The following is a 136,467-nucleotide window of genomic DNA, read 5'->3' on the forward strand; positions in this document are numbered from 1 at the left end:
CTGTCTCTCTCTCTGTCAAATAAATAAATAAAATCTTAAATAAAATAAAATAAAACTCAGTATGCAGTTAATTGCATGAAATTTAGTATACTATCCAGGTATGTCTTACAACTTTAAGACACTCTCTCTTTTCCACACCAAAACCTAGGTATTTCCATGGCATTCTCCCTGGACTATGCCTTAAGTGTCCAAATCAATCCTAGGATAACTTCAATACAGTGGTTCCAAGTCTCTGAGCCTATCAGATAATCTCTCTTACCTTTCAACAATCTCAGGGCAGTTTTCTTTTCTTTTCTTTCTTTTTTTAAAACTTACCTAATTCTAAAAACCTACCAGGGCAATAGCTAAAATACAGTATTAAGCCTCAGCTCAAATTATATCAAAATCTTTAGAAAAAAATATCTATTGAGTTATGCTGTTAGAATGAGGCCGGAGAAAGCTATAGTAAGCTCCCCAGGAGAGTCTTACGATTAGCAAGTCTGTGAAACCCTTCATTAGGGGTAGGCAGCCTGGTAAGTTTCCAGGACTTCAGAAACTCATCATTAGTTGGTGAGAGTACGTAACCAATAAAATATTTAATGGTCAGAATGTGCTGGCACAAGGATCATCCCCGAGTTAGAGTTTGATTCAGTATGATACTTCGAGGTGCAAGACTTCCCAGCAATCTGGGCTGAATTAACAGAACAAAATAGTTAAACTTCAGCATATATGATAAATTCTAACATCAGGGACACGATTAGCTCACACAGACCTTTGTAAAAATTAAGAAAGATCCCCCTTTCTCCTCTGGGGAAAACAGCTGTGCACTGGGATAAAGAATTTGGCAATTGGGACATGGTATCTTGGTGCGGGACAATCTGAACCATGAATGGTCATTTATTGATACAGACTACCAATACCAAGAGAGATCACACAGGGAAGATTAACTTCTAAGCCAATGACCATTCTAATATTTTAGGGCTATGGAACATTTTTTTTCTACTCAAATAGCATCTTATGATAAACATGAGAATTAAAAGTTATGATAGGGATCAGGACCAGTACCTATTGGTCTTTGTAACCTTTATTGAAGTGTGATGTGGTTTTGCTTGTTTGTTTTTGATTGGGCTATAAAAACAAAACATGCCTTTTATTTCAGAAAAAGAACTAAACCAGCACAGAAAGGTATAAAATCTTATTTTCCCACTCTCTTCTTTGAACGGTTTCTTGCGTAACACTCCAGGCACTGTTGTATGCATACTGTTGTATACATATCATGTTGTATACATATCACGTCGTTCTGCAACTTGCCCTTTTAATTAATATATCTTGGGTATATTTCCAAATGGCACATATAAATCTACCTCATTCTTGGGGCACCTGGGTGGCTTAGTTGGTTAAACATCCAACTCTTGATTTTGGCTTAAGTCATGATCTCAGGGCAGTGAGATGGAGGCCCATGTCAGGCTCTGAGCTCAGTGGGGAATCTGCTTGGGATTTTCTCTCTCTCTCTCTCTTCCTCGGCCCCTACCCCAACTCATGTATGCACTCTCTCTCTCTCTCTCTCTAATAAATAAATAAATCTTTAAAAAATATTTTTAAATCTACCTCATTCTTTTTATTTTTTTTAAGGTTTTAGTTTTTTTTTTTTTTAAAGATTTCATTCATTTATTTGAGAGAGCATGAGAGAGAGAGAGAGCATGAGAGGGGGGAGGGTCAGAGGGAAAAGCAGACTCCCTGCTGAGCAGGGAGCCCGACGTGGGACTCGATCCCGGGACTCCAGGATCATGACCTGAGCCGAAGGCAGTCGCTTAACCAACTGAGCCACCCAAGCGCCCTACCTCATTCTTTTTAAATGGTGCATAGCATTCCGTTCTATAGATGTAATTAATGGGTCACTTCTTGATGCACATTTAGATTTTTCCAATTCTGCTTTGCAGCTAACAAGGCTGTAATGAATATCTTTGTTCTGGTATTTTTGTGAAACCTGTGAGTATTTCTGTTGGATAGATTTCTGAAATTGGGTTTTCTAGGTCAAAGATATTCACATCTTCCATGTTTATATTAGACATTTGGGTTGGGTGTAGGTGCTTCTCCTTGAAGCAGGGGCCATCAAAGGATACTCTTTAATTTTTCATCTCCCAACATCTCTTCCAGGACAAACACTTCTACAACCAAAAGACCTCTAAGGTCAGGAACCACAGTCATCTCACATGGTATAGAATAGTGCCAGCACTGTACTTTTTTAAACATTGTATAAATTAATAACCTACCAACTTGGATGGATATTGCAAACTGAAAACTTTTCTCACAATATCTTGAAATTTAGGATCAAAAACATAAAGCCAATGATACTTTTTTTTTTTTTGCAGTGAACCCAACATAAAGCAGCATGCTTAACAATGCCGTATTTCAGATGATAGGAGCCACATATCAACACAATATTATTCAAAGAAAATGCCTACTTGAGAATGAAAATGGGGAGTTACGGCAAATACTATTAGCCCAGATGATGCTATTCAATTCCTACATAGCCTATGAATGATAAATAAAGAATGTAATTTAAATTATCGATGTACAATTATACTTAAGCTATCTCATTCAGCAATATAGTTTTTCTTCTAAAATATTGAAAAGTATTGCTACATTTATTTCTGAAATAGAAATTATCTCAGTTTTTCATTACAATAGCAAAACATTATTATTGTAACAAAATCAAGCCTATAAATTTACACAGCAGAAGATGAGAAGCCCAAAGACAAATATTGCTAAAACTTGGTTTACATTTTTTCATAACTTATTACTACATGTAACATTAGATCCAAACATTTACTTAACCTTTCAAACTTCCTAAGCTGTTTGTCAATCAGTCTTCCAGAAGACCAGAAATATTGTTCTTCTAATAAAATCTGTAATGCCTTGAACTCATCATTTAACTTTCCTGAACATTGGAATCTCATTTACAAAATGCAGGGTTTGAAAAGACATGAATTTTCAAGGTCCATTCTAGTTTCAAAACATTATTTTTCTGAGAATAAAACTAATTCTGGCAGCATAAAACAATAAACTACCATAATTAACATGGTAAATCAAGTAGAGCTTCCATTAGTTTTCTAGGCTTTTGAGACAATATACAAAGGATTTTTCAGGAGAAGGGATAACTGCTATCTACACATTGATTTTGATATAATAACTGTCTGGAGGAAAAAAAGATACAACATTATGGAAAGGCCACCAGTTATTAGGAATTCATGAAAAATGATTTTCTTTCTGCTTTGGAAGGCTGTATTTCATGAGAGAGCTTATGTCCCAGTCTCCAATACAACTCTAACACAGAACACTCACCCCGATTATGCTGCCAAATCGAGTGTCTTTGACATTGTCTGAATTACTATTTGGAAATAAATTATCATGTTTTAGGGTCTGTAATTTTCAGGTATGCATCTTGAGGCATCTTCTAAATCAATTATTTGGAGATCAAGTTTTGTCTAGACCTAAGCTAATTTAGGCTTCAGAAGCCCTGAAGTTTTTTGTTCTTAAACTTCATTCCATCCACTGCACTATATAGAACTATGAACTTCAACTGTGCTCTTACTAACTATTGAAATACCACACAACATTCCTATGCTAGACTAAGGCCAGTTATTAGTAGAGCATCTAAATTGTTCTCTGTGTCCATTATAATACCCTAATGATGAAACAAGTTTGATCCATAAGTAGTCTTGATGTCATATTTTACAATTTTTACTGGAGAAGTAGGTTTCAAAGCATGGTCCCCAGACCAGCAGCATCAGCATCATGTGAGAATGTGTTAGAAATTCATATTTTTGAGTCCCCCCGCCCCCAAATTGAACTAGAACCTTCATAGGCGGCAACCTAACAATCTGTTTGATCAAGCCCTCCAGGTAATTTTGATGCATGCTCAAGTTTGAGAACCACTGCTTGTCTTATGCATGGGACAACAATGTCCCCCAGTGGCCAAAAACCCATACGCTATGTAAATACATGTATATATTTTAAATAATTACCAAAGAAAATGTTCACTATTTTTAGTGGGCTTGAAATTCAGTCCCAAAATTCACATGTGCTGAAAATTTCTATTTCTTTTTCTTCTTTTAAATCTAATAAAATCCAAAGCTTAGCATTAGTCCATTGGATTGCCAGGAAATGCATTCCACTTGGTATTAACATCCTCCTCGCCCAGGACTCAACCAGAATCCAAGAGGCTCATACGGTGTTCAGAAGATGGGAGAAGTTTCTTGACCCTCTGGTCCAAGACAGCTTCTGATGACATCCTTGTTGTCCCAACTAAAGTGGTCAGTATTATAGTCAGGGCAGTATTGTAGAATCAGCTCTACTGGGTACACCATGCCACCATTTATCTCAAGTTTCATCTCCCTCTGGGTGCACTGCCACAGATCAGTGGGTGGATGCCTAAAATTGCAGGACCCTATTGACTTTTGTATCTGTCTCTGTTTCTGGAAAGTGCTCCTCCTTCTCTTGCCTGAGTGGCACTTCTCTGGCCCCTACTACCCACCAAGAAACCCAGATCCTTTATAAAAAGATTTTTACTTTACAAAAGATCCCAAAGTCTTCTAAAGTGCTGTAAAATCGAATTTCCTGAGATGACAAAATTGTCCTCTCTGTGTGCTGTCCACTACACACGGGGCTCCTGAGTATCTGAAATGTGTCTAGAGCAACTGATGAATTCAATTTTTATTTTAACTATGTAATTTTATTTTTTTAATTTTTTTCTCTGACATTTAAAAACTTGATTTAAATACATTTCAAACATTTAAGATGTGTGTAATGCAGAAATGCAATTGGTCTCTCAATCCCTCTCCCCACCCCCTAAGAAATACCCTGTTAATGGGTTCCACTTTTCTGTATACACTGTTCAAATATGTATTATAATTCACTTACAGATTTTAGCACATCCATTATTTTCTTTTTCTTTATATATACATATACTCATTCATTTTATTTATTTTTATTTTTTAATTATGTTCAGTTAGCCAACATATTGTACATCATTAATTTTTGATGTAGTGTTCAATGTTAACTATGTAAACAGCCTCATGTGGCTAGTGGCTACTTTATTGGGCAACACATTTCTAAAGACTTTTGCTTCCACCCTGCCACAAAATACTAATGACCTAGTTGTCTACATAAATCAAAGAGAATGGAAAATCTGGAAAGCAATACAAAAGAGCATCTCAGAAAAGTTTTCTGGGGATGAGTGTAGGAGTGTTCATTACATTGTTCAACTTTTCACATGTTTGAACATTCTCAAAGTAAAGGTCTGGGGAAAAATATACTGCCACAAATTAAAGCTCAGTTATAAATGGATTTATGAGCAGGGATCCTGCGGTGTGAGCTCCAGCTGTTTTAATTCAGCTAATTCAGATAAGTGGTAGGGGCCGATGAGGAGGGCCCTGTGAAGGAGAAGCCAGGAGTTGGATGCGAAAAGAGAAAACCTGGATGCTTTGAGGTGAGGAAAAAAAAAAATCCTCAGCTGTCAGAGGGAAGCTCTGCTTTCAGGCATCACTCTAAATGGGAAAGGTGCTCTTCCTAATGGAGATGGACTCAGGTGCCTTCACTGCGGAGGAAATGCCGTGTGCCTCTGGGTAAGGTGACACTCTAATGAGCTTCTGGCCTGATTTCTGGTAGATAAAGAAGTCAAAGTTGAAAGAATAAGAGGTATTTAGGACAAGAACATTGGAATGACAAGTTGAGAGAGGCAATTCAGTGGGGAGCAGAGGTATCATACAATGGCTGTTAACACAGACGCTGAAGTGGATGCAGGGAAGAGAGACCGATGGGAAAGGCAGAGAAAGGAAGGTTGCTGAGAAAAATGATATCTGACATATTCAAAGACAATCGCATTCGAGCATAGCACCCTTCACGACCTCAAGTGCACTGCGCATGAAGCCGCTGGCCCCTCACTTATTTTTGCAAACTCAACATTTCACATTAGCATGTATTGCCTCTAAGGAATGCTGGTGACTAGTTGGAAACCCTGCTATAAACAAAGTTATCAAGCGACACCTATAAAGCTAAGGCCTGATTTTTCTCAACCTTCAGATAAAAAGCAGAACAGACCTCTGGTTATCTTACATCCAGAAATAATAGAGTGTCTAGGAAGACGGCAGTGTGAATCTGATGTTGGGTAAGATTTTTCCGATGTGAACTTGAACTTAAGTGAGTAAATTCTAGGCTGAGGGGGGAGTTATCATTATTCTGCGTTCTTATTTTATCAACCAGACAAAGATTCTTGAAAGGAGTAGAAAGAATGACAAATGACATCTTGTGAAGATGTTCTGTATATTGTGGTCGTAAACAATTAAATAATTCATTATTTCTATTTCAAAATACCAGACTCTTCTGAAAAGTATTTTTTCTGTATCTTCTCTCTCCTATTTTTTTTAAAGATTTTATTTATTTATTTGAGAGCGAATGAGAGATAGAGAGCACGAGAAGGAAGAGGGTCAGAGGGTCAGAGGGAGAAGCAGACTCCCCGCTGAGCAGGGAGCCCGATGTGGGACTCGATCCCGGGACTCCAGGATCATGACCTGAGCCGAAGGCAGTCGCTTAACCAACTGAGCCACCCAGGCGCCCCTCTCTCTCCTATTTTCACATAGATGAAATGTCAAGAGATAATCAAGAAACCCAAGAAAAAATAACTTTCCTGGTAAGTCTCCATCATGATATTTGAGTAGATACAGTCACTACATCTGACAGGTGAGCAAGAAGCAAATTTTTCTGTTATCAGGAAATTCTTAGCCAGATGTCTGAGCTGTCTGCGTCATTTTGAAGAAAAACAAAGTATCAGTGGTTGAAGTCAATTGTAGGAATTGACTAGAAGGAGTCTCTGGACTGTAACAAGTGATGTTAATTTCACTTCATTCTTAGTACACTAATCTCTAAAGTTGTGAAGAGACCACTCAATTTAGTCTCTTGTTTAACTGCCTTCGTAAAACAGCTATTAAAACTGTCACTACTTGTAATTTATTCATTTCCTTTTGTGACTATCTATTCAATGTCTGTCTACCTTTACTAGACTTTAAAGTATAAGAGGGTGGGAACAAGAATTTTGTTCTCAGTCATAGGCACTCATTAAATGTTTGGCTGAATGAAATGAATACATGATTAAACAATATATTGTTAGAAGTTAGATCACATCTTCAACTTCCTCCATAGTGTTATTAAGCAAAAGAAATGTGAAAGGCATGTGCCTGACCATTACTGTCTTCTCCCTAACTTAAATGAATAAAATTGTAGAATTTTAAATGGATGAGTTGTTTTTTGAGGAACCTCCACACTGTTTTCCAAAGTGGCTGTACCAACTTGCATTCCCACCAACAGTGTAAGAGGGTTCCCCTTTCTCCAGTGTGGAGGTTCCTCAAAAAATTAAAAATAGAGCTACCGTATGACCCAGCAATTGCACTACTGGGTATTTACCCCAAAGACGCAGATGTAGTGAAAAGAAGGGCCACATGCACCCCAATGTTCATAGCAGCAATGTCCGCAATATCCAAACTGTGGAAAGAGCCGAGATGCCCTTCAACAGACGAATGGATAAAGAAGATGTGGTGCATATATACAATGGAATATGACTCAGCCATCAGAAAGGATGAATACCCAACTTTTACATCAACATGGATGGGACTGGAGGAGATTATGCTAAGTGGAAGAAGTCAAGCAGAGAAAGTCAATTATCATATGGTTTCACTTATTCGTGGAACATAAGGAATAGCAGGGAGGACATTAGAAGAAGGAAGGGAAACATGAAGGGGGGAAATCGGAGGGAGAGACGAACCATGAGAGACTGTGGACTCCGAGAAACAAACTGAGGGTTCTAGAGGGGAGGGGGTGGGGGGATGGGTTAGCCCAGTGATGGGCATTAAGGAGGGACATATTGCATGGAGCACTGGGTGTTATGCACAAACAATGAATCATGGAACACTACATCAAAAACTAATGATGTACTGTATGGTGATTAACATAACATTATTAAAAAATTAAAAAATAAAAATAAATAAATGGATGAGTTATGACAATCATATTTTTTATGTCAGCAGATATCATGCTTCATACATGATTCAAAAATATGGTACTTTTGTACTGTGTTATTTGGAAAAGAAAAGAGCACTAGACAGCATATGAAAGGTTGGATCCTAGACTCAGAGAAGTAAGGTGGCTGCCCCATAGTCAAACAGCTCATGAGTTAAGGAGCTTTCTTACAACTGTGCTATGAAGTTTTCCTGTAAATGTGATATGAACATTTACACAGAGTTTTTCAATGACCTTATTATAATCTCATTTAGTCTATACATTGACAAAGCAAATATTATGATCCTATTTCCAATTACTCCAATTGTAAATGTATAAACTAAAGCAGAGAAAGATTAACCACTTGCCTCGAGTTGCAGAGTTATTAAGGGTCAGAGCCATAACTCAAATTCCTGACTTCATTAATCTCTAACTTTCCCATGATGTCACCTCTGAGACTGAACTGTGTGCTAGTTTATTTGGATTTCATACATTTTTAACCTCTTTATCTCCTGTTTCAACTTTAGAGTAATAGCCTTAAGAAAAAAGAAAGACAAACACTTCATCTTGTCCATTATTCATGACTGCTTTGGTGGCTAGATTGGAAATAGAAAACTGTGAGACCCTGGGTGAGTTATTTTGTATCTTTGGATTTCACTCTACTCCTTTGTAAAATAAAGAGGTTGGACAATCGTTTCTAATGTTCTTACCAGATTCCAAATTCCATATCTCTGTTTTATTTTTTCTTACTTTTACTTTTGTTTTCACCAGAACCACTTCTTTTTCCTAAATGTTTTCCTTTAACTTCTAGAATATATAATGAAATAATATAGATAGTAGCTTAGTTTAAGAATGGGGGAAAAGAAAGCCAAACAGAAACACAATTGAAGGGCCCCAACAGTCCTCATAAGATTTACTAAACGTTTACAGAATCAATACTATATTCTATATTTGGAGAAGTTGGGAGTACAAATAATTATAGGTTAAAGTTATTCAATGCTTACCATGTACCTAATACTGCTGGGTCCATTAAATATTAACTCATTTAACCTTCTTAACAACTTTCTGAGGTATTAGTCTCAGTTTACAGCTGAAACACAGAGAGGTTAAGTAATTTTTCCAAATGAAAAACTAGTGAATAATAGTATTAAGATATGATCCCAGATGATTTATCTCTAGGGACTAAGCTCTTACCCACTACACTACATGCATGGCCTTAAGGTGCTCACCATATAATAAACAAGATTAACAGCACACCAAGACCATAATACAAAGAATATACAAGTGCTGTAGGTCTTGCTGGGCACCGTATGTTTAATGGTAATTACTGGTTGTAGAATGCCTAGTACATGTCAGGAATTTTCCATGTATGTTAAGTGCTTAGTTTCTTTGGTAAATAAGGAAATTAAGGATCAGGAAATTACTTCTTTCTAAGTCACAAAAGTAAACAGACAAGAGCTCTACCTTAGGTCTGGGAGACCATATTCTTGCTACTATCCCATGCAGTCTCTCACATCCATCCAGTTACAGTGATCCTAAAGCCTTCCTACAGAATGAGATTTGAGATGAACTCTGAATCAAGAGTAGATTTTCTCAGATGAAGAAAGAGCTCGGAGTAGCGGAAAGCATTCCCAGAAGAAAGAATGGTTGTTCCGTTTGCCTGGAATAAAGGCTCTAGGAAGGGTGAAGCAGGTTGGAAAAGACAATGAGGTGAAGGGTCTTAGATGCCATACTCAAATGTTGGTAGGCAAAAGTGAGCCAATAAAAATGTTCGAGCTGAGGAATACATTCCGTGGTTTTTCAGGAAAGACAGTTTTTCCTGCCTGAGATCCAAAAGACACTTCTTACCTTATGCAGAGAACATCAAGTTGCCAGGAGTGTCAAAGCAAATTCCCAAAGTAGATTTAATCCAACAACCACTCATGGAGGGCTAGGCATGGTGTTTTGTGTTAAATAATTTAACCTTAGAATAAAATTCAATGAAGGAAATTCTACAAAGGGCTAAATTAATATGGTCCAAGCATGCAGCCTTCTAATGGTCTTACAGTCGAAGTTTAGACTTTAAAGTTCTAGGGCACCTAGGTGGCTCAGTCATTAAGCATCTGCCTTTGGCTCAGGTCATGATCCCAGGGTCCTGGGGTCGAGCCCTGCATCGGGCTCCCTGCTCCGCGGGAGGCTGCTTCTCCCTCTCCCACTCCCCCTGCTTGTGTTCCTGCTCTCACTGTGTCTCTCTCTGTCAAATAAATAAATAAAATCTTAAAAAAAAAAGATTTTAAAATTCTCAGAAAGGTAGCTGACCACCTGTTCCTTTAACCACAGCCTTAGATATTTCCTTTCAGATGAACTTTTCACCTGGAACCAAAACCAAAGAGTTCAAGATTATAAGCTTTGATGAGCACCATGGCTTGTGGTATTTTCTGCTGCATACCAAGAGCAGATTACACCACATGCTTTGAAAATCAGACTGGCACTTACAAGTTGTCCATCACAACTATTTAGCTTGACTATGAATATGGAAAACAAAAAAGACAATCCTCATGAAAACAGTATGTGCTTTTTTGGGTGGAGCAGTCTTTAAAAGGAAACCAATGAAAAATATTACCTAGCCTTGAAGTCTGGGAAGGTAACCACTTTTTCCTTCTAGATTGTCATTACCTAACCTACTAGCATGGAAAAAAGCTAATGTTCATTGTCTCCTCAACAATTTCTTTTTTAAAGATTTATTTATTTGAGAGAGAGCGAGAGCGAGCAGGAGCTAGTACAGAGCTAGGCGCTGGCCTGGATCTCACCACCCTCAGATCATGACCTGAGCCCAAGCCTGGGGTCAGAAGCTCAACCACTGGAGCCACCTAGGTGCCCCTCCTCCTCAACAAATTTTAAAATTTGATTATGGCAACTTCCAATTTTAGTATATGTGCTGCCGAAGCGAGCACTATGGCAACTTCCAAATATATCAACTAAAGTAAGATAATTAACAATGGTATGGAAATTTGGAATCTACAAAGAACACTTAAGCCTCAAATCTTTACCACTATTTTTAAAGTATCTTGAAGCAGAAATAGGAAATCTCTTACTTCATTATAATTCAATTTAATTCTCTGACCTGAAGAAATCTATGAGCAGTTGACAAAGTTGCCTAATGAGTGCAAACATAAAAGTTTGCACAGGAATGAATTTTTTTTTTTAAGTAAGTTCTACACCCAACGTGGGTCTAGAACTCGGGACCGGGAGACCAAGAGTCACATGCTCTACGTCTGAGCCAGCCAGGCGCCCCATGCACAGGAATTAATTTTATTGTCAACTTAAAATCCTGGAAAAAAAATGCTTCTACCATTAGCAGAGAGAAAAAAATGACTAATTTAAAGCGTATTCTAACAAACAAGGGATTGCAGCAATGTCTGTAGAGCTCAAGAAGCTTATCACCTTTCTGTTAAGAGCTGTGATTTTTCTGCGCCACCTTGCGGCGGTAATACAACTACTACACGTGAAAGTTAAAGGTTTTTCTCTGCGCCGGTCAGGCCTCCAAACAGCCGCATTGCGGAAACTGGCCTCTAACACAAACGGGCAGAAAATGGTGTCTTTCTTTGTAGCCAGAGATGGGAAACACTGCTCTTTTTCCTCCCTCCTGCCCTATTTCCTTAGTGCCTTCATTCCAAATCCTCGGGCCCGCCCACCCGCTGTCCTCCTTGGGCCGTTCCGTCGTCTGAAACCCCTTCGCCTTCCGCACCATCAGGTCGCTCCCCCTTTCACACCCGCAGCCCTTCCTCGCGCTCCTCGCTGCACCCCCTCCCCCGCAGCACCTCCTCCTCCGCAGCACCTCCTCTCCCGCAGCACCTCCTCCCCAGCAAATCCTGGCGTTGAGAGCCCGCCCCTTGCCGCCGGCAGCCAATGGCAGCGCGGTCCCGCCCCGCCCCGCCCCTCCCGTCGCGTCCCTGAGCGCGAGCGGGGTTTGGGCCTGGGCTGCGGGCGTCCCTGAGCTCCTGGCTCCTCGGCTAGGCTGTGCCAGGCGCTCGTCCTGGAAGCCTGCGACCCAGCCCCGTGGGAGCCATGGATTCGCAGGGGCTGAAGGTGAGCGGGCCGCGGGCCTGGACGCGAGCTGCCTTTGCCGGTAGCGTGGGGGTCGGGGAGCCTGGGGGGGGGTGCAGAATTAGCGAGGGCGTTGTTACCCTGCTGTGCTTTTGCTGCCCCAGTTCGCCAGGTGCCCCAGCGTGGCGTGTGGGCCTGTAGCTGCATCACTCGGGCCAACTCCGTGGGCCCTGCTTTAAAATCTTGAGGTCCAGGGCTGCCCGCGCGCCAGGCTGCTAAGAAATCGCCGTTAGGGTGCTTGTCCCACCAGGTTTGTGGTGTGTACTTGTACTTTGTATCCCGTCGGCTCAGAAAGCTTGGTCAACGAATAACACCTACCGCGCCTCCCGGTGCGATTTTTAAGGACTTAATTAAGCAAAGTCATGTCAGTAAACCTGTTGGACGGAAAGGAGCACGGAAAGATTACATGAAAACAAAGACAGAGGCTTGAAAGTGGAAGAGTATTTGGGGGTGATGGTCTTCTCTGTCACTGATCATCTATTAAGCAATTATTTTATGACGGACCACTTAAATGATCTAAAAACGGGCATGAGGCTTGAGAATTACAGGTTTTTCTTGTAGGGGGATAGTCTCCATTTGTTCACTGATTAAGTCGTTCAGCACATGTTGATGGAGCGCTCACTCTGTGTCCACTAGAAGCTGGAGACAGTGATGAGCAGAACTGAACAGTCCCTGCCTTCACAGATTTTACAGTCTAATGCTGGACAAAAACCTTAAATTAACCCAATAAATACTTGTTCGTAAATAAATATGTATTGAGAGCACGCTATATTGCGGCACTATTCTAGGCCCTGAAGATAATCAGCCCTGCGATATTAAAACTAAGAAAAATTCTCCCAGTCTTGGAGCTTACTTTTGAGTAGGGGGAGTCAGACAGGAAGTACAATGTTAGATGGTGATAAGTGGATGAAGGACAATTTCGCAGTGGTAGGGAGCGCTGGCAGCTTTTTTTTTTTTTTTTGCCTGAGCTGCTGATTTTCTGAAACCTTTCCTCATCTCCTTAATTTTTTTCATCACTTTATCCTTTCCACTACCACCCAAATGAAATCTTTAATAAAAACACTTTCATGCTAAATACAGTTATGTGATTCCTCATCACTTAGACTAGAGGAGCAAATCCGAGGACTTAATATGAGGCCCTGCTAGACCCTACCTTTCTCTCCAACCTCCTCATCCTATAATCTGTTTTACTTGAGACTCTAAAACAGGGAATGGCAAACTTTTCCTATAAACGGTCAAATAGTACATTATCTTGGGTTTTTCAGGCCAGAGTGTCTCTGTCATCTAATCTGCCATTCTAGCTTGAAAGCAGTCATAGACATACTTAAACAAATGAGCACGGCCCTGTTCCAATAAAACTATTTATGGACACTAAAGTTTGAATTTCTTAAAATTTTCACGAGTATCTTTTTCTTCTTTTGCTTTTTTTTTCTTTTTCCCCCTCAACCATTTGAAAATGTACAAACCATTCTTAGTTTGCTGCCCGTACAAAGAGATGCAGTAGGCCATAGTTTGCCAATCCCTGCTCTACAATATAAAATGGCTTTTCAGTCCTCTCCATCCCCACCCCATCCTTGTGTATCGTTGCTGATTTCTTATGTGTGTTGTTGCGGTTACCGTGCCTGGCTAAGTCTTCTGTCTTCCTCAAGGATCTCGAAAGGGAAATAGGGAGAATGTGTATGTGTGGAGGGAGAATGAGGAGTTCACGAGTCAAGAGTCAGTTCTGAAGTCCTCCCGGAGAATCTTTCCCTTAATTTTATTCTTCCATCCTCCCACACCCCAGCCTCATCCTTCGACATCCCTAAAGCACTTTATAAGCTCTTTTCTTGCTTGCATTTACTGCATTGTATTTGTTAGTCTTTAGATTCTAGTCTCAGTTGGAGAATTTAAGCATTTCTGGGTTAGGAACCATATTTTACTCATCTTCACATTCACAGCATCTAGCCCAGTGCCTGGCACTAGTAGGCAGTAAATGTTGGACTGAACAAACCAAGGAGTGGTAAGGTATGGAGAGTAGGCCGTAGGCTAGAGAAACAGAAGAGTCTTACTGGTTAGAATTGGGGGACTGGGCAAACTGGAAGGGGGGATGCCATGACTTGATTTCGGGCTTGGGTAGCAGGGGCAAATGGAAAGATGAATCTGGAGCTTAGATGAGAGGTCTTGATTGGATACTACGTTTTTTACTTCATCAACGTATGGGGTTCAGAGGAACTTATTTTTTTTAGGAGCTTTACAGTATAATGTTATAATTAATCCTCACAATGATTTGTAAATAATTAACAGCCTTTTCACAAATGAGCAAACTAAGGTGCTGTAAGATGGACCAGAAATTTAAAAACAGGTCTTTTCACCTTTAAATCCATGTCCTTTTTATGATACATTTCAGGAGAGTTGTAGGTACTTAAATGCTGAACAGAAGTCCTCAGTTGTGGCAAACTAAAAGGTCATCTGCGATCTTAGGGAAGCGTACTGGAACAAAACTGCACTTTACTGAAGTGTGCTGTGGGGGGCACAGGAACTAGAGAGCAGTAACCACAAGGAGGGAAGCGGAGTAGAAGTTACAGAGAATGTCTAACTGCTCTAGAGAAGCATGTGGACTGTAGCCCTTCAGAGACAACAGACTGTAAAAAAAAAAAAAAAAAAAAAAGCAGTTTAGACACTCATATTTCAATCCTGTCAGTTGCTGCTTCATCCTTATTTCTCGCCCCTGCTGTACCAGCTGCAAGTCAGTAGGTGAGTATGGGATGGCCCAGATTGGTTAATGGAGGTGAATCAGGTATATCTCAGCGATAGTGAATCTGACTTCCCTCTTTGATTAGGTTAGCAACTAAGCCTTACACATGATCCTGAGAAAAAGGTGTAAAGCATAGACCCAATTAATCAGAACTTAGTATCTCCCGGTATTAGTTTTCTGCCATGTAAATCTAAATAAAACAATTTCAGAAAGGACTTAAAGATAGTAATTTCCATTAAGAAACAGCTCAGATCAATTGTTCTTACTGACAGTTATTTGTTGTAGAACTCAGAGAACAAGACAACATTTGACAATGAATTGCTGAATTCAGTTTATTACTTTGTAATGCTATAACAACAAAACAGAAGCAAGATTTTTTAAAAAAGAATCCTATGGTCTCGCAATGGAAGGCTCTTATTATTCCTGTTTTTTGTCTGTTTTCCCATTTTCTAAAACCTTTAAGAAAATGTGGGCAAAGGAAAGGAAAGAGGTGAAAGTAGCCTAATTTCAGTATTATTAACAAACAATTTAGAAAAAGAAGACTGAAATTATTAGGAAACATTGAGTTTTTTTCAAAAATTTTGTGTTCATTGTGTTTTGCATTCCTTACTGTTAAGTGCTAGTCTTTAACAATATTTTCAGGAACTTGGAAGAAAAAAAAATCACATCTAATTTTAGATTATTCAAGATTTTAGGTAAATATGTTTCTTAACGGTATTTCAGAACAGCGAAATCTCTTTTAACATTTAGTCCTTATTTCCTTTTAGACTTTGATTAATTACTATTGTCAAGAGAAATATTTCCATCATGTGTTACTTACTGCCAGTGAAGGAGTTAAGAGGTATGGCAATGACCCAGTGTTCAGGTTTTATCATGCCTATGGTACATTAATGGAAGGTACGTGCTAATTATTAAACATGTTCCATACGTTTTTAAATTCTTGTTTTGTAGTATGAACAATTTTTCACATTATAATTTTGATTTTCAGGTAAAACTCAAGAAGCTCTTCGTGAATTTGAGGCTATTAAAAATAAACAAGATGTATCACTTTGTTCTCTAATTGCACTGATATATGCCCATAAAATGAGTCCTAATCCAGGTATAGTATTTAAGTATAAGGCTTAAGACAATTTTTTCTACTCAATTTTGATTTTTCTCAATTACCATTGCACTTAGTCTAATAATACTATATTATAATTTTCTGTAAATACTATTTTATCAATTTGTCTTATCTTCCCTGAGAAGGTTACAAATTTGTCAAGCACAAGAAATACGTGTCTTATATCCCTTTCATATTCCTTATATCTTACAACAGAAGTTTCATTTATATATAGGAATCATTGGAATTAATATCAAGTTGAATGTATATTGGCAGTTATTAAGCAAAGGACAGCCCAAAAGAGATATATGCAGAAATTGCTCTGCAGCAGCCAACTTTATAGCTTATTATGTGCAAATCTATAGCTACATGCAATTTATCTCTTCCATTGTATCTTAAGCTTCTTCAAGGCCTGTACATATCCCCACAGGGGGCTTGCTAGCTCTTGGAAGATATTCAGTAAATTTTTATCCAGTAGTAGGTTGGGAAATATAAGTAGATGATAGAACTTTATGCATAAACCAGCAATTAAAATTGTGTGAAATGTCAATATATGGTGGATCTTAATGGTGGAAGCAGAATATCATAATTATAGGTAATAAAGAAGAAATAGTATTGTATTCTTTTATATACATTCACTAACAGCTAATGGCATTGTAAATATAGGTCATGTTTCAAATAATTAGACGATAATCAGATGTCACAGAATTTTTTTTTAATATTAGAAAATTTTTTTCCTGAGCAAAGTATCACATACCTCCTTCACCTCACATACACTTGCACAAATGAACAAAAAGTTATTTAAAACATTAATATGTGTAACAAGTAAACAAATCTGATGACTAGATGCTTACTTTCTGCAAGGGATTATGTCAGATATAGTTAGAGAATACAAAAGAATTGTAAAAAGTGGTCCATGACATCAAGTTTATAGTCTAGTGAAGAAAAGAAAATGTAAAACCCACAGAAGTTAAATGCTAATGTTACTATTAAATAAAATTATGAGAAAACAAGTCCATAATTAACTGAAAATGATATGTACTGTTAATCCGTAGAAGGCTGTGGAGGTTTTGTGGAAGATGGGGCCTTAATCTGGTCTTTGAAGGGCAAGTAGGATTTGAATATAAAGCATATTTGTCAGACAGGCTAAATCGATGGGAAATATGTTGAAGGTTCAGGATTAGGCTCTTGTGTAGGTCTCTGATCCAGCAGGAGTGTATTAGGTGGAGCAGAGAATTTGCAGAGAGAGATATAGCCAGTAAATCTAAAAAGCAAATTAGTACAAAATATTTTCCTCTTAGAATCACGTTTTCATTTCATTGGTTATTCTCAACGGGTGTTGGTTCTGTTGGGAAATGTGATTTCCAGGACAGTAAAAAGATGGAGGCAGAAATACTATTTAGAAACACCTGAGTACTGACTCTACTTTCTACCATAGATGATTCTGAGTGGGCTTAAGCTCAGGAGAGACCCAGATGTCCATCAGTATTGCCTAGGAAGGCCCTAGATTGTTCATGTTCATTCTTTCTAAATGCTGACATAAGCCCTGATTATAAAAGGGCTGTCGTGCTTTAAGAACTTGAGCTGATATCTGGTAAGAGCCAGCTTTGTGCTGATGGTGTCACAGCTAACAGATGCCCCACTTGGGACTTGATGGACATCTGGCAGGAAAGTACAAATCCTGCCCCTGCCCTGATGAGTTCTCTTTCTGTATCATGACTATTTAATGAAAACTTACGAAGGTGTTCAAGTGGGTGTGTTGGAGGGTCTTCTTGCCAGGCAATCTGTAGCCTTCCAAAAACAATTTTGTTTCGTGAACTCATAATGTAAGTTTACATTGGTATCATTAGAGATAAAAGGAAGAGATAATACCGTTTTCTGGTATTTCCAGAAAGGTAGTTGGTTAGAATCACAGCCTTCAACTTTGACATTTCTTAAAACTTATTGCATAGCTGATCCATATTCTGATTCAATTCAGGATTTGGATCCAATTGACATTTGTGTCCTAAGTACGTACCTAATAGATTTAATGGTTAAAGTTATTAGAGGTAGACCATCTTTGTAAGGGAGCTGCCAAGCGGTCGGTATTAAACCATGTAAATCAATAGTAATTATATTACCTTTCACTGGGCTATGACAATAGCCAGGAATGTTTACATATTTTAGAATTGGATTAGGGAATTGGGTAATTTGAGCACTAGTTTTGGATTTGCCCCTAATAATTTTAGAATCATTGCTAATTTTTTCAAGTCTTATTATTAAAAAAAATTGGCATATTTAGCCTTTAGATCTTGAGAATGACATAAACTGTAGAACTATAGTGTACATTACAGTGGTCATTAACCACATGGCTGCTGAGTACTTGAAATGTATCTAGTTCGAGAGACTGAACTTAAAATACACATTTAATTCTAATTAAATGTAAATTTAAAACTGATAACTTGATTCAGTTATTAGAAAAGTTATGTTTGGAATAGTGAATATTTGAATCTGCTATTTTTAGCTATAACTTTTATGGACTCTTAAGTACAAATCAAGTATTTTTTTATTAAACTTTTTATTGAGAGAGAGAGAGAGCATGAGAGGGGGTGGGGCAGAGGGAGAAGCAGACTCCCTGCTGAGCAGGGTGCCTGACACAGGACTCGATCCCAGGATCCTAAGATCATAACCTGAGCTGAAGGCAGATGCTTAACGGACTAAGCCACCCAGGCATCCCAAATCAAGTATTTTTGAAGAAAATTTAGCATCATAATTGAGATATACTTTGTATAAGATACATATGAGATTTTAAAAATTTAATAAAAAAAAATCTCAATTTTCATGTCAATTTTGTGTTGGAATGGTAACTTGGATATATTAGGTTAAATAAAATATATTATTGAAATCAGTTTTGTTTCTTTTTGCTACTTTGATGTGGCTACTAGGAAATTTTAAGTTACAAATGTGGCTTGTATTTTATTTCTGTTAGACAGTGGTGCTATAGAGAGAACTATATTCTGTGCACTGTTAATTGACCCATTATGAACAGTTGATCTAGAATTTAATTTTCATTTAATGCCTCTTTTCCCCTCCTAGATAGAGAAGCTATTCTGGAATCAGATGCCAGAGTAAAGGAGCAACGTAAAGGAGCTGGGCCGAAAGCTTTGTACCATGCAGGCTTATTTCTATGGCACATTGGCCGTCATGACAAGGCGAGAGAGTATATTGACAGAATGATCAAAATGTCAAATGGCAATAAAGAGGTAACTGAGTTTCTTATTTTGAAGTAGATACACTAGTAAAAGAAGCTTATATTTTCAGTAGTATTCCTTGTTATTCTACTCTATTCTCATTTTATAAATAGCTTTATTTTAATATTTTGTAAATATTGTAAATATTACAAAACTATTGTAAAAGATTGTAAAAGCTTTATCTTGTAAAATTGTGGTTGTCTCACATTGTTTGTTTTTATGCTGTTTATTAACTCTTTAAAAGATTCCTCCCTGGTTCCTTTCCTCCCTTCCTTCCTTATCTCTTTTTCCTCTCACTTTCCTTATTGAACTCTAGGTACAAGGCACTGATATTTGCACTGTTAGTGATACAAAGATCAGGAATACATAAACTTTACTTACATGGTTGGATCAGTTTAGTAGTGTCATAGAGCACATACCCAGCTAATTCTATGAGAACATTTATAAGTGGTATGAGAGACATGTGATTAAAATATAAAATAATAATTAACAGTTATTGCTCACTTACTTTGTGCTAGGCATTATTCTAAGAATTTAAGGAGAGATTGCATCTATAAGTGTTAGAATGAGGAAGAATTTCTTGAAGGAAGTAGCATTTGAGCTGAAACCTGAAAGATGGATACAGTTTCCAAATGCAAAGATGATGGAAAAGGGAAGCAGTACTCCCAAGGTGGGAAATAATGGAAATAAGAAAAACAAGGAGATGTGTTGGTTCTGGGTACAGTGAGAAGCTCACATTTGACAGAAACACCGGGTGCATAGATAAAGAGGGTGGAAGAAAAGCTTAGGGAGGTGGGTTGGGACAAAGTGAAGGGCCTTGACAGCTAGCTACACATATTTATATCTAATTTGATAGGCAATGGAGAGGTCATTGAGGTTATTTTTTTTTTTAAGATTTATTTATTTGTCAGAGAGAGAGAGAGTGAGCACATGCAGGGGGAATGGCAGACAGAGGGAGAAGTAGGCTCCTTGCTGAGCAGGGAGCCCAATGCGGGACTCAATCCCAGGACCCTGGGATCATGACCTGAGCTGAAGACAGACGTTTAACCAACTGAGCCACCGAGGCCTCCCCGTTATTGAGGTTTTTAAACATAATTGTGGCAGTGGTATTATTAAGAGTGCAAATTCACAAGACTGATTTAATGATGGTTTATAGGATGAACTGGCCTGGGGAGAAACTAGAGTGCAGCCCCAAAAATGGTAGTACATGCTTTCTGACAGAAGGTTTTGTGAGCCTAAACTAAAATATTGTACCATGGGTATGAGTTTGAAAATTATTAAATACCCGCAAGAGCTGTCAACTGATTATAAGTGGCAGGGGCAAGATTTTGAGGTGTCAGATATCAAGGATCTCTCTCTGAGGTCTTAAGCCTGGACAGTTCAGAGACCGTGGTTCAGGTTAACATGAACAGAGACTATTGGGATAAGAAGGTAATCTTGGAGGGGGTAGTATATTTGGTTCCAGACATGCTGTGTTTCCATCTCTGGTAGAACAGTGTGATGGAGATAGTAGATGAGCTTTTGGAAAAAGAAAAGTTTAGACGAGGTATTGGAATAGAAAAAAGGCTGGGCATCATCCACACAGAGACAATAGTTGAAATGATTCAAATACAGAACATTGATCTAGTGAGTAGAAATAGCATTATTTTAGAGGCGCCTGGGTGGCTCAGTGGGTTAAATCTCTGCCTTCGGCTCAGTTTATGATCCTGGGGTCCTGGGATCCAGCCCTGCATCCAGCTCCCCGCTCAGTGAGGGGCCTGCTGTCCCTCTCCCTCTCTTTTTGCCTCCACCCCTGCTCCTACCACATGTGCATGCTTGCCGTCTCAAGTCAATAAAATCTTTAAAAAAGAGAGAAATAGCATTGTTTTAGTATTCATATCTTTCTTTTCAAGTGAAATGCAGGGAGGTAAATATAATCTTAAAGATTGATAAGTTTATGAGTTAACCTAGAATTTTTTGATAGAAGAACAGATTGCACAATTTTTTTGGACACTGAAAAGTACAGTAACATGTATCCATCTTCTTTCTAAATCCTAAAAACCTTATAACCTGCTGACTCACTAGCATTTCTGAACGTAAACACCCATGACTTCTTCAGTCTTTGGTTTTTGAGGTCATTTGTCCTTTCATTTGAAACTCACTGGACTAGTCACAAGGATTAAGATAGTTGCCAGATTATCTTAACTTTTAATATGTATCAAGCAAGACACTTCTGTTTTTCCATCTTAGTTCACTTGGTCTGTTTGCCCAAAAAAGAGGTAATGGATTCTTGTTTGTGTTTTGAATTACATGTTTAACAATTATTTTTTTTTTAAAGATTTTTTTTTTTATTTATTTATTGAGAGAGAGAGAGAATGGTAGAGAGAGCATGAGAGGGAAGAAGGTCAGAGGGAGAAGCAGACTCCCCGCCAAGCAGGGAGCCTGATGCGGGACTCGATCCCGGGACTCCAGGATCATGACCTGAGCCGAAGGCAGTTGCTTAACCAACTGAGCCACCCAGGCACCCCATGTTTAACAATTATTATTAATAATTTACTAGTGCTCGCTTCAGCGGCACAAATACTAAAATAATTTACTAGCAAAGTCCCAGGTAAGAATATTGGTTATTTAGGAATAATGGAATGTTTGACAAGTTTCTTAATATTAATATTGAATACGTGGTAACCTTAAGGGCTGAAATACATAACCGTTCCTAAGACTTAGGCTGGAAAGGTTTGAAAACAATTTTACTGAACACTTTTATTATTCATAACATTTTTGACAGAGTGATTTTTTGTTACTCATCACAAAAAAGGATGTTAGGTTTACCTCTTTCATCAACATTTATTTCTTTCATTTCCAATAAAATGAAAGTATGATTAGAATTTTTCATTCTACAGGGACAGGTTTTGAGAGCATGGCTTGATATCACAAGAGGAAAAGAACCTTATACTAAAAAAGCACTGAGATATTTTGAAGAGGGATTACAAGATGGAAATGATATTTTTGCTCTGCTGGGTAAGGTGAGTTGGAGTGAGGGTAAATAAATCATGTTTTAAAGTTTATTCATAATATATTTGAAACCCAACAAAATGAGTAGCTCAAAAAAGATAATAATTGTCATGTTACTTCTTTCAGCTCTCAATTATGGGAGGGACTGGATTTTATTTGTATAGGACAGTGAACAACAAGCTAGAGAGATGTATTCCTTACCAAATTCCTAAATCTTGATTGGTTTTAATTGTTGTTGGTGGTGGTTCCTATATTATTTACTCACTAAACATTTATAGTCTAATATGTGCAAGGCATCACTCTAGATAGTAGGGATACCCTGAAGCAAAATAAAACTTCTTCCTTTTTGGAGCTTATACTCTATTGTTGAAGACAGACAATAAAATAAATAAGTAAACCTCAAAAACTAATGATGTAATGTATGGTGATTAACATAACATAATAAAAAATAAATGAATAAGTTATGTAGTATATTAGAAGGTGATAAGTGCAATGGAAAAATAAATCAGGTAAAGGGGAGATGTAAAGCTGGGTTATGAATTTGTAGGTTCAAATGATGTGGTCAGGAAAAGTGACATTTGAGCAAAGACATATATAGGAGGTGAGAGTTGAAGCTCTGGGCTCCTGCAGGAAAGCATTACAAATAGAGGGGATAACAAGTTGAAATACCTTAAGGCATGTTCAGGGTATTGCTGGGAGACCAGGAGATGAAAGTGGAATGAGCAAAGCGGAGGTTAGAAGAGGCTGGAGGAAAAGCAGGTGGGCGTGGGGGCAGGTGGGCATGGGGGGATGAGCGGCCGGGCTGGTTGTATAAAGCCTTTGGCTTTTAATTTGAACCAGATAGGCAGCCGGTGAAAAGAGAAACAGTATGACCTGACTTATATTGTGAGGGATGAGCAATTAATTGGCGGAGTCATTAGAAATCATTGGTAGGTAGAAATGTATAATTCGGGCCTTTCTTCAGTTCCATTGATGCCTTTAGAACGCCTTAAAACTTCAAATTTTTGATTTGGCAAGAAGAAATTAAATGTATATGTTAGGAAAACACCTTGTTAGATAAGCAGTAATTGGGAGGATAAAAAGGAAGAAGAGAGATTACTGTCTTGGCTGTTGTTAATATCCCCTCATCACTCTTGTCAATGTCTGTGGCTGGTGAGCGTGTTCAGATACGCGCCGGGCGTACAGCTAGCATTCCAGCTGATTGGAGTCAAGTTTTACCTAAAGGCACTGCTAGAGGAATTGTGTGTTTATCAAGTTTTTAAAAAGTTTTTTTTTGATTATTTCTCCTCCTCCCTATTTCTTAAAGAAAAGCTAGTTGATAACCTCCTAAGGTGGGGCTGTTTCAGGTGTTAATATATTTTAGGAGGGACTTACCTTTTTCCTCCAATACTTAAGATTGGTTTAAATTCTTTTTCTGCTACAACCCATCCCAATTATGTATTTATTTTTCAATTAATTCAATAGAGGATGTTTGCATTAGCCTAATGCCAACTTGGAATGATGTGAACCAAATACACAGCAAATTTAGTTTCATTTAATATGTATGTGGCATCATATGGGAGATGATAGTCTAAGGAAGTAATAGATGTGGTCTTTTAACATGATTTTCTTTTTTTACATTACCCGCTATTTAGGCAGATTCTAAAGATACATGTAATTTGAAAAAATGCTCTGCATTAATCTTTCTCAGCTATTCAGAAATTTTAATAGTAATTTATTTTGACATAATGGCATCTTTGGATGGTTCTCAGACTTTATATGGGAATATAATTATATGGGAATATACATGAAAATATAATCTCAAACCAATTTTAGGATTATATTACATTTTTTGAGACTGGATGCTCATTTTGAACTGAGATATTCCAGGACTAAATTTATTCCTAAAGGAGATCTCGAAGCAAATTTTTAAAAATCTGATATGTGATAAATATGCCTCATATCTTTTCTTATCTATAGCAGTAACTCTATAGCTTTATTTTTTCTGACTATGAAAGTAATACATAGACATTGTAAAAAATATTCACAATTCAGTAATATCTGAATTAAGAATAAATATCACCATTAAAGATAACTAATTAAACTATTGCATTATAGATGACATCTCTTCATGTCAGTAAATACAGATCTACAAATCCACATAACCACCTAAAATTTGATTAAATAGATAGGCTATAATTTAATCCTGTATGGACATTTTGGATTATTTTTATTTTTTCCATTATATCTATTAGAAATCTGCCATAACTATAATCTATATTTTGTGTGGTCTTATTCAATTATTTCCTTAAAATACTTTCTAGAATTGAAAATGTTGAGCTAGAAGGAGTTGCTTGAACTTTATTTTGCTTATTTTTTAAAGTCTTATCTTCTTTAGCCTGAAAGTAATTTTTTGAAAAAAACATACAAAATCTCTTCATTTTAGATTCCATTTGCAAATAGCCTAGAAATATTTTATTCTAAGAGATAATTTTTCTGTTCTAGTTATTTAAATTAGGGTTTTATAACAAAGTCAATTACATAAAATATTTTTATTGTTTTGTAATGTTTGAAAATTTTTGTTTTGTTAAAAACTTGTTTTGTATTTCTCATTATAAAAATAACTGTTCCCTACAGAAAAGTCAGAAAACAAGAATATAGAAAGAATATGTTAAACACTAGTATTGTATGTCTTCCAGGATAACTGTTATGAGAACCTTGGTATGTATGATCACAGTTTTGATACCACGTTTTTTCTCCCATTAGGCACAATGCCTTGAGATGAGCCAGAATTATTCTGGTGCTCTGGAGACTGTGAACCAGATAATAGTGAACTTTCCAAGTTTCCTTCCTGCTTTTGTAAAGAAAATGAAACTACAACTTGCCTTACAGGATTGGGACCAGACTGTTGAAACAGCACACAGGTTAAGTAAAAAAAGATAATACAAGTACCTTTGGATCTGGTTATAATTTCCAGGAAAAAAAAAAACAACCATATATTTTTATCATATTTTAAGTTTGATTTTTTCAAACAATATAGAATTGAAGAACTTAACATTGCATTATTTTTAAAAACTCAATTTATTGATTTATATAAATATCTCAATAGCTGTTCTAAGACACTCTTTTATGGAAAATGTCCCTGCCCTTGTGAAGCTTATATTCAAATGAGAGGAACCATATAAAAAGCAGAACAAATAAGAGGTTATGTAGTATGTTAGAGAGTTATAAGTGCTATGGAGAAAAGATAAAACTGGAAAGTGAAATCGGGAGTCGGGGGAAGGGTTCCATTTGATGGGATGGCCAGGGAAGGCCTCAGTGAGCAGATGGTGTTTGAACTAAAGGAGCAAGCCATGCAGCTATCTGGAAGAAGACTTTAGAGAAAGAAGGAAAAACAAGTGTGAAAACCTTGAGGCAAAAGTTTGTGTCATGTTTTTAAGGAGTGGGAGGAGATAAAATGACTGGACAGTGAAGTCAGAGCAGAAGGGTGGAGCAGGGGAGCCAGGATGTGGAAGGTCTTAGGGAGCCAGCATTTGAAAGGTCTCGGTCATCTTGAGGGTTTGGAGTTTTCTTCTGGAGTGTGAAGTCATTGGAGGATTCCTTCTCTCCCTCCGCCCCTCCTCATTTTCCTTCTCTCTCCCTCCATCTGCCTCCCTCTTCTCCCACCTCTTTTTTTTTTTTTTTTTTTGTGATGTGTAAGTTAAAGAAACCAGTCTTTTATCCTGTAGGTTTTCCATACAAATTTTATTGACTACATGCCATATACCGTATAACTTGTTGCTATCCTATGAATTTCCTATAAATTGGTACTGGATATAGAGGCTTGGTTAGATTCATGTTCAATTTTTTTTTGCAATTATTTAGTAAGTGGTGATGTGTTCTTTCATCAAAGGGACATAATCTTTGCTTGTCTTTTTGTGCTATTAGCAGAATTTTCTCTTTTTAAGAGAGGTAGTGGGGGGAGGGCCAGATGGAGAGAGAGAATCCTAAGCGGCCTCCAACACCCAGTGCGGGGCTCGATCTCCCAGCCCCAAGAACGTGACCTGAGCCAAAATCAAGAGTTGGACACTTAACCGACTGAGCCACCCAGGTGGCTCAGAAATTTGTGCTCAGTATGTGGGTGCTCTAGGATTAATATGGTTATATCATTCTTTCTTCATTTCTTAGCTGGAATACTATTAAAAAAAAACCTTCTAATCTACTGGTGGTTATCTGGTGTTATAGTTCATATAAGAAAAATTGGATAAGTCCTTGAGTCTTTTATTTCTGGGTTTCAAAAAACCAAAAAAAATTTAAAAATTCCCTGGCATCCTGCAGTAGTGACTGATTAGTAGTTTGGATTTGTTTATATGACATGGATTAAACTTAAATGTTTCTAACCATTTTGGTTATTAAAATTGCTTAAATTATCTCATCTTTGGCTCTTGGTAGCCTCCTCAAGTTAGTTCTTAAGTCCTTTCCATATGATCCTCGTAGTCCTTGATAGTTTCCTTGCTATTTGGTAGAGAGCAAGATATACCGGGGTACTTCTGTATATTTGCTGCCCCAAACAGGTATTAGGCATTGTGGAACGCAGTCTAATCCCTTTTAGTGGGAAATGATATTTGGAGGCCACAATTTGGACATTAGTAACTGATATTTATATTTTTCTAGATTTGTAGGCACTGTGTGTGAGGGGGTGAGGGGAGTATCAATACATAAAAAATATATTTTGGGGGAATGTGTGTAGAAAATAGACTTGTTATATAGTTTTTAAACTTGATTTTTCTTTTTTTTTTTTTAAGTTTTATTTTAGAGAGAGAGTACATGTTCTGGTGGGGAGGGACAGAGGGAGAGGGAGAAAACTCAAGGCGATCAAACAATCAGTGCTGAGCGCGGAGCCCAGTGCAGGGCTTGATCTCACAGCCCTGAGATCACTACCTGAGCTGAAACCAAGAGTTAGATACTTAACCAACTGCGCCACCCAGGTGCCCCTAAACTTGATTTTTCTTTAACTTAGTATTTTGTGGATGTTCTTTTATATCCATTCACACAGATATACATAGTTCTTTTTTAACAATGGAAACATCTATAAAATAAACATACAAATAATTTATCTTTCCTCATTGGTAGACATTTAGGCCTATACACACACACCCCTTTATACACATTTTGTGTATTTCTGGAGGATGTTTCCCAAATGAGGGATTACTGAGTTAAAGGGAATCTTATTTGTTAGGATAGGCTAAGCTCCTAAAAAAAAAAAAAAAAAAAAAAAAAAATCTAAACACAATTTTTCTTGTGATATGTAACTATTTTGAGTGGGTGTAAATCTTGATCAGGCAGCCTTCCTCCACACCGTCATTAAGGGACCTAGTCCCTTTCCATCTTGCAACTCTGCCTTGTCCTAAAACCTCATGACATTGCTATCCAGCTGGTACAAAGGGAAAGAGGGTGGAGTCATTCCACTTTTCTTTAAAGCCCAGGCCCAGAAGTGGCATACGGTGCTTGGTCTCCCATGGGCCACATCTAATTGCAAAGGTGGCAGGAAAATGTAGGCTAGCTGTGTGCCCAAGCAAATGAAGAGAGAATGGATTTGAGGGGACAGATTGCAGTCTCTACCTCAGGTATGCATGTTTGAAATTCTGGAAGACACTACCAAATTGTTCTCCTAAGAATTTATACTCCCATCCGTAGTCTACTGGATGCCCCCTCACCCTTCCTTATTAATTCTGGCTATTGGTGTGGTGTTTTTGTTTTTAACTATCTGATAGAATAAAAGTGGTAGAATCTGGTAGAATAAAACTTTATTTTTATTTTCATTTCTTCAATTATGTTGAGATTGAGCATCTTTTTAATACCAAAAGCTATTCCCCTCCCCCCCCCCCGTATGCTGAGTGGTCCTTTTTTTTTTTTAAACTGGGTCTATTCTTTCCTATATTTTTAATGGATTTTTATATTTTTTAGGGCAAGTTCTCCATCATGTTTCTTTTTCGATAGTTTTCTTGGCTCTTCTTTTGCAATTGACTGTCAGAATTAACTTACCAAGTTAAAAAAAAAATAAGATTTTGGTTTGAATTGCATTAAATCTATAGATTATTTGGGGAAAAATTTTTTTTAACCAAAAATGAGTATTATCATGGGGCAGCTATTGAGGCATAGCAAACAACTACAGATCTCAGGGCATATGACTATAAGCATTCATTTCTCACTTTGGTAGGGATCATCTGACCTCAACCAGGCTTGCCTGGGGTTCTGCTTCAAATTTTAGATCCAGCTGGCTGGGTGTAGCACCTCATTGCAGTTTGGTCTCTGGTCAGCTCTAAGGGTATTCTTCTCTGGGTTCAAGCCAGAGAGCAGCAGCTACCCAGAGGAAACTCTTCTCATGGTGATAGCAGAGATGCAAGAGGACAGGCAGAAATATTCAGTGCCTCTGAAACTTTGGGGTGGCACACTGCCATTCCTATTCACGTTCCATTGACCAAATAAGGAAAACGTCCCAAGTCCATAGCCAAGAAGCAGTAAAGTACATGTCAGCATTCATGGGAGGAACTGCTCACTTTCATGGCGGAAAGCATGTATTAAGGGAAGCTGGGAAGATTGAAGCTAATAATTCACTGTACCACACCATTCGTGATAAGAAGAAACCTAGTGTGTTAGTTACCCCATTTGTTCAGTTTTTCAAATGTCCTTGAGTAAAGTTTAGGAATTTATATAGCTTTTGCATATTTTTTACTAAGTTTATGTTTTTTTGGGGAAAGGGGAGTTGTTACTAATTTTTTTCTGATTTGTTTTTCTCACATAGGAATCTGTTTTAATGTGAATCACATTAACAGATTTTTAAATGTTTAACCCATCTTTTCATTCCTGCAATTCTTGTAATACATCTTCCTGGTCAGGGTGAATTGTTCTTTTTTTTTCTGAGAGGGAGAGGGTGGTGGGGGGAGGGAGAGAGAGAATCTTAAGCAGGCTCCACACCCCATGCGGAGCCTGATGTAGGGCTCTGTCTCATAATCCTGAGATCATGACCTGAGCTGCAGTCAAGAATCAGACACTTAACCAACTGAGCTACCCAGGTGCCTCAAATTATTCTTTTAATATACTGTTGGATATGGTTAACTAATAACTTTATTTAGGATTGCCAAAGGATTTAAAGAGACTGATACAATCTATTCCTATCTTTTTAAAACATATTAAAGATTCAGAGATTTTTTTTAGCTTAAATAATGAGGTTGATAATTTTCATAAAGGATATGCTATCTTACTGATTAAAATTCTTATTTAGACAGTGGAATAGTCAGACCAGCAAACTGTCCTTTCAAACCCTCAAATAAAAAAACCACATTGAGTTTATTTGAACATTAAGTGAAATGTTTTTCTGCAGGTTAATGCTTCAGGATAATCAAAATGTGGAAGCGCTAAGAATCCTGGCTCTTTACTATTTGTGTAGGGAGGGGGACATAGAGAAGGTAAGTTGTATTATTTAAGTTTCCTATATTAAAAAATATGTAGTTATACACACATATGCCCGTACATCAGAGCCTTGAAGAGCTCTTTCAGAATGTATGCCATGGTAGTTTTTCCTTGATTCCTAGAAATACACTTTAATACAGTGATGAGCTTCTTAAATCAACTAATAAAGCAAAAATATTGAATAGTTAAAATACCTTGAAAATTCCTTAAATCATTAATTACAGTATATGTGGTTTCCTACATAAAACTCCTATACAGTAATATACATGATTAATGTAACTGGTGGTGCTAGGTATGAAAGAATATATATGCAAAATATAATTCTTAGTTTTTTTACAGTTCAACTGAGTTTGCATAATTTAAATGGGCTTAGGATGACATCCCATTGGACCGGACCTTATAATAAGATTCATGTTTCTCTAGTAATGAGCACATTGATTATGTACTGGGTTATAGAATGCCAAAATCCAGTCTGAAGCAAATAGTATTATAATAAGTAGTAGATGTGAATTGTGTTTCATTGGGTAAATTAAACTGGTTAAATTGTTAAATGTGACGGCAACTAAGTTCTTCAGTAAATACCAGAGGAATTTTACTGGGGACAACTCTTTAGTAAATTTTCCAGGCATTGAAATTACTTTCAGTGTCTTGATGATTTTTCTATTCTAGAAAATATTTTAAGTATAAACCAGACTATATAGGTAATCCAAAATCTGACCTCATATAATATTAATGTTTATAATTATATTATTTTTCATATCTCGTGTGTCATGAACTAATGATTGGAGAGGGAGCTTCGCATATATAGTTAATTGAATATTATGGGTATCTTTACCCAGAGGTTTCCATTTATTAACAAATATTTTAAAAGCACATTTTATTTATTTTATTTTAAGTTTTATTTATGTAAGTAATTTCCATACCCAATGTGGGACTCGAACTCATGACCCCGAGATCAAGAGTCTCATGTTCTCTGACTGAGCCTGCCAGGGACCCCTAAAAAACACATCCTAAAACTCAATTCCTTATTTATAATTCTTGAGCTTTTTAAAAGAACTTTTAATACATTTCGAAACATAGATTTCACCAGACAAGAGGGAATTTGTAAAAGCAAGGATTTTTTTAATATTAATACTTATTAGTGTATATGTCATGTATTCTTTTTTTCTTATTTTCAAATTATACTGATACTTTTGTTTTAGGCTGCCACTACACTGGAGAACTTAGAGAATGCATTGGATGCCATGGAACCACAGAATGCTCAACTTTTTTATAAGATCACAGTAGCCTTCAGCAGAACTGTAAGAGAGCCTGCTATGTAACAGAGCTCTGTTATCTGTGCCTGGGAATATAAAACAAGTCACAAAGGTTGAGGCATCAAAGAGTATATGGCCTAGAATGAAAATACCATATGTATGTAAATATGTGATACAGTCTTAGGAAATCCTGTCAGTTCAGAGGAGATATGATTTCCAACCATAAGAAGGCATAATGGAGGTTTCATGGAAGTAGCCCTTGCGGAGCCTTTAAGGATAGGGAAGTGGGAAATTCCAGAGGAAGTGGGAAGTTATTTATTAATCAGAGCATAGGATTTATAACTAGGGTTATTCTTTATTTTGTTTTTTGAAACTACAGTTGACCCTTGAACAACACAAGTTTGAACTGTGTGAGTCCACTTAATGCAGATGTGTTCAATCAATACAGTATTGTAAATGAATTTTCCTTATGATTTTCTTTTCTCTAACTTTATTGTAAGAATATATAACATACAAAATATGTGTTAATGGACTGTTTCGGTTATCAGGAAGGTGTGGTCAGTGTAAGCTATTAATAGTTAAGTGTTTGGGAAGTCAAAAATTATATGCAGATTTTCTTTTTTTTTTTTTTAAAGATTTTATTTATTTATTTGACAGAGACAGCCAGAGAGGGAACACAAGCATGGGGAGTGGGAGAGGGAGAAGCAGGCTTCCTGCTGAGCAGGGATCCCAATGCGGGGCTCAGTTCTAGAACCCTGGGATCATGACCTGAGCCAAAGGCAGACACTTAACAACTGAGCCACCCAGGCACCCCTATATGCAGATTTTCAACTGTGTGGTGCGGGAGAAGGGGGTAGGGCGTGGGTGACAGCACCCTCACCCCTGAGTTATTCAAGAGTCAGTTGTATTTGAAAAACAGTTTTAACATGGGTAAGAGACAATTTTGGTGGGGAAAATGGCTGGGATCTTTTTTTTTTTTTTTTTTTAATAATACTAGTAAAGAAATGTTTCTCTTACAACATCCAATAAGAAGATCATCAGGAATGGAACAGAAAAATACTACAGAATCTCAATACAAGGAATGAGAGGAGTGAAAAGTTCTTAATTAAACTAAAAAAAAAATAAGGAAAACTGTATACACAAGTGAACTACTAGCCATAAAATTGGAGGAAAAAAATCAAGGATCTTAATTATTAAATGACATTGAAACTGAATTCTTTTGTTAAAAAACAGATTGTCAGATTGTGTGAAATGTAGAGGGAAAAAAATCCTGTGCTATTACAAAAGTTTGACTTAAGGAAGGTATTTACCTTTTTTATTTACTTTATTGTTAGATAATTTATTTTGATTAGTTTTTAAACAAGCTTACAAAAATTCAAGCAGTTTAATATTTTACTCTTAAAAGTTATTATGTTAGAACATTACATACTTCAGCAGAATTACCATTTCTTGAAATTTTTTTGAAGCTTTGTTCATAAAGATTCTAATGCGTGATCTTTTAAAATATTCTCCCTGGTGGCATACCTTCTCCTTAGGGGGAAAGCAAATCCTTGTCTTAAGTTTTGATTAGATTAATATATATATAAACCAATTTATATAACAATTTTCTTGTCTAATTTGTGAAACAATCATGAGACAGTTTTAAAAAGTTTGAAAAGTAGAAAAAGTTCTAAAAAATGTACAGCAACTTCATTAGAGTATACTTTTCAAGAAGCTGTTTAAAATAGCTCATTAGGATTTTAAGTTCTGCTAGGATATAAACTTTTGCTGTACTGTCTAGTTAGTAAATAGAGAAGTTTTATTTGATTATTAAATACTTTTATTTATTTTTTCATTCTATTTCTATGAAGTACAAATAATTTGTATCTTTAGGAAAAAATAATCCTCCCACCTGAGTAGAAGTGTTTGACTTTCTAGTCTAAAATTTCTTTTTTCTTTTTAGTGTGGGCGAAGTCAACTCATTCTTCAAAAAATTCAGAGATTACTAGAAAGAGCTTTTAGTTTAGCCCCTCAGCAATCAGAATTTGCTACAGAACTTGGATACCAAATGATTTCACAAGGAAAAGTTAAAGAGGCATTGAAGTGGTATAAGACCGCCATGACACTTGATGAAACTAGCGTCCCTGCACTGACAGGTATGACAGCTCTTTCTAAATGTTCCTCAGAGAGATGCAAGTCATAATTCCTTTAATACCTGCTGTTAAAGGAGAAAAAAATGTGTGTTGTGGTTTTCTAAAATTAAACTGTCCTCCATTATCCACAATAGAAAAAAAAAACATAAGTCTTCAAAAATGAAGTTTTTATTTCTTAACTATCTTGAGAATAGATTTTTATGAGATAGTTCCTATAAATTCTGAATTTCTTAGTAACTGATTTTATTTGGGTACAAAGCTGCCCATTTTATTTTCTTTTATTCTTTTTTTCCTTAAATCTGAAGTTGTATTACTTTAGTCTATTATACTTTATTATAATGATTAATACTTTAATATATTATGGAGGGAAAATCTGTTTCATTAATGTTTGTGTTAGCTTGAACTGTACATGCCTGAACTGATGTGGACTTTGACTGTTTTTGTCCTGTTTGGTTTTAGGATTTGTCCGATGTCAGTTAATTGAATGGCAGTTACAGGATGCAGATCAGCAGCTAGAATTCCTTAGGGAAATTCAGCAGTCTATTGGAAAATCTGCGGTACAGTGTTTTATTTTATCAGATGGTAGATCCTAGGTACTATTTATAAAATACGAGATTTTAAATTTTAGTAATAGTAATGGCTTTCAGGACTAATATACACTAATTTTAATACATAATTGCATCTACTAACTTACCTCCACACAGAATTAGACTTTAAATATTCTTGTATAAGATTCTAAAAGTTTGTACAGGCTAATACTTAAATTCGAACAGATAATGCACATAAATAGCACTTCATAAATGTTTGAAATCTAAATAGAAATAAATGGCTTTACAACTGAATGGGGTAATTAATGACAACTACTTAATTTCTAGGAATTAACCTATTTACATGCAATTCTTGCTATGAAGAAAAATAAACGACAAGAGGAAGTTATTAATTTGTTAAACGACGTTCTGGACACTCATTTTTCACAGTTAGAAGATCTACCACTTGGCATACAGTATTTTGAGAACTTAAATCCTGATTTCTTGCTAGAAATTATTACCGAATATCTGAATTTCTGTCCAATGCAGGTAAGTAATCCTGGGACTTATTTTCAACGAAAATATTTTCGCCATCACTTATATGATTTTTTATAAAACATGCTAATAAATTGTCTTTCACATGTTAGATTATATCAGCATCTTACAATGGTCGTATTTATATCTATATTAGTTGAAATAGTTCTTAAATCAGAATACTTACACCAATGACTGCTATCAAATAATAATATATTGATTTACAAATATTCACTTATAGTTCATAAAATCTTAAAATCTTCAGTTTAGAAGAAATATTAGAAGTCATTTAATTCAGACATGCATGTAATATTTGAATCTTCTCCACAGCATCCACATTACATGCCCATCCAACCCCGGGGTGCATTCAAAAATGCAGTTCTTACTGTATGACTATGACTATTAGACCGTATTTCCTATGTTGTCAGACTCAGCTTTGTGTTAAAAAAAAATTAACCCATTTCCTGGTCCGCCTCCTGCTCTCCGGAGTGGCACAGAGCAAATCCAATTACTTCGCCGAAGCAAGGATTATTTCTCACTCATAACACAGACCTTTGGATTTTAGAAATTAGTTTTCATGGTTCTCCTAAACAATTCCAGGTTTTTAGCCATTTATTTTTTATATGACATGACATAGGTAGAACCCTGGCCGTGAGCCTGAGGACAGCCTTTATTTTGTTAGTAAGCTCTCAGTAAGTCACTGTTCCGTGTATGGGTTTGGCCTTGGCAGATCCTCTTCCTCCCTAATTCTGGGTATTCCTCTAGCTTTCTTTTGTGAATTATATTATATTATTGACCCCTGTTGAATTAATAGTTAACTAAAGTCCTTGGATCTATTATTCAGTGCAACTGAGGACCCATGTGTAGACTCTATCCCTAGGAAATTTTATCTCCTCAGAGTCATAATTTCAGATTACCATATTCTTTTAGATCCTGATTGTCATCTGTTTTATACGGATCTTTACTGTCATCCATTATCTGCCTTATCTACCTCTGAATAGAACTGAAGATGTAACCTTTTATTGTATTCTCAGAGAGTTCTTTCCAAATTTATGTAGAACCATTAGTCAGTACTCTTTTTATTACAGACAGTAAGCAGATGACTTAACATTACTGTACTCAGCTCATGATTCAGCCCAGGAGTATCCTAGGAGGGAGTATCAAATACCTCATTGCTAAAAGCATAATACTTAGCATTCTCCCTGATTTACAGCTTCCTTGTGTTGAAGAAATGAGGATAATGGCCTTTCTTGAGGGAAGCCATGCTGCTGTTTTGATCACCAAGTCCTTTTACAGACTTTCATAATCTGTTTTGTTTATTTATTTATTTTTAAAGATTTTATTTATTTATTTGGGAGAGAGAATGAGAGAGAGCATGAGAGGGGGGAGGGTCAGAGGGAGAAGCAGACTCCCCACTGAGCGGGGAGCCCGATGTGGGACTCGATCCTGGGACTCCAGGATCATGACCCGAGCCGAACAGGCGCTTAACGAACTGAGCCACCCAGGCACCCCATAATCTGTTTTAAATTAACCATTCTTAACTATAGAGAACAAACTGAGGGTTGCTGGAGGGGAGGTGGGTGGGGGATGGGCTAGATGGGTGATGGGGATTAAGGAGGGCATTTGTGTGCCCTGGGTGTTATATGAGTACTGGGTGTTATATATAAGTGATGAGTCACTAAATTCTACACCTAAAACCATATTACAGTGTATGTTAACTAACTAGAATTTAAATAAAAACTTGAAAAGAAAGAAAAATGAATTAACCGTTCTGGAATAACACCTAGGATTGATCCCAGTCTCCCCGTCATGATCTGTTCTCAGTTGCTTAGAGTCGGAATACATTTTTCAGTACTTGTGCAGTATTCAGAATTCATTCAACAAATGCTTGTAGAGTACCCAGGGCTCCGCTTAGAGCTGGCGAGGTGGTCGTGTAAGAATAAACCACAGCCTTTGCCCTCTTGAAGCATATATAACTAGCCGGAGGAGACATAATATAGTCAAGTCAATTATGTAATAGAAAATAACAGACTAGGGTCGGGGGTGGTAATTTTGGATAAGATGGTCTGGTTAGGCCTCTTTGAAATGGTAAAAATTGAACAAAAACCTGAAGCGTTCCCGTGGAAATATGGTATAGATTGTCTCAGGCACAGGAACACTTGTGCTGTGGCCTCAAGGGACACAGGAGACTCATGTGACCGGGAGGGAGTGAGGAGGAGGTCACAGCAGAGGATACCAGACCACGTAGGGCCTTAGAAGTTGTTGTCACTTCCCCAACATCAACTCTGAGCACAGTGAGGAGCCAGCAGAAGGTTTCAGCATGATCTGACTCAACAGGTTAAAAGGATTTCTCTGGCAGCTATGCTAAGAATTAATTATAGGTGAGAAAGAAATGTGGTAAAGTGGTAATTGTGTCCCTAGTCCACGACATTCTGTGTTCCTGCAATATAACTTTTGTCAGAGTAATAGCACCTAATTAGCGCTTATAATGCTGTTTTCATGGGGAAATATCAGAAAGACAGACTTGTCTGTGTCTCCAGCTCTGTTCCTTGCTCCTTTTATATAGTTTTTTTTTTTTTAATCAAACAGATGTTATCTTAGAGATTGTCCGTATATGCTTTACTCTGAAAGCATTTACAGTAAAAATGATGGTGGGTCTCAAATAATTTTTTTCAATAAATAATTGTTAGCAGGTGGCAAAGAACCTTAACCTCACTATATCACCTACACTTTCATTGTTTTCAAGTGAAAAAAAATACTTTTAAAGAGTTTACTCTGTATTCATTACTGTTTGAAAACGTGTAAAATTCCAATCTTTAAGGCACCCTAGCCCTTGGGCGCCTGGGTGGCTCAGTTGGTTAAGCCACTGCCTTCGGCTCAGGTCATGATCCCGGAGTCCCGGGATCGAGTCCCGCATCGGACTCCCCCTTCTCTGTGGGGAGCCTGCTTCTCCCTCTGCCTCTGCCTGCCATTCCCCCTGCTTGTGCTCACTCTGTCTCTCTCTCTCTCTATGTCAAATAAATAAATAAAATATTTAAAAAAAAAAAAAAGCACCCTAGCCCTATAAAAGAAGCAAAACAAAATATGAAACTACTATGGGATTGTATAAGATAATATAGAATGCTAAATTTTATTACACAGATTATAAATGCTCTAGAAATTTAAAGAAGTTGAGGTGTTCTAAGCATCAATGGTCATATTTTGAAATTCCTTTTGAAATTTTTGCACATTTTTTTGTGCCGCAAGGTAGCAAAGAGATGTGGCACTTTCTTGTCAATAACAACATCTCGTGGTAGAAGTGATTGTCAGTAGGAGACCATACTCTAGCTAAGACTATATACTTGTGGGGTATAGGGGGACAATGGGGAGGATTATTTTTCAAATAAAGGAAGCAGCATTAGTAGGGCAAAGCAGGGAGAATGAACATTTGACATTTAAATTCTAATATCACATTTTAGCTTATGAGTGGGTAACCATTGATTAAGACAGCCATTAAAACAATAGATTTCTAGTACTCTTTTAGTTATATTTACTGCGTATTAATAAAAAGAGAAAAAAAAATAACAAAAACCTTTGAGGACCTTCAGCATGCCAGGCAGAGAAGCAGAAAATGTGAAGGTATGAGACATTTGGTGTAGCGCATGTGTTTTCTACCTTCTGATATCTACTAGGAAAAAAAAGAATTTTCAGAAACTGATCTTACAGTACTCTAGGGGGCAATGCAAGTTACTGAACTGAATAAATCACAAGGCAGGTCTAGAATTAGAATTCACATTGCCTCGACTCTCAATTCCAGCAAGAAATTCTGCCTCTTAGTTATCTTTCCTTTGAATATGTTTCCCTTACAGTTTTTGAACAAATACGCTCCTTTCGTGTTTTCAAATCAGTAATTGTGTAATTCATAACTATTTTGCTGAATAAAAGCCATTATTTACATGGTTTGTTCATAGATCCCAGGGAGACAAATTAGTATTAGTCACATTATGGTAAAGATATGCAAAAGTAGAATAACAGAAATTTTGGAAAAATAGTTTTGCTAGTTCTACTAAAATTTAAAGTGTGTGTTCACTTTTAACTAAATACTAGAACTTATAAAATGATATGCTGATTTGTTTTGTTTATAGCCTGCAAGTCCTGGGCAACCTCTTTCTCCACTTCTCAGACGTTGTACCTCAATCCTGGAGACTATAGTAAGAACTGTACCAGGTCTTCTGCAAGCTGTCTTCCTAATAGCAAAAGTGAAATATTTATCAGGTAGAATATACCTTAAAAACTTAAAATAACTTTTTTATTCTGATGTTAACAAAAACAAAAGGGAAATAAACTAAGTATATATGTGGAGAACAGTCACATAAAATGCATTTTACTTGTGCACAAATAAATAATTTTAATCCAAAACAAAATCGCATAATATTCTGTACTGTTTAATTCTTTAAAAATTAAAATAAATGTAATATTTGTTGATCACACGAATTGCTGGGAAAATGCAGTTGTACCACTTAAAAAAAAGTCCGTCAGATACTTAGATGGCAATAAGAATTTATAGTCTTTAGTCCATAGTTATTGACTCATTGGCATAGCCAGATGAAAGGTTTACCAGGTTTGGGGCCTTTATGAAATGTATTGGTTAATTCCTGTTTAGTGTCTGTGACTATGTATAGCTCAAAAAAAAAAAAAAAAAAACCCAGATATATAACCTTTGTTTTAGGACACAAATGGGTTTGTGACTATATACATAATAGACCAACCTTTGGGGCTTATATTTATGTACCTTTTCTAGATGAATACCATGCAAAGTAAATTAAATTTGTAAAATCATAAGGGGTAGAAACCAACTTAAAGGTATCATCCTAAACAATTATTTCTTATATATAATGGAGAGAGTTAGAAGATTGACTTTGCTAATTTTTTGTACCTCAATTTTAACTGTTAAAAAAACAAACAACTAGATGATCTCAAAAGCTGGGATCTCGAAAATACTCTAGATGTAAGAAGTGGCTCTATAATACCTTCTTCTGGTTAAGTTCTGTTGGGCCACATGAAATTTCTACTTTCCTCTGAGTTGAACTGGTATTATCTACTAAATAATTGAACTGGGACTTTTGAGTTCTTTGATTAATTTATTAGACATCTGTTATTTTGAAAATTGATATAAATCAGTCTCAGTGTAGTAATTCTTAATTGCCAAAGTCTCTAGAAATGAAAGTCTCATATATTGACCCCATTTTTAAAAACAGCAGCCTTAAATCATTTAAAATAGTGCTGCCGTATGTCTGAATAGCGGTATCCTGATAAAACTGCCAACTACAATGACTTCTAACCCCAGAACTACCCAGAGTTGGACCAGACTTCGCAGGTTAAGGGCACAGACATGAGCCATAAGTTCCGGGGTTGCCAAGGCCACCTGAACTTCTGACTAGCTGGCTACAAATTCGGGATTTCTATGACCCCTCAGGTTCAAGTTCACTAGAACGACTCCTAGAATTCGGGAAATTGCTATACGTATGATTAGAGTTTTAGTATAGCAAAAGGATACTAATCCAAACTAGCAAAAGGGAGAGATGCACAGGGCAAAGGCCTGGGAGGGTTCCAAATGTGAAGCTGCCATTGTTCACTGTCTGTGGAGTTGGTACACATCAACAATCCAACACGTGTATATATGACAGTACGTAGAGAGCATTAACAACTAGGGAAGCTCACCCCAGGTTCATTATATAGGCAGGGATATGGAATCATTGGGCATGTGATTGAACTCAGGCTCCAGGGTCCTGCTCCCCAGTTCAGGTAGATAACACCATCCTCTGCTTGGTTGGTCTTTCTGGCATGGCTGGTCCCCACTGAGTCATATTCTTAACATAAGCTATCTAGGGCTTACTATTCATCTTCTCACTTATATAAATTGTCAAAGCCAACCTCAAATAACAAAGATACTTCTCTCACTCAGGAAATTCCAAGATTTTAAGACTCTGTCCCAGGAACCTGGGACAAAGACCAGCCAAATTCTGTGTTACAAAGACATACATGCAGGACAGAAATGTCTTTCATTTTTCCCTTAAAGGAAATTAGGCTGCTCTTAGATTAAAATGTTATATTGTTGTGTTCTTTTTTTATATGGCTATTTTCTGCAACAGTGATTACCCATTTCTCATTTTTAAATATTTAGTGACCTTCTAAATACTAACCACGCATCTTTCCCCCATCATCACCTTTAAAAGATTCTAATCTCAATTATTCATTCAGTCCTCATATTCTTCAGTCTCTTATTTGTAAACCCTGATTCTTTTCCTATGTGCTTTCCCCCTTAGCAGTAACCTTCAAGTTATCTCCTTAAATCTTTTCCTCCTTAAAGAACATGGGGGTGGTAATTTGCACACCAGTTTATTATACTTAACATTCCCATTTCTTATTTCCTTTTCTGCCTGCTTGGTTCTTGAGTGTTAGAGTGTATCACAACAATGAATAATCCAATATTATTTATTATGTTTGTTGGTTGATTGACAAATTTTGATACTATGTTTAGTATGTTATTATGCAGCCTCAGCCCGTTACTTGTTTATTAATCCTATGTCTCTAAGAAAACTGTTTTCCATGTAGATGGATTCTGTCATGGGTAGGTTGGGCCTTTGGGAAGTGGAAGCCCTAACTGTAAAACTTGTTTGGTCTATTGAGGTATCAGATGAGGTTAAGGAGCGTAATGGAACAGAGAGTAATTTAGGGTCTGTTCTTCCCTGATGCTCCTAGCAAGGTTGAATGGGGAGCTGCGTTCCTATACCTACTTAACACAGTCTGTGAGATGGCTTTAGGTGGAATGCTGTGGGTTATATCACTAGAAATTTCTTCTAGGACCTAGAGTTTATATTCTTCCTTCTCTGAAGAGCCTCTTTCTACCCCATCTACCAGCCTGAGCCTAACAGATTCCACCATTCCTGTCACTTTAATTTTGATCCTTTCTTCCATCTAAGACTTGTAGATGTACAGAGGATGTGTATCCAAAACATTGGCTATTATACTTGGCATTTAAAGGCATATTAAATCAATAGCTCCTATTTCTGAATGTCTGGAATATATCCTTAGTGCTTTTTTTGTTATTTTATATACAGCAGTAAAATTTCTGGCCAAGGATGATTATAAGACTATGTATCTTCTTTGTTAATATAAGTGACAGCACAGAATTCTAGCTATTTAAATGTCTGTGTTTTGCAAAACTTACTGTAATGAAATTTTAAGTAAAAAGTTTTTTGATCAGGAAAATAAATAAAGGTACATTTATAGTCCTCTCAGAAGTAGCAATGGTGATTGACTCTGATCCTTTCACAGCTTTCCCTGGTTTGCTTCTTAGGGCTGGCCTGACTTACAGGTATATTCTTTCATGAAGATTAGAAAGGGGCTACCTGGGGCAGGTAGGCATGGAACTGTCCATAAACTATTCATGTCCCTCCTCTCTCACATCTCTCTCTCTCAATCATTTGAATTATAATGCTTTGTTTCTCTTATTAGGTGACATTGAAGCAGCTTATAATAACCTGCAGCATTGCCTAGAACACAACCCTTCTTATGCAGATGCTCATCTCCTGATAGCTCAGGTTTATTTGTCTCAGGAAAAATTCAAATTGTGTTCTCAGTCACTTGAACTTTGTCTGAGCTATAATTTTAAGGTAAGTATTCCAGATTCAGGTGGATAAAACATATCACCCTCCTTGAACCTTTAGCAAGTGTCTGCATATTCACTTGTTTTGTATTTTTGCGTATAATGTTTTGCTAATAAATTTATTTTTAATGGAAAAAAGTTTGGATTCACAAGCAGGAGAAGAAGTGGAGGCAGCTGTTGTGTAATTAAAAAAAACTTTATGAACTTGGAGACAGAGGACCTGGGGGGTCAGTGTCTGGTTTTCCCACTTTTCTCTCTCTGAACCTTCTCTATAAAATTCATAATAACACCTTACAGTTATAGTGGGCATTACATGCAGTAATGGATGTATATAAAAATAATTATAAACTGTAGAGCATTATGCCAAATATTTTTATGTGTAAGAACTCTATATTGCTTGTTTCTTTCTTGGATTGTGGGTTTTAATAACTTTTTAGAGTCATCATCAAAGAACACCTAGTCATTTTGAAAGTTCGTATGTGGTTTGAGGATATAAACACATTAGATTTCTAGCCAAGATATTCTGTGTTACATCCCATATCCCTAAGCATTAGGAAAAATCATAGGTTCAGGTGCTTCCTGAACTACCTGGAGTCATGGAGGAGCTCCTCAAACTTTTGCTTTGGTTCACAGGGTTTTGAACCCTGTTATGTGAGGACCCTTCAGTGGACTGGAGAATTCAGGATTTGCAGAAGACAGTGCCTTTTTCTTAGGTTAGTAGTTCTCAAGACTAGTGGTGCATTACCACCCTAGTGCTAGTACCCCATCCCAATGAATCGAAATCTCTGAGAGAAGAACAGAATCATGAGTATTTACACAGAGCCCACCAGAAAATATGATGCCTAGCTCAGGCTTACAGCCATAGCCTTAAGGATGATTGGAGCCTTCCTAGACATTAGGTGGCTGACCCATCACCTCATTCTGGATTGTCTCCTTCAACTCCTTCTTCAATCTTTTTGTCATTTTCTTATTTTTTCTGTATACACTTTTGGTACCCAAAATAAAGATAGAGTCTTCATAACTAGGTGTTTCAGAGTAGTATCAAAGGGTAAAACCAAGTTTGACTAAAGTGTTCTGAGATTTTTAATCTTAAAATTAAAAAAAGAAAGGGAAAAAACTGTGTTTCTAGAAATCTAATGACTTGATATCAGTATTAGAAGTCCCAGATAAATTCCTTTCCTGAAAACTAAATTTCCTAGAATATATTTGCTAGCCTTACAAGCTTTTTTTGGTGTTTTCTCTTCTATCATGGTAAAAGCCCTTAATCACCTTGTTTGTCATCCAGGAGGATGCTAGGTAGTGGCAGGTTGCCTGAATCTGATTTAACACAATAAATGGTCAGAAAGTTAATAAAAAGACAGAAATAGACCTCATGTATACGATCACAGATAGACTGTCCTCAGAGATTCTGTTATTTTAATGTTTGGTGGATTGTAAATTATGTGTTGGCATTGTAAGCACTCCAAGGAAGTATTTCTGAATATTACTTTTTTCAGGTGAGAGAAAATCCTTTATATCATTTGATAAAAGCTCAATCACAAAAGAAAATGGGTGAAATAGCAGAAGCAATTAAAACTCTACATATGGCAATGAGTTTACCAGGAATGAGGAGAATTGGAGCTTCCTCAAAATCAAAATACAGAAAAACCGAAGTTGATGCAAACCTTCGTTTATCAATCTTTCTCGAGTTGGTAGAGGTTCACCGCTTAAATGGAGAACAGGTAAGTCAAGTTTTAATTCAAGCCTTATAAAAAATGAGGAACCTGGGGCGCCTGGGTGGCTCAGTCATTAAGCGTCTGCCTTCGGCTCAGGTCATGATCGAGCCCCTGCATCGGGCTCCCTACTCAGTGGGGAGCCTGCTTCTCCCTCTCCTACTCCCCTGCTTGTGTTCCCTCTCTCGCTCTCTCTGTCAAATAAGTAAAATCTAAAAAAAAAAAAAATGAGGAACTTAACATCATTAATATCTGTTTTTAGATTGCAACAGTTGCTCGTCAGTTATTTTCATATTTTAGTGGAAATTAAGAAGGCTGTGTCTAGATACTTGCCAAATCTCAAAATAATTTCTATTTCACTAATACATTAACCTAAATATATATTTAAGAAGAACCAATTCTACCATAGATAGTTGATTCCAGAATGCACTATTTTTTTTCACATGTTAACATTTCTGAAATCAAAATGTCTTATAATCTCTTAAGTTGAGATGAGTCCTAAAATAAATGACATTTTAGATTCATCGAGGTACACATTTGGAACTGAGGGAATATATTCAGCTGAGGCATAACAGAAATGAGGTCCTGGCATAGGGAATAAAGTAATCTGCTAGTTAATGAAGAGCCATTTGGTACAGGGGAGGATTGTGGACTGGATCCCATCAAGGAGGCAGTAATGAGCATGGCTGAGAGTTTAGGCTCTGGGGTCAGGCTGCCTGAGTTTGGGTTCTGAGTCTGTCATTTGTTAACTTCTTCACTCTCCAAATTTCAGTTTCCTTACTGCATGGTGGGGATAATGATAGTAACTACTTCAGAGAATTTCTATGAGAATTAGGTGCCGGATGCAAAGTAAATGCTTATTAAATTGCAGTAGCAGCAGCTCTCGTGTAGCAACCCCCATTGTCCTGGTCATGAAAACTTTTCAGCCAACAGATACTTATTTATACAGTCATCTGAATTTGGTCTCTGAGTTTAATTTTTAATTTTTGTACTTTTCAAAAATCTGTCAATATTTCATGAAGAGCCTAACATTTACTATTCATTCTGGATTTGGAGAAAATCTTCATTTCTAATGTAATTTGTTGAATATTTTGAAAGAGTGTTATTTTAACTTCATCTTTACAGCATGAGGCAGCAAAAGTTTTACAAGATGCCATCCATGAATTTTCTGGGACATCTGAAGAATTACGTGTTACCATTGCTAACACAGACCTAGCTCTGGCGCAAGGAGATGTGGAGCGGGCTTTAAGCATGCTTCGGAACATTACAGCTGAGCAGCCTTATTTCACAGAGGCCAAAGAGAAAATGGCAGATATTTATCTGAAGCACAGAAAAGAGAAAATGTTATATATTACTTGTTATAGGTAAGTGATTATTTTAACCCATTGTATTTTGACACTTCTTAAAATTAATCCCCAAATTTCTTTTTTTCTTTTCTTTTAACTGCTTTACGGTATAGACCCTTTCCCTAATATGTTCAGCTACCAACGCAATCACACTAACCAAGTAACTCAGTCTCCCTAAGACATAAACCATAGTGATTATGATTATTTCAACCTGTGGCTTACTCTGGATTCTTAGCTGTCCTCCTTCATTAGATGTGATTTCACTTCAATTCTGTTTGGGATGGGCAAGAGCAAGTTATGTGTATTCTAATAGCTTAAGAAAGCTGTGTAATGTAACAGCAGTTCAGGGGTCTTTTTTTTTTTTTTAAGATTTTATTTATTCATTTGAGACACAGAGATAGAGCATGAGCAGGGAGAGAGGCAGAGGGAGAAGGAGAAGCAGGCTCCCCCCTGAGCCAGGAGCCTGATGTAGGGCTCGATCCCAGGACCCTGGGATCATGACCTGAGCTGAAGGTGGACACTTAACCATCTGAGCCACCCAGGCACCCCTCAGGGCCATTTTTAATGCTCAGCATGACAGCTCTAGCAATAGAAAATTATGGCTTAGTATATACCACACCAAGGTATGGATTACAAGTTTTCCTTGGTGAAAGGGCAGGGACTTTAACAGTTATATTATACACTTGTGCCCTTAGGAGTTATTGGGATACACACATTCATGTGCGTGTGTGTGCATGTGTGTGCACAGACATACACACGGGTTGCTCTTTTCTCCCCAAACAAAAAGATAAACATATAAGCACACACTTTATGTAAGAGAAAATCAACATTTTTATCTGTTGAGAACATAGCAACATGTTGATGAATTCAGTCATTGGTTCATCTATATTATGTAAATATCCAAACTCGGAACACTGCTCAGGTTCTTTGTAGGTGCTGAGTGATTCAAAGAAACTGAGCAGGATTCCATGTATAGATGGATGAATTAGAGGTCCTAGATCATATTTTCTATGTTTCCAAAAGATCACTAACTGTCATCTCTCATGATAGGAAAATATTTTTTTTAAATATTTTATTTATTTATTTGAGAGAGAGAATGAGAGATAGAAAGCATGAGAGGGAAGAGGGTCAGAGGGAGAAGCAGACTCCCTACTGAGCAGGAAGCCCAATGTGGGACTCGATCCCGGGACTCCAGGATCATGACCTGAGCTGAAGGCAGTCACTTAACCAACTGAGCCACCCAGGCGCCCTGATGGGAAAATATTTTAAAATAGGGTCACTTTGTTTTGGATACTCTGTAATATCGTAGTTCAAAGCACAGGCTTTGTTTCAGGCAGATCTGACACATTAGTTGTAGACTTCAATTCTTCAACATCTATAAAATTATACTTCTTAAATAGTTTTTGGACCAGTTGAATAAGAAACCATACGTTGCAATAGCATCACATGATATTTTTGTGCCTTCACTCTCACATCATTTCAGAATTAGAGATAACAAAACCTATTTCTGTATAATTGATATGTTTACTATCTACCAGTACTCTTGTTACCTGCATTTCAGAAAATGGGAAGATTGAATGAAAAAAAAAAAAGGGTTGATCTAGCATAAACAGTCTGGGTGTGGGTATGGGTAGGTGGTTTTTCTTTTTTCTCTTTCAATGTTACACTGTTGAAAATGTAGAAGGTACTCTGAAGGCTATTGGTTAATTGAAATAAGTGAGCTTACCTTGTATTTAGCTGGTGTAGAAGATATTTGTATTCATTCTACTAAATAGAGTTGGTCTGATTTCTAGAGAAATTGCTGAGAGAATGCCCAGCCCTCGTTCTTTTCTTCTCCTTGGTGATGCATACATGAATATACAAGAGGTAAAGTTTCTGATGCTACTGAACTCAGATTTTTTTTAAAAATGGTAAAACTCTTTTTTGTGATTAGCTTCATAGTCTCTTAAAAGGAATTTTTAAATGTTATTTAATATATGACAATCCAGTCATCACTGTAAAAGGAAATAACCATTACAATAAAAAAGTTGTTTTCAAATTGAGATGCAATAATTCAGCACTATCATTTGAAATAGAGATGGTACCAGAAGCAAGTTAAGAGTCTCTGTTAAGTGGGAGAATGAAGAGAGCTACTGGCCAAAATGGTGTTTACTAATGAGTTACACCTAACAGTAGTGACTCTCACCTCTCTGAAATTGTTAACGTTTCTAGACTTAAATATGTGCTTTATTTGTCTCACTGAGTGAATACTCCAGGTATAGAGCTTAATTATAGAAATGTTGCCCTTTAATGGGATCCAGCTAAGCTGTTTATTCATTGCTAATTTTTTGTATCCGCCAACATTAGCCTGAAGAAGCCATAGTAGCGTATGAGCAAGCATTAAATCAGAATCCCAAAGATGGAACACTGGCAAGCAAAATTGGGAAAGCACTTGTCAAAACCCACAACTATTCGAAGGTAAGTACTTTATATGTTTGAAATATGTCTATTGGATTCAATGTTTCAAACCCTGCTCTATGAGAAGTCTTTAGCAAGCACTATTTACATCCTGATGGTTGTAAACTCCAAATTTATATTCACAAACTGGAATTTATGTTAAAGACTTATTCAGTGTCTCTTCATCACTGCATTTTGCAAAGACTGGGCCCTAAAGTTTACTTCTGACATCGTCTTACACCTAAACCCTGCAGCCAATTATGATGAAGTTGCTGTGGTTATATCTTTTTCATTCTATGACAAGCATAACAGATGTCCTTTCTGTTGAACCAGTTTTGATAAGCTGTGTGCTTCCCCTCCGCCCCCAGTAGGGGTAATGGATTTTCCTTAATTGTTAATGTCTTGTTCTATTCCTGGTAACTACTGAACATATATACAGCCACTAGCAGAGTATTTGCATTCACTGAAGTTCACTGGCCTCTTGACTAAAACTGGTAAAAACAGTTTCACCAAGCACTTTTCGTTAGCTGCTTTTCATAAGAAATGCTTGTTGGCTTGTCTGATGTTTGCTTGTCTAAGCAAAATGGCATACTTAACTGATAGGCAGGTACATGCCTAAGCTTCTAGGTTTTTTCGAGTTTTTGTATGCTTTAAGTCTGTAGTGTATAAAATATCTACACTTAACACCATTCTCATTGCCTCATTTTCCTAACTGAAATGCATTTTGTTTAGGCAATCACTTACTATGAAGCCGCTCTGAAAAGTGGACAACAAAATTTTCTCTGCTATGACCTGGCTGAGCTTTTATTAAAATTGAAATGGTATGACAAAGCAGAGAAAGTTCTTCAACATGCTCTCGCTCATGAACCTGGTATGAAAGTCTTTCTGATTTGAAAAAAATATATACCATACCGATAGGTCTGATCTATTTTATTTTTATATTATATAAATGTTTATTTCTATTCTCAGTATTATATATGTGAGGTTGATTATTTCATTTATGAGCATGTCACTCTGCTAAAATAAGATATTTGAATAATAACAGATTTATGAAACAGCTAATTGTGTTATAGAGAGATACTTTACTTTCCAAAATGATATAAAGGGCGTTTCCTTTAAATTACAACTACAGCTGATATTTTTATACATCAAGTCAACACGTTTATAATCTTTTCTCCTCTTTTAAGTTTTTTTTTAAAAATTCAACACTCTAAAAGAATATACTATGTAAGTCTCCAATTTCTCCCGTGAATTCTACTTGTCCTGTTCTCAAACTACCTCCCTAGAGGTAACCATTTTCGTGTTTTAGTGTATCTGTAAATATATAAGTGTAATATGCATAATTTTCTTTTCAAATGGATTGTTCTTTCCATCCTGTAATTTTTTTTCAGACAGCATGTGCCAGATATCATTTGATGTTAGTACATTCATGTCATTCTAATGGCATCATAATATTCTATAACTCCACAGTTTTTTTTGTTTTTTGTTTTTTTTATAACTCCATAGTGTTTTTTAAACTTCCCTTCAATTACTGGGCATTTAGTTGGTTTTCCATTCTTTTGATATTAATAAACTATGTTACAGTAAATATCCTTGTATCTCATTCGTTGGTATATACTTCCTTCTATTTCTTAGGAGCAAGATGCTAAGTCAAAAACTACGTGCGTTGAAAACATAAGTGGGTACTATAAATTGCCTTCTTACAAGTTTGCTTTTTAAAGATCTTTATTTTAAATTAAAATCTAGCGCTTACTCATCACCAAAATTTAAAGATTACAGAAGTGAATGCAAGTTGTATTGTCCCACTCTCCAGAGAAAACCACATTTACCTTGTGTGTCATTCTAATTAGTGTCGACACCATGCCTCTCTCTCTCACACATAATTACATACCACATTTTTCCTACCAAGATGGGATCGCATTATACTGCACATCTGCAGTAGGCATTTTTCGCTTAGTAGCTTCTCTCCATGTTGGTAAATGTAGTTCTTCTTTATTTTCTTTAGCACAGATAGAGCATTCTACTATATGTTGATATCAGAATATTGATAGACATTTAGATTAAAGAAAAGTTCAAGACAGTACTGTCCCATCATTGGGACAAAAATGTCCCATCATTGTGTAGCATTAATCAGAGGGGGAAAAACACTTTAATTTGCATTTCTTTGATGATTGATAAGGCTAGGCATTATTTTATGTCTGTAGATCACATTTTCTTCTAGGATGTTTTTGTTCATATTCCTTTATCTTTGACCCTGAACCTCTGATTCATCATCTGTCACCTCTTACTCATTTGGAGACATTTTTCTCCCATCCTGTTCCTTTTTTTGTTTTTTCAATTGAATTTATTATTTTCTCAGTCAAATAAATAATTATTACATATGCCAGTCTTTTCTTTTTTTGAGTTCTGAATTTCCTATCATGCTCAGAAAAACTTCCCTCATCCTAACATTGTAAAAATACTCTTTTATATTTTTTGGAATTTTTATAGAACATTAACCCATGTGCTTTAATCCCCATATAGTTTTGACTATATAGTTTCCCAAATGGAGAACAATTTTGTTTCAGTGCCATGTAGTGAGATGCCACTTTTACTATATAATAAACTTATTTATATGTATGGCTGATTCTGGGAATCTTCATTTTCTTACCCTGAGTTATTTTGCTTTTGCCAATGTCCAAATCACTGTAAATGTGTTTGGATACCTGAAAAGGTTAGCCCAACTCTCGAGTTTTCTAGTATTGTCAAAATGGCATTTTAATTTAGCTTTGAGGAAGTTGGTGTTTAAATTCTTCTAATTTGGGATGCATTTACTACATAAAGTGTTATTAGTTCCATAAAAACATTTGCATGGATCTGTCAGACCTTGCTTGAAACACTGCAGATGGCCTTACATGTGCATATGCATTTTTGAAAAGGGTATGAAAGAAGAGAGATTCAAGTAGCACGTTCTACTTGTATGAGTGTTAAGTTTATTACATTTATGTAATATCAGTGCTTTCATATAATAAATATTTGTTGAGCATTTCATTATATGTTATTTCCTTAATGTCCACATTTGTTTTTGAGGTGATTATAATTATCTCCATCTTTAAATTAGCAATCTAAGCCTCAGTTTTCTTGACATATCCACCTTCATCTAGCTGACGTAGCATCTGGGTTCTAATAAGCATCTGAATCTTGGCATGTCTAGTCAGAATTCGTCATCTGCCTCCTCACATCTGTCCTGCATGCAGCCTTCTTCGCCTCAAAAACAGCTTCATCCCTCTTAGCCATTGCTGAGAGCCCCAGTCCTAGCCGTCACCCTTGTCCCTGGCCGTAGGAAATCCTGTTGATTCTACAGAACCACTCTGTCCACTAGTTCCACAGCTGTCGCCTTGTACAAGCCACCATCGTCCCAAGTGGATTCTGGCAGTGACCTTCCAGCTGGCCTCCCTAGTCCGTCCTCAGCCCCAAGCCCCTGCTGTAGCCTCTCTCAACAGCTGCAGCACTGAGCCTTTTAAGCAGAGGAGGTCTGCTCTTGTCTGCTCGAGCTCACTGCCGTCTCCGCATTTCCCTCAGAGTTAAGCCGAAGTCTTCACAGTGGGGCTTGGTGCCCTTCTCATGTGTGCAGCGTTGCTCCTCTGGCCCACTGTGACGGTCTCCTTGTTCCTTGTGCAGTCTCACAGTTTCTCTCACCTGTAAAGTAGCAATAACAAAACCTGCCCCTCCTGAGACTTTAAAGAGACAATATATAATATATATAAACCACTTTGATACATGTGTGGCACAGACCATGCACTGGATGGATAGTGGAAGAAATATATTTTTGTTATTTATCTAGGGTTCTTTTATTGCTCTTAAATCACAAAATAATAATACCAAGTATTTAAATAGCACTTACCATGTACTAGAATATTTTAATTACATATGCGAACTTGTTTTATAACTTACAAACTTTTTTTTTTAAAGATTTTATTTATTTGAGAGAGAAAGAGCATGAGAGGGGGGAGGGTCAGAGGGAGAAGCAGACACCCTGCTGAGCAGGGAGCCCGATGCGGGACCTGATCCCAGGACTCCAGGATCATGACCCGAGCCGAAGGCAGTTGCCCAACCAACAGAGCCACCCAGGCACCCAATAACTTACGAACTTTTTAAATTTTACAGCAACCCTCTGAGATAAGTACTATTATTTCCACTGTTTTACAGATGAAAGAGAAGCACAAAATGGAAAAGTACCTTGTTCAAGGTTAAATAGCTAGTAAGTGAGAAGGCCTAGATTTGAAACCAGACAGATTGCTATCAAAGTCGGTGCTCTTAAGGACCATACTTCATCGCTTATCAAGTATCTATTATTTTAAAAACAGCAGTTATCTTCTTAATTGCCCATAGCAATTAGTCTGATTATTTTTTAATGACTTCAATAAACAAAGATGTTTACAGACTTAAAAATGAAAATTGAAATTTTTATATATGTTGTTACATTGTTATCTCTTAATATATGTTTAAGAAAACCTTGTTGTTATCCAGTTCTTTAACTTTTTTTCCAGCTAGTTTTCATCCTAAATCTTTTTTTTTTTTTTTTAATTTGGCCATCCTTCAGTTAACTGACTAAAAATTTTTCAACTTTATTTGCTATTGTTCAAAGTCATTCTTCCTAAAGAGCAGTTTCAAAACTTGTAGAAGAATGTAAATGTTCATTAAATGAATATTTGTTCCCAATATCTTCTCTCCTAGTAAATGAACTGTCCGCTGTCATGGAAGATGGACGTTCTCATGTTCTTCTAGCAAAAGTTTATAGTAAAATGGAAAGACCTGGAGATGCAATCACTTCATTACAACAGGTAAATGTGTTTGGTTGTGAGTGGTTGTGGGGTGGGAGGTGGGAGCAGAAGGCAAAGTGCCACATGTAACAGAGGAAGACAATTTATTTCTGCTCAACTGCCACAGAAAATAAGCCAAAATAGAAATAATGATTGAATGTGAATGGATTGTACTGCTTAAATATGTTATTGCTAATTAATATAACAATTAGAGCAAGTTGTTATTTTTAATCTCTTATAGCTGAGGAAGCTTGGTTTAATAATTTGTGTAAAGTCACACGAATAGGGTCATAGGCCGGATGTGAACTCATTTTTTTTTCTCTTTTGCTTATTTATATCTTCCTTAATTTCTCTTAATATTTCGAGGTTTTTCCAAGGAGAGGTTTTATATACATTTGCTTAGATGTATTCCTAAGCAGCTGATGGTTTTTGATGATTTTTCAATTTCTAGTTTAACAATTTTGTAATAAATGACTTAAATTTTATCTACAGCACTCCACAGCTATCAAGGTCATCATCTTGACTTTTCTCCTATTATTTTGTTCCCTGTTAATGTGGTGTATTAAACTGATTTTCAAATGCTAAACCACCCTTATCTTTCTTAAATGTCACTTTATTGTGATTTTTAAAAAGATATTGCTGGAATTTAAAGATACTAGTGCAAAATTTGTATATCTATGTTCATGAAGGTGTTTGGATCTCTAAGACTATTGCTGTTTCTTTAATGTTTGGAACAATTCAGTTAAAACCATTTGGACCTTGAGGCTTCATTGGTGGAAGGTTTTTATTGGTGGATTCAACATCTTTAGAATTCAGATTGATCATTTTTAAACCTCTTACGTTAGGTTGAACGGCTGTCTTTTTAAATTTGTTCATTATATCTTATTTTTGAATGTCTGCAAGTGCTATAAAAATGTCTTTTTTTATGGCCCTGATATTGGTGATTTTATTTTATTTTCCTTCTATTAATGATCAATTATGCCGGGAGTTTATTATCTTAATATTTTCAAAGAACCAACTTTTGCCTTTTCTGGCTTCATTAAATGTTTTCCTTTTATCTCATTAATTAGTTTCTTCTACTTTCTTTTTGGGTTTGGTTTGTTGATCTTTGCCTAGCTTATTGAAATAGTATGTTAGGTAATGGATTAGTTAGCCTTAGTTCTGTTCTTATTCATTTAAGGTGATAATTTTTCTCAAGCATTGCTTTAGCTACCTCCCACAAGTTTATTATTACTCTGTTCATAATATTCCTCCTTTCTACTTTGATTGCTTCTTTAACCCATGGGTTATTTCCAGGCAGTTCTGATTTTCTTGTTATCTTTTTTTTTTTTTTTTTTGGTACCTCTTAATCCCTTTCACCTATTTTGTCCATCCCTCCACCCCATCCCTTCTGGCAACCACCAGTTCTCTGTATTTGAGTCCTTATTATCTTTTGGATATTGATTTCTAGTTTAATTCCACCGTGGTCAAAGACATACTTTGAACAATTCAATCCTTTGATATTTGTTAAAACTTGGTATCTGTCCTATATTATAATCAGTTTTGCTATAGGTTCCATGTGGATTTGAAATAATGTGTTTCTGGCATTACTGAATGCTTAGTTCAATATGTGGTAGTTAAGTCAGGTTTGTGAATTGATTTATCCTCCATCTTCTCAGAGCTTGAAGTAGAACATAGAGTACTTCACTAGTAATCCTGTATGCTTTCTAGAATACCACACTACTTGCCACCTTTTGACCTAATTTTCATGTACCCAGAAGAGTTCTGCATTCTCCAAATAATTTATTAAATGTTTTGACTTTGAGCTTTAGCTAACAGTGGGGTGTGTGTATCTGTGTGTGAAATATCATTTCAGTAATTTGTCCAATATGTCCAATTTTTTTTATTCTAGTTGTGAATGAATTGAGCTTGGGCCATTTGATTTCTGTGATAACCATCTAAATTTATGATTTCATTATAACATGTCATCTTTAAAATGTTAATATCTTATCCTTAATTGTTGGTATGTTTTATCCTTATATTCTGATCCCATGATAAGAAAATTATGCCTAATCCTAGGTTAGCTACCATTAGCTACAAAGAAAGTGTAGTTTCAGTAAATTTAGATGTTTAAAATATTTTAGAAGTGAATTTGGCCCATTTTACCTTTTTATGAATATTACTAGTCCCAGCTGCCCTGGTTACGTGAGTCCTTATGTTACACGAGCAGATATTTCAAGCAACACTAAGAAGAGGATAAACAGTATACATGGTTAGACTATGCCAGTGAACCAAATTTAATTAATTTTAAGTTCATATGTTACAGCACGGAGATTATTCATCTTTAATAAAATTTAAAGAGCCATAAAATTCTTCCCAATCATTAACATTCTCTGCATTCTGATATCCAAAAAGATAAATCTTGAGTTACAGTTCAAACAGAAACTTACACATGTAATCATAGTTTTTGGTATTTAAAGCTCATTTATTCAGGAACCATTTATTGAGCCTAATCCCCACAGTATAGAAATTTAGGAGTTCCATCGTGGTATTTTTGCATAGTTGCTAAACATTTTAGGCAGTGTCAGAACTGCTACATTTAGGGAATCCCCAAGTCTTAATTAATTCACTTTTTAAAAACTCCAGATTTCTGAAATTACTCCCCATTTTTCCATCTCTGTCATCTCTGTCACCTTTTAGCCCTGTCCAGCATTATCTTTTGCCCAGACTCCTCCAGTAGCCTCCTGCCTGATCCCTCTCCTCTTCCAATCTTGTTTCATTCCAGTCGGTTCTCCACAACACCAGTGTAATCGGTCTGAAAGCCAGACCTAATCTTGTTACTCCGTCGCTTATAAACATGTAGTAGTAACTGCTCTGTAGAGAAAACTGCCCTCTAGAATAAAAAGCAAATTATTTAACAGACTTACCTGACGTAAATTTTCTCTGTATTTCTAGCCATTTTTCCTTCTAATTCTTTGATCAAACAATAGTATCCCTTACCTTCTTTCCTTCACCTATAATTCCTAATGTCTGTACTCTGGTTCCATCTCCTTTCTTTTCCCAAACTCAACATGGATGTAACTACCAGTAATTTCTTTATATCTCACTTCACCTCCAAGACTAGGTTAGGTCTCATATTATGTACTCCCATGGAAAGTGGTATTTCCCAGTCATAAAACTCCTCATAATTTGCTATAATTATTTTATTATCTATCTTTCTGCTAAAATTAAAATTTCCAGGAGAGTAGGTGTAGTCCCATGTTTTGTGACCCTAGCAAATGCTTGTCTCATTAGTTTTCTGTGCTGTGTAGCAAATTATCACAAATTTTAGTCGATGAAAACAATACACGCATTTATTTTTTTCACAGTTTCTGTGGGTCCATATTCTGGGCATGTGTTAGCTGGGTTCTCTACGAGGTGTCAAGATAGTCAAGGTGTGGGGGCATCAGGGTGGCTCAGTTGGTTGAGTGGCTGCCTTCAGCTCAGGTCATAATCCCAGGGTCCTGGGATCAAGCCCCACATTGGGCTCCCTGCTCCGTGGGAGCCTGCTTCTCCCTCTGCCACTCCCCCTGCTTGTGTTCCCTCTCTCGCTGTCTCTCTCTCTCTCGATCTCTCTCTCTCTCTGTCAATTAAAAATAAATAAATAAATAAATAAATAAATAAATAAATAAAATCTTAAAAAAAAAAAAAAAGATAGTCAAGGTATGGCCAGGATTGGGTTCTTATCTAGAGACTTGTCTGGTGGAGGATCTACTTCCAAGCTTACATAGGTTATTAGCAGAATTCATTTCCTCAAGGCTGTAAGACTTAGGGCTCCAGCTTCTTGTTTGCTTCTTGTTGCAGATCCTAGAGGTTCTCACACGCTAGAGGTTCATCAGCACCCTGCCTGATAGGCCAGCTAATATGACTACTTAGTTCTTCAAAGCCAGCAAGGGAGAAAGGCTGTAGAATGAGTCTGCTAACAAGACAGTCTTACATGATGTAATCATGGGAGTGACATTCCATCATATTTGCAGTATTCTACTGGTTACAAGCAAGTTATAGGTCGTGCCTCACACAAAGGAGGTGATTATACAAGGTAGTGAAGACCAAGAGGTGAGGATCATGGGAGTCCTCTTAAAATCTGTCAACCATGATAGGTGCTTGAAATTTTAGTTGAATGACTGAAAGGAAACCATACATTATTTTAATTTTTTAATTACAGGGAAAAAATCACTTTTTGACATATTACATTAACCATCATTTCTGTGAAAATGAAATTAAATAAATCATATATAAACAACCCATATGCCATAAAACACTAAGAATTTTATGACTTTCTAACTTTATATATTTAAATAATACAGATTATTTTTGCTGCTTTCACTTAACATTCATTTGTGTGGATTTTTCCATTATGTCTATATAGGTCCATTTACTCTTTGTTAAATAAATGCATGAATGCATTAGTGGATGCTTATTTATACCTCAAAGTTAAATTTTATTGTGAAGGCCTAAAACATAGGATTTCTCTGTCACTTACAATTCATCATATAAAAAGTAATGTGATATTCTGATTTTTTAAAAAATATTTTATTTATTTTACACAGAACACAGATAGGCAAGAGTGGTGAGTAGGCAGAGGGACAAGCAGGCTTCCTGCTGAGCAGAGAGCCTGTTGCAGGGCTTGATCCCAGGATCCTGGGATCCTGACCAGAGCCGAAGGCAGATGCTTAACCACCTGAGCTACCAGGCACCCCTGAGAAATGTAAATGCATTGACAATCAAGGTTAACATAGTTATTGTAATAGATAATTAAATTTAGTTCTGATCTTTCTGGAATCCAAGGAAAACATAGGGAATGGTATCAATTCTTTAAGAAAATTTTATTCTGTGTGAAAATGTTTCATAATGATCATTGTATCTACTTACAACAATTGAGCGTTCTTTCATGAAATGCCTTTTATAAGAAATGCAAAAGAATTTTACGCAAAAAATCTGCCCTGATTATTTACCTTTAAGAAAATGCAAAGCATTTCTTTGCACCTGGGTGGCTTAGTCGGTTAAGCGTCTGCCTTCAGCTCAGGTCATGGTCTCAGGGTCCTGGGATTGAGTTCCACGTCGGACTCCCTGCTCAGTGGGAAGCCTGCTTCTCCCTCTGCTCCTCCCCCAACCCATGCGCTCTCTCTCTCTTTCTCTCTCCCTCTCAAATAAAATCTTTTAACAAAAAAAAAAAAATGCAAAGCATCACAAAATCTAACTTATAAATGTGTTTCTCTAGGAAGTTAAGCTAATGAGGTCTTGTCTGACTTTGTAGAGATTTAGTTGCTGCAGAGATAAAAATTAGACTATCTAGAGAATGAATTGTATATCTTTTAGACCTAGGGTGACCATAGAATTTATCATTCAAGTCAAAATACTTTTGAAAGGGAAGAAGGCAGAATTAAGCTGGAACAACAGGTATAAAAGGTACTGCGAAACGGAAAGAAACGATCACTCTATTTAGACTGGTTTTTCAGAGTTTTTTGTTATTGTGTGCATATGTTCACCTGTGTGCAAAACCATGCACACCAATATTTACATATATAAAAAAAATGAAATAAACAAATGTGCACATATCTCTGTACTTAAAATAAGCACACATTAATATAACCAAAGTAAAACTTCCATGAAACAGTATTAACCTTGACCACATGCTATATACACCATTATTTTCTAATCTTTCCTCTTTCATTTCCAAAAGAATGCTTATTATGTTGCCTTAAATTAATTTTATGACCCGTGGTTCTGAAGAATACTCAGCTTTAGACCATCTTCATCAAATACCAGTTGTCAACCAACATTTTGACAGGAGTCCCCAGAAGGGCTCCCTGTGTGTAGCAGAATGTGTGGCAGATGGTGGGCATTTACTCTTTGTTAAATGAATGCATGAATGCATTAGTGGATGCTTATCTATAGCTCAAAGTTAAATTTTATTGTGAAGGCCTAAAACATAGGATTTCTCTGTCACTTACAAAAGGAAGGTCTCAGTGTTTCAGAAATCAAACATATAGGTGATAAGGCTGATACTCTTCCCCGTTTAGCAGCCTACTCTACAGGAGTAGGCCCTGTACTCCTCTTGAAGGAGGCCCCTGCCTTCTTTCTGGGTTTCTGTATATAGCATTGGACCTCATATATATACCATCAATTGATTAGTCATTTCCCCGTCATTAGACATTTGAGTTGCTTTCAGATTTCTAGTTTTTTGTTGTTTCTTTTTTCTTTTTACAACAAATAACAGAGATTGTTTTTTCCTTATAATAGATAACATGTTTCCTTTTTTCTTCCAGTAATATCCATAATACCTTCCTAAGAGTGGAACAACTAAGTTCAATAGTCTGGTTAGTTTTACCAAGTTGGCATGTTTTGTTTAGTCCAATCTAGAAAGATTGGACTCATTCGTATGCCATTAACAATATGTGGATGTACTTACTCTCTGAAACCTGCCAATATTTGATTTTTAGATACTAGTTTATTAATTTAATAAACATTTTACATTTCCACTTATTTACAGCATCTAGATTCTTTTTCAAATTTTTGTTTCATGGCTGCATTTCCTCCTTCATGAGCTTTCTGTACATAATCCTTATAACAGTGGGAAAAGACTCAGTAATGTTCTTATACTTTGGTTGGAAAGATATGTGCACGCTGGCTCATTTGCAAACAAGCGCATGTTTAAGACCTTAATTAAGACATTTTCTTTGGATCAGGCTTTGTTACATTGAGGGCCAGTAATGCTTAAATAGATCTTCTGTACAATTATGCTGTGTGTGAATTATTGAGAATGGTTTAATTTATTTTCTCTTTCTTTTTTAAATTCTTTTTTATCCTCATTTTTTTCTAGGCTCGAGAATTACAAGCTCGGGTACTAAAACGTGTTCAGATGGAACAGCCAGACGCAGCTCCTGCACAGAAACACTTAGCGGCTGAAATTTGTGCAAGGATTGCAAAACATTCTGTTGCTCAGCGAGACTATGAAAAAGCAATTAAGTTTTATAGAGAGGCTCTTGTTCATTGTGAAACAGATAATAAGGTCAGTACCTTTATACAATTTCACCACCTTTTATTCCAGATGTCATCTGTTACATTGTTGCCCCAAATGTAAAATTCTTACCAGTTTATTTGTCAAAAAAGAAATGTAATAAAAACACAAGCCAAAAAATAAATACCGTTTCTAGAAATTCTTTGAAATACTTATATGATGCCTTAATAATGTTAGAGTTTTAAAGTTACAGAACAAGTGATATAAAGTAAATCTGTAAGGTCTTTGGTTTTGTTGATATTAATCGGTGTTTTAATAATCACTTTAAAACAATTTCTCAGTCTCGAATATCTGGATCTAGGTGCTTCAGTTCACTTTACTAAAGTGCTGTTGTATACCTCTGCATTTCAATTGCTGTTTGTGCTGGATATGCAAAAAAAGGTGACTAGATTGAATCGCTTACCTCAAGTGGTTCAGCATGAGAATAATGTAAGGATAATACTGGTATAGAAAACTTCTTTACAGTCTCTGGTTATGTAAATTAAAATCCTGTTACTCTTTCAGATCTTGATAGATTAATTTTTTTAAAAAACTTATATATGGCTAAATACTTCTTTTTTCCTTTTTTTTTTAATTTAAATTCCAGTTAACATACAGTGTAATATTAGTTTCCAGTGTACAATACAGTGATTCAACACTTCCATACGTCACCCTGTGCTCCTCATAACAAGTGCCCTCCTTAATCCCCATCACCTGTGTCACCCATTTCCCCCCCACACCTCCCCCCACTCTGGTAACCAGCAGTGTGTTCTCTGTGGTTAAGAGTCTTTCTTGGTTTTCCTCTTTCTCTTCTTTTTTTTCCTTTGCCTGTGTGTTTTGTTTCTTAAATTCCACATATGAGTGAAATCATATGGTATTTGTCTTTCTCTGACTGACTTTATTTCATGGTATAGAACAAAAGACGGCCATATGTTAGAATTTAAGGTTTTAAATTGAATATTTTAAAATGAATACAACTCAGATGTGAGGCAGAAGTAACCTTTAAGGCATAACCAAACAGGTACCTTATTTAGTGGTGGCTGAGGGAGTTGGAATCATGGTTTGAAATCTGAAGCATACCTTAGAAATCATCTGCTCCAAGCTTTATATTTTTCAAATGGGAAAACAGGTTTAGAGAGGTAACAGGGACTTAGGCCCATCGTGGAGAAGCCTGGACCAGAATCTAATCCCTGATTTAAGACCAGTGTTCTTTTCACAGTGCTTTGTGTCTCTCTGCCTTTCGAGTGAGTTGCTACCTGTTTTTCCCCTTTTGTTCCAGTATAAGAGAAAGTAGAGCCGAACATGCCATAGCTTTCCAGCCTCTCAGGTTTGGCATTTTTATTGCAATCAGTTTTGGTCAACTAAGGCGTAATCTGTGTCCAAACATTTTCCTTACTCACGTTTTATTCCAGAATGTTTCTGACTGATGTTGCGCTTTTTCTGTAGATACTGTTGGAGCTGGCACGATTATACCTGGCACAGGATGACCCCGATGCCTGCCTGCGGCACTGTACCCTCCTTCTCCAGAGTGACCAGGACAGTGAGGCTGCCACCATGGTCAGTCCGTGAGACTTCAGTGCCATAAGGGCCGTTGTGTTTTATATTCCATGGGGAAGTTTTCAGTTTTAGTGGATAAAACTAATACTAGAGAGACCTAGCTCATGTTGGCTTTTGGAAGAAATAATATTTTTAACATTATTAGTTCATTTTACCAATAAAGACCAAGAGTCTTTTTGTTTTATAAGAATGGTAAACCTGGATCAGATCTTCACTTGCCCTGGCGGGCCTAGTTAATTTTTCTTTATGCCAAAGAGGATACTTAGTCAGGAGGAGTTCATGTGATAAAGCTATAATTTGCTAACGACTAAGTCTTAAGTTCTTACCCAGACATGCTGGACTCATTTAAATAAGTTTCTGTGGGACTTTTGGAGTTTCAGAGGAAAACTTCGTATATCATTCTAAGATGGCGTGTTTCAGAGTTTTGCTTTTGCTTTCTCATTTTTGCCTGGGTTGAGGTATTCATTAGCTTTCAAACAGCTACATAGATGACAGTGCGTGAGGTTCATTGAAAGTTATAACTAAAAAGAAATATAGAAAGTATCCCTTTTAAAACACACAATAAGAAAATCTCAGTAGATTTTGCTCATTTTAAATTCTTTTGAAATATTGAGGGTTTAAGAGTGTTTTGGTTTTTTTAAATCTTCCCATCATTTTAGCCAAGTCCAGGGAGGCATCTTTTCAATGATAACACATAGAGTGTGCAATTCCCTTCAAATTTCTGTTTTTAAAATAACCAGTTGGAACATATTTTCTGCTAAAAATAAAGTTTTGTGAACAGAGCGATCTGTTTCACATCCTTAATTATCTTCTGTTAGGCTGATATCAGTGCTAATTTGCTTAAGGTATACTTGAATTTTAAATGGCTCCTTTTTATAATCTTTGCCTCCCTCGTGTTTTTTGTATGTGTTTGCATAGCCGTAAATCTATCTGATAGGAAAGATGTGCTTTCTAAAACATAATGGCAATATTTTTAGAACCAACTTTTACCTTTATAGATGATGGCAGATCTCATGTTCAGAAAACAGGACTATGAACAAGCAGTGTTTCATTTACAGCAGCTTTTAGAACGCAAACCAGGTAAATATCCACTGATTATGTTTTTTTTCTAATGCATAATAGCCTCTTTTTGGCTATTATGGAAGCCTCGGTTGAATCCAGCTGTCTACTTAGTCCACACTTGCCCTTGAGCTGCAGAAATAGCTGTAAGGAAAATGCAAGAGCATGGACTGGCCTCGCCTTAAATGATGACCACAGACCCCAGTGGGCCCTCAGATGCTGCCTGGCCATCCTGCTGTATTTCTCTAATGATTTCGCTCCCTCCAAGTACTTTTTACACTTCTCCTCCCTCCTAAAACCTCCAGTCCACTCTGCCCCTTCCTTGTCCTCAGCTAAAAATGTTGCCTCCTACCTGAGTAGGAAAATATGAGCAACTGAAAGAGAATGTCTGCATCCACCTGTCACAAAGTCTGCCTGCTCCCAGCCATCGCCCTCCCCAGGTCTGCCATCCCACCATGCAGCCAGCATCTCCCCATGGGCCCGGGACGCCACCCCTCACCTCCTAGAGCGCTTCCCTCCTGACACCTCTCTCTCCTGCACCACCATTGTTGCCCCTGTCCACACACAAACATACTAAATACGTTAATAAATAAAAACCAATTCTTAACTCTCCTCCCAGTGATGGCTCCATTTTTCTGTCTCCCTTTCTAGCAAATCGCCTCAAAGCTGCGTCCCCTCAGGCTGCTCCACTCCTGCAGTCCAGGGAAGCTGCTCCTGCAGGGCAGCCAGCCAATTCTGTGCTGCGGGGCCCGCGTTCAGGTCTCAGCTCTCCGCCAGCGCGGCCTGCCCTCGTCCTTATTAGCACAGCTTCTCTCCGCCCTCAGGAAGGACTTTCTCCACTTGTCTACTGGGGTGCTAGGATGTCCTGGGTTTTCTGCTTTCTGCTGCCCCACCCCTTTGCTTGATCTGTTTTCTCTTTATGACCTGTCAATCTCAGAATGTTCTAGACCTTGGCTCTTGAACTTTTTCTCTTTTTTTATACATTATGCCCTCTGGGTGACTTCATGCAGGCCCGTGGCTTTACGTCCTGTGTGCGTGCTGGTGTCTTGTAGATGTGCATCTCCCGTCCTGCCTCACACACACCACTGTCTGTTTACGTTCCCACTCAGCTGTCCTGGAGGATCTCCAGCTTAACATGCCCACAGAGAACGGTTGATCTTTCCGTCCCTTCAAATCTGCTCCTTCTCCATTTCTCACCTCAGTAAATAGCAGCACCATTTACCCACTTTGTCGGGCCCTAATTCTTACAGTGGCCTTTGGCTCATCTTTGTCTGTACCACATGCTGCCTGTCAGCAGATCCCTCTTTGCTCTACGTTCAGGGTCCGTCTGGGATCCCATCACCTTTTACCTCCTGTGCTGCTGCCACCGGGGCTCAGCTGCCCATCATCAGCTCTCCTGTCGATTATTACTGCTCCGTTCTCGTAAGCACCCCAGTTTCTGTTCCTTGCCTCTGGACAGTTTAGAAATGCTTTTAGCTGAAAGTAGCAGAGCCTCCCCGCCTTGAAATTCCGGTGGCCTAAATAATTACGGCTTTTTGTCTTTCTCTTATGTAAAAGAAATTTAAAAGTAGGTTATGCAGGGAGTAGCACGGAGGTTCCACAGTATCATCAGGACACCTGAGTCCTCTGCCTTTTTCTTCAGTCGTCACCAGCCTAACTTCCATTCCGAGGATCACCTCATGGTCCAGGATGACTGCAGCTCTAGCCTCAGTGTTCCAGGACCTGGATGGGGAAGAAAGGCTGGGGTAGGGGTGGGCCAAAAGGCATACCTCCCCAGTGAACCATCTTTTTTTTTCTTTTCTTTAAAAAACTCCTTTCTAAAAGCACCTCCATGGCTGCCAAGGTGGTGGGTAATGTCATCCTTTACCTGAACCCAGGGCCACGTCATATAAAGTCAGAATTCTGATAGTGAGGAAGAAAGGGATAATAGATATTAGGTAGGCAACAGTCTGAGCAGGTTAGTGCCCAGAGACTTTAGAGTTGCTCTTCCTCCGTCCTGGAATATGCTTCTCCCAAACAGCCAGGTGGCGGCTACTTCCTTCTTTCAGGACGTGGCGCCAGAATGCCACTTCCTGAGAGCACCCTTCCGCGGCCATCCTGTATCAACAGCGCCTCTTACTGCTCTCCATCTTTCTGTCTTGTGTTTTGTTGTTTCATATCACCCTTGTAAAACAAAACAAAACAAAAATTATAAATCACTGAAAATAAGCATCAAGTGGCCAGGAAGTTTGTCTTCGTTGCTGTTTCCAGGATTTAGAACGGTATCTGGCTGGTTCGGTGCTCAGTGAATATTGAATAGAAAGAAGAGTGGAAGGAGCAAAGGAAAGGAGCAAAGGGAAGGAAGGGGAAAACAGGAAGGGAAGGTAGAAACAGTAATGTGCGTTACTTACGTTTTTACCAAGGAGAATTTGAAGTCCCAGAGGAGCCCTGGAGCTGTCATTCGGTTCTTGTAAACCCTGACGCCTTCGTGGCGGGATGATGCAGGCGATCAGAGCTGCCTGGTCCGGGCGGCGTGGACACACGGACGGCTCTCCTTCAAGTAGGGCGACTCAAAGCACCAGGTGTCCTCTCCATGTTGTACTTACTAACGCTTGTACCTTTAAAAAGTTTGAATTTGAGAACAACACTTTCTGCTTACGAATAAAGTACCCCTAGCTAGGGTCAAGATTGAGAGGAAAAAAGTCCTGTCTGTCTGTATGGTCATATCAACATTTTTCTTTGTATCATTTTTATTGTCTTTTTTTAAATGTTCTCCCACCACCGGATTGCCTCAGGCCATGCGGTTGTTTCTTGGCCTCGTTGGTCCCAGCCTCTGCTCGGTGTTCATTACATCAGCACCTTACCTTACCTTTTCTACTCGCTAGGGCTCCAAAATACAGGCCTGTCCTTCCCGCCCAGTTGCCCAAAGTGGATTCTTGCTTTCTTTAAGCCTAAGTTATTTTTCTCATGCTTTCCTCTCCTGGGTTCCAGACTCAGTTGTGTCCTTTTCTTCTTCTCTGAATTGCCTCTTAAGGGGATACACGTACTATTTACGTTCTGCCTTAAGCTGTTCGCATATTGTAGCACTTCCCTCTGAGACAGTAATTCAACCTGGCTTCTTTAAAAACACACTTCCCCCCTTGCAAATCTTGTAAGCCATTGAGGACACTAGTGTGTGCTCACATGGAAGATTTGAAGAAGCCCTCGTCTCTCGTGTGAATTTGGTCTCAGCCAGGCAACTTAGCATCAGCAGTCTTTTAAAATAAATAATAGTCAAATTGGCGTAGTCGACTGGAAACTTTGGACTGACTGTTTATAAACAAAAATTATTTGCAAGTTTATCAGTGTAAGGATCTTGTACTCCAGAAATATCAAATATCAAAGGACATACATCCACACCTCCCAGTCTTTGCATGTTTCTTTTTCCTTTTGCCTAAAGTGTACTGTGCCTGCCTTCTTCTTCTTCTCTGTCTTTCCCAACACATAATCTGAAATCTCCTCACCCTTTGCAGAAAACAAAAGCCTATATCTTACTGCCACCACCTACGACGTTTTAAGATGCCTTATGTGATGCCTCGATTTGCCTGAGACTGGGGGATCTCCTGCACAATGCAGGACTTCTGATCCTAAAAGAAAGAAAGTCTCAACAAACTGGGATGAGTTGATCACCCCATTCCTGGAAACTTCTTCCATACCTCTTCAGCTCTTTTAGCGTTTTTCTGAAAATACTTATGCATACATTTGTCTTCTCCATGAGACTGCAGGCCCCACATGTTTGTGGGCATCACGTCATACACGTCTTACATCCCTGGTGTCCCACACATTGCCTGACATGTAGGTGGTGCAGAAGAAATGTTAATTGGTTGCATGGACCAATGAATGACTCAAATATCTAGTCATTTAAAAATGTAAAATGTTAAGAAGATTGTTACTGTCTATGTCATATTTTATGTAGTTTATGCTTTATTCCTAATAGGACTCCATTCACAGATCTGTTTTATCAGAATTACGTATCTATACTTTCTGCATGAATTATAGGTCATCCTTAGCAGTACATATTATACCTTAAGTTAATGCTGTATTTTAGCTTACTTCAGAAATGTACTGTCTAATTTGACTTAACCCAGCTAGTAGAGAATCCTTCTTAGAGATAGAATTACTCTTCCCTTGACAAGTGACACTTCTTCTCTCTCAAAATCTCCACATCATCCTGGGTTTTCCTTCCCCGACACTAACTGCTGAACAAGTCCCATCGGTTCTGTGTGCTGAAGAGCCTGCTGTCATATGCAGGCTGCCCTGTCCTAGCCCCTGGCTCGAATTAGGGCCACTGTCCCCTCTGACCCAGGCGGTGCAGTCCCCCACTCACCTTCCAGCCTCTCATTTCTTGCTGCCCCACACCTTCATAGGATTATCACATCACTTTTATAAATCAGAAGCTAGTCCTTTGCTTAAAAAATTAGGATGGCTCTCCAGGGTACAGTCTAAAATCACAGCATTATTTTGAAAAATAAGATGGCCCTAAATTATTGGTCCATTTGTATTTCTCAGCCCTCTTCCTCCACTTTTAATATCTAGTAACCTTGGACTTAGCAGCACTCCCCGGGCTCTGCTGCTCCGTCCCTGCACACACCATCTGCCTCTTGGAATGTCTCTGTCTGGCTGGCAAGATCCTCCTCTTAGCCTTCAGGCTGCCCACAAGTCTGATTCTGTACAAAACCTCCTCCAGGCAAAGTGAGGAATTCCGTGCGTTGTAATTCCCTAGCACTTTATTCCCGCTGCATCACATCACACTGTATTTTGATATTTTCTCACTATCCATCAATAAGTATGAGCTATGTTTTTTTAGAATGTAGTACATTTCAGTTTTCAATGGATTCCTTAAGTACAGAAATTTGCCTGCTGTCAAATTTCATGTTTAAGTAAGAGACAAGTTAATGTAATTTAATCTATCAGTGGTGATGATAATTTAATAATACATTTCAGTAATATTAGAAGGTGATAATTATTACCTGGCCTCCCAAGGTTGACTTTAGATAATATTAGCAACATCATGCATCGCACATATTAGCAATATCATACAAAAAAACTTTGGCCTGAAATTTTAACCTTTATGTCCTGCCTAATCCAATACAACTTCTAGATTCTGTGACTTTATTCTAGGTAGTTATCCCTAGTTCCTATCAAAACTTCTGGAGTTGTAAATATTCCTAATGACCATTGTATTTTTAAAGCTCTTTCATGACCTTATTTTATTTGGTCTCAGTGACATTTTGAGGGTCAAGATTATAATCCTCTTTTAAGAAAATAAGTATTTCTTGACTCATAGAATTTGAATAATTTGCTTGAATTTGCATAGCCAAAATACAAGACCGATATTTGAATCCTCTCTTTCTGAAGCTATGGTCTTATCATCCTCTGCTTTTTAGTGATGCCAAAAGGCAGGAAGAACAAAATCTTGATACCCAAGATTATAGGTCAAGGAAGGTGAGTGATGATGTTGTCATCATAACCTGGATTATCTTGACATCATACAATAGAGTAGATAGATACAAAGCCTACAGAAGTTCTTTTTTTAAATATTTTTATTGAGATAACATAAAAATAAAATTTACCATTTTAGCCATCTTTAAGTGTACAGCTAAAGGACATTAAGTACATTCAAATTATTTTTGTAACCATCACCATTATTCATCTTCAGAACATTTTCATCCTTCCAAGCTAACATTCTGTAACTGATAATAAACACTAACTCCCCCTCTCCCCATCCCCTGGCAACCACCATTCTACCTCTCTATGAATTTGACTCCTATAGATACTTTTATAAAGTGGAACCATATGGTATTTGTCCTTTTGTGCCTGGCTTATTTCACTTAATAGAATGTTTTCAAGGTTCATTCGTGTTGTAGCACGTGTCAGAATTCCCTTCCTTTTTAAGGCCAAATAATATCCCATTGTGTATATATACACCACGTTTTTATTTATTCATTCATCTGATGATGAACATTGGGGTTGTTCCCACTTTTGGTTACTGTGAGTAATGCTGCTGTAGACACTGATGCACAAATATTTGCTTGATTCCCTGCTTTCAGTTCTTTTGAATATATACCCAGAAGTGGACTTGCTGGATCATATGATATTTTCTCTTAGAACATAAAATCAAAGATAAAGTTTTTGTTTGTGTGTTTTAATTCTAACCCTACAAACAAGATCAGCATAGCTTATATAATGAGGAATTTTGCAAATCCCCTACTATGAGTCCTGTACTAACTGAAACTTGAGAGCCCAAATTATCTACAAAGGACAACTACAGAGAAATAAAATGTGACCCATCAATATAATAGACTGTTATGAAGCCATTTAACTCATGTTTTTGAAGACCATTTATTGACATTTGGGAAACGTTTACTGTACCAGTGTTGAGCCAAAATTAAAACCCAAAGTGTGACTTCAACTTTGTATATATGTAAGCAAAGAAATATGTTTTAAATATTGATAGGATGATTTTCACTCATAACTATATGAAAGGAAATGTACCAAAAGGTGGTAATCTTTAGCTGGTGGGAATATGAGTGATTTTTTTTTCTTCTTTATACTTCTCTTTTTCTTTGTTTTTCCAAATTTTCTAAAGTGTCTGCATTATTTTTACAATCTTAAAAATATTAATTTTTTCTCAAAACTTGGTATTTTAGTGATGCAAAAGAACTAGATAGAATTGGGAGAAGGCTTTCTAGGAAACTGCCAGGAAATTATACCTGACACCAAAGAACTAAATTAATTCTTTTTTCTTGGGAGAAGATAAAATAGGAGTAAAATACTGGGACTAGGGGTGCCTGGGTGGCTCAGTCATTAAGCGTCTGCCTTCGGCTCAGGTCATGATCCCACAGTCCTGGGATCGAGCCCCGCGTCGGGCTCCCTGCTCCACGGGAAGTCTGCTTCTCCCTCTCCCATTTCCCCTGCTTGTGTTCCCTCTCTCACTGTCTCTCTCTGTCAAATAAATAAACAAAATCTTTAAAAAAAAAAATACTGGGACTAATTTATCACAGTTATATTATGGTAAGCTAGCGTCTAGTATATTAGTCACATACGCATATTAAGGAAAGTCTGGAGTAAAATTTCTAATTGCCCGCCCCAAACATTATAATCAAAAGGTACTGTTCTTGCCCCCTTCCTAGCTGCAGTGAATACTGCAGTCCTTACGTCAGAGATAGACTCAGCCTGTGCAATCTCATCAACCCTCCTGAATTTCACAGCTAGAGTTTAGATGACCAATTCAGAGACTGTTTCTAGGTTTTGTTCCCAGGAACAGTTGAAAATTAAGCTACAACAAATGTACATTTTTATAGATTGTATTGTATTTTATAGATTAGCTTCTTTCACTGTCCAGACCAACCAAACCCTTATCCAGTTGCCCATAGCATTATTTTGAAAATAAGATGGCCCTAAATTATTGGTCCATTTGTATTTCTCAGCCCTCTTCCTCCACTTTAATATCTAGTAACCTTGGACTTAGCAGGGATTTATAACCCCTAAGGCATTCCTTTTGATTGTATTTAAATTCTACTTCATTTGAAGTAAACTATACTTTAATGAAGTAGGATTATAACTATCAAAACAAGAGATATAAAATGTTATCTATATCCAAAATATTCTTTGTTTCTAGATAATTATATGACATTATCTCGTTTAATTGATTTCCTGAGACGATGTGGAAAACTTGAGGATGTTCCAAGATTTTTCTTAATGGCTGAAAAACATAACTCCAGAGCAAAATCGGAGCCAGGATTTCAATACTGTAAAGGACTATATCTTTGGTAAATCTATTGGTGAATAAATCCTATGTAATAGCTTTTTTCTCATTGTGAATAAAGTAGAATAAATTTCCTTGTCTTAAGATCTACATTTTAAAAAATGTTAATAATTTTATTTACCAAAGAGATTATAAATGACAAAGTTTGTAGTCAACGACTGAAATAAGTGATTTTTTTTTTTTAAACACCTAACAAGGTATACTGGAGAACCAAATGATGCCCTTCGACATTTTAATAAAGCTCGGAAAGACAGTGACTGGGGCCAAAATGCCCTTTATAATATGATAGAAATCTGTCTGAATCCAGATAATGAAACTGTTGGAGGTGAAGTATTTGAAAATCTGGATGGAGACCTGGGGTGAGTTATCGTTTGACAAATTATCCCTTTTCTGGAAACACTTGTTAGGGATAATCAGCAAGGATACCTTCTGAAAGAGGGCTCAATTCTAGGACAGCACTAATGAAAGGTCAGATGAAAAAAATCATAGTTAAAAAAAATTAAAATTAAAAAAAAAAAGAAAAAATCATAGCTAGAATGGCTGTTCTTTGAAACAAGCATGAAATGCTTTTAGGAGGTTTCCGAAATCAGAATAAGCATGTTACGAAGACGCTCCCCTAGTTACTCTGTTGAGAACAGGATAAATTGTAGAATGTGATTATGTTAGCAAAAGCTATCCACACAATGATAGTAACCCCTTAGCAAATGGTAGTTCTGTGCCATACTCTGTACTTCATACTTCATATGCATTGTCTTATTTGCTCCCTGCAACAGCGTTGTGAACTAAGCTCAGAGTTAACCTAATGTAGTAGTCAAGGGTGGGGGCAAGATGTGGATTAATTTCTCTGTTTCCGCGAAGCCCCTGCTGGGAGCCCCTGTAGTGCACTGCAGATAAGTGGTGTTATTGCTATCAACCTGTGTTTGTTGCTGTTCCCAGAATTGGGCAAAGCATGATAGGGGATATGTAAAGATGTAAATGTATAAGGTATATAAGGTAGTTTCTGCCTTCAGGAGCATAGTAACCTACCTAGGAGGCAAGACAATATCTTGAAACCAGTCTCTGACAAAACAGGAATGGGCAAAATGGATATTAAGTGTTACAGGAATTCACAGAAATCCTAGCAGTGCCGCCAAGCAGTCGGGGGAAGATGAACAGAGGAGTGAGAGAAAATTAGAACCAGACTGCTGAGAGGTTTTAATGACAGATTTGAAGGCTTAGATTATAGAGACCATTGAAAGTTTTAGAGCAAGGGAGAGGCATGTTTGTTTGTGTTAGAAAGGTTAAGGTAACGTAGTGTTGTGCAACTATAGGCTCTTCTCCTGGAAATCTCTAGCAAATAGTTGAAAATACAAAACAACAAAACAAGAGGGAGGTCGCAGCTGGAGATACAGGTTTGGGGGATGGATCCTCAGAGTAGATAGTTGGAACCCAGTGAATGGCCTCTTTGCAAATAGAATGCAGTGACAGAAGTTTGAGAACTAAATTTTGAGCATGCTGACATTTAAGGGGATTGGAGGTGGAAGGGAGGTCAGAAAAGGGCAATCAGTGTGGTAGAAAGAGACCCAGAACTGTGTAATGTTACAAAAGGCAAAGGAGGGGAACTTCGAAGAAGGTACCTAACAGTGTGAAATGTTTTAGAGAAGATAAAGCCTAAAGCCTAAGAAAAAGACCAATAGCTTTAGTGATTGGGCTTTGAGAATTTAGTTTCCTTTTATTAATTGATTTATATATTTAAAAAAAAGAAAATTGATACTACATATTCGAATTGTTATTGCACTTGAAATTTGCAACCTTTTGACAGATACATAGTTTCTTTTTTTTTAAGATTTTATTTATTAGAGAGAGAGAAGGGGGGGGCAGAGAGTGAATGATACCAAGACCTGAGCTGAAGGCAGATGCTTAACTCTCTGAGCCACCCAGGCACCCCAGATACATAGCTTCTCTTCTGAGAGTCAGATAGGCAGCTAAAAATATTGCAGTGCTTGGCACAGAGGAGGTGCTTTAGCAAGGTCAGTTTTTACTCCCTCCTTTCTTTCATTTTCTGAGTAGATCTACTTGATAATTATATGATTCTACTTATCCTGAATTCTAGTTTTATGTTAGCAGAAATGAACACACTTACCACATGTAGATACTGTCCAATTTTTGTCTTCAGTCTAAAGTGAATAAATGTTTAATGGTGTTTTATTAAAGCTACATTAATTTTGGGGGTGCCTGGGTGGCTCAGTCATTGAGCATCTGCCTTCGGCTCAGGTCATGATCCCAGGGTCCTGGGATTGAGCCCCGCATCAGGCTCCCTGCTCCGCAGGAACCCTGCTTCTCCCTCTCCCACTCTCCCTGCTTGTGTTTCCTCTCTCGCTGTGTCTCTCTCTGTCAAATAAATAAATAAAATCTTTAAAAAAAAAAGCTACATTAATTTTGTTTAAATGTAATGCATTATAACTGTGGTTCGCTTTGTATTAGAAGAGAATGAGTGATATTCTGCAAAAGGATTACTTCAAATTAGTGGCAGAAAAGAAACCAGTGTACCCTAGGGCTCAGTCTAATCTCAATGAATTTTACTTCATGAGTAATAGACATAAGAGATTTATTTTTAATTGTATATAGTAATTCAACTGAAAAGCAAGAGTCTGTGCAGTTAGCAGTGAGAACAGCAGAAAAACTCCTTAAAGAACTAAAACCTCAGACCATTCAGGGTCACGTACAGCTTCGCATCATGGAAAACTATTGCCTGGTCGCTACCAAACAGAAGTCTAATGTTGAGCAAGCATTGAATACCTTCACCGAGATAGCAACATCTGAGGTCAGTAGATTTTGTTTTTCAGCTTTGTATTCTCTTTCCTTGGCAGTATAGAAATATGTATTTTGATGAGCTGTGTATTTTCTGAAGATTGACTTAATTACAAGTAAAAATTGTCTCTATACTTTGGCATAATTCTACATAATGTACCTTTGTTTCTAGAAGATAGTATTTTGTTACTATTTTGATACATTGTTATATTTTTCTATTAGAATGATAAATTCTAGAGAAAGAAGAATTCTTCAAAAGGGCATAAATTAAGTCTCAAAGGAATGGCTGTATTGTCTGGAGAAGTTCTGTGTTGTTTTGCTTAAGTGACTAAGTGAAAAACACCTGGCTGCATTGATAACTCACCTTTTCACTTAGGCAGACTTGAAATGTTTCCAGCTCTAAGGCTAAATGAGATCAGTACTGACAGCTTATAATTCAGTCATGCGAATAATGGTGGTGTTTTTTAGCAATGCTGAAATAACCCCCTGCAATAATAATAGTAGTAACAACAATAATAATAATTAGAGCAGAGGCTTTCTTCTCTTTCCAACTCACTCAGACCCACCTTCTCACTCTCTGGGCGCTCTGTTTTTCCTTCCCTCACATAGTCTTATATTTCTTCGATTGCTTGATATTAAGGAAGGGGTTCTAGGTGCCCACTCTGTGAGCAGTGGGCGATAGCTAGGTCTAAGCGTACTCATTGGATTTCGTGTTCTTCCACTCAGCAGTGTTGTAGGCCACCGAAAACTCAAAATTTGTGTCTCTCAGCGGATATGCAGAACTTTGCTGTGTTTCCTTGTGGTTCAGTGGTCACAGTGGTGGCAGTAAGCTACTAAAAACTCCCTACAGGGGCCCCTTCCTCCTGCCTCCCGGGACCCGGGAGAGCTTTGGGGAACCTGCAGCCCCTGTTGCCATTTCGGAACACGTATCCTAGATGGCATTTTATGAGCACTGTAAGCCACCTTGGAACTAAACAGCAGGTAGCTCCCACAGCAGCAACATCCTAGAGCAGGGCCCGTCTGCTGCCCGTGAAGTAATGTTCTCAGGGGGCAGGCCACAGGGCAGCAGATGGATGACAGTGGCTGACAAATGGAGACCCGAAGTAGGAGAGAGAGTTTAAAGTGGGATGTTTGAGATAACACCAAAAGCTGTGAGTGACATTGTGGCTATTTCCTACAAAGACCAGTTTCTTGTGTTGGTGAGACTGCATTTTTTTTTTTTACCATTCTTACATATGTGATTAGTAATATGCTACCCTCAAATCTGTCTACTGACAATACCAGTCAAAGACTGATGCATGAAGTTTCAGAAACAATGAGTTTTTTATCTGCGTTTTTTCCTTTCAATTCATAAGCTGCATGTATTAAATATAATGAATATTCATTAAGCAGCCAGTGGGTGCTAAGGACAGTGGGGGAATCCTAAAGATAAACCAAGGACAGTCTCTTCTGTCAAGTTTATCACAATCCAGGGAAGATGAGGCAAAGCATACTGACCGTGTACAAACCAAAATCTATTACATTCTGTTCTAGAGTTGCAGGTAAAAGTGCTGTAGGAAACAATATTAGGAGAGTGGGGAGGCCCTTTTGTGGAGAAGTATGATTTAAGAAGAACCACGATAAATTGCATTTCACAGGCAGAGATGGAGAAGATACATTCTAGAGGCAGGGGAAAATATGAACAAAGGCAAGGAGGCAGGGAAGCATCCTGTATATTCACCACACTATGTGGCATTCAGATTGATTGAAAAAGAGTTACATGACAAAGTCAGGGGAGGAAGCAGTGCAAGATACCTTAAACCCAAGCAAAATGTTTCCACCTGCTTTCATCCTGTCACCTTGAACCTGAGGGGTGTGTTGTTTATAACATGGCTGTATTGTCCTCTGTGATCTAAAGTTGTTGCAGTTCAGAGTGACTGAGAAAGACAGAGGAAAGCCAGCTGAACACCTTAGGGTGTCTGCACCAAAAAAGACATGTGGGTCTAATGCAGGGGTTGGAACTCAGGTTTGTACTTTTAGAAACTATTCTTGAGTTCATTCAGTAGTGATCAAGCTGTGAGATATTGATTCTACTCAAACTCAGGGTGTGGGATTTTAAAATCAGAGAACTTATTTTTAAATGTATAGTGTGGGATATTTTTAACATGTGACTAGATCTGGACATGTTTACAGGACCCTTCTTGGCTTGGAATGTCCTAGGACCTGGCTGACAAATTCAGAGCAGGCCTCTACTTTCTTTCCTTTCTACAGGAGGAGGCAGGGGGAAGGGGTCCTCAATAAATGGATGATATACCCCTCGTGTCTCCGAAACGTACTACCAGTTAGCTGGATTTGGCACTCAAACCTTTTTGCCATTCCTTAATTAGGAGGACAAATCACATATTGGAAGATTGTGGGTAGGCATAGAATTACAACTAAAGTTTTATCTTCCGAAAAATTATTTTCATCAAGCTCTAAGGAATTGTCCTTCTCTCTTCCAGGGTTTTTTCTGACTTCCAACCATGGTCGGTGTTGGACAATGAACAAACCGCTCTATTCTCCTTTTACAGTGTTCCTTATTGGTTACCCAAACTTTCTGTCTAACCGTGCACCTTTATTATAGTCTTGATATAATTTCTATATCACAGTTGCTCATCCTTTGTTTGTATTTTAACCTGAAGCCTCCCCTTTATAAAAACATCACAATCCCTCTGCTGAAATGTAAGAAGCCACCCTTGTTTTATCAGGGATATACACATACTGCTTAGGTAATTTGGTTTCCTGGGTGGATTACCAATAGCTTCCATTTTATACCAATTCTTATTAGTTTGTTGGTTTCACAGAGTGACATTTTCTGACATTGAACTCCCTCTAAAAGAACATTGTGTTTTACAGACACTATCAAGAAGCTGCAGACTCTTAAGTCTAAAAGTATTTTTTTTTTTTAAAGATTTTATTTATTTATTTGAGAGAGAGAATGAGATAGAGCGTGAGAGAGGGGAGGGTCAGAGGGAGAAGCAGACTCACTGCTGAGCAGGGAGCCCGATGCGGGACTCGATCCCGGGACTCCAGGATCATGACCTGAGCCGAAGGCAGTCGCTTAACCAACTGAGCCACCCAGGCGCCCAAGTCTAAAAGTATTTTAAGGCATGAATTTATTTCATAATTTCCAAGTGATTCATTAATCACATGCCTTGTTTATAACATTTCATTGGTCAAACTTATATTGAGTGAAAAAGCTTTTGAATAAAACAAGAAGGAAGGGAAAAGGAGCAATAGAAGTCAGTTTTTATAAAAAGTCAATATAGGTAAGTCAGTACAAGTTCCTGTAGGTAAGGAATATCATTTGCAGGTAAATCAGTCTCATTCTTGTTTTACAAGTGAAAGAACTAAGAAGCCAAAATGCTGAATCTGAAACACAAGTGTTCCAGTTAGGATTATATTGAAATAGAATTTTGTTTTTTTCTGTTTCTATATAAAACCATAATAGCTAGTCAGTCCCATTAAAGATCAAGTCGCCCTAATTGTCTGAATCGTGTGGTTATGGCATCTGCGTATTTATTGGATTATTTTGACCACGTGGTGCCTGACCAAGTTTCTTCATGGTAGCTTGAGGTTACTTGGTGCATTAAAGAATGACCATATCACAGTTATCTGTGAGGAGCCAGATATGGAGTCCACAGGCCAGTTCTCATATTGTGGAGCCCTTGGTACTTGCCATGTTTCCTTCTAAACATAGGACATCTGTGTTTGTGGATCTGGGGGTCTGAAGTTTTGCGTCCTTACAGAAAGATCATATTCCAGCACTTCTGGGAATGGCAACAGCTTATATGATCTTGAAACAGACTCCACGAGCCAGAAATCAGCTGAAGCGGATTGCGAAAATGAACTGGAATCCTATTGATGCTGAGGACTTTGAGAAGGGTTGGCTGCTGCTTGCTGATATTTATATTCAATCAGCAAAATACGACATGGCGGAAGAGCTGCTGAAACGGTGCCTGCGTCATAATAAGGTAGGTGACTGAAGAGTAAAAAATAACTGTTAACCGTCGATGTAAAAGTTTTCTGTAATAGGTTATTATAGAATGATGGTCCATTTCTAAGGGTTCTTGTGTGTTTTTTGAACATTAAATGTTTATTCTTACCACAGTCAGGAAATAAACATTAATAAGAAGAAAGAAGCCATTTGCTCTTGAAAATAGAGATTTATTCAGTTTCAAGTTTCAGCTGTGGTATGCCCCACTTACAGAGAGTGTTTATGGAATGTCAAGCATTTGCCTGTGATTATCGAGCTCATCCCAGACCTAATGAAAATTGCAGAAGAACGTTAATTGCGGACGTCTGTCCCTCCTATTAAGAAATACTCTAGATGAATTTACCGCAGCTGCATGTTGTTTTCACATTATTAGAATCCACTATGCATAATACATTTTGTGGGTAAAAGTCTTTTCAGCATTTAATTTGTTTATTAAAAAGTCCTTATCTTTAGGTATGAAATTGAAAATCTTCAAGTCTGGAAACCCAAGGCCTTTTAGTAACAGTGCATTTTGGTGTTTAGTCACAAAAAAAGAAGGTTTTATTTTATCATTTTTTAAGAATTTGTTAGTATTTGTTGAGAAATAATTGTACTTAACGTAGAAACTTGAGGATATTTATCTTTACAGATTCATAACAATTACTTCAACATTTTAATCATAGTAAATCTGTTTGATTTTCAGCAAATTAGATTACAAAGTGGATCATTTGTTTTTTAAACAATTATGATCATCTAATGCTATTATTTTCTTAGGAACTTTAAAAACCTAAAACATCAAGCCATTTATCAATTTAGAGTCTGTACATCTAATTTTAAGTTAAATTGTCCTTGAAAAACAGATTCTCATTAATAGGTTTTCAAAAATCTAAACTCCCAGACCCCTCAGGCAAGGAAAACAAAACAAAAATAAACTGTTGGGATTACACCAGAATAAAAAGCTTCTGCACAGAGAAGGAAACCATCAACAGAACAAAAAGGCAATCTATGCGTGGGAGAAGATATTTGCAATGATATATTTGATAAGAGATTACTATCCAAAGATACAGAGAAGTTGTACAACTCAACACCAAAAAACCTCCAAATAATCCAATTTAAAAATGGGCAGAGGACCTGAATAGACATTTTTTTCCAAAGAAGACATACAGGTGGCCAAAATGGACACATGAAAAGATGCTCAACATCACTAACCATCAGGGAAACGCAAATCAAAACCATGATGAAATATTACTTTATACTTGTCACAATGGGTAGAATCGAAAAGACAAAAGATAACAAGTGTTGGCAAGTATGTGGAGATAAGGAAACTCTTGTGGGAATGTGTTGGTGGGAATGTGTATTGGTGCAGCCACTACCATATGATCCAATAATTCCACTACTGGGTATTTACCCAAAGAAAATGAAAGTACTAATTCAGGGAGTCTGCCTCTCTCTCCCTCCCTCCCTCCCTCTCTCTCTCTCTCTCTCTCTCTCTCTCTCTCTCTCTCTCCCCCCCCCTCTCCCCCCTCCTCTCTCCCCCCTCCTCTCTCTCCCCCCCAGGCCCTCTGCCCCTCCCCCACTCATGTTTCTCTCTCTAAATAAATAAATAAATAAATCTTAAAAAAAAAAAGTGACCCAAGTGTACATTGAGAGATGAACTAATAAAGAAGGTGTGGCATATATATATAATGGAGTATTATCAGCCATAAAACAGAATGAGTCCTTGCCATTTGTGACAACATGGATGACCCTAGAGGGTATTATGCTAAGTGAAATAAGTCAGACAGAGAAAGACAGATACCATAGATTTCACTTACATGTGGAACCTAAACAAACAACAACAACAAAAAAACAGATTCATAAATTCAAAGAACAAACTAATGGTTGCCAGAGGGCTTGGGAGTAAGGGGATGGGCAAAATGGGTGAAGAGAAATGGGAGATACAGACTTCCAGTTATGGGATGAAAAAGTCATGGGGACGAAAGGTACAGCATAGGGAATATGTGACATTGTAATAGTATTGTATGATAACAGATGGTAGCTGCACTTGGGATGAGCATAGCATAAGGTATAGACTTGTTAAATCACTCTGTTGTACACCTAAAATTAATGTAACATTGTGGGTCAACTATACTTCAATAAAAAAAAAAGGAAAAAGAAAAATGTAAACTGCCAGATGGCTGACCCTTACATGCCTAGTCTAGGATTAAGCAAGATTACAGGGGAATCAGGATTTCAGTACAGATAGAATTTCAGTTTGCCAGAACACTGACAGCGATACATTGCATGGTTGAACACGATGGCTACTTCAGAGGCGCCAGTTTGGCTGATTAGACATGTCAATATTGGAAGCATGAGATTCAGGAACTAGAGCTTAGAAACCTTGAATTGTATAATTAAAAGATGGAGATCATCCAGATCTGGGACAGAAATGTACAAGATGATACTAGACCATCTTGTCATACCAGATGGCAAGGAAGCTATCGAAGACGATTAGAGTCACGTCAAGGACTTAGGAGCCAACTTGAAGACACTCACACTAGCCAAAGTTGGAACACATTAACTATCAGTAAGAATAGTAACTGCAGTGGATTGAAACACACCAAATAAGTTTAAATCCATGAGTTTACAAAGATCCAAAAAAGAAAAAAAAATCGAAAACCTAATTGGTCACCACTGAACTATGCTCATGAACTGTTATTTCTGAAGCCAGCAAATAAAGGGAAGGCATTAAGCACTTAGCCTACCTTTTCTATGTGAATTATACTACTGGGTAACAATAGAGCATAAAAGGAGACATTTCTCATGATAGATATTTTCCAGCTAATAAATGAAGAGTGGTAGGCTATCACCATTTTCCATCCCTGATAAATTAATGAATGGATATAACATCATAAAAAGAGAATCTGATATTATGTGCCTGCTGAGGGAAGAACGTGCCATCTATGATGGGGCTGGACTGGGGTGAGCAAGTCAAACCCTCACTTGGGGTCTGGAATATAAAAGGGCACTTTAAGTCTCAGGAATTATCTTCAGCAGCTGGTGCTACTATAACAAAGTCCCATAGACTGGGTGTCTTATAAACAGCAGAAATTGACTTCTCCAAGTTCTAGAGGCCGGATGTTTAAGACCAGGAAGCCAGCCTGGTTCAGTTCCGGTGAGGGCTTTCTTCTGGGTTGCAGACCACCAACTTTTTGTTTTAGCCTCACATGGTGGAAGGAGAAGGTGAGAGAACTGGCTGGGGTCTCTTATAAGGACGCTGGTCCCACTCGTGAGAGCTCCATCCTCATGACCTAATTCCCTCACAAAGACTCCCATCTCCTAGTACCATCACACTGGAGGTGAGGGTTTCAAGGTATGAATTTTTTATTTTTTTATTTTATTTTATTTTTTTAAAGATTTTTATTTATTTGACAGAGAGAGAGAGAGAGAGAGAGAGGACAAGTAGGCAGAGCGGCAGACAGAGGCAGAGGGAGAAGCAGGCTCCCCGCGGAGCAGGGAGCCCGACGCGGGGCTCGATCCCAGGACCCCGGGATCATGACCTGAGCCGAAGGCAGACGCTTAACCGGCTGAGCCACCCAGGCGCCCCTCAATGTATGAATTTTTTAAACATCCAATCCACTGTAGATAAATAAGCATTTAATCAAGGTTATTATAGAATATTATAATAAATTATAAAAATTATAATAAATAATGCAATGTTTTTTAAATCAAAACGGTAAGTAAATAGCATCTGACAGTGCTGTGCTGAGCGGTATTGAAGCCAGAAACAAAAGGGAAAATGTATGCCTCCATATCCATGTTTTTATGTATGTTTCAATGGGTAATGATTTTAATGAAAATATTATTTGACATATTTAGTCCCATTAAAGTCAGGAAAATAAAATAATAAATTTTGTTTGGGTATAAAGAAAATATCCAGATTTAAAATGTGTATTTCAACATCCCCACTTTTCAGTTTGATTAGTAGAAGTTAATGTTTGGGAAGAAATTAATTTAAAAAATCACAAAAACGTGTATACAGAGTTGTGCATTTTTCCTTTTGCCTCAGGCCCCAATGTGGCTCAGCAGGGTCACTGACCTCTAAAGTCCTTTCACCTCTCTCCCCAAAGATGGAAATCAAATTTAAACCTCTAGATCTAATTATAATTTCCAGATATCGGTGACATGGGAATACATTACATAAGCACCGCAAGGATGCACTCAACTAAATCTGGGCTGTGACAAACTCGAGGATAAAAATTCTTGTTTGCTACATTTAACCACAAGAAAAGAGACCTAGAGAGAAATGGAAGGGAAACCTCTAAATCAAAAGAAAGTTAAGAGACATTTCAGCCAGTCACAACATGGGGGCCTTGTTTGGCTCATCATCCTAACAAACTAAAGACAAAACAAAATTATATTGAGACCACTTGGAATTTGAATAATGACTGGATATTTGGTAATACCAAGGAGTTGTTACGTTTTAGGTATGATAAACTGGTTCTGTCTAAAGGAAGTCCTTATATTTAAAGAAGCATACTAAAATATTTATGAATGAGATGGTACAATATCTGAGGATTTTTTATTTGCTAATACAGAAGGACGAGTATGGGGAGGTAGAGGTTAAAACAGTATTAGTCGTGATTTAATTGTTGAAGATACAGGTTCATGGGGTTCATTACACTGTAAATTTTAACTTGAAATTATTTGTAATAAAAACTGTATATGTATGTATGTAAAATATACATTCCCTTGCCTGTCCCTTAAAAATCCTGACTCTGGGGGGAATGGGAGTCGGGCTTGATCAGAATCTTTTATTAAGTCCCATAGATGATTTGATTGCATAGCCAGTGTTGAAAAACATTGTTTTATGTGCCAATTAAATGAGTTAATACGGTCGACCTCTACAGTCCTAAGCACCCCATCAAATCAAGTTTAGTCTATTAATACATCTTCCATTTTCCTTCAGTCTTGCTGCAAAGCTTATGAATATATGGGGTACATTATGGAAAAAGAGCAAGCATACACAGATGCTGCCTTAAACTATGAGATGGCGTGGAAACATGGCAATCAGACAAATCCAACAGTCGGTGAGTTTAACAAATTAGATACAAGGTTTTCACTGGAAACTTGGGTTCTATTTGTAAATCTTCATTTAAATGCATTTGATTTCTTTTTAAGAACAAAATATACATTAAGAGCCAACTTATTAGTCCTTCTGAAAAAATAAATTTTATATTCATAATAGATTATTAACTTAATAGTTATTAAGTATAATTTCTTGAGATTCAAACTGGTCCTCAGTCACCTTAAAGGACATCTAATCTAATTCTGCCCCTTTCTCTCCCTTAACCCTCAGCCATTTCTGAATGGTAATGCTGGGGGGAAAAGTGTTCCTGCATCAGGTCAGTTAGGAAAACATTTCATTAAATCAAGTTCTGTAGGTTTCTTTATTGCAGGACTTCTCTGTGCTTTTATACACTAATGCAAATTGTGATGGATGTCACAGAGGGGACATGTTTCCCCCGATAGTATGACCATAGACATTTTTTTTTTCCTGAGCATCTAGAAACATCAGCTTGTTCCAGTGATAGACTCAAGGAATGCACTCTCCAACATCCCTACCAGATAGACAGATCCGGGATATACTTAGTGACTAGCCTCCCCCCACATTGTGAGGGAGCTCATCCCTATGTTCTTCCCTTTCTTTGTACTGAGCCGAAATATGCTGCATTGAAGCTGCCAGGTCTTCTTTCTGGAGCAACCCACAGAGCCCTTTCCTTCTTACATGTGTGGTATACTCTAATTCAGCTTTCTGTCCTGTCTCTCCGAACGCATCTCTTCAACCTTTCTCAGTTACTCGCCCATTTTTCCTGAGACTTGCTTCCAAATCTTTCACCCTCCTTGTTGCCGTCTCCTGGAAACTCTAAAATAGTGCTTCCCAATCTGTGCTTTGGAATACTTGGTGAGATATTAATAGTTATTTCTTTACAAAAAAGAACAAATGAAAAGAGAGAGTTGAGTATGAGGAGATTAGATTTCATGGCCAGATGAGTTTGGAAAAGGTCGTTTTACTGGTCCATGCCCCTCCTGACCTCTTGTACTAGAAATGAACAAGTTCCTGAATTATACTTAAGATTATGTATAATCAAGCTGGATTTTTTTATTAGGCATTTTAGTAGTTGTTAACTCGGCCTTAAGGTAGCATCTGTCTTTAGCAGCCATGTCATGGTATGGACTCAGATTTAATTTGCAGTCCGATAGGTCATCTTTACATTAACTGCTGTTAGTTCAGGACTTCCCCCACCATGTATTTTTCTGGGGTCTGTTACTTTACTAGACTTGTATAGGGCACATTTGTTGATGGTATTTTTCCTTCTCAAGTATCCTATATCCTACAGAATCAAGTCAGCTTGTAAAATGAAAATTCCTTAAATGTCTTTAAAAATATATGTAATTTTGATACTTTATTCCATAGAAGGTATACATTTAGAAGTTTAAATTAAACATTCTATTCCTTGGAAGACTTCAGCAAATATAGAGATTCTAACTCATTAGTTCTTCCATTGTGTCATCTGTGTATTTTATAGATGGTTTTATCAATTTCCCCGACTTCTCATTGGTAAGTTTTCTCTGAGGCTCTCAATTCATTCTTTAGTTTCTTCCTTAAGGTCGTCATTGCATCTAACACCCGCAGTTGTTAACTGGCCACATTTAACAGTGCATTTCACTTTTTCAGTTGTCAGGAAATCCTTCAAATCATGGTCTTGTTCTTTCCGTAAGATTCAGGCTTGAGTGCTATCACTGTGAGAAGCGCCAGGAAGAAAACACATCTATGTCTGCCCCTCTGCACCCATCCTCGGGCCACAGGGCACCACTAACTAGACTGTTCACAGTGTTCATGTTCCTCTCTCCGCTCCCCTCCCCTGCTACCTTTCTCCCCCCTGATTACATGGTGTTGCATTTTTGTAAGCTTGACAGGTGTAACGTGGCAGCAGTGCACATTTTCTTCGCCATTTCTGGCCCCTTATTTCCTCTCTCAGATTTTTTGGACAAGATGATCTGTCAAGTTTCTTCCAACATTAAAACTTTATGCTTCCAATTTAGTATTGACTCAATTGCTAATATATGTGTGGCGCTCTAAAACTTCTAAAAGCATTTCACAAGTATTTCATTTGATCTTAAAATCGCACTCAGAGTTGGGGGTGGGGTTCCAATGAGGAAACTTGAAATTGACAGCTCACCTGACTTGCTAAGGTCTCCAAGCTAGTCAGGAAGCCAGAAACCAAAACTGAAATCCAGGCTTTTTGGCTCTAGTTTCCATGTAAAGTTTGATTGGCATGGCATGACATCTTAAATTGTTTTCCTTTTTAAATGTCACCGACTTTATTTTTAGCCCGTTTTACATTTCCTTGGTAATGATATCAAGTTTAACTCTCTGAAACTTACTGTTTTCATCATTGACAGTTTTATAGGCATGTATGTTTATGTGTGTTTATATCAAATATTATGAATTTTAGATAATTCCTCTCTCTTACCGTTCACTACCTTATGATTACATTAGCCAGTAATTCTTTTCAAATATTTGTTTGAAATTAAAAAAGAAAATGCTTTGGTACTTTTATTAGGGCCCAGGAGCAGCATTCAAATTTCCCTAATTTATATTTGTAAGACGTAAAGTGAAATACCGAATTTATGAATTTTAACATATTATTTTACATCGTGGTATATCACTTCGCCTTTGTGGAGTACAATGCCACTGTTACTTTCTTATCTCCTTCTGTTTGCTAACTCTCATAGCGTTCTTATTGGAAAAATAGCAGTCCTTTAAGGATGTCTTAAAACCTTATTTTAAATGTCAGTATTTGAAACCTGGCACTTCAGTATCAGTGCTTGCGATAATTGTTACTAATGGTTGATGTGGAATGTCTGACGACTACTCTGCCCTCTTCTGGGTGGCTCCCCTAACTGCTCTGCCCTGTCACGTTGTACTCTGGGTCTGTTCCATTCCTGTGGCTCCCATCACTGCCTTTTATCGGAGCAGTTTCCTCTGCCTAAGAGCGTTCACGCTTCCGTTCCCTTGGCCCAGTGCAGGCCTCATCCTTCAGACTGCAAGCGTTGCCTGACACCCACCCTCTCCCCATCCAGGTCTCCTACTCTACGGGTCTTGGCCCGTACCTTGCTTTCCTACCATTTATCTCACTTTTGAAAGTGGTAACTTACTTGCGTGATTATTTAAATAACCTACTTTATTTCCTAATAGACTGCAAACCTCCTGCCTGTAGGAACAGTGTGCCTGACATGTTAAGGGCGAAATAAATCTATGCTGTCTAAATGGATAGCTGTGGTATCATTCACTGCCCAGTGATGAGTCTATACTATTACCTGACATAAATGGCACTTTGTTGGTAAGTTCCAAAAGCCATCTTGCAGGATGGCAGTCTTCTCACTGCAGGCCTTTTTCCAGCTCCGTTTTCTGTTGTACCTGTTCTCCCTCCCATCATCTCATCACTTCTCTCTTCTAGTGTGCTCACCAGCCTTCTTTTAGACTTCTCCCGTGAGTAAGCAAACAAAGGAGGAGGCAAAAAAGGTCATGCTAGCCATGTGCTCTATAAATAGTACTACATCATTATGGCTTTTTTTTTTTTTTGTCTTAACAGGATACAAACTGGCATTTAATTACTTAAAAGCAAAAAGATATGTGGATGCCATTGACATATGTCACCAGGTAACACTTCAATTTAGATTTCTTAAAATTTTTCGGCTGCACAATTTCCTACTTTTAGTTCATCTCAAAATGTACATGAATAGAGGTAGAGGATGTTGTGTTTCGGTTAAATGACTCATCAAATACCTCTGAGAGAGATTACCACCTTTCCAAGTTTAGAAAATGATCAAGTTTCCTTAAACATGTTTTTAGTTGGGGCTCCACTAATAAAACGTTTCTGTCAAGTGAAAGAGGCTAGAGGAGAAGCATGTGAAATAAAACTACTGATTCTTCAAGCCATGTTCTGAATGAAGTTCTTGTGAATGTGTCCAAGTCTGGTTAGTAGGGAATTCAGATTTATAAATTAGAAATAAGAGGTATTTCTGTTATTTAGAAGCCATTCGATTACATTTCTGTAATTGATCCCTAACTAAACGATCCCTTACTAAAATGACAAATATTTAAGTTACACTTTTAGAATTTGCAGCTTCTTTATATATACAATGTCTCGTTGATCTATAAAGCATTGCCCCATTGTTCCAGATAAGGCATTATATTCAACATCGTTAGGAGCTCCAAGAAAAGCTCCTTAGAAAAGAATTATGTAATGTCTCCTACCCCAGATGGCTGTCTCAGCATCATTATAGCAAATACGTGGCTTCAGTGATTGCTGTTGATTACTGAACTCTGTAAGGCAGTATTTCACATTAACTTCACATTTCACATTAAGGTTAAGGTTGTGCATTAATGTAACTTATACATTAGAATCATTTGTGGAATTCTTTTAAACATGACTATCTCCCCACTCCTAGACTCAGTAGACCTGGAAATTTATGTTTCAAAATCCCTCCAGGTAAATATGATGTGTGCTCCTGGTCAAAAATAACTCTGTAAGGGTTTTTTAAATATCGTATGAATAGCCTAAATTTTCTAAATATTTAAAATCATTGATACGTACTTGCTTTTTGCAACTGATCTATTAAGGAAGTAAGTATATTTGTTGTGTTTCTCACATGTATTTGTATTCTATTGTTGTCATCTAATTACTGTTACTATGAGTTATGTCACATTTCAGCTGTCACCTTTAAGAAGTGTTGTTATATTTGTAATATTAATACAATGAAATCTCAACTGTAACGCTCATTTCCAGCAAGTTTTGTAGCTCTCCAGTTCTCAGTAATCATTTACAAGTTCTCGTGCTTTTGTTTTGTTTTTTGTTTTTTTGTTTTTGCAGGTTCTTGAAGCACATCCAGCTTATCCAAAAATCAGGAAGGATATACTTGATAAAGCCCGTACATCTTTGAGGCCTTGAAAAGTATTTTAATTTAGTTTGTTGGTTTTGCAGGAAATGACAGGTATCAGTTCTTATAGTTCAGAATAGGTTTGAGCTAAAACTTTGTAACAGAAGCATACTTTTCTTTCTCCAGCAGAGGCTGCTATTGTATATAAAGAGAAATGCTATGGCAAATGGATGGGTTTCTGATGGAGGTCAGTGGGAGCTGGTTTATTTGATTGACTTTCTTGATTAGGAGCAGATTTGGTGTCTCTGTGGTACAGATTATAACCCATTTCTATAAAGAATATTTTGTTAAATACGAGGTAATTAAGTATCCTATATCTTTTCTAAGGAATATTAGTTGTTTATTTCAGGAAATACATTCAAAATGCTGTTGTTCTTAAAATTTTTTGTAACATTCTCTGTTGTTTCAAAGGTTTGAGAAAAATGTTCTTGTAAATAATGTATGGAAAGAAAAAGTATATTTTAATAAAAACTTTATAAATGTATGGTTTGTATTGCTCTTGGAACTCAAAAGACGTGGTAAGTTCTGCAAAATCAGGGTAAGCCCCCTAAACAATTTGCACTGCTAATGAGTCGTTGGAATATGTGACATTCCTAGAAAAATCTTTTTGGAAAAGTGTAAAGAACAGGAGCTTCCATTCCCTTTGTTGAACTCATTCTTTCTGCTTTCGATGTCAGTGTGATCTTAAGAAATAATCTGGATGTGAAATCAGTTAAAATAGGTAAGCTCTTGTAGCAATAATTCACCTTAGCCCAAAGACTAGATCTCTTGATGGCACTTCAGACACGGTAACATGTGGCCAGGAAGAGTGACAGGACAGTTTTGGTCAGCAGGGACTCACCAGGCACACCCTGTGAAAACAGCTGCTTCCCTTACCGTGCCTGCCACCCTCTGGCATAGCGGCTCTCAGCCTCTCAGGTTAAATTTAACCTAATCTTAATCAACTCAATGTTCAGCATTATTTCTGACTTGTTGTCTACATCTTTTTCAGTTGTCTTTAAAAATACCATAAATAGGGTCTACTCTTTCGCTTGCATTTCCAATAAATACAGAGTATTTTTAAGTCGCCTATTGCTTATAAGTGTCCTATGTTTATTTTGGGGGGGGGGCCTATGTTCTCTTGTTTTTGACTACTTCTGCAATTTTCCGAAGTCCTTCTAATTCCAGTTATACGTCATAAAATTCTCGTCATTCTTCTTTTTCACCTACCTTATTTATGGCATTTCATGAAAATATTTAGGAGCATTTATGAAGCATTTCATATCTGTTAGAACACTTGCACGTGTCTTATTATAGTTGATCACCAGAACCCTAGAATATGTGATTCTGGAACTGCAGCAGATTAGCTCTTTCTTTGTAATTCAGCCTGAATGGACGTTGTTAAGGATATTATATAACAGAATAAGTAGTTCCAGTGAATTTGCATCATGGAATACTAGAGTCCTGGAAATTGGAAAGAGAAAGTAGAACATCTCTTCTTCCAGCAAGACACTTCCAAATCAGTCTTCCTATCTGTAAAATGGGGAGTTTGTTTTTGTTTCTTTAGCAACCACTGAATATTTTGCACCTGCCATTTGTGAGGTACTATTCTAGGAACTTACATTATGTCTTAGAATTCACACTCAGCTCCCCAGAGAAACAATACTCTTATTGTTCAGATGAGGAGGATGGAGTTTCAACTAAATGATTTGCCCAAGGTCACAGAAAAAGTGTCAGAATCTGGATGCCATACTGACCCAGAAAACTTCAAAGCTCACGCCCTGTTTCCTATATTAAGACATTTTGCATCAGTAAGAGGGATTGTGTCTCTAAGAAAAAATTCTCTTGTCTACATCTGGCTAGCAGAAGAAACTTAAGTGTTCTATCACAGAGCTAGTCAAGTAATGAGGAACAAGATGAACTGAGTGGAGTGAACAGTTCTTACAAACGTGAAACTACCGAAAGGAAGTCTAGCTGAGGAGTAGTGTAGTGCGGCAGTTAAGTACATGGATTTGAAATCAGACCAGCCTGGGTTTCAGCTGGGCTCTACCACTTACAAGGTGTTTAATCTTTCTCAAGTTATGTAGGGTCTCTGAGCTTCTGTCTTCTCATCCATAAAGAAGCATATAAGGATAATCTGCCTCAGGTCGTTGTAAGGATTAAATGAGAAAACATAAAACGTGTAATGAACCTGACTCACTTAGGCTCTTAGTGAATAGTGGCTCTACCTACTTATTATAAGTGGAACAGGGCCAAGTAGTAACTGCAACTGAGAAAAACCTTCACAGAAGAAAAAAATGAAGTCCAAGGTGAGATAAAGAGGAGAGGTGAGTTCCCCAAGACCGCTCAGCCGAACGGGGTTCAGGGTTCTCATTCATGCTCGCGCTCCTCCCCACGCTTCCCCCCTCCTTTCCCCTCTGTCCTCTCCCCTCCCCACACCAGACACTGTGCTGGACTCTCTACGTGCACGATCTCTTTTCATCCATCTCTGCCTTTGCTCTAGCCTCCTCCAACCCGGGGTTCTCTCCCTGCTCGCCTCTCCCTTGCCCTGCTTCCTGTCTCCAAGCTTCCTGCTCTAGGCTTTTTCTTTCTTTCTTTCTTTCAGGTGTCAGTTTATTGTCACCTCCTCAGCGGCCGTGTCCACGTCCGGGCCCACAGCCTGAAGTAGCCATCCTGTCATGCTGTATCTTATCACCCTTTTTAAACTGTTTAGCACTTAACCAGTCTCTGATGTTTTCTTGTTCACTGAGGCACGGTTTATGACCAGGCCTTACGTGATGTACGCAAGATCACATATCGAGGAAAGCGGGAACTCAAACTGCTAGTTGAAGGAATCAGGTGCAGTGAAAGTTTGGGGGCTGCACTAAGGACGGAGAGCAGAGGAGCACAACATGAAAGAATTTTCTGTCAACCTGGGATCAGAATACCATCCCCTCATGGTGAGGAAGCAGTTACAAGTTTAATGCACCTTGACCTTAAGCCAGCTAGTATGATGAACTGGGTCCCAAGAAGAAGTAGCTTTCTACCCTAGAAGTCAAGAACCTAGAGCAGTTCTGGAAGGGTTTTCCGCATGCACAGCTGAGGAAGCTACGTTGAACCTTGCATTAGGGTACCTCTGGTCTCTGCTAGAGCCAGTAGAGTCGCTGTGGAAACCAAATGACCAATTAAAACTGACAGAAACTTTTAGTTTGGGACTGGAGACAAGTGACTAGCCTTATAATAGGATTATATAGCACTGCTAGCGCTGATAAAGTAATACATGAAAGACTGGCAAAGGTGCAAGGAAGCTAACACGCTCATACTCTGCTGGCACAGTGTAGTCAGCCTTCCTGAAAGGCAGTCGGCAGCATGAATTAACAGCTTGTCCTTTGAGTAATCGCACTTAGAGAAGTTTTTCATGGGAGATATTCAGAAATTTCTCAAAATTTTTCAGTTAAAAATAACAGCAAAAAACTTACTGTTTTTTGGGTTTTTTGTTGTTTTTGTTACCAAAACACTCAACAAAAAGGAAGTGGTCAAATTATTAAAGTTTACCCAATAATGGAGTACTATGTAGTCATCAAAACTATTTTCAAAGATGTTTTTATGTGTTTTTTAAAACTTCTCAAAGATTTTTTTTTTTAAAGATTTTATTTATTTCACAGAGACAGAGTGAGAGAAGGAACACAAGCAGGGGGAGTAGAAGAGGGAGAAGCAGGCCTCCCACTGAGCAGGGAGCCCGATGTGGGGCTCAATCCCAGGACCCTGGGATCATGACCCGAGCAGAAGACAGACACTTAACGACTGAGCCACCCAGGCTCCCCTTCTCAAAGATTTTTTAACTGCTAAAGTTCTCACAAAATAATAAGCAAAATAGCAGGAAACATAACTCCATATAAAATGTTAACTTGGAAAAAAATAGATGCATGGATATAAATACATACAAAGCCAGATGAAACTAACCCAGTTTTGGGGAGGCGCTTGGGTGGCTCAGTCAGTTAAGTGTCTGCCTTCGGCTCAGGTCATGATCCCAGGGTCCTGGGATCGAGCCCCATGTCAGGCTCCCTGCTTAGCGGGGACTCTGCTTCTCCCTCTCCCTCCACCCCCCACCTGCCCGACTCATGTTCTCTCTCAAATAAATAAATCTTTTTATTTTAAATAACCCAATTTTTAACTCATCATATCTGAGTGCTGAAATAATCAGAGATGTATTTCACAAGTTAGCTGCAATGAACATATACACTAAAAAAATTTTTTATTTTAGAGAATAACATTCTCAAACTTGCTTCTTGCTGACTGTTTAAAGTTCTTTAGCTGAGCAAAGATGAGTAGGAAAAACTAAACAAACACTAACATTCTTTCAACTCTGAACACCACATTTTACTACTAATTGTTTATGCAAAATGTAATCTGGTTTATTTCACTTGTCAGAGGAAAAGATTCAGGATGTAGAAGATAGAAAAAGACTGCCGCAAAATGTTAACAGGGGTGGTAATAGCCATGATAATAGGAGGACATGGGATTACTAAGGAGGCTAGAAGTTTCTCGTCAAAATGGGTAAAGAGCACAGTCTCGCAACTGCAGAAAAATTGAGAGCAAAGCCAGTTCTCTGCAGTTTTATCTCATATTCTAATAAAGTTCTAGTGCTGATCCTACCAAATTTAATAAGCCAGTGGAAATAACCGAACTCACACAGGGCCACAAAGTGTGGTCGTTCAGTTTGGTGTCGTGAACCTCCCCCCTCCCTTGGAGGAAGAGGGCCCCCTCTTCTAATCTGAACAAAGATTCCTTGTAGGTTAGTAACAGCCCTGTGAATGGAAGGTGAGGAGTTACAGCAGACAGCCTAGGAAATGTTTAGATACAGAGCTGAGGGTAAGGGATTGGGGGCGCGCTGGCTGCAGAGCCATATGACATGACTGACCAGTGTCTTGCTTTGTTTTTCTGTTTTCTAAGATAGGAGCTACTTGAGCATCTTGGAATATTGAAAGCCAACAGATATTGAAGATATAAGAAAGAGAAGAGGGGAAAACTGGAGTAGGAAAAGGGTGAGGGTCCAGGGGCGTTTAGAAGAATTAGAGTTTGCAGGGAGGTGTGATTTTTCTAAGGAGAATATCGGAACCAAAAAACTGCAGAAAAGAGGTATGACATATAAAGGTGGCCTCGGGAGCCCTTATGCTAATTGGCTCCAATAATTTTGTAATAAATAAAATGGACTTTGACCTAAATGCAGTACCACTCCTTCATATGCATGGAATTTGGGGGCCTCTGTTTTCCTTGGGCTCTGAAGTATTTTTCACTTACTTCCAGGTTCCTGGTTGTGGTTGCTGGAAGTCTGCCTGCCAGATTAGAGGGGGGTTACTGTAACATAATAAATCATAGTTATGGGCGGAAAAAAGTGCTACCCACCTTTTAATACTCTTCTTAAGAACCAGATGTTTTCTAGAAAAATGCTTCACTCTACAATCTGCCTTACAGTGCACATAAATGAATCTGGCACCATGCCCACAAAAGCAATTTGATCCCATAAATGAAAGCTGAGTAATGAGCAGGTTCTAAATGTCTTCCTTCCGAGTGGTATAACCTTAGAAGCTATGGCAATCTTTAAACCAAACTGTTTTCAAATAGTGTGCATGTTATTTTTATCTTTCTTCAAACAAATTGTTTTGGCAACATAAAAGAAACTCTGTTTAAAAAAAAAAATAAGGGTATTTTAAGAAGGTAATTACTATTTCAGTTTCCCCCAAAGGCAGGCTACTTTTATTTTTAATGGGTAAATGATGTAAGAAGTTAAAAAAAAAAATTTTTTTTTTTTTTAATCACAAACAGAGCTGAGGAGGAGTAGTATCCTCACTTTTAATGGGCCAGGGTAAGAGGTTCTGCTCCCCAGTTAGAGATTAAACTTTCTTTGAAAAACTAAGTTTAAAAACTTTGAAGGAAAAAAAAATGTGCTAAAATGCTAAGCAGTTATATAAATGCTCTTTTCAAATGGTTTAAGTTAAATACTTGAAATTGCTCTAGTTAATGAATAAAAACTTCTCCCCGACATATAATTTCTTGAAAAACGTCTGACCAATTTTTCACATTGACTTAAGTCACAAATTGCAGAGGACATTTGGAGGGGAATTTAGGAATTGGGAAAGTCCAGGATTTTAAGAACACCCAAGAGCAAAGTTAAAATGATTGAACATATGCCCCACAAAGAGGCAAAAGGAAGAAATGTTACAAGCAGGGTGTGTCTGGACCCTGCTAGCACTTCTCTGCGCTAAACACATAACTCTAAGTTATAGTGTCACATCTTTTTGTACGTTTTTGTCATTGTTGTCATAGATTTCTTAAAATGTCAAATATTCATTATTTTAGCTCCAGTACAAATTGTTTTTTTTTTTCACAAAAAGAGAACTTTTTTTTCTTTTTTGGTTGACTTAACTTTTCATTTGGAAATCTTGTCAGACTTACAGAAGTTGCACGAATAGGAAAAGTACAGAGACTACCCACCTGCCGTTTACTCAGATATAAAAATATTGCCATTGTCTTACCTCAAGGCTCCATCCTGTGTGCCTTCTCTGTGCAGTTACTATGTTTATATATACGTTGATGCATACACACTTATATACTCATACCCATACATAGAATTTTTTTTCTGAGCATTTTGAGACTAAGTTGCATATATTATACATGCCCCTGTTCTCCTAAGTACTTTCTTGTGTATTTCCCAAGAATGGAAATCCTTCTCCAATCACAGTACAGTCGTGAGCTTGAGTAAATTTAACATCGACACAAGAATTTTAATGTCCCACTCTACTGCCAGTTGGTGCCATAATGTCCTCTATCCCTTAGCATCCTTTTCCTCCAATCCGGTTCCACTCTGGAATCGGGGACTGCATTGCTTGTCATGCCTCTTTAGTCTTGTTTAAAGCTGGGGCAATTCCCACAACCTTTCTCTGTCTTTTGTAACACAGCCATGTCTGAAGGATACAGTCATCCAGCCCTTTTCTTTATTGTAGAGTTGTTCCTCATTTGGGGATAGTCTGATAGCTCTTCATGATTAGATTTACATTGAGCATACCTGGCCATAATCCTATATAAGTAATGCCTTGTCCTTAGGATATCCTCTGGAAGCACACAGTGTCCATCTGTCCTGGTTGGTGACATTAATTTTGATTACCCAGTCAAATTTCCCACTCTGGAGTTGTTAGTGTTTTCCCTTGTAACTAGTAACCAATCTGTGAGGAGATACTTTTAGATCATACAAAGAGTGTACTCTTCTTCAAAAATATTCCCTAGGTTAGCATGATTCTTTCCTGATCTCTTCTTTACCATGATGATTATAAAAGACAGTCTCGTCTATCATCAGCACATTCTCCACATGTACCAACCAGTCAGCCCTCAGCATTTTACTGTAAGCAAGAGCCCCTCCCTTTCTTACTTATTATTTTTTACTTTTTATGAATTAATCTATTATTTATGGATTCATGAATTCTTTTTATTGCCCCCCCCCAATGACTCATAAGTCACTAATGTCCTTATTTTGGTGCTCAAATTGTTTCAGATTCGGCCAGCAGGACCTGCGTTAAGCTGGCTCCTCTGGCCTTGTGACATGCCCCCATCGTTTTTTTTTTTTTTTCCTTTTTGAGCACTTCCCTACTTTCTAGTATAACAAAATGTCTTAGGTTGAACTTTTAATTGCCCTTCCCCAGCCCTGCAGTCAGCAGTTTCTCCAAGGAGCCCTGGTTCCCTTTAGTGAGGGGATGGTGTTAGAGATCAAGATCTTACTGCTAAAGTGCTCACTGCTGCTAGGGTGAATTGCTTCTAAACACTCTGAGCAGGGGCGCCTTGGGGGCTCAGTCGGTTAAGTGTCTGACTCCTGGTTTTGGCTCAGGTCACGACTTCACGGTCATGAGATAGAGCCGTGTCAGGTTCTGCGCTCAGCGGGTAGTCTGTTTGAGATTCTGTCCCTCTCGCTCTGCCCCTCCCCTCGCTCACTCTCTCTCTCTTTCTCAAATGAATAAATCTTCTAAAAAGAAATGTAAACACTTTGAGCAAATAAAAAACATGCGTGCATTTGCACACGTACACATGTATACACACGTGTGCACATACACATGAATGCACAAATTATACACACATATTTTAGAAATCACAAAACTACATCCATTTCTCCAATTCCAATTTATCATCTTGGGTTCTTTCTTGCTTTCCCCCAGTCTTCATTTGTACCCCCCTTCTTCCACAGTGAGACCTTGAGTCCCAACAACCTCAACATATTTGTTCATTTCTTCAATCCTATAATCCATCTAAAATAGTTTCAGAATTGCTTCACCCAACACTCATGACAAAAAGCAAACCTACTAAAGACCTCAAGATTTGTTTGCTGTCTCCCACCTTCCTCAGCACCACCAATTTTGATTGATTTTAATGTTGATAAATTTAACAACCTATCTTAAAGTGTTGCCATAAGCATTTTGCAGCGGTATGAGGTATTTTAAAAATCAAACTAAATAATTTATTGCTGACAAGAGTGTATGATTTGCTCCATCAACCAGCTTTGCAATCTCCCTCCAAATATTCATCTACTTGGAAAATAAATGCCATCCCTTCCCACACTAACCAGTGTCATATTAATGATGTAGTCGCAGGAAGGAGAATAGGAGACTCTGGAGCTTAAGCAAAACATCAGGTTCTGAGGACTGAGAGTTGAGCGTTTTGTTAAAAATATGTAGCAGATCTTATTATCATAAACTGATTTCTGTTTGCCCTCACGTATTTTCAGACCCTTTGCTATGATAGTTTATGTGGCAGTTATAAACATCTCTAAAAACATAGGAGATTTTGCTTCCTAGATTATTCAAAATACAAGTTTCTAGATTTATAGCCACTAACACCATTTTCCCCTCAGCCTGCCCTTTCATACTGTTGCCTTTTTCATTGAGAGAATCCTGGTCTCTGCTGGAAAAAGTTAGATGTATTTCCCTTAGTCTTTATTTTTGTATTTACATTTTATAGCTATTTTCTTGCATCCTACGGCCTCACAAAATGGTTTTGAATAGCAGAGCTGCAGAGCTGACGGGGAGGTCAGCTATGTTAATTTCAAAGAGCCCCAGTCTTCGGTGTGAGGTTGCTTAGCAACCCATCTCTCAGGCCTCCTTTGTGGATGCGAGAAGAGGAAGCAATTCTTCTATACACTCTCAAGCCGAGATGGTTTTATAAAGTGAAAAACCTTTCGCAAAGGGTCCAACACAACGCGTCTCTGCTTTTCTGCCCACTTTGTACACTTCACACATGATGAGAGCAATATTCCATCCTTTGATGCCTTAGATCTGGTAGAGATATAAAACAGAGCTACACACGTTATGGTCAAACAGTGGAAGTGACCTGTATCCCTATGTTAAATCGAGACACGTTAATTAAACCACTCGCCTTTCCCTTTCTCTTACATGAAAGCATACTTTCCCCTCAAGTTCTAAAAGCCAGTTATGTTAAATGAAACTGCAACTGCCTGCTGAGCATCAGTTACCATAGCGACGCAGGCACAAGTGGTGGTTTTCTCCTTAGGCACAGGATGGCTGAAATGTGTTCAACCAGGGATTCATGCAGCATGCTGACTAGAAATCAGGCAGCTGGGAAGAACCCGTTCTGTTCCCTTTTCTCCACACTAACTTGAAAAAAGAAAATAACTAACCCCTCTGCTGTTTTGCCAAAGCTATTCGCTTTTTAGAACTGAGCTTCAGTGGGTGGCAGAATTGCCCTAACTGAAGGCACATAAGAGAAGGAGGGGACGATAATGCAATGCCAGTATAAGCCCACATGGGCAGCAGAGACACGTAGAGAAGAGTATTCTAGAAGATATGCTGCCCTTTCAGACATCCGGAAAATACAAAGTAAAAATAACAGCTAGAAATGCATGTTATTTTCACATTGTGAAAATATTGACGGGCAATGTTTGGAACCATTTATGATCCCCTAACTTTATTTTCTAGGCAGACGATGCTATTCAGGAAAACATTATGGCTCGGATCAATATTATTTAATGGAGAGTCTTCATGATTGCTAGTTAAATCAGGTAGAGGGTAAAATGCCTTGTGCCATTCTCGCTTGCCTCCAATTATGGTTGAGAAGGGGGAGGCAGGAGACCATAGTGGGCTCTGGAGTCAGACAGCCTGGCTTCAGTCCTCTGCCGCTTGCTAGTGGTGGGATTTGGGACAAGTTGCTTAAGTTCCTGAAGTTTCTTTCCTAACATTTGAAATGGGCCTAAAAAGGAGACTGTTGACAGTGTGAAATAAGAAAATCTATGTAAAGCGACCTGGCTGTCACTATGAATCTGGATCCGTCAATCACCCGGCGCTTATTGAACACACGGTACAGGCCCAGCATTGTGCTCAACGTGAGAGGGATCCCGAAGTCCCAGCCAGACAGAGGGCAGCCACGTGTAAGTGATGCCTGCAGGTTATCCCCCTTCCCGCCTCCAGACATTCCAGTTCGGTTTGTCATTGTCACAGATACTCCATCCCTACAACACGGCACGCCCTTGGGGTCTGCCTCCAGGGCCAGGTCACAGGAAAACTGCTATTGTACAGCCAGATTTTGCTTTCTGCCCAAACTGGTGTTACCAACACCCTCAGTCACCCTTTCATCAGACTGGAGGTCTGCCTCCGTGGAGGGAGTTCAAATAGTGGGCGACCACCTCCCAATGCACTTCCAAAAGAGCCACCAAACTTTTCAGCAATGACACAACATGGAAAGTGTAAGAATTTCCCAAGTGCCTATCTTGGGCACTGTTTGCTGGCAACATTATATCTTCTATACAAATCATTGGCATAATTCCTAGAAAGCATTACCTCTTAAAAATTCAGATCATTTAGTCTAATCCCTTCATTTTACATATAAGGAAGAGAGAGCTCAGGGACACTGATTAATTGATCCAGCTCATTTGGAGCTCTATATATGTACATGATACTATATATACATACACATGCACTCATATAACTATACACATATATGAGAATAAGTCTTACAGATTTTATTTTATGTTTGTCTCAAAGGAGACTCCAAACTTCCCATCATCATTAGTGATTATAATTTGCAAGTAACAGAAACCAACATAGAATGGCCCAAGTTACACATGAGGTTCTTAGGACCTCATGGAGGGCTATGTAGGTCAGCACTGGAGCTAGGAGGCAGGAAGGAACTGGAACCATGGATTGGAATGTGGACTCTACCCCTTTTCCTCTGCTGTTTTCTGCATGTCTGTATTCATCCTTCCATTCAGCCATTTACTAATTCAAGACATTCAACAAATGCTCACTGAAGACATCTTCTGCACCAGGCAAGAGAACATCAAACAAAGCAGACATGCTCTTCTCCATTTCTCAGGGACATTTCCCTGCTCCCGTGGTCCACGTTTAGCCACATGCAGGGACGGACATACAGCCCCTTGGTCCCATCTCTCTCCCATTCTGGCCACGAGAGAGGCCACCCAGTGAAACAGGCTACCCAAGTCTCCCTCTTTGGCTCAGAAAGCTCTGGGCAGGCAGCCCAAAGGCCCCACTACAAGCATGCCCTCTGATCTTTTCGCACATCTCCCTCCATAGTATTTAATACGGTATATTTTTTTAAAAGTCATTCAGACACTAGCATAGCTGACCATCTACATAAAAAAACACACACTTCAGTTAAATAATGGGAAAAAGTCCTCAAGTTTCACTGATAAACTAATTTTTAACATGGTAAATTATTTGTTCAAAATCGTAATTCTTTCATCTGGTTGCTTTCTACCAGATGTCTAAAAAACCCAGCAGAGGACCTACCAAGCTCTGCACCACTTCAGTGCTAACTAGGAGTTCAGGGGGCCTACCTTGCTGAGAGTCTCAGTGACTCCATAACTGTCCAGGCCGATGCTTTTCCACAGCAGGGAAAAAACAACCGTAATGACCAGTGCTCTTCCATACTGATTAGTAAGCTATTTCAAAGACTATGTTGATCTATAACAAGACCTTTGACCTGCATATTCCTTCTGTGCAGGATGGCCCTTATATTTACACGTTATTCTATTATCGTGTAAAAGGAGGCCATTAAACATTATCCCATCTCATGTGAAAGACATACCGGGGCAGGGGGTAACAAATTAAGCTGGTTCCATTTAGCTCCCAAGGATTTTTTGCTGTGCTATCCCATTAAGTCTCCAGGACTCCAGCCCACTTCTCTTGGGCCCACATTATGTCCTGAGGCAATGTGAGGTAAGACCCAGTTAGGCAGAAACCAAGCAAAATTTAAGGAAATGGATCTGCATCATTTCTTCAGGGAGGCCGCAAACAAGATGCTAACTGATGGAGCGAAATCTTCAGCTGAAGCGGAAGGCAAGTTAGTAAAGCCAAGGGAGCCTACAGAGGCGGGAGACGCTCCCTTGGCTGAAGGCTAACACTCCCCGGTGAGGACTGCTCCTGTGAGGTCGCTGGTGGTACTACATCTCGCGGGGACACACTGACGCAAGACTATGGTTGCAAGGCTACTCGAGGTCCCATCTGCTTAGGTATAACCGCCCCCCCCTTGCCCCTTTTCCTCCCCGTCCCACCCCTGATTTACATACACACGGTGCTGGTACTCTCTTGTCTCTTCTTGTCTGTCCCCATGACAGGACCCCTTTCCTACCTGTAGTGAAGCCCTACTGTTTTCTGTTTCTGTTCAAGATATTTTCTTGGTGCCCCAAATTCTCTTGTTTTGGCTTCTAGCCGAACTATTTTGTCCTCTTTCTTCTAGTGAGTCTTACAAAACAAAAAAAAATAAAAACCTCTGTAATACTCAGCTTTTTAAATTTTTTTAAAGATTTTATTTATTTATTTGACAGAGAGAGAGAGCGCGCGAGCGCGTGCGTGCACACGCACGCACAAGCAGGGGGGAGGGGCACAGGGAGAGGGAGAAGCAGGCTCCCCGCTGAGCCGCGAGCTGGATGCTGGGCTCGATCCCAGGACCCTGGGACCATGACCTGAGCTGAAAGCAGAGGTGTAACCAACTGAGCCACCCAGGCACCCCGATATTCAGCCTTTTTATAATAAAATTGATGGCACATCAGACCCCAAATCTGATCAACAAGAACAAAAAAAATGTTGTTGTTTCAGTGCAGAAGCTTAAACGCTAAACTCTTCAAGTGCAGCAAGGAAAGAGAAGAAAAACAAGAGTAGTTTGTTCCATTGTAAAAATTAGGAATATAATATTCACAATTCAGAGAGAGTTAATGAAGAATCTGAAAAGAAAGAAGCTTGCTTTGAAGAGATCTTGGATCTTGCTGGCCTTCTTCTATTAATCATTTCTCTCTTTCTTCCATGTAGAGGAGCCCGCCTGTCCTGACTTCCATCTGTCATTAGGAGAACATGACCATCTGGAGTCAGAACAAGATCATCAATCCTTCCACATATCCAAGTTCTTTAAAAAAATTTTTTTTCTATATAACACAACTGAGAAGTCATTTGTTAAATTCCACTGCTGGTTCTGTCTGATTTCTGTGAGGGATTCATTCCACCTCTGAGTGTGGTGAGCAGGGCCATGATGTGAGGGTTAAGATGCCACCTTTGGGATCTGTTTTCCTTTCCTATTGCTGCTGTAACAAATTACCACAAACGGAGTGGCTTGAAAGAGCACGAACTTATTTTCTCATACTGCTGGAGGTCAGAAGTCCAAATGGCTCTTATGGGGCTAAAATCAAGGTCAAGTAGAACTGTGTTTCTTTTGGAGGCTCTAGGGGAGAATCTGTTCCTTGACTTTTCCAGATTCTAGAGGATGCCCGCATTCTTTGGCTCATGGTCACACCCCTCTGACCTCTGCTTCTATCATCACAACTCTTTCCCTAAAAGGCCCCTTGTGCTTATATTGGGCCCACCTGGAAATGCAGTATAATCTGCCCATCTCAAGATCCTTAGCTTAATGACAGCTGAAAAATCCATTTTCCCATGTCAGTTAACATATTCCTAGGTTCTAGGAATTAGGAGGAGATAGCTTTGTTGCGGGGTAGGGCGGGCATTATTCTGTATGCTGCAGGGTCTGACATAAGCAGAGGCTTACTTCCTGGAAATCAGCCTGATTTCCAGTTCATTATCAGGTAAATGCATGGGGATTGTTGGTATCTGGGTTTGACCTTTGGCTTATTTGACTGTAGTCCTAAATTCTGGTCTTAGTCTATGGGTGTTACAAAGACGAGCCCTGGCTTCAAGTTGGACATACCTGGGTCCTCATCTCCACCACTCAGGAGCTTGGAGAACCTGGGCAAGTCCCACAGCTTCTCTGAGTTTTGATTTTCACCTGTCTTCTATGGGGATGTTTTAGGGGAAACACACACAGAGACAGAGACTTGCCCGTAAGGCTGTTCTGGGAACACTGGGAAGGGAATGAAACAGGATCGGACTTCAATGAAGTCACAAGAAAGGCTTCAGCCAGTCCCACAGGGATTCTGTTGCTGGGATGGCCCTTCAACACTGTCCCTCTATAGGGCAAATGAACCAAGCAATGGTACCACCTGCCGGGGTTGGAACTAGGGTGAGGTAAGGGAGGCGCTCTGCTCAAGGACAAAATTTAGGGGTGCCAAAAAACTCAGTAACCAAGATAAATATTTTAATGCACTATTTATAGAAATCTAAATTAATACAACATCACAATGAACAAAATATTGAACCATATTAAATAAAGATGGGATCAGTAAGAGTGCTGTGTGGACCCGTATTGGAGCCTCAGGCCGAAAAAGAAGTTAGTTATTACCGATGCTGTCTTTATTTAAAATTGTCATATTTGATCATCGTGGATTCTTTATGTTTTTTATTTTTAAAAATAGTGCATGAAGATATTATTTCACTTGATTATTGAGTTTTGTGGCAAGGCCCGTTCCTCACTTGCTCCGCCTTCCTCTTGGCCCTGCATTGTACGCAGGCTATCCCTCCCCCCACTCCAGTAAGAGGTAGAATCTTAGGCCAAGGATAATTCCTAAAAAAGGGCTTAGCTGTGAGCCACCAGCAGCCAACATCCTGGCAGCTGGGGGAAGGAATGCTTTGATCCTGAAGAGGAAGATGGTGCCTACTACAGAATCCACTGGTGGGATGCAATGCCTATGTATAAGGAGATTACTTTTTTATATAGTTTTTCAGTCATTGGGATAGAAAAATAGTCATTAAGCACTTAAAGCTACTAAAGCTAATTGTTTCAGTTGCTAGTCATACTAGTGAATGTTGTCACAGCCAAGGCTTGTCTGACCTCTTCCTTCATCTTCCTAAGATCCACACATTTGAGTGAAAGGCCCAGATAATTTACTTAAAACTGAGGTTGCCATTAATATTACTGTAAACATATGACTTTGATCTATGGTTTATTAGCTTTGGTTAGAATTGCCGAGCAGATAAGCCAAAGTGAAACTTCATTTTATCCCATGGTCTGTCTATACCCTTAACCCCAGACAACTCTCCTCTGCTGGTGATCACAATAAAGTGATGGATAGGTATAAATCTTTCATTGCTACAAGGGGGAAAAAAAAAAAATATATATATATATATATATATCTCAAAGTGCAAGCCCTACCAAATGTGGGTTACTGAATGACCTTGGTGAATCCAGCATATATACACTATGTTTTGGAAGCTTGCTAACTTGGCATGGAGAAAAAATTATCTTCATTCAAAGATCAGTTATTCTTAAGGGGGAAAGGAGTTTATAAGCCTTTGAGGAAATTAGTTATTCTCAAAGGGGGAAGAGATTTACACCCCTTGGGGGTCCTATCAGAAGCTCCTGAACAAGGTATTTAAAGCTGCGGCCCCTTCTCAGCTTCCCACTAGAGAAGCGTTTTAACACTCAACATCATCTTCTCTGAAAGGATTCATGATTACTGCAGTGATGCCTGTTACTGCTAGGAGAATAACATTTACATCAGATGTATTAGGACATAAGAGGATAAGAACCACTGTTAAAATTTTGACACAAGTGTACCTGAAACAAAACAGTGGCATGACATTGCACAACTAACTGGTGTGCCTAGTGTCATTTGCCTCATGAACAATGTAACTGCAGCTTTTTTTTTTTTACTTTTTTTCTTTTATACTGAAGAATAGTTGACACACAATGTTATAATAGCTTCAGGTGTCCAACATAGTGGTTGGACAAGTCTATACCATGCTCACTACAAGTATAGCTCCCGTCTGTCACCATACAGCGCGGTTACAATGCTATTGACAATATGCCCTACTCTGTGACTTGTAGCTCCACGGCTTTTTCATTCCCTAACCAGAAAACTGTACCTCCAGCTCCTCTTCACCTATTTTGCCCTCCCCTCTGGCAACTTTTTCATGAACCAAACTTCAACAGTAGCTATTGAAAGGTATTTAAAAAATGTATCATTTCCAGAAACCATCTCTTTTCAGGAATACTGGAGATTTTTAACTTTTCTATCTTAGTTGAAGGAAAAAGGAGGCACTTTATTATATTGCAATAAGTCCTCTCCACATTCGGAAATAAACATTGTCGACACTCCCTTTTGCTTCTTGGCTTGATACTAGTTCTCTAGCTTTCTTTTCCCCCTTCTTCCTCCTGCCCCTCCTCCTCCTCCTGCCCCTTCTCCTCCTCCCTCTGCTTATAAAATAACTTCGCCATCTTTACTAATGCAAACCTCAAACTGATTCTTATGAAAGAAGCAACAGAATTTCTGGACACTGTGTACTCTTCAGATAATGCACCTCTACAATGTATCAGTTTCTTTTTCTCATTTTACAGATCATTTAGCAAAGTGTACATCCTAAAATGGATTGTGTAAATGCTTTTTCATCTGTGAGCTTATTATACTTCCTTTGGAAATTCTTTGTGATTTTAACATCCTCGAGGGGTAGGGTGCTGATGTTTTATATTTACTTTTGGTTTTATTTTTCTCTGGTTGCCTTTTAAATCCAACAGCCCCTTCTCTTTCCTCGTGATAATCATTTCTTTTATGATCTGAAAGCACTTTGTTTTTCTTCACTGTAATCCTGGTTGATTGTACAATATCTTCATTGTTGCTCAGTGCATAAGGCTTGAGGTTTCAGCTGCAGCGTTCAAACCATGATGAGCTTCAGTCATGGCCATTGACGGAAGCTCCAGCTTTCGGCTGGTCTTTGGAACAACCTTATTTACGGCCTTTAATATAATGTTGTTGGACAGTTGATCTTCTAGATGATCTGATGGAGGTTACACTTCAGAATCACTTCCTTGGAATGCCAAAGATTTATTTTCCTCTCATTCATTAAGGAGGAAAAAAAGAAAGAAAACATAAAATGAACGAATTGAAGAGTCTGCATGACAGGTATCTTTTTGTGAGTATTTCCCACCACCATCCCCTCCCATTTTAAACTAAAATAGTGTGTAACTGAATGCCCACTCACATTTCATGTGTTTTTTTTTTAAAGCAACTCCCCCCCTTCCAATAAAAGTAACTCCTCTTATACAAGGGGAAGAAAAATACCAATATTTTCAGAAACCTTTTAGAAAGAACTTTGAATTCCAGAATATTAAAGAAAAGTTGCAGATAAGTTAATCCTGCAAGTATTAAATTGAGGTAGATTACAAAATAAATTATAATAACATGGATTAATTGTTGACCTTTCAGGTGGAAAGTAAAAGAATATTTTTAAATTTAATGAACTGTAGATGTTTTAATTGTTGTGATATTAAGCTTTAAAAGTGGCTTTCCACTGGACATTCTTAAATCAAATTTAAAAATTATATAAAACTTTTGATTGTCATGATTGTTCTTGTACTTTATATGTATATCAGAAGAAAAATATTAGATACACATACGTTTCTTTTTGCAAATGCCATGATTGGAAAGTTTCTAAAGTATCACAGAATGCATCAAGTATGGATTATTTTATTTTTGCTACAAATGGTAAACTGATTCAATTATTTTCTATAGTTTTCTTCATTCAAAACGGTCACCTACCACTTGTTGGTAATTTTGATTTGAATGTTATTGCTCAGAAATATGCCCAAATGCTTTGTCACTTTTTTAGGGAATGGAGTTCTTTCTTTGGGGACTATGCATTACACGTAAATTTGTGATATAACCGTATTTGTGACTTGAGAGTGTAATAAAAATGTTAGATTTACAGAAGTATTGTCTCAGTATGACATCAGAGTTTACTGTACATTATTATTTAATAATATTAAAGAAACAATGATAGGATTTAGAAGATAGTCTTCTAGCATGTTTTGTTCCTTTCAGGAAAATAACATGTGAGCCCCTGAAAAAGGACCTTTCATTAATACTGAGTGAAAACATTACTGAATTGGAGTGTGACTGTGGGAGTCCAGCATATTGCAGTTTATGCTTTTTAGACCTTTTAAGGGTTGTTCTCCTGTGTACACTCTGTGCTTACAGACTAAGAATTACTCACATAGGCATTCAGTTGTCCTCGCACTGTTCTGATGGCCATTTGATTGACTGCGCAGAGGATGACATGGTGCACAGCCCAGACCACTCAACCCTTCCTCAACTCTAGCAATTACAGTCCTGCAAAGCAGGATGGTGGCTGATACTTAAGGAAGCCTCTAAGTTGGAAGAATGCAGACCAATTCGGAAATAGTTTTACCACTAAGCTTCTATAATCAGCCTGGGTAGTCAGATGTACCTTCTTTCATTCTGACCAAGTAGGGCCAAGTGGTTATTGTTATTTTTAATTTCCATCCAGAAAAATGAGGTTGAAATGTTTACTGGTTAAGGTTATTTTAAGGAGTAAAGAGAGGGAAATGGTGCTCTACTATTTATAAAGTACCTACTAGGAACAGGGCCTTGTATTTAGTGTTTGAAAGGCTTATGTTTGTAGGTCATAGTTTATGTACTGTGGGCCATGCTAAAGCCTCAACTTTAGAGGGCTTCCAATGAAAAGCTGCTCACTGAAATTTTGTTACAGTTCTACTGTTAAGCATAGCTTCATTCATGAGGCTTAGTCTATGGATCGGGAGAGTAGCATTCTAATGAGAAAAAAGCTTGGGAAGTTTTATTCCTATCTCTTAAGCTATGCTAAAATTTTGCTGTTGCTATAACTCGGAACTTATTAAGTTTCAGATTTTATTAGCCTCTGGAAAATTTTGGAGTTAGCAGAAGAGAGCCAAGAGGAAAAAAAACTTATCTTGAACTCACTAGTAAAATGCAGGAGGAGCACAATAAAATAGGTATGGATAAAATTATATCTGGTGTGTTGGTGGATCACCTTGTAGAATGAAATGAACTATAAACTCCAAATGGAACACATTTACCTATTAGTAGACAGGAAAATCCTAATAAAAACTGTGACGGTTTGATTTAAAATAATTTCAATCAGAAAGGATTTTCTAATCTGGGTACCACTATGCTTTTAGAATTTGCCTTGGGTATTCGAGTTGGATACACACACCAGGAAGTGAGAAGAAAATAGCTACTGTACATGGTTGTCACAAAGTCCGTGGATTCTTTTCCGATGGGAGAGGATGTGAATGTGGTAGGCATGGGAATGTCCAAGAAAGGGTAGAACAGCTAAAACAATCATGGCAGGAGGAAACAACAGAAGACCGAGAAGGAAGATACCAATAAAAGGCAGACTAGGTTTGTAAACATGTGGAGTTTGGGGCTATATATATGATGCTAAGCCTTTACACCCCGAAGGCCCTTACAGACATTACTGTGTTACATCAGAGTTGATGGATACCTGGAGAGCTTATGCCTAAAAGTATATCGTTAATTTCTATCCACTGTACAAACCAGAAAATTCCACAGAAAGTGTTTACATTAAGAAAAGGAGGTGGGTGAACCAAAAAAAAGTAGTCATCAGGTTAAGTGATCAATCACTTATATAAAACATCTCATCATTCCCCCAAGGTATAGATAAATGGAGTAATTTCCTATTTTTTTTTTCTAATATGGGACACTTCACGAATTTACGTCATCCTTGCATAGGGTCCATGCTAATGTTCTCTGTGTCATTAAATTTCTTACTCACCTTTTCTTTATTCTCCATCTATCTGCTACTTTTCAAAATAGGCAAAAATCATTTTCAGCCAAATGATAGCATTTATTGTGGGACATACTCCCTCAAATTCATAGCCAATGGTGATAATTGTATTCATAGCAAAGACATGCACCTTGCATTTTCTATTTTTGTTTGCCTTGCTTTCATTGGTTTATTTGTTTATTCATTCATTATTTTATAATTTGTGACTTCCTAAGTGAATTCTAAAATGCTAGATTGAAATTGTATTCTGAATCACATGTCTAAACTATGTCAAATATGTGTAATGGTTTGGAAAAGACATATGTCAACTATTCCTTGTAATTTCTTCCTTGTGAACTCAGATTGACTGGGATTAAAAAAATTCCATTAGTGTACCCTGCCTTGTTGATCTGGATATTCACATAGACCTGAGATGATCCCACAGTCCTTGGTTAGAGAGTATATAAGTGGGATGCACCATGAAACCTAGGCTGAAAGTCTCTTTTGGCTGTTTATACATAGATAGAGCGTCATCTACTATAAGATTGCTCTGCTTAAATGTAATGATTTCATCAGATTCTCTTCCATTAAGACAAGACTAATGAGGGCGCCTGGGTGGCTCAGATGGTTAAGCGTCTGCCTTCGGCTCAGGTCATGATCCCAGGGTCCTGGGATTGAGTCCCACATCGAGCTCCCTGCTCCTTGGGAGCCTGCTTCTCCCTCTGCTTCTCTCTCTCTCTCTCTCCCCTCTGTCTCTCATGAATAAATAAATAAAATCTTTAAAAAAAAAAAAAGACAAGACTAATGCACAAGTTCTAACACCTTGCCAAAATATTTGTCATTGTGTTTTCTCCAAGTACAAATCTAAATTACCCACTTTATTTTTAGAGAAAAAATCTCTATTTCCCTCAGCATTTGAGAGTGCGTTGCCTGATGTGACTCTTCTTTGCAGTAAAAAGTTGGGTACCCATATTTTTAAATTCAAATATCCCAGATCAACATAAGGTCTTTAGCCAATAATAATAAAGCTTCATTCCACAGCATTTTTAGTTGTCTTTTGGGGGACCTCAAATGCTGAGAGATTAGTTAATTAGTTAATTAGTTAATTAGTTCATAATTAACAATTTTTAGTCTGGTCAAGACCCCACCTTTATTTTCCTTCATATGTTTTTTTTTTCTTTCAGTCTGTTCCTTATCCCTCCCCCGCCACCCACCATCGATCTTTCCCTCCCCTACAGGAAGCCATTTTTAATGAGTTCAATATAGGTTATTGTAAATGTCTTTTAAAAATATATAAACTGGGGGGCACCTGGGTGGCTCAGTCGTTAAGCGTCTGCCTTCGGCTCAGGTCATGATCCCAGGGTCCTGGGATCGAGTCCTGCATCGGGCTCCCTGCTCAGTGGGGAGCCTGCTTCTTCCTCTCCCACTCCCCCTGCTTGTGTTCCCTCTCTCGCTATGTCTCTCTCTGTCAAATAAATAAAATCTTTAAAAATATATATATATATATATAAACTGGTTGTATGTATGCGTGTCTTAATATACATAAGTGGTGCTGTACAGTAGATCTCATTCTCTCCTGTACTTTTTATTCATTCAATGCTGTATTTTTAAGTTGATGCTATATGTACTAATTCATTGCTTCTAACCACTGTGTGTTATTTCATAGGAGGCATCCAACACATTTTAATTATCCATTCTTCCAATGATAGATCTAGGTTGACACCAGCTCCTAGCTTCTACAAACTAGGTTGCTGGCCCTAGGTTAGGTCTTAGATCTACACAAGGTGAATCTCTCCAAATACTGCAAATTGATCTAATCAGACTGACCAACACTTGATATTATTGAAAGTTTTAATTTTTACCAACCTGATATATATATATATATATATATATATATATATATATATATATATATATATATATTTCTCTGACTGCTAGTGAGGGTGACCATTGGACTGTATACTTATGAGCCATTTGCCATTCTCTTCTGGGAATTGCCTTTTTCACATCTGTAGCAACCTTGGGATTAAAATATAGCATGAAAGTTGGAAATCAGATTGTTTGGGGAAATTTCCAGATAGTGAGAATGGTTAATTATGTATTTGAATCACAGTTTCACAACTTAATTGCTGGTTGACTTGGAGTAAAGCGCTATCTCTCCGTGTGTCTCTTTTTGCATGCATGCTAAGCATGTGAGCCCACGTGTGGCAATAAAATGGGGGAAGATAATACTCGAGGCTTATTGTGAAAGAGAAATCCTATATTTAATATAGGATTATTTATATAAAGTTCACAGTACAATGCATGAACAATTTTAAGTGCTCTGTAAAAGTCAGTTGCTTCTTATTCTGTGTGATGCATATGAGGAACTCAATAAATGGAACCTCATAATATTCATGTCATCATCATCATTGTCACTGTATGTTTGGGAAGGTTTAGGGACAACCTTGCCTGAAGACACACATAAATCACCAGTCTTCTTAAGATCTTCTTCAGTCCTATACATTCACAAAATTCACCCATAAAAATTTGCCTAAACCTCCCAGGTCAGATAGATATTTGATGTTTGCTATTTTCTTAAAATCTTTTAAGGTAACATCTTTGGGTGTTTTCTAAACTGATTTTAAAGTGACCAAATAAATCCTCTAAAAATCTAGAAACTTTAACTAAAGCTATATTCCTTCCTTCCTTCCTTCCAATGGAGGGCTAGTTATTTATGCAGCATCTGTATAAACTAACACTTTATACTAGTTATCTCTTGCTGTGTGATGAATTACCACAAATTTCATGGCTGAAAACAGCACACATTTATTATCTCACAATTTCTGTGAGTCTGGAGTCTAGGCATGACCTAGTTGAGTCCTTTGCTTAAGATCTTACAAAGCCACAAGAAAGGTGTCAGCTGGGCTGTATTCTTATCTGGAGGCTTAAATAGGGAAGAATCTTCTTCCAAGTGTATTCAGGTTGTTGGCAGAACTCATTCTCCTTGCACTTGTAAGACGGAAGATCTTGGCTTCTTGTTGAGTGTCAGCGGGATGTTGCCCTCAGTTCCTAGCAGACACCCCCATTTCCTAGAGGCCACCTGCACCTCCTTGCCACACAGGCTTTCCCGTGGCTTCCTTCTCTGAGCCAGCAAGGAGAGCCTCTAGAGAAGTCAGCTTGCCAGACTGTTTATATAAGGTAATATAATCTCAAGAGTGACACCTCCTTGCCTCTGCTATATTCATTGGTTTGAAGAAGGTCAAAGGCCACATGCAAGGGGAGAGAATTACAGAAAGATGTGAACCTCAGGGGGCAGGAAACATGGGGGGGGGTCCCCTAGATGGTGTCTGCCACACACCTCCAACACCCCCACATGTAAATAGGCACATAAAGGCAAAGACAGGGAACTCTGCTAACGAGTATTTTATTCTGTCCTACTTAGAAATCTTAAAACTTTGTGAATTTTTGTAATTCTCAATTTTAAATTGTAATTATAAATTTTATAAACTTTGTAACTATTTAATTCTTACATTTATTTGTACCTCTCTTATTTGGCTCCTTCATTTTTTTTTTTAAAGATTTTATTTATTTGACAGAGAGAGACACAGCGAGAGAGGGAACACAAGCAGAGGGAGTGGGAGAGGGAGAAGCAGGCTTCCCGCGGAGCAGGGAGCCCGATGCGGGGCTCGATCCCAGGACCCTGGGATCATGACCTGAGCTGAAGGCAGACGCTTAACGACTGAGCCACCCAGGCGCCCCTGGCTCCTTCATTTGATAGAGCTTAGGGGTTATAGGGAATCAAAATTTAAATGACAACTATAATATAATGTCACAAATGTTATCAGAGAGAAAACCAAGGTGATGGGCAGGCACATGGGAGGGATACCCAACCTATTCTAGAGAGAAAAGGAAAGATTTCTCAGAGGAAGTGACCACAACATTTTAACTGGAAATCTTGAATGTAGTAAAATAGCAGAATATGGAAGTCTATACTGAGAGCCAACATTTTTTATGACCTAAGCAGTAAGCAGAATTGCCTTTATTTTTACCTGTCTACTTAAACCTCAATAAATACACAGTAAAGTTTTAGTGATACATTAATAAAAATGGGACTATGAACAAACTCATAAAAGATTATATTAATGTCCTTGGATAAAATTATTATTAGCTATCTAAACTTGGGCAACACTCTTCTCCATGGCTCAGTTATCTCTTCTATAAAATGAGTTCAAATTGGCAATTTCTAAGATACTTAACAAGTTCTAAATGCCATGACCCTATGAGTTTATGGGATTGAGAATGGCTTCATATAAACAGGAATGATGGTGGTGGCAGGCACTTCTACTGAGATCCAAACCTAGGTCTCTCAGCCTGTCCAAGCAAGACCTCCACCAGCAAAGACTTTGTGGGGATTATCAAAAGGTTTCCCATCCCTGGTGGATATACGACCGAAAGGCATTCCTTCTTTAAGACCCAGAGTTTTTCAAGAGCAGTGAGAGATGGATTTCAAGGCCTTGAATGCTACAAGAACAAAAAAGTATATGATGGTACTGAGTTCAATGTTATTTCCGATCCAGCTATGACCATTCAAGGCTCCAGGTTCACAAGAAATCAGAAATGTTCTGAAAAAAGTTACTACCCATCTCAGATACATATAGATTCCTGAATACTCCAGTTTTAGAATATGAGGTGCTCTTGGATTTATTTTTAACATTATTTACGGGCACCTAACATCTTTGAAGGCAGAATTGTGTGTTTGTACAAAATAATTTGATTTCATTTTTTCCCCTAATTCATTCTGTTTTTCAGGGTCTGGCATAATTATACTTAAGACATTTGAGGAATGGCAAAATTATCAGATTTATAAGGTGAAGGCTACCATCTTTCGAGGTGGAGTTCCCATTTGCCCCTTCTGAGGGATAGTTCCTGTCACAGTCCACTTCCACTGCCCCAGAGCCATCAGTCCACATCAGCTTGGCTCCTTCCTGGGAGCAGACACCCACAGTTGGCTCCTCCCAGGGACTTGCTACCCACTGCACCTTGTGACTCATCTCTCCAGGGCAGGCTGCATCACTGGTTGCCTGGTAGCTATTCAGGAGCCATTAGGCCCTAATCCCCACTGGTCCCAAAGACCCAACCCAGCAGGCGGCTCTCCTTCTGACAAGGGATCATTTAGGTTCCCAAATGCCCTAGAAGCTAAATGCCCAAGTTCCTGCTCTTGCTGGGTTAGGCTCCACACTCTGCTTACCTCCCATTTTTCAAGACCCCTAATTCATCTCCACCGGCCTCATCTGAATCCCAGCCTGAGAAGGGGAAGAAAAGGGAAGCCCAAGGGCAATCTCCCTTTTCTTTTAGGGAAACTTCTTGGAAGTGGCAGGCTCCACCTTTTTTTTCACCTCTTTGGGGAGAAATTAATCACATAAGCACATCTAACTGCAAGGGAGGCTGGAAATGTGGACTTCACTTTGGGCATCCTGGTGTCTAGCTATCATCTGGGGATTTTTGGCTGGTAAAGAAAGGAAGAATAGATATTGGGATAAAACTCACAGTCTCCATCATGGTATGTTGTCATTCTCATTCTACAAATGAGGAAACTGAGATGAAGAGACGTTAACAAATATGCCCATTGTCCCACAGCTCGTAAACAATAGAGCCAAGTGGCTTGACTGATGGCCATGTTCTTTTCACTGTGATACACTGTCTCTTGGACACTCAGTTCATCCATTTCTCAAGATAGTTAGAATGCAACTAATCAGATAAAAACACTTTTAAAACCAAAAGGCCAACAAAGTAAAGTTTACTTTTTGGTTTGAGTACCTGTTTGCTACATTAGCTATCCCTGTTTACCATGAATAAACAGACACTTTGTACATATTTACTTTTGGTCAATACATAGTTTAAAAGTAGAGTTCCTAGGATGAATTATAATATTTCCATCTAATAGCTGTAAAACTAACATTCAGTCACTTTTTGAAATAAAGAATATATTCTCTCTATACATATATATATTATATTATATGTAATATTACATTTTAAGGACTAATAAGGAAATCCTTGGATAAAGACAAATGGCCTCCCTTATATCTATCAAGAAGACTGGCTTGTTCACTTACTATTAGAAACTATGACACACAGGGCACTGGCTGGCTCAGCCGGTCAGGAGCATATGACTCTTGATCTCAGAGTTGTGAGTTCAAGCCTCATGTTGGACATTGAGCCTACTTAAAAATAAAACAAAACAAAAAACTATTATACCGTAAGACTGCACTAAATCAGATAAAAGGATGAATGGCACTAGTTTGGGGATGAGTGCAATAACATGTAATGTAATCACCTAATCAAATGTTATGTGTCCATGTGTCTCAGGCTGTAACAGAAGTAAAGATTTGTATCCAGCTACAACTGCACTGCTAGGCACTTGAAATGTGACTGATCCAAATTGGGGAGTGCTAGAAATGTAAAATAAGATTTCACAGACTTCCAAAGAGTTAGTACAAAAATAAGAATGTAAAATAACAATAATTTTATATTGAAAAAATAATTTTATATTGACTACATGTTGAAATGATATTTTAGATTTATGGATTTAAAAATATATCATGAAATTTAATTTCACCTATTTCTCATTACTTTTAAAAACATGGCTACTAGGAAATTTCTCTGCTCACACTTGAGGCTCATGCTATCTTTCTTTTCAACCCTGATGGCCTATATAAACACCAGTAAAGAAGAACACGAGGACAGAGGGTCTCTATCATTGTCCAAGAGGAAATAAAAGTCTTGCTCTGGAGTGCACTGAATTTTCCAGTCACCAGAGAGAGGCTCCCTGTTTCTGAATAGCAATATTTTAACTGGAATTCTAAAGACTGAGTTAACATCCTCTGGAAAACTATCCATAACTATCCCATTCCCTTTAAAAAGACTTCACTCTCAGAAAGGAGGAAGAGAAAGAGATGAAAGAGAAAGAGAAAGAGGTGAAAGAGAAAGAGAAAAAGAGAAAGAGAAAAAGAGAAAGAGAAGAAGATAGAGGTAGAGATGGAAGTAGATAGAGATAGAGATATGGAGGTTGGGTGGGGGGGAAGGAGAACCATCTGATGACTAATCTGGCTACCTAGATCTTCCAACATAAAAAAAGGGTGCTAGAATAGGAGATAAATGCATTTCTGGTAAGGAATTTGCTTCAGTGTAAGTAAATGCACTGATGCTGAACCAGTCGTGATGCTTTTAACCACAAATATTAGAAAAACAGATTTGAGCAATAAGGAAACACATTGTCTTAACACTAAGGCCAGAGATAAGGCAGACTCTGGGTGATAAGGCTCCATTTCTCTGCAGATTTCTCCAGCTCTGCCTTCTTGGCATATTGGCTTTATCTTCAAATTATGTCAAAAAACATAATAAATTAAAGGCTGCATTTCTTCTTATTCCGTGTTAATTCTTGCTACCTTCCTCATCATTAAAAATTCCCAAAATAGAACTACATAAATCTTTTCACAGGTTTTTTTTCTGGCATTTATTTACTTACTTGCTTACTTATTTATTTAGAACCTGCAGTAGGCCAGGGAGGCAAAATTCTTGCTCTAATGGAGCTTGCTGTCTCTTTCTTATTAGGTAAAATAGACAAACACAAACAAATCATATCCTCAATTTTGTCAAAATAGTAGGGTTCTTCAGTATGCTTAAAGCTACCCATGACCTAAACACACCTCTAGAAGTTCACATCTTCGAGAACCAGCAGCCAAATTGAGTGGAAGAGCCAGACTGGTCAGTCCAAATTATTCCTGACAAGAAACTTGTAGCAACAGGTTTTTCTGTTCTTCAGTGATGTAGATCTCCCAAGGACTAATGCTCTGGAATTCCATGGTGGTTCCTGCCAGATGTCTTTATCAAAAGAGGAGAGTGAGGCTTTAATTCTCCGTGAACTTCCTTTTCTCTTTCTACCCAGGAAAAAACATAAAGGGGGCATGCCTCTCTAGGGTATGCCTCTAGGGAAAAGGCCAGGTTGGGCCACCTGATTTTACTGCCATAGCACAATTTCTCAAAACACATTCAATAGGGGAGTGCTCCACAGAGGAACAAAGCATCCCCCCCTTTGAACTGGTGAAGCATTTTGTCTGACACTCTTATATGGCATTTTAGATCCCCTGCAATTTGAAGCAATCTGTCCTGGTTCAAGTTCCTATTTTAGTGATCTTGGATGTGTTATCTCACATTTGATGATCAAGTTCCCTGCGGAAGTTCTCTCTTTATTTCTTTGTGAAGTAGTTTTGGTTTTGTTTTAATGTCCATTTAAAACCTGGGGAGGGAGGGCGGAAATCCTAGGAAACTGAAGCCCAGAGAATGAATGACTCCCGAAAGTTCCAGCTGAGGCTCTTTACCAAAAGCATTTGGGAGCCACAGTGACCCATGACCCTGATCACCTCTTCTAGACATCCAAGGATCCAGAAATTCCCTGGTCATTGAATAATAAACCTCATACCTTCATCAGGAAATTCAGTGGGCAGGAGAGGTGGGGGTTTCTAAAAACATTAGGTGAAAACAAAAACCAAGCCCCACCTCCATTTCAATTTTCCAATTTTTCGCTGTCAGGCTTTGGATTGTGAGGGTTAGGCTGCCACACATTTTCTGCTTTAACGTCCAACAGGAAAACATGGGAATGCTGTGCCACCTAGAAGTCAGCCCATAAATATTTCTTGAAAGAATAAATGAATGAATAAGCCCAGACTTTCTCATTCTGGAGATTGCTATGAAGTTCTGTCTTCAAAGACTGGTTTAATTTCAGGCCAGTCTCAGAAAGAAAAAGCAGCCATTGTGATACAAGGGTGCTAACAAGGTTTCAGATGTGGGTTTTTTCCTAAAGCCCTGATTAAGTTTCATTACCATTTCTCCACAGCAGATGATTTTATCCCAAGACAAGGAGAAAACAAAATGTCTTTAGTGCTCCGCAATTTTACCACTACGTTTGGCCAGAAAACGAGAAAACAGAAGGTAGTAAGGATGACTGGCCCACTCTTCAGGTCTGGAGGGAAGGTGTTTCTTGTGATTTAGAACAGTTCTTTGGGCTCTATGCAGATGAGTGAACTACAGCGGCATTCTTCTTGGCAAAGTGGAATTGGCCATTGAAGCTGCTGAATCTTGAATGGAGTACTTGAAGGCTTCGACCACTCCATTGAGTGTGGTTGTGTTTAGGGAAGTTGACTCAGCTTTGAACCCTTCATCAGTCATGGAAGTTCTCTCCTGATAGGCCACAAGACCACCCCACTCCATTCCCCAGAACTCTAGGCCCTTTGCCTTGACAGATAGATCTTACTTAGTGATACAGATAACTGTCCCCATTGATGCTTAATGTTTTTAGTGGTAAATTTATAACACACACACACACACAGTGTTTACAGGAGTGAATTCATAACACACACACATACACATATGTTGGTAGATACATAAAGACTAAGAGTAATAACTTTCTATTTTACCACTTATAACAATCCACAATTATTAATAATTTTTCCACAATACTCTTGATCCAGAGGCGGAGTCATTACAAATAAAGTGAGGGCCTTACGGCAAAAGAGGATTTCTTTTCCTCCAAACTACTCTGTACCACACACCCTGCCATTCTATATCTCCTTTCCCTGCTCTACAAAGGAGAAATACACAGAAGCTCTTCTAGGGGTATTATCAATGATTAAAATTCACCAACCAGCATTTATTCCCTTGATACAATACATTCTCGCTTGATGATAATATAGATTACTCTAGAGAGAAGTTACAGGTTTGACCTTGTCATCTTGACTATTTGTATGATTGAGAAGATTGCAAAGACTATGAAGAGGCTAGATAAATCTTCACAGTGCTATCAGAGGTAGATAAGGCTTTAACAGGCAATTTGGAGTATCAAGGAAAACCTTTCCCCACTGAACATCATGGGCAGGTTGGCATTAAGACTTTATTTTTTTGCCTAGTGCATATGGCTAGTGAGGAATATAAAAGTGTAATATAACCACGGAAAGCTCTTGGAATAGCATCTGGTCCTATCAAACTTTGTTAACTTTTTTATGAATTTGAAATTAAGTGAACCAAAATTTAATTGTTAAAATATCCATTGTTAGAATTATTTCACAGTAAGGTTTTGGAGTCAGAAACACTAGGATTCGTATGCCCCCTTTGCCACTTGTTAGCTGTGTAAACGTCAAGTCTCAGAGCCTTCTTTCCAGTTAAAATGGATTTAAGTATACCTATCTTGCAGTGTTGCCTTTAAGTAAGACAATGTATGTTAATTATTTATCACAATGATAACTCATTTAAATAATAAAGACAGTGATGATAATGAGTACAATGATGATGATGATGACATTTTCTATTTGAGAGATGCTTGTCAAGATTTTACCCTTTTCAGTGACTCTATTTGTGTTAAAATAATCCCCCAGGTAAGACATCAATGATGTCATAGTAGTGAGTTTTTTGAATATTAATTTCTTTTGATTTAATTCAATTAGTCCAAATCTATACAGAGTCCCAAGACCCACCCTGGATCTAGTATTACAGACGACCTTCCGACCTTCGTGCGTGCTTTGAGCTCTTTTCAATAGAAGCAAGTCAAAGGTTACATGTTGTCTTACTTATTTCTTCAGCACTCTGTAAGCCCTTTGGGTTCCACCCTGAGGACTTGGCTTGTCTGTGCTTTCTTCTTGACATTGATCATTTCCAAAGAATCAGCTAAGACGGATTCCTTGCCCAGGATAATTTGATAATACACGCGCACGCATGCGTGCATACACACATACACACACACACACACACACACACACACACACACACATACACACCACTTATGGGTCTTCGTAATGGTTTTGATTGCTCTATTTCAGTGGTTCTCAAAGTGTGGTCCCTGACCAGCAGCAGCATCACCTGGGAACTGGTTGAAAGGTAAATTCTCTGGCTCCCCTCCACATTGACTGAATCAAAAGTCACGAAAGTGGGGCCCAGAAATCTGTCTTATCCAGCCCTCTCCGTGAGACTAATGCGTGTTCAAGTTAGAAACCACTGCTCTGTTTCATAGTTTACAACTGCTTCGACCACAGCCCGTAGCTGACACCCACTTCAAAAGGAGATGAAAGTGGCTGAATCCTTTTTGAGGCAGTGTAAGATTTTAAAAGGTATCAATCTGTTTTTCTTTGAATCTAGGACACTTACAGGATAGATATCATCCTCCGCATATTCGTACACATAGCAGCTGTAGGTTAAGGTTCAAGCAGGGAATGGTGAGGACAGTTTCAGTAAATATCTTCCAGGCAACTTACACTAGGTCCCCATAGTTCACTATAACTGAATAAAATTAGAATAGGGAAAATTTCCCCTGCTAGGCTAATACGCTATTCATCTTAAACTTAAGAGTTTTGTAAACATTTCAAATAAACACCAAGTAGAATTTTCGGTAAGTGTGGTTGAATTTGACAGTTACATTCCAAATGGCTGATTTCATGGTTTGCAACTGTTTTAAGTGTTTCAATTTGGCTGTTTAGTTACCTTCCCCCTGTGAGATCTCCTGGACTACTGTCTGCTTTTACCCATATCCTTGCAGCAGTGACTTCTTTAGGGAAAGATTAATCTCATTCTCAGTGGTGGAAATAAAATAAACAGTGCAATGTAAGCAACGTCTATTGACTTGAAATAAATATGTTTTAGACACAAGGTCTCTCTCAAGATGTTCAAAGTCCAAAAATCCTTCCCACAGGGTAATAACTGCACCACAGCTTAAACAAATATACTCTTGACAATTACATTGCACATCATTTTATGCTGCATTATCTGCTTCTAAAAGTCAAGCCTTAATGTTTGTGGTCATCTCTTTTCAAAGAATTGTTTTAGCTTTCTGAGCTTTCTCTGGCCCTCTCACCTCATTTTCTTTTCCCTTCGTTTGAAGTACTCTTTTGAGTTTGCAAAGGAATCTCTTTTCTGAAATCCTGTTTCTGGCACAGGAACGAATTTAGATGAGTAAGAGAAGTGATGAGATGCAAAGGGAAAAAGAGTGTTACCGATCTAGATCAAAATGACACTGTGTTTGTTGTAGGTGGTTTATTATTATGCATTATCTCAATACTTGGGGAACAAGTGATTACCGTGCCTTAGAGGGGCTTCTCTTCTTCTACCTCCCAGCTGTGATGCTATGATTGACTCTGAACTGAAGAGAGAGAGAAACATTTTTAATGTCTATGGAGAATCAGACAAGGATGTTCTCTAGTAGACTCTAGGAATAGAGATCCAGGAGGTGATTTCCGGACAACTAATGGAAACTTAACAAGTCACAAGGTCTGATACTAGCTGGGGTCCATGCTCATTCTGGAGTCCATTCTCCTCCTCTGTATTATTTCTCTGCTGTTGCATAACTTAGTGGCATGAATCAACAGCACTCATTTGTTATTGTTATGACTTCTCATGGCTTTGGGGGCTGACTGGATTCGGTGAGGTGGGTGTCTTGTGGCTGCAGGTAGTGATGACAGCAGCTGGCCCTCTCTGGACCCTCAGTGTGGTCTCTCCAGCATGACAGCCTCAGGGAATTGGGTTTCCAATGTGGCAATTCAGGGGTCCAAAGGCACACAGAGCTTCCAATCAGCTTTTTAGTTCTTTACTCTCAGATGTGAACACGCAGCCAAGGATCATCAGGCATTGGAGGAAAGCGCCTAACATAAAAGATGACTAAATCAAATAAAATCGGGGAAAAAAGGAATTCAGAAGAAATGGATACAATAACATATTATATAGGCTTACTATTTTCCAGGGACCCTTCTAATTGCCTAGTACCTATTAATGTCATTTGTACCTCCCAACAACCCTATCCAATGGATACTGTTATTATCTATATTTTACTAAGAAAACTGATAAACAGAAGTCAGGCAACTTGCTTATGGTTATAGGTCATAATCAATGGCACTACTGGTATTTTAACTAGCTGCAGAGTCTAAGCTCCTTACCCTTACACCGCATGCTATAAGCCATTCCATGGAGCCGTGGCAGTGTCTCTATATAACATCTGCAGAACCAGAAGTAGATATTGCACCCATGAAACAAGAACAAAATACTTTTTAAAAGGAACATTTTAAAAAAAAGGGGTTCTTAAAATTTAAAAAGAATGTGACAGTACAAATAAAAACAGAGGAATTGTTTCGAGGAACTCTTTCAGAAACTCAAATACAAAGCAAAGAGATGGAAAATAGAACAGGAAAGACAAAAACATCAGAGGTTTCATAGCCAGTGAATTAAGAGTTCCACAATCGGAGAAGAGATAAAACAGAGGAGACGTAATTATCAAAGAAGTGATAGAATAAAAAAGTTTGGAGTTGAAGGACCATTTTCAGATCAAAGGGGCACATGAAGGGTCTAGCACAATGAAGGAAGAAAAGCCCATATTAAGGCTCATCATCAGAAAGCTTTAACAGTTTTCCAGAGAGGAAAATCAGCTCTCATGACAAGGATTTAGAATTGGGCTCAGATTCCAGTGAACCTCTCAACAGCAAGGCAGGCCATGTTCCAGTTGGAGCACTACGTTCAACATTCTGAGGGAAACTAATTTCCAACCTTGAGTTCTGTACCGGGCCAAACCACAATCAAACCTAAGGACACAATAAAGACAGTTTCTGATTTATAATATTTTAACATGTGTACCTCTGACGGCTTCATTCTCAAAAGGCCACTGAACTGTGTGTTTCTTCAAAATGGGGGAGTAAATAAAAAATAGGAGGGCATGGAATCCAAACTAAAATGGGGAGATTGCAAATCAGCGAGGATGAGGATAATCAGGACAAGGGCGGAGGAAATTTCCAAGACCACACCCATGCAGCAGCCATGAGTACAAAAAAGACACGCCCCCAGGAAGACCGTGTCCATGGAAAAGTAGTACTGATAGTTCACTGATGTGTCAGATTTCACTAGGGGTTTAACAACCGTGTCAGAATATTGAGGGTGTGTGAACGATAGGTACGTGGGAACCTAAGGAAACAAAACAGCGCAGGGCCATTTTGAAGTCCATGTAAAACAAAAATGAATACAAGAAAAGAAATATAAGTTACAAAATGTGACGTGGTTCAGCCGTGAGTGATATGCACAGTTATTTAATATAGATCTTGAACACGGACTTAACCCCAAAGTATGCTATAACTATAGTGGGAAGACAGAAGGAGGGGATGTTTATTTGTGGTGTGTGATGGGAGGGGGGCATCAGACTACTTGATCTTCATTTTTCATGCAGGGAAATCAATCAAAAATGATATCTCAAATTGACAAGTCGATAGAGTGAGCAAGTAGTTGAAAAATTGGGGGGATATACATATCACAAACAAATCTAGTGCTGCTTTTGAGATGGGGCCATGGAACAGGGGCTAGCTACCTTTATGAAAAGCCCTAAGTGCTCTTCTCCTTATTAAAAGTATGCATACATATATTACTCTGATAAAATTAAAAATTAAATAAGATGAAAACTCTGTTGAAATAATTTGTCAGTCTTTCCCCACCAGTATCTATAATTGTGAATAGAAACCAAGAGCTGTTGTCTCACTTGGTGTGATTGTGGGTTTACTTGAAAATATCCTGTTGAAAGAAACGTGAATCCCCTTGATAGATGGGATTTTGTTCCTACTGAGGCACTGGAGGCCACTCTTTAATTGATTTTGTTATCAGAAGTAGTAACACACTGAACTACCATCAGTCATTAATTTTCAAAGAAGTTCATCAGATAAGTCAGCACCATTTAGGAGCACCGGAAGGAAACAGTCAAAGACTGAAGCACTCAGTGCGCTTACAGAGTGAGGTCAATACCATCTTTGCCTCCCTCCCCCCCACCCCCTCACCCCCCCACCCCCGAAAAGTCCTATCTTGAAAGGACAAAGCTGGACTGGATGAGGAGAGACCTGCAGGGACAAAGTGGTGGCAGTCGGGGAAGTTTGGCACCTGAGAAAGGGTGAGCAGATTGAAAAACAGTATCCAGAAGAAGATGTTTTTCTACTTCCCAGGTTTGCAAAACTAATAATGGTTTTAGCCATTTCAATAAACACACCTGAATTTAAGTATTTGTAGAAGTGTTAAAGGTATCTTAATTCACTTTGGAAACATTTCTAAACAATAACTTTTATTTGTAAATATATTTTCTCCTCAAGGACGTTTCTTAACTAGTTCTCTAACCCAGTGGGTTCTGGTCCAAACTGAAGATGTGTGGAGGAAAAAGAAGACAATGCATTTTTTAAGTACAGTAGGAGGAGGGCCTGTTTTTACAGCCTGTTGAAAAGTTGAGAGTATTGTATTTGAAAACAGGTTTAGGCAAGATCTCTTGCTATCTGGTACAATCTCCTGAATAAAACAGTAACTTTCCAGCTGATTCAAGCTAAAACTTTTGGGTTTCTCTCCTTTAGGTAACTGGTCTCTTTAACACCTGTTTTAAATTGGTGTCTGACTTCATGGAACACCTAACCTTTTTCATCATTATTTTTTTAAAATCTCCAAACTGCACTCATTTTTCCTACCTTCTTACACATGCCTTTTACTTTAAGAAATACATCTAGTGTCATGCCCATCTCTTGGTCCTCCATCTCTTCTAATCACCTCCTTTCATCTGAAGGCTCTTTCCAAGTAACTTTCCCGTGAAGTAGAAATTACCCTTTAACAATACTGAAATGGTGCTATGCGTTTTAACATTTTTGGAGAGCTAGTTGCGAATATATAAGTAGTCATAGTCAGGAACCTTTAGGTATAAAATCTAAAGAGATAATCAAGCAAACACACATGGATGTTTGCCTTATTTAACATTTGAATTGAAATTACTTAAATGTTCATTAATAGTGGATTGGTGAAATAACTACCGTAGAATTCCAGTACTATGCAGCATTATAAACAGTGATGTGGAGATTATCTCTCTCTATACTTACCTAATTATTTATGTATCTTAATGTATTTTAAAGGGCTCAAGGGCATATTGTTAAGAGTATGGTACCCCATTTTTGTCTTAAAAATGTGTGTGTTCTTAATGTCCAGCCATAAAAATGTCTGGAAAGAGGTACACAAAAATGTTCATAGTGATTGTCTTTGGGTGCTGAGGAATATGGCTGGATTTCTTTTTCTTTTCTTTTCTTTTCTTACATTTTAAAGAATTGTCTTGAGTTTGTTTTACCACAAACAGGTATTATTTTTTTTAAGATTTTACTTATTTATTTGAGAGAGAGAGAGCGTGAAAGAGAGAGAGAGCGAACGAGCAGGGGGGGAGGGGTAGAGGGAGAAGCAGACTCCCTGCTGAACAGGGACCCTGGTGTAGGACTCAATCCCAGGACCCTGCAATCATGACCTGAGCTGAAGGTAAACACTTAACTGACTGAGCCACCCAGGCACCCCTAGGTATTATCTTTTAATCACAGAAAGATTAAATGATTTTCATCAAAAAAATACATACTACAAAAAATTATTCTTTGATTTAAATTCTTTACAAATCCTTCCTCTTTCTAATGGCATTTGTTCCACTCTCTCATATATCCAGATTATCTATGGGGGAAATAGCTATACAACTTTTGCATCCTAAAATAATAGTCTTGGAAGCAACTCCAAGAAATTGTCCCAATCTTTGAGCAAGATAATAACTAAGTTAAATATTGTTATAAAACAGAATTCAACAGAATAAATTTGAAGAACTAACTGGCTAAGTCATGGTTCAGTCAGACAGCATCCCAGGCAACAGACAGATAGAAGGGTGCTTCTAGGAGTTGCACAAAATGGAAGGTTTTTGGAGGCGCCTGGGTGGCTCAGTTGGTTGAGTGGCTGACTCTTGGTTTCAGCTCAGGCCGTGAGATCGAGTCCTGCCTCAGGCTCCACCCTCAGTGAGGAGAGTGCTTGAGATTCTCTCTCTCTCTCCCTCTCCTTCTGTCCCTCCCCCTGCTTGCGCTTTCTCTCGTTCTCTCTCTCTCTCTCTCAAATAAATAAATAAAACCTAAAAAAAAAAAAAAAGGAAGGTTTGTATAAGGAGGAGGGTGGGGTATGAATGTTATTAGCAAAAGGAAAGGATTGTTTCAGACAAGGTCACCTTCCTGTAGGGGTGAGGGAGCGTTCTTATCATGCAGTTTACCTCATCTTCCTTTGGGGGATGGGGTGGCTCCCTGTGGCGGACTCCTTTGCATTGATCAGAAAATGCCTGACTGCCCGGTTAAAATACATTTGGGTGGGGGGGGGGGGCTTGAAACTGCAATTAGATTTGGTATTAAGCCGTGGTGTGGGGACTTGGCCTAAGTGATGCCATTTTGGGCCTATGGTTTTCTTTTTAATAATGATTTTATCCATTTTCCTTGGGGACTATATCTAGAGGCAGTGTTGGGAGTGTAATGAAAAGGCCGACCGTGAATCTTAAATAGGACAGTGACACCCTTTAAACAGAGGCACAACAACAACGACGAAAGCAGAGGCTGTAACTGCTTCCATAAGCTTAGCAACCATCAGTGGCAAGAACATTTATTTTCTGCGCACAACGGAAGCCAACATCTCGCTGTTTCCTTAATGAAATGGGAAATAAACTGCGTACTTACTGGAAAGCCTGGAAATACAGTTGTGAGTTTTACAAGTTTCCAGAGTAAAACAGAGGTTTGTACAAAAGTTTTGATGATACCACACAAATATTTTGTGCTCCTCCCGGAAGGCGGAATAACTTGGTTATGACCACGAGGAAACTGGCGCCTCTAGAACATAAAGAAAGGTTCCACTGACCCGCAAACCTCAAACCCATTGATATGGAAATGAAGCAGATCTTCTCAGAGCTTTCAGAGCAACCAGCGACAGTTACAAGTTTTAGCCAAATTTCCTTTCCTGGCAATAAGTATGTATTACCTTTGCAAAAATGTTTACGTCTATGCTTGGGTTCATCGTTACCGCTCGTATTACTAGTAAGGACAAGGAGCTTGGCTGAGGTCCAATTTAAGGTCTGTGAAAATTGGTTTGGTTTCCTTCCAGACCAAGCCAATGAAAATAACTGGTTCCATTCATTTATTAGTCCAGATAAACAAAGCCAGTTTTATTCTGGGCATAATGCTTATCTGTGTGACTGACCTGCCCTGAAGCCCAGGGGCAGGCAGAAACCATGAAAAGCAGAAACTGAAAAGTTGGTTTCTTTCCCCAAGAGCCAACCATGTTCCAGAGCAAAGAGAAATATTACTCAAATGAGCTAAAGTTAAGAATGATAGGCTCTCTGGTGTTTTTGACCTTTAAATATAGGGAAAATAAAACAGGTTTACTCTGGAGTCTACAAGAACACTATGACTTTTGTACTCGGTGTGAAGATGCGCAAGAATGCAGAAGGATTGTTCACCAGAACATCGCTCCCGTTTTGAAAACGCCTCTCTTTCCCGAAGTGTTTCCCTTTAAAACTAAATTATCATTCATTTTTATTTTAAGATCCTTAAAATAATCCTATGCATATTTGAGCTATTTGAAGGGCCCTTGTAATAAAACTAGGGCTGGGAAATATTGGCTTATTAATATGGGAATTAATTTCAAAACAAAAATGGCTTCTCTCTGTTACTTTTCTTTCTTCAATTAAATAATTTTTAATAAAACATACATTAGCATGGCAAAAAATGCACAATACAAAGGATATACGATGAAAAGTATGCTTGTTGCCTAGTCTGGATTCCCATCCAGAAGTAATCACTATTTGTACTTTCTTGCTTATCTCTTCAAAGATTTTCTGTGCATACACAGCATTCATATGTAAGAAATGAATATATAAAACATAGAGATAGATATTTAAATGTCTTACAAGTGGGAATTTTCTTCCTTATACCTATTCCGTAGTTTTATTTTTCTCTTTCTTTATCTTTCATGGTTTTTTTTTTAATTTAAAAATATGTCCTAGAGATCATTCCAAATAAGCCCATATAAATCTACATTATTCTTTCTAATGTCGATGTAATATTTAATTATATGGATTACCATAGTTTATTTAATCAGTTCCCTATTGAAGGATAGCTGGGTTGTTACCTGCTTCTTTCTTTTTCCTACAACCAATGCTTCAGTAAGTAATAAACATTGAGATATATGTCTTCCCATGTACGTGTAAGTATATGTAAGTAGGATAAAATTCTAGAAATAGAATTGCCTGGTCAAAGTTCTACCTCCTTTAAAAAAATCTCCCTGTTTAGTAGATTTGACAAGATTTTGTTTTTTTCACTTGAATAATTTCACAATGAAAATATGAAAAAAACAAAGAACTCACTGTATAAAACAGAAACAGTGATGGGCATTGATTTAAGGTCAATAAAACACTCATTTTTGAATGTCCAATGCCCCCCCCAAAAAAATCAGCATGTAGATGCTATTAAACCAGAGAGAAAGGATCGCCACAGGCTTGTGCTCTCTTAAGAAACACCCAACTTTCAGTTCCTTAAAGAATTTGCCACCAAGTTGTGAAGAAGATACGTTCTAGAACATTTAAGATCTCAAAGCAATTCAATTCTGCAATTATTTATTGCCTGCCTCCTCGGTGCCAAGCCCCTGGGGACTGTAGAAAGAATTGTAAGCTGTCCGAGCCTCCAGGGACATGGCGGTCAGAGAAGACCTGTGCACCAACAAGGTATTTCATGAAAGAACCCTGTTTGGGATCTCACTGTAACTTGGAAAAAAATCTTGATTTGACAAAGCTATGTCATAAGGAAAGGCACATTTCTCTAACACATTATAGCTATAAATAAATATATTTTGAAGGAAGAAAGAATGGAGGAGGAATAAGAGGAAGGCAAGGGAGAAAGGATATGAGAAACAAGAAACAATCTTCAGTACACATCATCCAAAAAGACTTCTTACCACGTCTTATTTATCTTTGTGTCCCCATCAGTCAAGTGATGGCCCCAAGTTTACACCTCATGACCCATCTACCTTGAATGATTGAGTTTCCTCTGTAACACGCAGAGCCCTCCCATGTTTCTCTGCCTTTGAACATACTTGGTTTTGCCAAGAATGTCTTCCTTACATTGGTTCATCTAGCAGCAGCCTACTTATCCTAGCATTGCTGACTCAAGGATCATTATTTCTCCTTCCACCCAGGAAGAAACACCCACTCCTTCCCCTAGGCTCTCAATTATAGTTATACTTTCTTTTCCTGACCTCTTGTTCTCCTATACAAGCAAAAGGGTGTATCTGTTCTTCTTTGCAACATTTATCACACACTGTCTTGATTATTATTATTGTGAACATTACTTACAACTAGGATATAATTTCCTTCATTGTCTTCTCTAAAAATACGTGTTTATATTTCTCACAGTGTTTAGCACAGTGCACTATATTTGATTCAAAAGAAAAAACTTTACTAGGCATCTGCTATCCAGGCATATACGAATTTAATGGCTTATATTGCATCAAACACATGGTTATAATGGCAAATGATTATAAGGCTTACTATGTGTGGGCACTCTTTTAATTACATAATTATTTAATTCTCACGACCATGGGATGTAGGTGTGTTTTTATTATCATTTCCATTTTCAGATGTGGAAACTGAGGCACTGATAGGTTCAATAACTTGCCCAAGTTTAATAGCTCAGTGTTGGCACCAGACACGGAGCTATTGTGCGAGGCTGACCAGTGGCTTAAGCCAATGTTTACATTAACACTTAGGGTGAGGCCTCAATTCCAATTTCAGCAACAAGGCTCAGAGAGGCAAAATAACTTGTTCAAGGTCATACAGCTTGTTGGCAAAGTCAGGTCTGAAATCATGTTTAGCTCTCACATCCATATTTTCCACTGCCTATGTTTCAACTCAAGTAAGTCTTACCTCTCCCTAAGGCATGACTCAAGTCTCAGTTTGCATTTTTCAGCAGTAGTTTCTACCCTTCCAGCATCCATTTCCCCTTTTTCTAATAACACCCAGTTATCTCTTCGAGGATCTACCCCCCAACACTCTCAGCACCACCACCACCTCCGGCTCTCAGTCCACGGAGGTAACACATGCACTGTAGTGCCATTATGTTCACATGTCTTCTCCGGGGGAGGCTTTGAAGTTCCTTGAGAGCAGGATAGTTTCTCCTCCTCCTCCCCATCTCTTTCTCTTCTTCTTTTTCTTGTAGGTGAATCTTTTGTGCATGATACATAGTCAAAGTTGGAAATATTTATTGAATGAATGTCTTGCACATGGTACTTGCTTACTCAGTATTTGTGGGATTGAACTGTTTGTTGAATAAGATTGCACTAAAATGGGCCTCATCGAAGTCTTAGAATCTCAGTGGGCAGAGAAAGGTCAAGTGTATGCCCCAGGTATAGTCTACTTCCTCATACCATTCAAAGACAGGGTATTTGACCTAATGAAGTTTCCGAGGCAGTTTTCCTCCATGGGGGGGCCCGTATGGAATGCATAATCCAACCTGTTAGATATAAAGGAGCAACAATTCCACAACTTAGAGGAAAAACAAATCAGCATTTTCCAGATGGAGTAGTAAAGGGATTATGATACCTGTCTGAACAGCAAAAGGCAAGCAATCCCTACACAGTATTCGTCTAAATTTGATTAAGCCATTTAGAGTTTATAGCAGTAAAAGCAATTATAATGTCTACCCATTTCCTCCTTTCCAAAAAACAACAACAACAACAACAACAAACCAAGCCACAGACTCTAAATCAAAAATAGACATAACAAAGTCCTCTAAAATTCCATTTTTTTTCCCACTGATGATCACTTTTAGGCTTTTTTAGAAGGCTCATATATTGGGCACCTGGGTGGCTCAGTTGGTTAAGCATCTGCCTTCGGCTCAGGTCATGATCCCAGGGTCCTGGGATGGAGCCCCACATCAGGCTCCCTGCTCTGAGGGGAGCCTGCCTCTCTCTCTCCCTCTGCCCTTGCTCCTACCTCTCTCGTGCCCTCTCTCTCTCTCACATAAATAAATAAATAAAATCATTTAAAAAAATCATAAAGGAAAAGGCTCAAATATCACATTCCTTCCAAAGAAGTTTTTGGAGGAGTCTGCTCTGCTGTGCCCCACGCGTGTCTTTGGGATAGTGGTGTGCCATGTCTAAGGAGAAAGGCGGCACTGACACAAGTGCTGGACCAGCCGTGAGAAGAGAATGCTGCTTACATCTCTGGTTCTGCACAGGGACCCTAACTTGAGACCTACTGATCCAGATGGTCTCTCTTTCTTATTCTGTAGTTTGACATTCATTTGCCTTGTGCAAAACCCATTTGTTTCCCATTCCCCACAGAGCCATTGCCCTGAGTATTTTCTGAAGAAAATAGCCCTAATAGATGCAATTCAAAAGAGTGCATTGAGGTCTCCCAAGTAGGGCGCAGTCTATCTCATCCTCTAGGGGTATCATGCTATCACACTGCTTATTATCATAGGAAGACCCTAATGGGAAAAGAAGACGCACATAGCGATAATGTCGCTCCAAACCAGCTGGCACTCAGATGCCACAATTACTATGGAACAAAGGAAAAGTGAAGGAGGTTAGTATAAATGCAGAAGGTAGAGAAGAGGCAAGCAATTGGTATTACACTTTAGTCCCTGCTTTTGACTAAGGACCTTACTATTTCAGTTAGTTCTTCTCCAGACTGTTGAGTCTGGTTCAGGAGCACTAAAACTGTTACTGTACAGAGGAATAAAGTTGTGAGAATAAAGGGAGGGGATGGTATGAAAGAGGAAGTGTTTGCTAAGAGAAAAATTAGCCTAGATGGCCATTACCTCCTTGTGCAGCCATTCGTACTTCTCATTTTGCTAGTTTTGGTCTAGATTTCCCATTTTTGCCTCTACTGAAAGGCAGCACTGAGAAGAGCTGGGCCTGAAGATGATGTAGCCCAGATGATAGTTTTAATAATGGCTAATATTTCCGAAGTCGTTACAAAATGCAGTCACTGAGACCCGGATTGTCTCATTAAATCCAGTGCCTCATGATGTAGGTACTACTAGTAACCTAAGTTTACAAATGAGGAAATGGAAGCTTAGAAAGGTTTTAAAAAAACAACAAAACTTGCCCAAAGTCACACAGCTGTGTTTAAATCACATTTAATCCTAAATGACAGATGAACAACATAAGTGTAATAAGCTGAGGTGAAGCAACAGCTGAGTGAAAAGGGTCTGCTCTAGCAATAAAACCCCTCAGACGAAAGTCTTGCTGTCTCAAACTTTCTGAGCCCTGACACTTCAACTGCTTAGGTTATGGGGTTATTGTGAAAATCCACTAAGATAATGTTTATTTTAAGGACTCCGTAAATGCACGCTAACCATACAAACACAACACATTACTATATTACACATAAAAGCAAGAGTTATGAGTTATGAAGTTTCCATCAGAGGACTGAAATTGAGGGAGACCAGGTTGGATATTAAGGGAATGATGGCCATGTGGCAGAGTATTCTGATATTTGGAAGTTGGGGCAGACAGAGGAAGACACACTCAGTATGTCTTCTGGGAGAGCAAAAGAGGAAGTGCCAAATGGAAGATGAGTAGATGATGACCAGCATAGAGATATGAGACCAAAAGAAGAAAGAAAGAAAGAAAGAAAGAAAGAAAGAAGAAAGAAAGAAAGAAAGAAAGAAAGAAAGAAAGAAAGAGAAAGAAAGGAAGAAAGGAAGGAAGAAAGGAAGGAAGAAAGGAAGGAAGGAAGGAAGGAAGGAAGGAAGGAAGGAAGGAAGGAAGGAAGGAAGAAGGAAAGGAAGAAAGAAGAAAGAAAGAAGAAAGAAAGAAAGAAAGAAAGAAAGAAAGAGAGAAAGAAAGAAAGAAAGAAAGAAAGAGGAAAGAAAGGAAGGAAGAAAGAAAGAAAGAAAGAAAGAAAAAGAAAGGAAGGAAGGAAGGAAGGAAGAAAGAAAAGAAAGAAAAAGAAAGAAAGGAAGGAAGGAAGGAAGGAAGGAAGGAAGGAAGGAAGGAAGGAAGGAAGGAAGGAAGAAAGAAAGAAAAGAAAGAGGGAAGGAAAGGCAAACACAGAGGGAACAGCTAAAGCCCAAGCCAAAGCTACAAACAGACTAGCATGAGAGAAATAAGGACATGGATTCTTCTCTGGCTCCTGGATTGTTTACTTTTGCTATTGTGGCTGCTGGAACAAAAGTTAACCTATTCTGAAAAAGAGAAAACTGCACCCTTGCTCTTCTGCATATTTGTTTTGGGACTCATGAGATATGTAGGTTATTTCTGTAGCTTTTTCTCTTTTTCTCCTTTTTTTTTTCCTTGAGAGGAAATTCATGAAGTTGAATTTGGCATTTTTGCCAAATCTCTTATATCAGCGGCTCTCAAATTTAGTAGGCATCAGAATCCCTGGGATAGGTTTGCCAGATTTAGCAATTAAAAATGCAGGATACAATGTATCAATTATACTTTAATAAAAAAAATACACAACACACAGTTAAATTTAAAATTCAAGATAAATAACAAATTATTTTTTAGCATGAGTATGTCCCCAAATATTGCATGATACATACTTATACTAAAAATATGTTTTATGTGAAATTCAGAGTTAACTGGAAGTCCTGTATTTTATCTGGCAACCCTACATAGAGAGTCTATTACAATGCAGACTAACCAGTTTCATACTCAGTAAGTCTGAAATAGGGCCAAGTGGTCCACCGGGTGATTTCAATGTGGCTTGTTCCCCCTCCCTTTTTTTTTTTAAGATTGACTTATTTATTTGAGAGAGACAGTGCATGTGCATGCAGGGGGCAAGGGGCAGAGGGAGAGGGAGAGGGAGAGAGAGAATCTCAAGCAGACTCCCAGCTGAGCAGGGAAACAGATGCGGGGCTAGATCTCACATCATGACCTGAGCCGAAATTAAGAGTCAGTTGCTTAACTGACTGAGCCACCCAGGTGCCCCTCAATGCAGCTTGTTCTTAGACAACACTTGGAGAGATACTGGTTGAGCTTGGATAATGCCAATTTGGTGCTAAAGAACAGAAATTCAGCTGAGTAAATTTGAAGATCTAACTGGCTTTATTAGACAGGATTCTTTCAGGCAAGGTCACCTTCCCCTAGGGGGAAGGGCAGGGGGTCTCATTAGGTGGATCGCCTCATCTTCCTTTGGGGGATGGAGACACTGATGTGATAGATTACCTCATTGGTGCTGACCAGAAAATTCCACTCTTGGAGAGGTTCAAACTGCAATTAGGTCTTGGCTTACTGTCCTGGGGATAAGTGACTCTACCTTGGCCCTAGTTTTATTTTTAATACTGGGAATGAAAGATGTCATAAGCCCAGAAGGGTATCTTGGGGAGAGAAAGTGTGCACAGCTATGGAAGCCTAGGGGATGCTAGAGGAGATAGACAGAGAGATAGGTTGGAGCATTAGGACCTCAGTATGGTAACGAGAGAATACATTCATTGAGCTCCTCTGTTGTGCCATCCAGTCCTCTCAAAAACCACATGAAGAAAATAACTATTATTATCCCAATCTCATTAGATGAGGAAATAAAAGCTCAGGGTTAAGTAACTTGCCCTAGGTCACATAGGTAGTATTCAGTGGAGACAGGTTTGATCTGGGACCAATTGTTCGGGAAGTCCATACTGTGTACCAGTCCTATACAACAACAGGAGACTTGGGCAATTTTGCCAGTACAACTACTTTTTCCCATTTGCAGCCCTTTTCAAATTGCTAAATTAACTAAAGTAGAGTCAGGGATGTGACATCTGCTCTCAGAAGTGCTCACAAGATTTCCACATTCTGATGTGTAACAGCCAAGGGACCTGGAAGTTTGTGAAAAGCTGAAGGGCCTGAGCTGATGAAAAATATGGAGAGCTATTGGATAGGGTATTTTTTAAGTAGGCTTTTTTTTAATTTTTTTTTTTTTGGTCTTGTACACTCAGTATCAGCCAAAACCCATCATCCCAAAGGGGAGTATTTCAGGGGATGCCCTCCTCTGGAGAATAAACCAACAATTTTCTCACCAGGGGACCTAAGATGCCTGAACAGGCTCTAAAAGAGGATGTTAGGTGAGAACACTAAATATAGGGAACAGGTTGATGAAAGAATTGGAGCTGATTAGACTGGAAAGAAGAGAACATGACTGCAGTTTTCTAATACTTAGAGAACTGGTAGAAAGAAGAGATGATGAGCAAGAACCACGGGTGGGATGTTAGTTGGAAAAGGATTTTAACTCAATAAGTACATGGTAGATTATATTATCATTCAAAATATTTGCTCTTTTTCTCTGGGATGTTTCTCCCCTTTCTTAAAGTACAGCATGGGGTTTGCCATAAACTCTTTTCCTCTTTTCCTCCTTTCCCAGAGGGAAGTCAAAGTAGGGCAGGGCCAAGCTGACCTGGGGGAGGCGCGTAATGTAAGTAAGAAATAAGCTTCTGTTGTTAAAAATTCACTGACGTTTTAGGGCCTTTGTTATTGTGGAATATCTCAGTTATCCTGACTGGCAAAAAAAAAAAAAAAAGAAAGAAAGAAAGAAAAAAAAAGCTGTCTCTAAAAGAGTTGTCCAAAGGTGGAAAAGCCTATTTGCAGAAGTAGGGCACTCCCTGGACAGAAGCATTCAAATCTAGCTAAAAGACCACTTTGGAAAATGTTAAAGAGGGGTGGGTAGATTGCAGTACTGGCTGACTATATACGAGATTCTATGCTACATTAATGGTGGGGTAAAAGGAGTGGCAAATTGAGCAAGGCTTTTCCCACATCATTCTTTAAATTCACTTGAAGACGAGGAACACAGTGACATTAGGGCAGATTAATCTCAGCTTGTGGTTACTGAAATTTAGAGTATTAACTCATGCTTGTTTGAGAACAGGCTTCTGGAATGTAACTAAAGGGAGAGTTAAATATGTATGTGGTTTGAGATTAACCATAAATGACCTTCAAGGGAGAATTGGAACACAAGAATAGCTCGGGAAAGTGTAATTCAGTCACTACCACGAGCCACTCCCAGAATCCTGCTGTTAGAGGGACAAGGCCAAGCCACACGCATGGCCAGAGATCAGAGAGAGCAGGGACATGGAGTGGGGTACTGCCATTCCACTGACCCACAGCCCGGAGAAATACCCTGTCGGTATTCATTCTCTTCTTTCCCCTTTCCTGTTTGCTCCCTTCAGAATCTCTTGGGGTTTTCTCTTGGCTCTTCTTCCACCCTTTCATTCACCTCTCACTCTTAGCATTGTCTCTCTTTATAATCTCATCCCTCATCATTTTATCATCTTCATAATCTGATCTTGTTTCCCCCTGCCCATTTACCTAAGTCACCCATGAAAAAGCGAGGAACAAACAAGGGTGAAACGAAGCAACATTATGAGGGAGGCTTCTAGTCACAAAATGAAGTAAGCAGCCTGTGGTGGTGTGTGTGCTATGTGCAAGCATGGCTTTGGGGGAAAAGGGGAGCTGTTCCAAACTTCAGATCCACTGCTTATGACTTGGAGGACCTGGAACAAATTGCTTAAACTCTCAGTGTTCTCAGTTTCCTAATCCCCTTTTTTCAAGTGTTTTATTTATTTATTTACTTATTTAAGCAGTCTCTACACCCAACGTGGGGCTCAAACTCATGACCCCGAGACCAAGAGTCACATGCTCTTCTGACTCAGCCAGCCAGGCGCCCCTCAGTTTCCTAATCCTTAAGATGAGGTCAATGACTACCCCGCAGCATTGTTGGGAAATTCTAATAAAATAAAAATATGTTATGTTGCTAATACATAATGGCCATTAAGTAAAAAGGCTGATATTATTATATAGATTACATAACATTTTAGTTCAGCTTGGATTTGTATTTATAGCTTTTATGTCTTGGCTTTGATGCCTTAAAAGCTAGAACTATTTTCTGTTAGTATTTTTTCAGTGTCTACAATTTTTTGGTCACAGGAATGCATAAGTATTCAAAGACTTGGACTAAAACTCTGCATATATATGTGTTATTATATATATTTATATATGTAATATCAGATATTACATATATATGTTATGGGTTGAATGTTTTTGTCCCTCCCAGAATTCCTATGTTGAGCTCTAACTCCTAATGCGATGGTATTTGAAAGTGGGGCTCTTAAGAGGTAATTATGATTAGATGAGGTCATGAAATGAGGCCCTCATGTTGGGATTTGTGTCCTTTTAAGAAAAGTACTGTCTTTCCATCAATCATATGAGGACACAGCAAGAAGGCGGTGGGCCATCTATAAGCCAGGATATGTGCTTTCATCAGAAACCGGATCTGGTGGCATCCTGAGCTTGGACTTCCCACCTTCAGAACTGTGAGAAATAAATATCTGCTATTTAAGCCACCCAGTGCATGGTATTTTGTTATAGCAGTCTGAGCTAAGTTTTGTATAGTACCTCTCCTATTGGTACAACTGAGTGAAATTCAGTGATAGTGCCTTAATATAGAGAATATAGTCCAGGGGTGCTTGGGTGGCTCAGTTGATTGAGTGGCTGACTCTTGGTTTTGGCTCAGGTCATGATCTCTGGGTCCTGAGATAGAGCCCTGCATCGGGCTCCGTGCTCAGCACGGAGTCTGCTTGTCCCTCGTCTTCTTCTCCTCTTCTCTCTCTTTCTTTCTTGCATAAATAAATAAATAAAATATTTTTTAAAAAAAGAATGTAGTCCGTATATCTATATCTAATACAGGATTTGTATTGTCAACAATTTTTGTTATGACCTAAGTCCAATATGTAAGGAAAGGACTAGACACAATCCCGGTCTTTAAGAATTTTACATTCCAAATGATTAGGGCATTTAAGCAGACCCTTTTTTGCTCCCTACCAAACATCCGTTCCCCCACCTTCTTCACTGACAATTTATAGTTCTGTTTGAAACGTCAGTGTACCCATCCCTGGGCAATGTCTCACGATAATCTAAATCATGAGAGTCTCGTTTCCTACTTTCCCAGCCTTCTTTGAAGCTTGTAGTGGTCCTAAGATGTAAGAAGTTGCTAAGAGGGCTTCTGGGAAGCCTTTTGCCTTCCTTACAAAAAGAGACGGAAGTAGCTGGGAGCCCCTCCCTCCATCCTGTCGTAGCTTGAGCACACATATATTGCTGGCCAGTGGCAGTCTTTTGTGGCCCTGAGATGGTAACCAGAGGGAAGGAAAACCAACATGCTAATGACAGTGGGGCAGAAAAATAAATGTTATTGATTATATTACTGAGTAAACCAAAGTCAGCAGCCCCTACTTCTAGACTTGTTACGTGAGACAACAAACCTTCATTTGTTTTTTTTCTTCCAAATCTTTATTTAAATTCTAGTTAGTTAACATATAGTGTAATATTGGTTTCAGGAGTAGAATTTAGTGATCCAAAACTTACATATAGCACTTAGTTATACACACACACACACACACACACACACACACACACACACACACCCACCATATCTTCTTTATCCATTCATCAGTTGATGGACAGGGGCTCTTTCCAGAGCTTGGCTATTGTTGATAATGCTGCTATAAACATTGGGGTGCATGTACCCTTTTGAATCAGTATTTTTGTATCCTTTGGGTAAATACCTAGTACTGCAGTTGCTGGGTCATAGGGTAGTTCTATTTTTAACTTTTTGAGGAACCTCCATACTGTTTCCCGGAGTGGCTGCCCCAGTTTTCATCTTCGCCAATATCTGTTGTTTCCTGTGTTATTAATTGTAGCCATTCTCACAGGTGTGAGGTGGTATCTCATCATGGTTTTGACTTGTATTTCCCTGATGATGAGTGAGGTGGAACATCTTTTCATGTATCTGTGAGCTGTCTGGATGTCTTCTTTGCAAAAATGTCTATTCATGTCTTCTGCCCCTTTCTTAACTGAATTATTTGTTTCTTGGGTGTTGACTTTGATAAATTCTTTGTAGATTTTGGCTACTAACCCTTTATCAGACATGCCATTTGCAAACATCTTCTCCCATTCATTAGGCTGCCTTTTAGTTTTGTTGATTATTTCCTTTACTGTGCAGCTTTTTATCTTGATGAAGGCTCCATAGTTCATTTTTGTTTTTGTTTCCCTCACCTCTGGCTATGTGTCTAGTAAGAAATTGCTGCAGCCAAGGTCAAAGAGGTTGCTGCCTGTGTTCTCCTCTAGGATTTTGATTGTTTCCTACCTTACATTTAAGTCTTTCATCCGTTTTGAATTCATTTTTGTGTATGGTGTAAGAAAGTGGTCCAGTTTTATTCTTCCGCACGTTGCTGCCCAGTTTTCCAGAAAATAAACCTCTATTTGTTAAGTCCCTGCTAGTCAGATTTTTTCCCCCAAATTGCAGCCAAACATACTCTTAATAGATACCAGATAAAAACCTAATATATAATAGAATTTCTGTTGCTGTGAAATTTCAGAACAAGTAAACACTGGAGTGAAATATCGCTGGTATGGAAACAATGAGGTGCTCTTTCTGTCAAAACAATACAATTTATTTGAGTAAATATAATCTTCAATATTTAGAATATTCTTAAAGTAGATATAGTAGAGAACATAAAACTTTATGTTTTAATCCT

At 38.2% G+C, this 136,467-nt stretch overlaps 1 protein-coding gene and 1 pseudogene across 3 annotated transcripts; one reads left to right on the forward strand and one right to left on the reverse strand.

Moving 5' to 3' along the window:
• Nucleotides 1-11,981: 11,981 nt before the first annotated feature.
• Nucleotides 11,982-86,625, forward strand: TTC21B (tetratricopeptide repeat domain 21B). 3 transcript variants are annotated; one of them, XM_028122033.2, is made up of 29 exons: nt 11,982-12,099; nt 15,619-15,748; nt 15,840-15,950; nt 19,026-19,192; nt 22,060-22,182; nt 24,917-25,074; nt 29,514-29,598; nt 30,805-30,903; nt 32,801-32,993; nt 33,450-33,547; nt 33,866-34,066; nt 38,176-38,305; nt 41,549-41,706; nt 43,196-43,420; nt 44,537-44,775; nt 46,551-46,623; nt 47,104-47,214; nt 47,926-48,064; nt 51,910-52,016; nt 58,837-59,025; nt 60,460-60,570; nt 61,569-61,650; nt 69,269-69,419; nt 69,613-69,774; nt 72,023-72,218; nt 75,973-76,197; nt 81,148-81,268; nt 84,839-84,906; nt 86,120-86,625. In XM_028122033.2, the coding sequence occupies exons 1-29, from the start codon at nt 12,079-12,081 to the stop codon at nt 86,195-86,197; spliced, it is 3,951 nt and encodes a 1,316-aa protein (XP_027977834.1). In that variant the 5' UTR covers nt 11,982-12,078; the 3' UTR covers nt 86,198-86,625. The 3 variants fall into 3 exon arrangements, with proteins under 3 accessions (XP_027977834.1, XP_027977843.1, XP_087877777.1); XM_028122042.2 differs by having other exon boundaries at nt 76,030-76,197; XM_088021651.1 differs by lacking the exons at nt 84,839-84,906; nt 86,120-86,625 and adding an exon at nt 79,614-79,790 and having other exon boundaries at nt 81,148-81,235.
• Nucleotides 86,626-106,028: 19,403 nt separating this feature from the next.
• On the reverse strand, nt 106,029-106,113 carry LOC148164702 (U6 spliceosomal RNA; annotated as a pseudogene).
• Between the last annotated feature and the right edge of the window lie 30,354 nt (nt 106,114-136,467).

Source organism: Eumetopias jubatus, unplaced genomic scaffold, assembly GCF_037043125.1.
Source record: "Eumetopias jubatus isolate StellerSeaLion01/CBP00866 unplaced genomic scaffold, mEumJub1_p1.0 scaffold_3, whole genome shotgun sequence".
Taxonomy (NCBI): domain Eukaryota; kingdom Metazoa; phylum Chordata; class Mammalia; order Carnivora; family Otariidae; genus Eumetopias; species Eumetopias jubatus.

Coding starts and splice junctions, on each gene's coding strand:
- TTC21B (XM_028122033.2), top strand. CDS start 12,079: ATGGATTCGCAGGGGCTGAAG. Junction 12,100..15,618: donor TGGATTCGCAGGGGCTGAAG/GTGAGCGGGCCG, acceptor ATTTCCTTTTAG/ACTTTGATTAATTACTATTG. Junction 38,306..41,548: donor AAAAGTGAAATATTTATCAG/GTAGAATATACC, acceptor TTCTCTTATTAG/GTGACATTGAAGCAGCTTAT.